This window comes from Lygodium microphyllum, chromosome 15 (assembly GCF_053477565.2).
Source record: "Lygodium microphyllum isolate KBCC chromosome 15, Lygodium_microphyllum_v1.1.10, whole genome shotgun sequence".
NCBI classification, from domain to species: domain Eukaryota; kingdom Viridiplantae; phylum Streptophyta; class Polypodiopsida; order Schizaeales; family Lygodiaceae; genus Lygodium; species Lygodium microphyllum.
Window position 1 is genome coordinate 4,103,700 of NC_141149.1, and position 144,179 is coordinate 4,247,878.

The following is a 144,179-nucleotide window of genomic DNA, read 5'->3' on the forward strand; positions in this document are numbered from 1 at the left end:
GATAGGGAATATCCGCGGTGGGAGAGGTGACTCAATGCCAAGCACGAAGGGTAGATCTACAAAACATAGAGATGATGGGTATGGTTTATTGCAATAAATGTAGTAAACAAACTAAAAAACCTATCTCCTAGCTAAGAAAAGGGACTACCGAATGAAAAGTGTGCCCATCCTAGGGAACACAACATAAAAGGGAATTTTTTTAACTAAAAATAGGTTGTCCAACCTATAAGACAGGTAGCTAGTCCAAATAAAGACCGCCTTGGTCCAAATAATGGATGCACAGATCAAAAGAAGGGCTACCTTGTTTGGAAGATGGCCACCCAAATTTGTGGCACAACACGAAATGTTAACGGTAGTTGATGATCGTTTCTCTTGGACAAAACACAGTAGGAGAAGGACGGATGATAATCTATATGAAAATACAGGCAACGAAAGGGTATATTTCTACAAAAATTGTGTTGCTCATGGTAGATGATGTTGAGAAACAACAAATGATGTATGCTCCAAGAAGAGATGTCTTGAATCCCATATGCAGAGTGGAGAAAAAGGGAACCATCGTAAGCCTATAAAGTGATGTACCTTCATATCATTCTATAATGGAATATAACTATACTTTGTCCTTTCAGTCATAGTTAGTGTCATACTCAAGATTGTGCTTATGAGTCCAAGCTAATCTATCTTGGAACCTAATTCACTTGAGTAATAGTTGGTCTATCTAATCTATGTCATCATAAACATTATCTTTGTGTTCCATTTGCCATAGCCATGCTCTAGGTCCATGCATTTCAACATGGTATCAAAGCCATGGTGAGCATGGCTCAGCTCTACTCAACTCCCTTCTCTGCTTTGCCACCTCCGCTTCATCATTGCTCAACTCAAGTTTGGCTGAAGGTCTCATCTTTTACCTCTATCTTCACTTAATCTTTCATGGCAGCCATAGCCAACAACACCTTGCCTGCTTGGAGGCCCTGGATCTAGCCAAAGAAGAAGAGATAGCTTATGCCTTGAACTAGGAAAATATTCTACTGCTCAGAGCACCTCAGGCCACCACATCAAATCATGACATTGGCCTCTTCCCTGCTCAGCATTACGAATTTTCCAACTCGTTGTCCAGAGTGTGCCATTTGCTAGTCATACAGCTCCCGCCATCTACACGTGTCGCATTTGATGCTATGACCTTAGGGATTTTGAAGCCTACCCTCTAAGCTTCTTCCTCACCAAATCTTTCATCAAATTATCATCTCCATGAGTTGCAGGGAAGAAAAAACCAATCGATCTGTTGAAACCCTAAAGGAAGCCATAGCTCATTTTCACTAGAGCTCATAAAACTCCTCATTTTCTCACTTTTCTCAGTTCACTCAAGTGTCTGCCACTTTGATCTAAGTCTGAACTCAGTTCCCAACAAAGACATTAGCAAGGGAAGCAAGAAATCAAACTCAAGAATCACCATCAAGCAAGAAGAAGATTCAAGCTGAAGATTAGACATAGTATCTCTTGATACTACAAAGTGTGTCTTCACACTACCTAGCACTTATGTCTCTTGACACATTGAAATACAAATCTTTTGTTGGTTAATCAATATGGTAGAGCTTGAGAAAATAGCAAAGTTTAATGGAGAAGGTTTCCGTGCCTGTAAGGAAAAGACTATGTACCACCTCATGAGGAAAGACCTCTGGGATCTCTTTGAAGATTATGAAGGTGATGTAGATGATGAGAAAGAAGATTCAAAAAGCAGAATCCTTGCAATAGCTCCAGCAAAAACAAAGAATGGAAGAAGATGAATAACAAGGCACTAGGCATCATTGCCTAGGGACTAAGTGATGATGTGCTACATCGTATCTCTAGCATTAGAGATGCTAGAACTGCTTGGGAAGAACTTGACAGGATGTTTGGTGCCCAAGCAAAGAATTCAAAGGTAAAATTACTCATGCAATTTTATAAACTGGATATAAAAGATAGCGCTTCCATGACCATACACATTATCAAGTTCAAGAGCCTAAAAACCCAGCTTACAACTCTTTACAAGAATATTGATGAAGATGAAGTAATAGCTGTATTGCTTGCAAGTGTAAATAAGAATCCATATGAGAATCTTGTGTTCACCCTAAGTAATGTTCCAAGTCTCTCACTTAAAGATATTGAGCACTCTCTTCTTGATGAAGAGAACAAACAGAAGAATGAGAATGCAAAAGATGGTATCCTATAAAGGAGCTGTTGGACCCAAAGGAAGAGGTTGAGGATTCAACATCGATAACAAAAATCGGATGACATGTCATTATTGTGGTAAGACTGGTCATATAGCCAATGAATGTTTCCACAAGAAAAGAGCACAGCAGATGCAGAATGATCACCACCAGAACCAATCCATGAATGAAGAAGAAGAAGATGCTTCTGCTACCATCAATAACTCTGACAGACTATTCTAAAAGACTTTTCATTGTATCTTTCATATGTTTTTCCCTTAGTGGATTTGCTTTGTAAAAACCCTTGCCAAAGATGTAAAGTTTCAAGCTTTAACTTGACTAGGCTGCCTATGAGCTAGTCTCCCGAGCCATGTCATCATGAAAGGGGGGCAAAAGCTAGCAAGTGTAGGAACTCATCATTTGAGGGGGGTGTTGAGAAATGATAAATGATGTATGCTCCAAGAAGAGATGTCATGAATCCCATATGCACAATGGAGAAAAAGGGAACCATCATGAGCCTATAAAGTGATGTACCTTCTTATCATTCTATGATGGAATATAATTGTACTTTGTCCTTTCAGTCATAGTTAGTGTCATACTCAAGATTGTGTTTATGAGTCCAAGCTAATCTATCTTGGAACCTAATTCACTTGAGTAACAATTGGTCTATCTAATCTATGTTATCATGAACATTGTCTTTGTGTTCCATCTACCATAGTCGTGCTCTAGATCCATGCATTTCAACAGATGAACATAGGTAGACCTGAAACGTAGTAAGCAGATTATAGGACTGCACAAAGTGCATCTTGACAAGCAGCTACCCTTACAGAATATTATGGGCTAAAAATAGACCACCCTACACTATTTGGTGCTAAATGCAAGGTCTTTCACATACATGGGTGGCGCCTAGCTAGATTTGTCATGGACATCACGCTCCTCTTTGAGAACTCTGGTTCCCACGTGTGGCTCTAATACCATGTGAGAGTGCACAACGGAAAGAGGAAAGTGAACATAGAGAGGAGACAAAGAGAGAATGTATGAGAGAGAAGGACACAGGATATGAGAATACAAGACACAGATGACTGCTAACAGAACTACCCTCTATGGTCATGCCAAATGAAGTGACTCCTTGACACCTATGTCCTTTGTGATTTTAATATTGTCCTTATACCACAACCTATCATGGATCCCTGGCCTAATGATTCGGAGGGAAAATAAGTTTTATTCTTTTATTTTTCTTTTTATTTTACAAAAGGCTTTGCTAAGCTCTTAAGGCCTAACAAATTGACCATAATGACCATCGGCCTACGAATCGGCCTGTTGGGGTAAAAGGCCTCTAGGCCTACCCGTGTATACTGTGACCACCCATTCTTTATTCATATATAATATGATAGTGCAATAAGGCTATCAGTTCAGTTGGACAGCACCTACATTGTGTGTACTCTCTTCTCTCCCGCATCTTCCTCTTCTCCTTCTCCACTGCCATTGCATCCCCTTCAACTGGTATCAGAGAGGGTCTTCAAGAGCTCATCCCGGCCTTCCACATGAGGTATGAGATCTTCATTCTCACTCAGTTTTCAGCTCAACATGGTTTTCACAGGTTGTGGGCAGACATAGCTCACACCTCTTGGAGCTTCCTTCACCTAGATCTTGCTTCCAGCCTATCAAGGCTTGTTGAGGCTTGGTGTAGGCCTTCTTTGGCCCCCATTTGTGCCCCCTTTGGGCCCCATTGTTGACACGTGGGACAGCAGACCCCCCCAGTCAGCTCATGTTTTTTTGTGCCTGTTTCAAAATCTGGCCCAAAAATCACTATTTTTGTCATATTTCGGGCATTTGGAACCCGATTCAAGCAAGATAAGAGTCTAAGTTGGGGCTTTGGCACGCTCTGGACGCGATGGTGATGTCAGATTTGCCAAATTCTAATGACAGAATATTTTGCAACAGATTTCAGGTTTGAGACAACATGTATTTCTATGCCTATGGCTTATGTGATGCTTCTACTGATGTCTATTGATACCGGATCGCTTGTGGATGTTATACCTCTTATGTGAGATGCATTTGGAGCTGATTTAGCTCAGCCATTGACTGTTTTGAACAATTCCAGATCTGTCCAAAACAGGGCAGCCACCTGTTACTTCAATTTTATGCTTATAGGTCTTGGCATTTGATGCCCGATTATGCTCGGTTGGTGCCTATACATACGGGAATGTATGCCTATGGTTTGCCTATGGATTTGAGCTTGGATTGAGCATTGATTTGCTCAGTTTACAGAGGTTATATGCTGCTGGAAACTTCAGGGCTGAAGCTATTTATGCTACAGTTGGGTTATGCCTATTGGTTACGGGGTGCTCCCGACTACTCGATATGATGTCATGATGTATTTGGACTATGCCACATGCCTTGTTTATGCTCCGGAATGCTTTTGAGATGAGATTAGAGCTCAATTTGGGTTTGACAGTCACTTCTTTGCAGCTGGCATTTCATCTATGACATGGTTTATGCCTAGGCTACCCAGTACGGGTTATAATGTGTTGGTGAATGCTTTATGCTTTGGCTGTGGATGGCAGTTGTTTGCGCTCGTCTCGACATTCATTTGAGTATTCCCTTGAGCAGTTAGACATTGACTTGGATTTTTCCATTACGACTTGGCTTTTTCCATTACAACTTGGCTTTTTCCATTACGACCTTGGATGCTATATGGGATTTGATACTCCGATTATGGATCTTGGCTATTACTTGGATGCACTTACACGTATTGAGCAGTGAAGTGCTCCCTTGTTTTGGCAGTTGCCTATTGAGCTGTGATTACTCGTTTGTATTTGATATGCGGGATACTTACAGATCAGTGGACTTAGATAGTGCTTGGGATTTACAATTATGGCATTCTTGCTCCTCTATTGTCTAGCTTCTATGCTAGTTGGGCTCCTGTTGCCCGTCCATGTTAGAGAGCAGATGCTATGTATGCTTACCCGTCTATGCACGTGGTCTACTGTTGTATACCTTACAGAACCACTTATTTGAATGTTGTTGTATAGATGTTTGGGCTTCACCTGGAGCTTGACTCTTGCAGGATGCTTTGCCACTTGTCGGTCTTTACTTGACTTGGATGTTCCTTGGTGGCATGATGTACTGTAGAGCTATACGTATGCATGTGGTTATGGGCTGATTTCATGGCTGAATATCATATGCTCTTATGACAGACGTCTTATGCTTTACTATACTGTGGTTGGTTATGTCATGCAGTTGGCTACGACTTTTCTTCATGTGGGAGCTTTTGCATCCTTGATTGATGCCTTTATGTCCTCCCATCCATTGAGGTTTCATGAGCATTTGCAGCATGCTTCTACCACTGATGTACTAGTAGATGATTGTCTTTATGAGCAGGTTCCCTATGTTGGGACAACCCTCAACTGCTTGAGCTATGTGGATGCTATGGATAGCCCTATTCATGATGGCTTGGATTCCTTGTCATCTTCTACAGGTTCTTCTACTTCAAATGTTGTTTGCTTCCATTGTAGGAAGCTTGGGCATGTTCAAAGAAAATGCTTTAGACGAATTAGAGAGCAGCAGAGACAGAGACGAACTCGACATAAGCAGAGAGTCAGCGATGTAGTAGGTATTACCACTCTTTCTAGTGGTGAGCTACATGCAGTTACCCATGATGATGCAGTTGAGCATGTCCTCCTGTCATCTAGTTTCCCTACAGCTCAGTTGCTCAATGATCAGGCCCATGCCTTTGATTGGTTTTTCGACTCTATGACATCTTGTCATGTTACCTCTCATAGAGCATGGTCCTCTTCTTGTAGGGAGGTTGATGGATGTATTGATCTGGGCCTTGAGTAGACTTATGCTATTGTCGGTACAGGGAACATACACCTTGCTTTGCCTAATGGGACTTCTCTTATGCTCAGGGATGTTCTACATGTTCCCATGCTCAGTAAGAGCCTGATTTCTATCAGTCAGTTGCATGATGTAGGTTACTCTGTTTCTCTTCAGGATAGGTCATAGAAGATCTGTCATGGTTGCTTGGTTTTGGCCAAAGGTTCTTGAGTTGGTTCTCATTACCCAGTGCATGTCTCTCATGTGGGAGATTCTATGGTTGCAGTTATCTGGATACCACATGCATTGTTATGGCATTATTGCCTAGGCCATATGCACCACAGAGAGATGGAGATCTTATCTCATTCAGACTCATTGTTGCCTCCTATGTCACTTACAGATCTTGATACTTGCCCTGATGTACTCTTGGTCCTTGGAGAGCCCCCTTGGCTTATGCTGATTGTATCTTGTCAATTGTGCAATATATGGACCTATGCCTTCCCAGTCACTTGGTGGAGCATCATACTTTGTGACCTTTGTTGATCATGCTACCCATCGTGTTTGGGCTTTTCCCTTGGTGCAAATTGAGGATGTTGCAGCTATGCTTGACAGGTTTATGGATTCTACTGGTAGCAGGCCTAGGTGCTTGCAGATGGATTATGAGAGTCATGCTCTCTCTTCCAGCTTTCGGACCTCTTGTCAATAGTATGGCATTGATTTCTTGTGCCCACGGTATTATGGGATTGCTCATGGCATGTGTCTGACCTTACAAGCAAAGGTTGCTTCTATGCTTACCATAGTTGGGTTACCTTATGGCTTTTGAGCTGAGGCCCTTATGACAGTAGTCTATTTGGTTAACAGGACGCCGTGCTTGACCTTGGATGGTATTACACCCCATGAGGCATGGAGTGGCATGCAGCCCTCCTATGATTACTTGAGGATGTTTGGCTGCCAAGCATCTATACGTATGCCACATGAGCCTATGTCACGTAGATGTATCCTCCTTGATTATGGAGATGGTGACTTTAAGGCCTATAGATTATGGGATTTGGATGCCCAGCAGGTCATACGCAGCTGTCATGCTGTCTCCTATGAGACGCATACACCTCTTAGCCCTCGTGATGAGCGTTCAGTACGCTTTATGGCTGATTTTACAGCAGCTATAGTGCCATTACAACAACCTGTTTATGCTGAAAATGAGGCACTTATTGACCCAGATGACATAGCTACGCATAGCAGTCAGGGTCAGGATGTTGGTGGTCAGTTGCTAGACCCCTTGCAGGCTCATGAGAGCCATTTTCTTGTAGTTTTGCAGGCTAGACAGCCAGCCATATGCCAGTCTTCCGCTTCGCTGAGGCCACATGTAGTCTTGAGACCCCGTTGGATGAGTGTCTGGGATGTTGGCCCTCTTTCAGTGATTGACTCTGGAGAGTTTGACTGCTCTCTGCTGTCTTATATGCGCCACGTTGATGCTATGCGCAACTCTGATGCTTTACAGCCATGCACTGATGAGTTGTGCTTGCTTCATGAGAAGCATTATTGGATTGCTCCATTGTATGGAGCTGCGGGATCGCTTATCTCGTGGATGTCATGGACTTGGGGATGCTTGACTCTTCTTCTGTAGAGGTTCTCGACACTTCTTGCATAGTTTGCTTTTCGATTAGGCGTTGGGTGAGATATTATGATTCCTCACCTTGTCTTTTTCTTTTCTTTTTTTTGTTTTCACTTCCTAGCCACATTGGCCTTTTAGTGGGAGGTTGTTGGGGTAAAAGGCCTCTGGGCCTACCCGTGTATACTGTGACCGCCCATTCTTTATTCATATATAATATGATAGTGCAATAAGGCTGTCAGTTTAGTTGGACAGCACCTACATTGTGTGTGCTCTTCTCTCCCACATCTTCCTCTTCTCCTTCTCCACTGCCATTGCATCCCCTTCACGGCCACCATAATTTTGTTTTAAAAAAAGACTTGTTAAGGCTCTTCAACCTAACAATTCGTCCACAATCAAATCCTTATTTTGCCTCTTCAACTTCAATCGAATCTTTCTCATGCCTTGAGGCTTATTCAACTATAGGTGAATGGCGGCAAGCAATATAAGATTATTTTCCCTAAGCCTTAAAGCACATCTATACTACTTTATTATTTGAGCTACAAGTTCGGGAGGCGTCGAAGCACCAAAGAGCTCTTGAATCTAGAGCTCCCAAACTGAACCAAATTTGCATTGGTTTAGTGATGGGAAAGGTGTAAAGGTGAAAGTGATGGGTGGTGGAAAGGTGGCTCCTAATTGCTCTCTCTCTCTCTCTCTCTCTCTCTCTCTCTCTCTCTCTCTCTCTCTCTCTCTCTCTCTACAACAAAGCAGCAAAGGGAATACGGGAGCACGAATAGTAGCAGGGGAGTAGCGGCACACGTGACTCTCTCTCTCTCTCTCTCTCTCTCTCTCTCTCTCTCTCTCTCTCTCTCTCTTTGCAGCACCTGTGGCCACCCAAGATCTGTGGGCCCCACATGTGAGTGCCACTTGTGGGCCGCTCAAGTGACTTATGGACCACCATGCCACCTCAATTGGGACCATCGGGCCTCGCACTCGCCGTCTTCGTCTTGAGCCACGGGCAGGGAGAAAGTAGGGCAGGGTGCAGGGCCAGGACCTTCTTCGAGTAGGGTCACGGTGGAGCCGCAAGGCTGCTGTCAGGCTACCAAAGTCACTGCCACAAAGTCGTAGGGCCATTGCAGTCACCACCACTAGAGTCGCCCCAGTCACCATAGTTGCCACCCCAGTCAACATCGTCATCGTGGGCCGCCATGGGATTACCGTCACACCACCACAGAGAGAGAGAGAGAGAGAGAGAGAGAGAGAGAGAGAGAGAGAGAGAGAGAGAGAGAGAGAGAGAGAGAGAGAGTGTGTGTGTGTGTGTGTGTGTGTGTGTATGCATAAGCAAAAAGAGTGTGTATGTGTATGTGTGTGAGCAAGTGGGAGAGAGTGTGTGTGTGAGAGAGAGGGGATGGTGAGAGGTTAGAGAGAGAGGGAGATGGGTTAGTGAGAGGAGTGTGTGTGTGTGTATGAAGTGGAGAGAGAGGGAGAGGTTAGAGAGAGAGAGAGAGATGGTGAGAGGGAGAGGGGGTGGTGAGAGGTTAGAGAGGGGGAGGAACAGAGGTTGGTTAGAGAGAGAGAGAGAGAGATAGGGTAGGTTAGTTGGGAAGAGAGAGAGAGAGAGAGAGAAGGTTAGTGATGGGGAGTGCATGTGTGTGTGTGAGATAGAGAAGAAAAAAGGGGAGAGTGAGTGTATGTGTGAGAGAGGTGGTGAGAGGTTATAGGGAGATGGAGAGAGGTTAGTTATAAAGAGAGAGAGAGAGGGTAGGTTAGCTGGAGAGAGTCTGGTTTATTAGAGAGAGAGGGAGAGGGGTTAGTTAGGGAGGGAAAGAGAGTGCGGGTGAGATTTATTATTTATTTATATTAGTTTATTTATTAATTTTTTATTTATTACTTTATTTAATATTTAGCTTATTGATGGGTACAATTTAATTTATTGGTGTTCTGATTGTGTGTTTGTAAGCAAACGGGTTTTGCTTGTGAGGATTGGTCTTTTGGGTAATTTTTGATAGTTATTATCCAAGTTGGTGATTCCTCTCTCTCTTTCAAGTTGTAATTTTATTTTATTCTATTTGTTGGTCTATTTGTTGTTGGTTGTGTGTGTGTGTGTGTGTGTGTGTGTGTGTGTGTGTCTGTGTGTGATTTGTTTATGTAAGTGTTAATTTTGTTAATAGGTTAGTTGGTTTTTTTGGCATGTTAGCTATTAGTTTCTTCTTCTTCTTCTTCTTCTCTATCTCTCTCTCTTCTCACACCTCTCTTTTTTTCTTCTCTCTCCTTCTCTCACCTCTCTCTTTCTCTCTCCTTGCCTCTCTCTCTTTTCTTTTTCTTCTCTCTCTATCTCTTCTTCTTCTTCTTCTTCTTCTTCTCTCTCTCTCTCTCTCTCTCTCTCTCTCTCTCTCATTATCTATTACAAATTTTGTGGGTTAGTTATCTTATGTTGGTTATGTTAGTTGGTTGATTAGGTAGAGCGAGAGAGAGAGAGAGAGAGAGAGAGAGAGAGAGACAGAGACAGAGAGAGAGAGAGAGAGAGAGAGAGAGAGAGAGAGAGTGTGTGTGTGTAGATTAGTCATGTTAGTTAGCTAGCCAGTTAGTTAATTAAGTAGGGAGAGAGAGAGATAGAAAGAGATAAAGTAGGTTGATTATGTTGGTTACGTTAGTTAGTTAGTTAGGTAGCGAAAGAGAGAGAACGGTTTATTTGTCGCTCAAGGTTAACACGTACGTCTTCTTCTTCTTCTCTTCTCTCTCTCTCTCTCCTCACCTCTCTCTTTTCCTCTTCTTCTCCTTTTCCTCTTTCTTCTTTTTCTTCTTCACCTCAGGCATTAGATGTGTCGCTAACATATATAAGATTTGCACAAACTCCACTCTTTCATAATTTAGCGTTCCAGGAGATTCCTCTTCTCTCACCTCTCTCTCTCATTCTTCTTCTTTGATCTCTCTCTCCCTTTTCTTCCTCTCACCTCTCTCTCTTCTTTTTCTTCTCTGATCTCTCTCTCCTCATCTCTCTCTCTTCTTCTCCACCCCCTCTCTCTCTTCTTCTTCTTCTTCTCTCTCTCACTCACTCACTCTCTTATTTTATGGGTTAATTATCTTATGTTGGTTTACATTAGTTGATTAGTTAGGTAGAGAGAGAGAGAGACAAAGAGAGGTGAGAGAGAGAGAGAGGAGGTTAGTTATGTCAGTTATGTTAGTTAATTAAGTGGAGAGAGAGAGAGAGAGAGAGAGAGAGTTTTGTTTATGTAAGTGTTGGTTTTGTTAACATGTTAGTTAGTTTTGTTGGTAGGCTAGTTATTAGTTTCTTCTTCTTCTTCTTCTTCTCTCTCTCTCTCTCCTTCTTCTTCTCTTACCTCTCTTTCTCTCTCTCCTTGCCTCTCTCTCCTCTTTTTTTCTTCTTTTTCTCTCACCTCTCTCTTTCTCAGTCTCTCCCTCTTCACCTCTCTCTTCTTCTTTTTATTCTCTCTCTCTCTACTTCTTCTTCTTCTTTCTCTCTCTCCTCACCTCTCTCTTCTTCCTTTTCTTCTTCTTCTTCTCTCTCTCTCTTCTCTCTTCTTCTTCTTCTCTCTTTCTTTCTCTCTCTCATTTCTCTTCTCTCACCACTCTTTCTCTTTCTCCTCATCTCTCTCTCTTCTTCTTCTTCTTCACTCTCTATCTCTTCTTCTCTCACCTCTCTCTCTCTTTCTCTCTCTCTCTCTCTCTTCTTCTTCCTCTTCTCTCACCTCTCTTTCTCTCTCTCCTTACCTCTCTCTCTTCTACTTCTTCTTCTCCTTCTCCTTCTTCTTCTTCTTCTTCTCTCTCTCTTTCTCTCTCTCTCTCTCTCTCTCTCTCATACAAGTTTTATGGTTAGTTATATAATATTGGTTACATTAATTGGTTAGTTAGGTAGAGAGAGAGAGAGAGGTAGGAGAGAGAGTAGGTTAGTTAGTTAGTTAGTTAGGTAGGGAGGGAGGGAGGGAGAGAGAGTTTTGGTTATGTAAATGTCAATTTTGTTAAAATGTTAGTTGGTTTTGTTGGTAGGTTAGTATTAGTTTCTTCTTCTTCTTCTTCTTCTCACCTCTAGCTCTCTCTTCTCACCTCTCTTCTTTTTCCTCTTATTCTTCTCTCTCTCTCTCTCTCTCTCTCTCTCTTCTTACCTCTCTTTTTCTGCTTCTTCTCTCTCTTTATCTCTTCTTCTTCTCTCACCTCTCTCTTTCTCTCGCTATCTCTCCCTCTTCACCTCTCTCTTCTTCTTCTTCTTCTCTCTCTCTCTATCTCTCTCTCTCTCTCTCTCTCTCTATTACAAATTTTATGGATTAATTATCTTATGTTGGTTAGGTAGAGAGAGAGAGTAGGTTAGCTATGTTAGTTACGTTAATTAGCTAGTTAAGTAGGGAGAGAGAGAGAGAGAGAGAGAGAGAAAGAGAGAGATGGAGTAGGTTGATTATACTAGTTACATTAGTTACTTAATGAGTTAGTTAGTAATTTAGTTTATTAGTTAGGCGGAGAGAAAGAGAGAATGGTTTATATATCTCTCAAGGTTAACACATGCTTTTTGTCTAGTATGGAGACTTCTGCCAACAAACAAGAATGTGTCCCTAGAAAATGTTGTGCGGTCTCAGGGAGTTCACTATATGTATATCCTCTACATCATGTGCATTCAAGGCCTATTTATAAATATCCTTATCTGTAAAAAATTTTTGAATAAAATATAATCCTTTTCTATTCAATATGTAAACAACCCCTTTATACTACATCATTTTGTATGTAAAAAATATTTAAAAATATTATTTTAAAATTACCTTATTTTGAACCCACGTGATGCGCACATATATTCATGAGTGACCTCCTTGAGTATGCGATGCACTCCTAATGTGCAAATGAATGTATGCAAAAATAAAAGAGGTCACAAGGAAGAAGGCAATTGATCATACACTCAAGCATATTAGAGGGCACGATAGTATGGTGGTTTCTTGAGGATCATTTGTCACTTGGATGGGATTGAAAAGCAAGCGAAGACATTGTTTTAGCATCAAAAAGCTTCAATTTCTCTTGATGAGAACATTGGTGACCGTGACAGAGGATTGAGAGAATATTAGCAGAGAAATATGAGGGAAACCTTGTTGATGAAAATCTCCATTTTGAAGCACATTGTTTGACTCTTGCAGATTATAAAACTATTTTAAAACCATTTTAATAGTCCATTCTTCCCTCTGCCTCTCTCTCAATTGTTGATGTTATGACTTGGCCTCAAAGTTCTATTGTGTACTGATGCTCCGTTTTTCCTTTTAAAGCTTACGTGGCAATAAATAGTTTCATTAAATCAAACATGGTGGATACAATTTGACAAAAGTGCTCCCATTACTTGGTTTAGATACATAAACTATTTGAAGCTTAAAAGTGTTGGGACATAAAAATGACTTCCTAGCATGTTTTTAAGTGGAAAGTGATGTCACACTTGAAAAGTGGGGTCAAGATTTGCAATTGAATTTGTTGTTGAGAAGTTGTATGTTTAAGCTCTACCACCACTGCATTCTTCAATAATGTATTATTGTGTGCTCATGCTTGTTTTTTCTGAAATGATATGGCAATGGGTTTGGGACATTCCTGCTTTGAAGTCAATCATGAGTGAGTGCCTTTATTGGCTATTGTGCTTTCTATTTGTTTTGTTTTGTTAATTGGCTAGGGCTTTTTTGGTGTTTATTCTTGCTCCTCAAAATATAGTCCTATGGGATGTTCTTATTACAGATGTACTCATCAATGATAGGTCATGAACTATTGAATTGTTTATCAAGTACTAAATAACCTTTATCTTGTTCCAACTTTGGAGTAAGGTTCTCCCTATCCCAACATGAGGGGATACCACCAATCCTTATTTCTCTCATTACTTTCAATCCTCTTGTTCTCCTTAACTACTATCACAACCTCTATATAGAAGCATGTTGAATTAGAGGAGCTCACTTTTTGTATTTGGTCGGCAAATTTTGCATGCAACAACTCAGTTATGTGATCCTTCTTTGCTTTCTATTGTTCCTTCTTCATACCTTGTAACCATTCCTACAATTCTTTAATGTATTCTTTCTTCTTGATCATTTTTTACTTCATTGTCACCAACTCTCCTTGAGCTTTTTTCAATTCTTGCCGTAGGTAGAGTCCCATGACAAAGGCATTGCTTTGTTGGTAGGGGGACTAAAGGTGTTTGGAGGCTAATTGTTGTAATAAAGGTCTTCTTTTTCTCCATTTGGATTGTTGAGACCAAGCGGGGAAGTTGTTTGAATAGTCCCCAAGGGATTCCCCTTTCCCCCTTGGGTTTGTCTTATAGTGACCCTACATGAGACGGAGTAGTTGCAAGGCAAAGCAAATGAAGTGAGGGCGAAGGTGGGGCAATTAGGGCGAGGCAGGATAGTTAAGGTGAGAGGGGGTAGGTGTAGGTGTAGTGAGGGCACGGTGGGTCTAGGCAAGGGTGGGGCTAGGTCAGGGTAGGGGCAAAGCATAGAGGGTGAGATGGGAGTGTGGGGGCTGAGGGCATGATAGTTAAGTTGAGGGAGTGTAGGTATAAGTGCAGTGAGGGCATGGTGAGTTTGGGGGGCAGGAGAGCAGGAGTAAGGGTGGGGTGGACAATTAGGCTAGGGTAGGGGCAGGAGCGTGGACAATTAGTAGGCCAGAGTAAGGGTAAAGGGTAGAGGGTGGGACGAGAGTGTGGGGGTCGAGGGTGGGGTGTTGAGAGAGAGAGAGAGAGAGAGAGAGAGAGAGAGAGAGAGAGAGAGAGAGAGAGAGAGAGAGAGAGAGAGAGAGAGAGAGAGAGAGAGAGAGAGAGAGAGAGAGAGAGAGAGAGAGAGAGAGAGAGAGAGAGAGAGAGAGACTTCTCAATTTAAGGTTGAGATTGTTTACCTAGGGGAGAGGTCGAAAGATTATGCTTGTGGCTTTAGGTTACTTGAAGTCCTTTGAAACTTAGAGAATAATTCTGAGAGAAGAGAGACATACTTTTTAGAAATCTACCACTGAGAGAAGGGCTAGAGGCAAAGAGGAAATTGACTAGAACCCTAGAGTCCCATGTGTCCCCTCTATCTGTGAGGTGAAGACATAGTTCGAAAGAATCTAGACAAGCACTATGTCACTTAACCCTACCAATACTCCTTAGTATCTCAACTATGTGTGCTTGTGAGGGTTTTCTCTATCAACCAAGCACGTGTCAATGTGCCAATCAGATATGCATTCCCATGGCCAAATCAATTTTCTTGCTGACCTTTCCACTACTAGACTTACAAAAAATGACCCCAATTGTGGTTAATCATGTGCACTATGTGGGGGTTTTGTGAAATTGAGGTTCTAAGAAAGTGGGACTGATTGATCCAAGTAAGATTAGTCATGTGTATGAGGTATCGCACAATATGAGGGAAAGAAGGTAGCACAAATTATCATGTCAACAAGAACTATGATAGCATGATGACTTTTGTTTTACAAACATGAGACATGCATCTTTCGCTGAACTTGGAGAAAGTATAGTCAACTCATAAAAGAAAACTTCAAAGTTCTTCTAACTAGTTGGAGAAAGAATAGTCAACTCGAAAAACAAAACCTTGAACTTCTTCAAGCCTGTGCTTGAGAAAACCTAGGGTGAGTGCAATCCCACCTTTAAATCAAGGAATTTACCCTTAAAACTAAAATTAAGAGGTGAAGAAACCTTTGAAATTGGAAAGACTTTAGTATAAAAACTTTTATAGATATCTCTCTTAAGTTTTTCATTGGTAGAAAAAGTTTTATTTTTGTAAGCGAAAAAAGGGTAGATAGAAAAAGTTTTATTTTTGAGCACTGCCAACTTCCAAGTAATAATAACTGGGTGTATGCTGTATTGTTGCACGTGCAAAGACATTTAAAAAAAAATTCAAGCGATCATGTTTTATGTCATAGTGCCAACCCTCTCATATACCGGAGCTCGAGGGCGTCTGGTCTCTCTCGTTTGCTGGACCTGACATTGTACCTCCGATGGACGTCCTAAGGGTTTCACAGAGTGTAGGGTTTGTTGGACAAGCTGTTGACGTATTGGGATCATCCTCCCGGAGTATCAGTATGGCTGTTGCATCACCATCGTCTCCTGCTGCGACCACTCACCCTGTCGCAGGCGACTCCTTCATCCGGCCTCACCTCAGACGGCTTGCTCCCTATACCCCCATCCTCCCCTTCGAGGTCAGTGTCTTCATTGCTCCCTGTACTTCCTCCGAATCGTTATTTGAGCGTAAATTTTCCACCCTGGATTGTGATGGAAGCTCAAAAATTTCGCCTCTGGCCTTGCCTCTTGCTTTTTGGGTGAAGTTGGGGAATTGTAACACACACATTTACTTGCGTGCATGCATACACATTTCCATGTGCATTTGCACGAGCATGGAGAGCAAGAGATGAAATGAAATGATTTATTGACGTCTCCAAGAGGCCAAAATGTCCTATGAGACCATAAGCTACAATTGTCTGTAGAATCATACAAGTGTCCGTAGATAAACAATACTACCAAAGAAAAAAAAACTAAATCTAATTGGTGATAACGAAAGTAACTAGCTGGTAGCATGAGGATACACATCATCTTGCAAATTCTCTCATTGGTCGTTAGAGCAGAGTCTCAATCTCCTCCCATGATGGTTTGAGCGATGATCTGCTGTATCCTCTTGTGCATATGTTATCAAAATATGTGTCTGGCTCTAGGATGCCTGGATTGGCCAAGCTGAACTGCTCGATCAATCAGTGTCCCTTGGATAGATGTAAGCTGAGGTTGTGTAGGGGGCTCTCTAATCCTCTCCGGTGTAGACTTAGTCTGGTCTGAGGCCATCTTGATGCTCCCCACGAAGAAATTGGTGAGCTATCTCTAGGTAGGCCCTCCACTAATTGGTGCTTTGCCTCTTAGGATTCTCTCTCTTAGTGCTTGTATCTCTAGGAGATAAAGATGAGGGCACCTCTAGTCAATGTAGCCCATGACTCTTGACAATAGCCTAAATCCATCCCTGAACAGATGATGAAAGCAGCCTGGAATCTCATAGTATGTTGGGCATTGACAAATGTGGTGCTCCCTTGTCTCTGGCTCTTGTTGACAAATCTGACATGTGCGCTCCTCTAGGGGTATAGATGTATATCTACTAGTCTCAATCTCTAGTTGGTGTGAGGAAGTGCCTATTTGACCAATAACACATTGGTGAGTATCCATGTACTTTGAGTGTATAATAAAGCCGTCTTCAATGGTTGGAGAAAATGGTCTTGGTAGAAAGCCATCTCCGTCTTCATCTCTTGTACTAGTGTCAACCATGTTCTCCTAGTCTCTAGCTGAATTAGATCTTGTCAGATGATCCTTCTAATCTCAGAGTGGCTTAAAGTGAGATATGGTGCATCAAGGGATTACTGAAAGGGAGATAGTCTATCCATGCTAGGATTGTGTAACTCAAACCATGATATCAACTAGGCATACTGACATGATGTATCATCCTCTATAACAAGCTATTGTAAGGGCTTAAGGGCTAATCGTATATATCTCTGTCCACGGAGCTCCCATAAGCAATGTATGAAAGAAATTGACTTGGCAAGAGCTTCTATAACAATCATAGGAGCCCCTAGTTCAGCTCTTAACAATCTCATGTGGGATCAATGCCTTACATCTAATCATCCTTGGAAATCATGGATATGGTGAAGAAATGCTCTAAATTCACAAAAGCACAAAATCAATCGTATGATGAAGCACTGAGTGATAAACCCAGAACGCAGTTAGGGTTAGGGTTAGGGTTAGGGTAACTTAGAGATAGTGAACACAACGAATAAGAAAGTGAATGAATAATAAATATACAGTGCTCATGTAGCAAACACACTATGCCGAACCTCAAAACTCTTGTGTCTCTGGGATCAAGGTGGAGGTTATGAGCTATAGAGTGTGTCGTATTGCAAACGAATCCGGAATCGCAGCAAAGATAGCCTCTAAGTGTCGAACACCAGTCAATGCAACCAAGGAAGAATAGATCTGATGCAGATGGTAGAGTAGGAGAGAGAGAGACTAAAAATGCAAGTACTTGAGGAGAGAGAAAATTTGCACAACAATTGTTAGCTACAAACTCAGCAGACAATGATGAGAGAATGTTAGGGCGGCAGCGAGAAAACCAAAATGCAGCATTCATAGGAGATAGAAGATGATGGCAACAACTGTCAGTTGATGGCAACAGCAACCAGCTGATGGTGATAGCAATTAATTGTAGGAAACATCACCCAACTGATGGTGACAGATCTTGGAACGTGGCGATAGTTGTAATCACGTGAGAAAGGTTGGAATCAGACGTTAGATGGTAGTAGGGGACTAGTGGAAGCTCTGATTGCAATGTCCTCTGCGAACGGGATGTGGGCAGTAGAGTTATGACTCTTGAAACTCGCAAAAACGAGATTAAGGGAGAGTGGTGGGCTGCATGTCTATTTATAGAAAGTTTGGGGCACCCAAATTAGGGTTTTGTAAGTGGGATACAGTAACTCTCTAGGATCGCGTTTCTTAAAAAAAAAAATCTTTATTAATTAAGCATGTTTTGGGGTTGTTTAAGTTAAGCTAATGATTTTTAGCTCAACATCCCCTCTTAGGCCCAAAACTAAGCCATGAGAAATAAACCCTTGATATATATATTTTTCCTTTTACCCTAAGGCATCCCACCTCAAAGCAACTAAGGCATTGGGCAAAGGGTACACACCGACTGCCCAATGACCTATCAAGACTACAGAGGTGATGGTTATCTTATCAAGGGAGTCCAAGTAATCACTCTAGAGAGGCCAGGGCATTAGACTAAGGGTGCTCATTGGTTGTCGAGGGGACTACCAAGTCCTACAAAGGTGGATGGAATCAACAATGGACTTTTTGAATTTTTTTTTTTGAGAGATGTTGGTGTTTTTTTAAAATGTAAAAATGTAGCATTAAAATGAATGTTGTTGAGGTGAGTGTGCAATGGAATGTGAGACAAAAATGGAGCAAGAACAGTATCGAAGTGAGAGTGAGAGAATCCCAAGATGAGTGTACCAGAAAAGTCACCATACACAAAACATAAATGTATTTATATGTTAGGGTACAAATAAGGGTGTGTTAACACTTGTATAAGTCTATACACATAGTTTAAGGGACTTTACACCCTACAGTCTCCCACTTAAAGGCTTGAAGTGATACCTTTAAGCTAGCCAACTCCCACTAATTGGATTCAATGCTCATGTTGAGCCTTTGCAAGACTCTTAGTGAGAACCATTGTAGGGTTATCTTGGGTTTTGACCTTAGTTAATGTGACAAGACCATCATCCAAGACCTATCGAATGAAGTGGTACTGAATATCTATGTGTTTGGTACGTGTATGAAACATGGCATTCTTAGCCAAACGTATGGCACTCTGGCTATCACAACTGAGCGCTAGAGTACGTGAAGAGAGACCAAAATCTTTGACCAAACGGCCAAGCCAAATAGCTTCCTTAGAAGCTTCTATGGCTGAAATATATTTAGCCTCTGTAGTAGTACTCAATGTCACAATTTTTCTACAACCTTGAACACCAAGAAATAGCCCCACCAGCCAAAGTAAAGACATAGCCACTGGTAGATTTTCTAATGTCAAGATCTCTTGCCATATTCAAATCACAGAATCATTGCAACTCTAGTGTACCCTTTCCATAACATATACACTTTTCCTGTGTACCTTTTAAGTATCTAAAGATACATGTCGCTACTTCTCAATGTGGCTTACCAAGGTTAGACATGAATCTACTAACAACTCCCACTGCATGAGCAATGTCAAGGCGAGTCACAACCATGGCATACATTAAAGAACCACAAGCTGATGCATAAGGTATGCCCTTCATAGCACTAGCCGCTGCATCATCCTTTGGGCTATCGGCTTTGCTAAGCTTTGTATGTGGTGGCAAAGGCATGCCCAGAGGCTTAGCATTAACCATATTAAATCTGTCAAGTACTTTGCTGATGTACTTGTCTTGTGAGTGTCCTGTGAGAGAAATAACAAGTGCTGCTCTCTCTCTCTCTCTTTCAATTCGCATGCCCAAAATGTGTTCGGCTGTCCCTAAATCTTTCATTGAGAAGGTTAAACTCAGCTGCCTTTTGAGAGCATTCAAAGTACTGCTATGCTGTCTGGCAATCAGCATGTCTTCCACATATAAGACCAACACAATAAGGCTGCCATCATCAGCCGTTTTAGTGTATAAGCAGTGATCTGTATCCATGGCTGAGCATGAAGGTATCAAACTTTTTATACCACTACCTAGGGGCTTGTTTCAGCTTACAACCAAATGCTCTTTAGCTGGAATAGCAAAACCTTTGGGCTATGTCATGTACAGCTTTTCATCCAAGTCACTGCGAAGAAAAGCAATGTTCACATCCATTTGATCCAACTCTAAATCCAAGGATGTAGTGAGAGCAAACAAAACACGGAGCGTAGTCATCTTCACCACTGGTGAAAAAACCTCTTGGAAGTCTATGCCTTCCTTTTGTATATAGCTCTTAGCAACCAAATGTGCCTTGCAGTTGGGCTTTCCATTAATACATTTCACCTTGTAAACCCATTTGTTAGGGATAACTTGTCAGAGTGCAGCGATGCGGAAGCGTGGGACCAAGATTGAGAGAGAGAGAGAACGCAGAGAGAAGAGAGAGAAAGAGACAGTGGAAGATGAAGATCTGCTGTATAAAGTGTGCTGTATACAAAGATATGCAGATATGTACACGGGCGCAGTGTGCGGGATTGCGTGTCTCCACCTCGACGATGCAACCTGCTGTTCACCTCGAAGTCCGCTGCAGTCTGCACGATCTCCTGTCTGAAATCTGTGAACAGAGACGGAATCTGCGCGAGCCTCTAGCTTGTAATTTGCGAGCAGAAGAGTGTACGAGACTGCTGGAAATCACGGCTATAAATAGCCAGAATCAGGGCGCAAAATAACTGCAGGTCGACTGCATTAAATGCAGCCGACTGTACTATACCAGGTCGGGCTGCCACGTGGCAGTCCGACTGGACTGCCTGGCTCTGATCGCTAACACCCCCTCTCAGAGCCTGGGCGGAGTAGAAGCCTGAGGGATCTGGCATGTCTCCGAAGTAGAGCCTAGGGTAGCGCCTTCGTAAACAAATCTGCAAGATTGTCCTCCGTCTTGCAGTACTCCATAGTGATGGTCTCATCCAGAAGCTTCTCTCTGATAAAGTGGTACTGGATCTCTATGTGCTTTGTGTGGGCATGAAAAACAGGATTCCGTGCCAAGGCAATGCAACTCTCATTGTCGCATTGCAGCAAAGTAGGACGAGTCTGGGGGCAGCCAAGCTCCTTCAACAATCTCCGAAGCCACACAGCCTCACATGTGGTGGAAGACGTGGCCCGATACTCCGCCTCAGTAGACGGAAGGGCTACCATGGGCTGCTTCTTGCTACTCCATGAGATAACACCTGCACCCAAGGTAAAACAGTAACCTGTTGTAGACCGCCTGTGATCCACATCACCAGCCCAATCCGAGTCGCTCCAACCTGCAAGTACAAGATCCGAACCACCTGTACCTGTTGGATAATGAATCCCTAAATCAGATGTCCCCCTCAAATACCGAAGTATCCTCTGGGCAGTCTGCCAATGCACCGTCTGAGGGTCACTCATGAACCCCGCCAAGAGCCCAACAGCAAAACAAAGATCAACACGAGTGTTGAGGAGCCAAATCAATGATCCAATCAACTGACGATAGCGGGAAGCATCTGCCATGGGAGAAGCTAAATGGGAAGTGGCCTTACAAGTCGAATCCATAGGAGTAGAAAGGGTTCGACAATCCTCCATCGCAAAAGAAACCAAGAGCTCCTGTATATATCTCTATTGAGAGATGAAGATCCCCCTTTGAGACTGATAAATCTCATGGCCCAAGAAGAAATGGAGTACACCCAAGTGAGGCACGAGATACCAAGTGCCATTCCTCTCAAGAGCCTCCAACTCGGCTTCCATAGCTTTCTTCCATGGTGCAGACTGTAAAGCCTCCTTCACGGAGGTGGGCTCTTGATCCTGCATAACACGGGTCATCAAACAATAGTTAGAGCAAACAAGCTCCGTAGAATGTGCCTGGTGCCTTCGTGACCGCCGCGGACCATCCTGCGGTTCCCACTCCTCAAGGACCCCCTCGATCCCTGAATCACGGAGTGTGTCACGGGCCCAACGAGGAGGAGGCCGGACCTCTCCTCATCTCTCTCCATCAGCTGAAGACTCTGGGATATCCACCGGTGGTAACTCCTTGGGGGCTCCAAAGGAACTGTCGCGGGAGCCCAACTCTCCCTTGGATCTCCAAGAACGGGATGCTCCTCACCCGCTGCTATGGCCGGAATCTCCATGAACCGCACATCTCGACTGGTGTACACATCCCGCTTGACGGGATCATACAAACGATAGCCTTGGGACTGAGAGCTATAGCCAACAAACACTTGTTTTCGGGAAGCTGCTTCAAATTTATCATGATGAGTCTTGGGAATGTGAACATAGGTATCACACCCAAAGACCTTAAAATAAGAAACATCAGGCTTAGTCGCAAAGTAAGCCTCAAAAGGTGTCATCCCATCAACGGCCGAAGTGGGGGATCGGTTAAGGATGTGGACTGCAGTAGCCACAGCCTCGGCCCACAGAAACTGAGGTGTCTGTTGTTGGTGCTCCATCATGGTGCGCGCCATCTCGATCACACTTCGGTTCTTCCGTTCATCCGTTCAAGAATGCCATTTTCTTGAGGAGTGTTGGTATTAGCAAACTCCTGGTGAATTCCTTTATCTGCACAAAAACGAGCAAACTTATTAGAAACAAATTCACCACCCTTGTCGGATCGCAAGGTCTTCAATCTCCGGCCTGATCGGTTCTCCTCAAAGAGAAGCCAATCCTTGAAGTGGGAGAAAGCTTCTGACTTCAATGCCAAGAAATAGGCCCATGTCATCCTGCTGTAGTCATCTACGATCAACATGAAGGACGAGCTCCCTCTCAAGGACTCGTTCCTCATAGGGCCACAAAGATCCGTAGATACAAGCTCCATCGGTGAAGTAGACTGCCGCGAAGCTTTGTTGGGAATCGCATCCCTATGCTGTTTCCCACGAATGCAGGAGACGCATGGCTGCTGGCTCACCACTATGTTCGGCAACCCTCGAACAAGCTGTCCACGTGACGTTCTCCGAAGATAATCATAGTTGAGGTGACCAAACCGAGCATGCCAGAGCTCTGACTGTGTCTGAGAGGTAAGAAGAAGAGTAGAGAGGGCGGTAGAAGACTTCAATTTGTAGATGCCGTTCTCCTCATATCCTGATGAGAGAACCTTCCTTGACCCACGATCAAGGACTTGCACCGAATCACTGTCAAACTCCACCAAAAGTCCAAGGGAACAAATCTTATGAACTGATAGTAGATAATATCCTAAACCTGGTACATGCAAGACCTCTGAGGCATGGGTACCACCACGTCCATCTGGAATAAGCTGCATCTCGCTCTGTCCTGCAATAGACACCGAAGAGCTATCTCCAATGAGAATCTGCCCACGCGAAGGTCGCAATTGGGCAATACCATCTGATGAAGGAGTCATGTGCTGGGAGGCACCACTGTCTACGATCCACTCTCGAGCCTGGGGAGCTGTCATCGCAGCATTAGAAGCATTCGGTGTAGAGTCCTTGATGATAGCTAGATGAAGAAACACAGCTGATGAGGGTGCAGCTACCGCTCCAGAATCCTTCGTGTCCTTCTTGTTGGTGTCCTTCTTGTCTTTGATAGGGCAATCCTTCTTCCAATGGCCGGTCTTTCCACAAATATGGCATGTGGATTCTTTGTCCTTGTCCTTGTCCTTCTTTGACTTGTTATCCCCCTTCTTCTTCTTTTGGTCCTTCCCCTTCTTCTGAGAGGCTTGACCTGTCAGTGCCTCCGACTTGGAAGCATTCTGTCCCTTCAGTTGTTTCTCTTGGTCCAAGACCATAGGAACCAACTCTTCCCATCGAAGAGTGGACTCTCGCCCCGAAGCAATAAGAGCAGAGTAGAAAGCACCGAATCATGGCGGCAACTGGGACAAGAGTGTGATCGCCATGTCTTCGGAGGAAATCGGCTTCCCCGCATTCTGAACCTGCATTTGAAGCTGTCTAAGCTTGTTGATGTGCTTCCGCAACGAAGAAGACTTGTTCACGGACAAGGTCCGCATCTGTACCTCCAAAGAAACCCGCTTCATAAGAGTCATCCGGTTATACATCTGATCAAGCTCCAGCCATATCTCCCGAGCCACCGTCAAGTGCTCGATGTGGGCTATCACGGTTGTAGTACAAGACAGAAAAAGAAAGGAACGAATCCTGGCATTCAGTTTGTTCCAGTGAGACTGTGCCTTGGCCAACTTCGCACGAGCATCGGAAGAGAGTTTGGACTCATCTCTCACCGAGGGCCGGTCGATCTCCTCCTGTACAAGCTCCGCCAAATCGTAGGACTCAAGGATGGCCAACATCATCACACGCCAAATGCGGTAATTGTCGCCATCGAGCTTCTGATCTGCGGGAAGAGCCGGTAAGACAGGCACCTTCCGGTCCATGATCGTCTGGAACTCCAAGTCAATCTCTGTAGACATCTTCACTTGTAATGCCTTTACAAACGCAAAAGTAGCCCCCTCTGACTGTGAAAACGCAGCCTGCTAGGGCTCTTCCGGGTCCCGAAACTTCTTCACCCACCGGAGGCGATGAAAAAGCAAAACCTGCACTTGAAAGCTGAAAACTCAAACTTCCTCCTCGTCAAACAGCAGTAAACAGCAGCAAATCCACCACCTGGACTCCTTTCCCGCATGCCCACGCTCGCTTCAGCCTTGTTCCGAGGCGCAGCCCTCCTGCTTGCCCTCAAACGCTGAAAACGCAGCCTTGTGTTGCGATGGAAACTCCTCTTCAGGTTGGTTCTTCACTCAGTCAGCCCTTCTACACTGCTCTAATACCATGTTAGAGTGCAGCGATGCGGAAGCGTGGGACCAAGACTGAGAGAGAGAGAGAACGCAGAGAGAAGAGAGAGAGAGAGATAGTGGAAGATGAAGATCTGCTGTATAAAGTGTGTTGTATACAAAGATATGCAGATATGTACACGGGCACAGTGCGCGGGACGGCGTGTCTCCACCTCGACGATGCAACCTGCTGTTCACCTCGAAGTCCGCTGCAGTCTGCACGATCTCCTGTCTGAAATCTGCGAACAGAGACGGAATCTGCGCGAGCCTCCAGCCTGTAATCTGCGAGCAGAAGAGTGTACGAGACTGCTGGAAATCATGGCTATAAATAGCCAGAATCAGGGCGCAAAATAACTGCAGGTCGGGTCGGCTGCATTAAATGCAGCTGACTATACTGTACCAGGTCGGACTGCCACGTGGCAGTCCGACTGGACTGCCTGGCTCTGATCGCTAACATAACTGTCCTATCCTTGGGCAAAGGTACAAGGTCCCATGTGTTATTCACATATAGAGATTTCATCTCTTCTTTCATAGTAAGCTCCCACTTTCTTTTGTTTTCACATGATTGTGCCTCTCTAAATGTCAGAGGCTCACCTTCATCAGTCAATAAAATGCAATCCAAAGATGGTTGAAACCTCTATGGCTGCCTTTTGACACATGTAGAGTTTCTTACCCAATGATCTGTATTGTTGGGCAATGGGCCTACATCCTCAGGTATGTGCACACCATCACCTGGTGGTTGATTTTCAGCATTTTCTTGCTGCTATAACCCGTTTTCAGCATGTTCTTCTTGCTGTTCTATTCCATCCTGTGCATCTATTTGCTGTCCATTATCTTCTAGCTGTAGCACAATAGGTTGTTGCTCATTTTGTTCAGCAAAGTGCCAAGTACCAATGCTGTATTTTATGACAGTAAATATTAGGCTAAATATTCAGCTAATTTCAGTCCAAAATTTCAGGAGATAAGAGCAAGATTTGATCCAAATACATGTACAGCAGTAGAAAAGATGACTTTCATTAGTATAACTGAGATTTCAGCATACAATCCATGCATACACCACTACAAGGTGACTTCCACTTCAGCAATATCACCAAAAATACATTTGCAACAATCCCAGATCTGTAAATGATCACTAAGACTGCTGCACCATGAATATTCAGCAATACATCAACTCAATGGGAGCTGCCAAACATGTGTACTGCATACATATGTGCCCAAAAGCACCTCTGATACACAAAAACACCAAAATTCTCTGCAATTTCTTCAAAATCTCACAAGTGGGAGATAATAAACTCGAATTTCACAGCTTATAGCACCAAGATTGCTTCAGCAATGTCCCCAATGTGCATCTCACACATAAATTTTGCCAAAATTCACAAATTTCAGCAAAAGTCCCAAAATTTCACTAACCAATCTGCCTCAATTACATTAATATATGTTTCCGAGAGCATAAAACATGCAAAATTTGCAAAATTTTGCAAAAGCCCCAACTTTCTCGAGTCCAAATGTGCACCAAAGTCAATAAATTTGGCTCAGTTGAGCAAAATTTCATTGATACATGAAAAGCCCCAAAATTTTCAAGGCCAATGTGTACAACTTTTGTAAATTCTGGGTCCAATGTCATTGTTATGCATGAACAACATCAAATTTGGGAAAATCCCTAAATTTTCGGACATAAATATGCACAAATCTGAGGGTTGTGCTTACGCGTGCAAACTCTCATCAGTGAGAAGGGGAACAAATTGCAGATATTAATTTAAAAAAATTTGACAAAAAAGAAATGTTGAAACTTGACACCGTTGACTTGTCTCTTATTGCATGATCTACAATTAACTGTTGCTGCTTGCCTGCTGTTCCGTGGTCTTTGCCAGGCCATCGCTTGCTCATACCTGACTTGTCAGTGTCATCTGCTCATGCCTGACGCTTGACCTGTTGGTGCTGGCTGTTCATGCCTGCTTGATTTGTTGCAACTCATGCCTAATCTGCCTAGTCAGAAAATGACCTATCAACTACCTTGACTAGTTAACCTAGTCCAAAAGGACCCATCGTCTACCTCGCTTGGTCACAACTGACCTATTGCTTACCTTGGGAAGTTTGCACTCCTTTGCTACAACTCTGATACTAGTTTGTTGAGGTGAGTATGCAACTCAATGCGAGTCAAATAGAGTAGGAGCACTGTTGAGAGCAAGAGTGAGAGAATCCTAAGGTGAGTGTATTGGAAAAGTCACGATACACAAAATAAAATGTATTTATTTGTTAGGATACAAGTTTATACACATAGAGATTAAGGGACTTTACACCCAACAAATGTTTCAAATCAGTTTTCCTCCCATTGAGTCAATGTGTCTCGAAGTACGGGAATATAAGGATGGATTGCCCCATTGTTTTCATACAACAAGCAAAACAATCCCATACACTACTAGGATAAGTACCTGAGTATATGTATCCTAAGTGTGTGTGTGTGTGTGTGCGCTAATCATATGGAGCATATGTGGAGAGAGGCAAAATAGGGAAGCAAGCAAGACAAGTAAAGCCAACATGCAAGCAGAGGGAAAGAGTAGTGTCTTCGAAGATTGCCATGTGCAATGCCATGATAATGGTGGATTCAAAGTCAACCACTCCCTGGGTGACCGAAAAGGGATAAATGTGCACAGATACATGTTTACATGAACAGTATGCTACACTTTGCCCAAGCATCCTTTTACAATCATGTCGTTTTGACAGTGCGGATGAAGTTACAAATGTCCATAATACATAATGCATAATACATAATAAAGAAATGTCTGAAAGTAAAAAGGTGTAAACATCATCACTGTCACTATCAAGAGAAGGAAACCACCTCCTCTTAAAACTGGAAGGAGAAGTAAGAGGGTCAGAATTAGTATACCCCTGCAAACATAAACCATGACCATAAGTTAGTTCAAAATGATAGGTACACCTTAAATATCTTAACACACGAAGACGAGCGGTCTAAAGAGAAATTCTAGGTGCATTAAAATATTGACTAAGCAAACCAATTGAGAATGCAAGACCTGGCCTAGTATGAATCAACCAAAGTAATTTGCCTACAGTAGAACGATAGGTATGAGTATCAAAAGGTGGACTCAAGGTATCCTTATGCAGATAAATAGTGGGATCTAGAGAATAGCTCACAAAAATCAAGAGATATGCTCAAGCGGTGAGCTTTCCTATCTTGTTATCAGGAGTGTGTACATAAGCAAGACTACCAAAAACTCTGAAGTGAGAAATAACAAGTCAAGAGCCAAAGGGTGCCTGGTATGGAGTATTTTTAGGGACCGTTGCAGTTGGGTATCGGTTGAGGATGTATAGCGAAGTGTTAATAGCCTTGACCCAAAGGCGCTCAGGAAGCTTTGCTGCAAACAACATAGAGCATGCCATATTTAGGATAGTCCGGTTCCTACGCTCTACGACTCCATTTTGTGCAAGGAAGTTGGTAGAGTTGAGCTGGTGGGCAAAGGACAGCCTTGTTCCTACACTCTACGACTCCATTTTGTGCAGGGGAGTTGGTAGAGGTGAGCTAGTGGGCAATGCCTTGCTCCTTTAGAAACTCAGAAAAATCGTGGGAGGTAAACTCGCCACCATAACCACTCCTCATAGTATCCACAAGCTGACTAGTTTGGTTATGGACCAGCAGCACCCAAGCATTGAAATAAGTAAAGGTATCACACTTGTGCTTGAGGAAGTACACCCACATGTATCTAGAGAAATCATCCACTTTCAAAAAGTACAGTGCGCCATTTAGAGCGGCAGTGGATGTAGGACCACAAAGATTAACATGAATGAGCCTAAGAGGTTCTGTAGCTCGAGTGAGTGACTGTTGAGGAAAGGGTGTACAATGTTGCTTATCTAGCTGACATACTTTATAAACCTCTCGAGATAGTTTTAGGCATAGAAGGCCCTCAACCATCCCTTGATGCGACAACTCATAAAGAGAGTTGTAGCCAAGATGTCCTTAGTGAAAAGGCCAAAGATGCTTAGAGTCCATAGGCTCTCGTGTGGTGGCCAAAGCTTGGAAGCAATGGAACTCCGAATCAATGGTGGTTGGCTCGGTAAGAAAGTGGGTCATGTGATGCCTTGTTGCGAGCAATTACTAAACCAGTTTGAGAGGCGAGGACATCGACTGTGGTCACTGTGAAAAAAACTACTTGCCCCAATTGACAAAGCTGTTGATTAGACAACAAGTTCACCCCAAGTTGGGGGACATGATAGATATCATCTAGCAAAGCAAGATTTGGATCTAGGTCAATGGAAAAACTGATGCGACCTTGGGCCTAAATCATGACCGAGTTATTTCCTATATAGTTACTCTCGGCTATAGGGGCTCAGGAAATCAAAATGTCCACTCTAGAGAGTGGAGTTATGTGATGGGTAGCTCCACTGTCCACAAGCCAAACAGGTATTGATGTACTCGGCTGTAATAAGTGGGCCTCTACAGGCACCTCATCAGGAGGCAACTCGCAGATGTAAACGAGACTCGCATCCGATGTCTCTAAGGAGACGATATGGGACTCTACAGACTAGTTAGACAAACCCTCTGGAGTTGAGTAGTTCGTCGACTATCCCTACTGAGGGTTGCCACCATTGTGTTTTCCTTGTTGGGGGTTACTGGACTGGGATGTAGGGGTTTGATTCTTGGATTTGGGCTGTGTGTCTCTTGCCTTAGATCAACAGTTCTCTTCATAATGGCCAGCCTTTTGACAATATTGACTATACCTATTCTTTTTAGGTACATTCTGCCATCCCGGTTTAAGTGTTGATTAATTGTTTCCTTAGGATTCACTAGCCTTATATTAATTTTGATGTTGATTTGAGTTTTGTGTGCCCTTGCCCTGTTGCCTTCTTTGAGAAGATGCAACAAGAGCCCCCTCTATTGAGGACATGTTATGAAATCGATCGAACATCCATGTGTAACGCAACAGCTGACACTCAAACTCATAAAATGTGGGCATCTGAGACTGTGAAATCACTTGCTGCACAAAATGGAAATATTTTATTGGTAGCTTATTAAGGAACAAGGTAACCTGATTGTCAAAGGACTTAGGAGCCCTAGTGGTTGAGAACTCGACAAGGAGACGCCGATACTTAGCCAACTTGACTTTCAAGTCATTCTTGTCTATGATTTTGAAATTCTAGAGCTCATGATCCAAATGGATGCGAGGAGTTCTATCTCGAGCTGCATAGCGGTCAGTCAAGTGTACCCAACACTTCAATGCTAAGTCGAAATGCTGAAGTTGAGAGTGAAACTCAGGTAACAAGTCCTGCATAAGCTCAAGAATAGCAAAGGCATTACGAGAATTTGGACAAAGTTGTATGAAACAAAGGTGGGATCAGGTTGGGGTTCCAACCCCTGCACTAAGTCCCATAGGTTTTGAGAGTCTAAGACATGCCTCATCAAATTTGACCAAGTGGTGTAGTTTGACCTATTGAAACAAGTCTTGTCATTGAATGCACGTTTGGTGGATGAGGAACTAGAATCATGAGGTGTTTGGGAAGATGGATAGCTGGGATAAGATGGTGGTGGATAAGGAGGGGGTAAAGATGGATAGACAGAAATAGGCTGTTGATGTCCAATGAGTGCCGATTGTTACGGAGGTATCGAAAGGGACATAGGTCCATATGATACCATAGGTGTATGTGGAGGCATTGGGATATGATAACCATGTCCAAATGTTGGTTGGGGCACTACAGAATGATGGGATGGTCCACTAGGTAATGCTATAGAGGTAAACTACGATACCAAACGATCCACACTCAAAGAATGCCTTGGAGGGGGAAAACTCGAAAGTGTGTGTATGGGAGGATGAGCCTCCGGCATAGGTACACCACCTAGAAATGGGTACGTAGAGGTTCTAAAGGGTGTGCCTAAATGTGCAAAACTCCCCGGTGTGGTGGATAATGTGGTGCACTTAATGGAGGCTGAAAGGAATGTGCAGCGAAAGATGAGGGAGGGATGGGTAGATGGGAGCCCAAATATGATAGATGTTGTGGGAAACATCATAGGTTCCTTTTGTCCACTAAATGCACCAGATGAAGATGCAGCTGCTCTAGAATGACCATGAGAAATAAAATCATTTGAAGGAAAAGGAATCGTAGGAATACTTACAAGTTCTTGTTTTAGCTTCTTGCCTAGTTTTGAGTTTACGAAGAAATACATGTCTTTCTCATTACTTAGAAACCAAAGCTTGATTTGAAGAGTTCCTTGTTGATAAGCATCTCCCGATCCAATAGAAAATACAGAATTAGTTAGCATAGAATCTAAAATAATAGGGTTTGTATGTGTAATTGGGGAAAAGAAGTACTATGGAAGTGATGTGTAATCCAAGCCAGATTTCACTTATGGATGGCCGGTCCATAGTGGAGATTGCAAAGGTGCTACAAGATCATTAGTTTTGTGCACCTAATCTAAAGGAGAAAACTCGTGCTTACCTTCAACCTCCTACCGAGCTATAATGTGTATGACGAGTAGTAGCTAAACTCCTGACGACCGTCAAGTATGAAGTATGGCGTGTATGAAATGGCACAAGTGATTTTTTCTTTCACCTCCCAACCTCGCCTAGATGAGTGCTGGCTCCTCTCTTCCCGTTTCCTCTGCCAGCTGTCTGCTTCAGGCGAGTCCTACTATTCTTAGACTCTCTTACCCTCTAGGCTCCCCTTGACCCCGTTCGGGTGCCCAAGGCCCCCAGACGGTCAGTCCTCACGCCAGTCTCCCATAAATTTGTGAAATGCTGAATACACTGGAATGGACAGAACAGTCCCTGCACGCAGCCCGGAGTGTCAGTGAGGGAACCAGGACAGACTGGAAGCAGTGGCAGCACCAATGCCGGAGACGGAGACGGAGGGAGCAGTGCTGTACCTGCAGAGCACAATGCTGGACTGACTGGGGGGGCTGATATAAATAGCCCCCAGGCCAGCAAACTGGCCGACCAGCCAAACTGGCCGACCTGGCCAGATTTGGCCGACCAGCCAGATCTGGCCGACTATGGCCAGATCTGGCCGACTGCCCAGAAAAATGGGCAGTCAGGACAAAAACAGCCCAGTTTGGGCTGGAACAAACCCAGGGCTGCATGCTGACTAGAGCAGCCACAAAAATGCACTGACAGAGCTCCTCTGTCTCCTGTCAGACTCTGACAGGAGCTCACAACCAGGAGATGACAGACTGAGACTGAAGAAGAGCAGGCTAACACCCCCTCTCAACTCCTGGGAGAGTCTGAAGACCCAAGAACCGCATGTGATGAAGCAAAGAAGCCTGAGGCAACGGCTTCGTAAAGAGATCAGCTGCATTGGCCGCCGTAGGACAATAGACCACCACCAGCTCCGAATCCACGATCCGCTCTCGAACATAGTGATACTGAACCTCAATGTGCTTCGTACGAGCATGAAACACCGGGTTCTTGGCCAGAGCAAGAGCACTTTGGTTATCCACGCGCAGCTCCGTAGGTCCGGTCTGGGAAAAGCCAATCTCCGCGAGTAAGCGACGGAGCTAAACTGCCTCCATAGCGGTCGAACATAGGGCCCGATACTCAGCCTCTGTAGAAGAAAGTGCCACAGTGGGCTGCTTCTTGCTGCTCCAAGAGACAGCACCAGATCCAAGGGTGAAAGCATAACTTGTAGTGGATCGTCTCGAATCCACATCACCTGCCCAATCAGAATCACTCCATCCAGAAAGGGTAATCCCATCTCCATACATGATCCCAAAGGATCGAATCCCCTGTAAATAGCGAAGAACCCGCAAGGCCGCCTCCCAGTGATCCTGGGTAGGAGTCTGCATAAAAGAAGACAATAAAGCCACCACAAAAGAGATATCCGGCCGAGTGTGAAGCAGCCAGATAAGAGAGCCGACAAGGCACCTGTAACGGGTGGGATCTGTAAGAGGAACTCCATCTGTCAGAAGCTTGGACTCAGGGTCCATGGGGCATGAGATAGGCCGACAATCAGCCATATCAAACTCCGAAAGAAGCTCGGAGATGTACCTATGCTGCGAGATAAAAATGCCCTGTGCCATCTGATAGATCTCCAGTCCTAGAAAGAAGTGAAGGATCCCTAGATCCGTCATGTCAAACTCCTGCCGTAGAATGGACCGTGTATGCTCCACCTGCTGAGTGTCGCTCCCTGTAATGATAAGATTATCCACATACAAGATGAGGAACACCGAAAGAGAATCCACAACCCGTAAGTAGAGGTTGGGATCATAAGCGGAGCGCGCAAAGCCACTCTGTAGAAAGAAGCGGTCAATCCGCTGGTACCAAGCACGAGGAGCTTGCTTTAGGCCATAAAGAGCCTTCCGCAGCCGGTAGACATGATCCTCCTTCCCCTGCACAAGAAAACCAGGAGGCTGTGAAACATAGATCTCCTCCTCAAGAACGCCATTCAGAAAAGCAGACTTGACGTCCATCTGATAGACAGGCCAACGGTGGTGAGCAGCAAGAGCCAAAAGAACTCGGATGGTGGACATCCTAGCTGTAGGAGCAGAAGTCTCAAAGTAGTCCAACCCTGCACGCTGTGCAAAACCCTTGGCAACAAGCCTAGCTTTATGCTTGTCCAACGAGCCATCTGCAAGATATTTGGTCTTAAAGACCCATTTCACACCAATCACCTTCCGTTTCGCGGGACGCGGAACAAGCTTCCACGTATGGTTTTGCTCGATGGAATCGAGCTCGGCCTGCATAGCCTGTCTCCAAATATCCTGTGCAAGAGCCTTCTCCACAGTGGAAGGCTCGGAATCCTGAAGAATCTGTGACATAAGAGCATAGTTCACACATAGTGAACTGTCCCGCTGGACCTGTAGACGTGCTGAGCGACGGGGACCTGTAGAAGAAGCAGGAAAGTGAGTAACACCTGAATCCTGCATGAGCCGGCGATACCATAAAGGAATCCTGAGAGACTCCTGCGGCTGTGAGGGAGACCGGGGGGCCTCCGGAACCTGTAAAGCACCCAAATCGGAGAGGGACTCCCCCTCACCGAGTGAAGGTAGATCCTCCGCATTTGAAGAAGGCTGTATATCCCGTGAAGATCCCGAAGTGGCGGTAGAAGAGCTCGTAGTAGACGAAGGCACATCCACCAAAGGGGAAAGGGAAGCCGAAGGAGGAGAAATAGGGAGGGTGCTAAGGGGCATCCTGGAAGGAAGTGAAGGGAGAGAAGGTGGGGGTGGATCTGTCGATGATGAAGAAACATCTGTAAGAGAATCATCAATCGGATCCTCAGAGGCCGAAGCCTCATCAAAGATCACATCCCTGCTCACCTCAACCGTCCGCGTCGTCGGGTCATAGAGCCGATATCCCTTCGTGGTCGTACTATAACCAACGAAGATAAGCTTTCTCGACTTAGAGTCGAACTTCGTCTTCCTCTTCTTCTTGTCCACATGGACAAAAGCATCGCACCCAAAGATGCGAAAATGGGACACGGAAGGCTTCTTCCCAAAGAAAGCCTCATACGGAGTCATGTCCTGTAGTGCCGAAGTCGGAGAGCGGTTGCGAATATGCACCGCTGTAGCCACCGCCTCACCCCAAAGGAAATGAGGAAGACTCCTATGCTCCAGCATAGATCGGGCCATCTCAAGCATGGTCCGATTCGCACGCTCCACCACACCTGCCACTCACAGAAACGGGAGTACGCCTCGCTCTTGAACTCCAAGAAATAAGGCCATACATAATGACTAAAATCGTCCACAATCAGCATCAAATACTTGGCCTTCCCAAGGGAGGCCGTGCCCATAGGTCCGCAAAGGTCGGTATGGACCAACTCAAGCGGAGAAGTAGCCCACCTAGAAGCAACTTGCGGGTGAGGCTGCCGGTGCTGCTTGCCCCTCAAGCAGCTAGGGCACAAAGTGTGAAGAGGAGGGAAATCAGGAAGTCCCTCCACCATCTTCCTCCTAGAAGCCCGGCGAAGAGAATCGAGGTTCAAATGACCATACCGAGCATGCCAAAGCAGCCCAAGCTCATGGGAAGTCCGCGCAGCCAAGGCTGTGAGCGTATAAAGCCCACCCTCCTGTGTACCTGTCCAAAGAGCATTACCTGTAGAAGCATCCTCCACTGTGACTGCATCCTGTGTAAAAATGACTCGGGTACCTAACTGAGTAAGGCCATGCACAGATAATAGGTTAAAACCCAAATCAGGGACATAGAGAACTTTGGCGGAGGAAGACCGCCTGTCAGAAAACATAGGTAAAGTCCCCACGCCTCGAACATGAACTGTAGAATTGTCACCAATGGTGACTGTACCCCCTCTGGAACGAAGATCCTAAAGCCAATCCTGTCGGAAGGTCATATGTGAAGATGCTCCACTGTCGACGAGCCAAGGCTTCTCCTGTGTGGTAGAAGCTAAGGCAGTGTCTTCCTCAACAAAGACATGCACAAATGCAGATTCTGTTGTGGCTGGGGCCGCCTTCGAGTCCTTCTCCTTAGGCTTCAAATGGGGATACTTCTGCCAACACTTCTCCTCGGGATGAGTGCCCTTCCCACAATGGGGACACTTGGGCTTCTTCTCCTTCGCATCCTCCTTGTCCTCCTCCTTGTCCTTTGCCTTCTCCTTCTTTTGTTTCTTCTTCTTGCCGCCACCTGTGCCGGCCGTAAATGCCTTGTTGGAGCCACTGGCTCCCACCTCTTTGAGCCGCTCGTCATGCTCCAAGACAAGCGGGGAAAGCTCCTCCCATAGGAGTGTCTCACAGGTCCTCGTAGTGATGAGGCTGGTGTAGAAGACATCATAACGGGGTGATGGCAGCTGAGTCAACAGAATCATCGCCATATCCTCAGACGATATCAGACGACCAAGAGAGGCTAGCTCGCCTCGCATATCCTCCATCTTCGTGATGTGCTCCTTCATAGAAGAAGAACCATCAAGACTGAGCATCCGCAACTTCTTCTCCAGGGAAATCTTGTGGGCAAATGTCTTGTGCTGATACAAAGACGCAAGCTTTATCCATACTTCCGCCGCGGTCTTTAACCTGTGAACATGTACAAGAACAGAATCATGTAGACTCATAAAAAGAAAGGAACGGGCTCGAGAGTTGAGCCTATCCCATAAGGCTGCACGGTCCATAGAGGTGCCATCGGACGAATCCACGGGGGGTCGGTCGATGGGCGAAGAAACAAGCTCCCAAAGGTCAAAGGTATCAAGGATGCAAGCCACCTTGCATGACCATAGGGAGTAGTTGGAACCATCCAACTTATCTTCCTTCGGAAAGGAAGGGAGAATCGGCACCTGTATAGAGGGAATCAAGGAAGGCATCCGCACATCTGAAGCAGTCTTCACTGAAGAAACCTTCGCAGTAGTTGGAACCCTCTGAGATGCATGGACTGAAGAAGGACGAGTGCGAGGAGGGTCTTCCCGATGTCGAACTTCACGATAATCCCGCCTCCGCTCAGAGGAATGATGAGAGATAAGCTCATCCTCTGAGTCTCTTCAAAGCCTGAAAACTGGTAAGACATCTTCCAATCTGCAAAATACCAAAGAAAGTTGTGCCGCTGTCGAAATAGGACCAGCAATGTGGTCACCAACCACCAAGACGCAGGCAGGGAGTGCCTACAAACACCTGGATCTGCAAAACGCAAAGAATACTGATGTCGAACACCAGAGAAGAGACCACCAGCACCAGGAAAACAGCCCGGACAGAGGTCGCCAGCAGGAAAAGAGCCGCCTGGGGTGGAAGCGACCTGCAGAGCAGCAAAACGCAGCCTGTAGGGAGGTCGCCCAGCAGCAGGAGAGGCCGCCTGGTGGCAAACGCAGGGTTGCTGCGTCTCTGGATGACGTGGCAGCCTCTGCAGTCAGCGTGGACAGCAAACGCAGGCTGAACAGCCTCCTGTAGCAGTCGCCTGGCTGTGGTTGATCTGTTGGCAGCAGCAGCAAGGTATATCTCCCCTGAAGGTATGTCCTCCGTGCTCTCAATCAGGCGATGATACCATGTGAGAGTGCGCAACGGAAGAAGAACACGAATACAGAGGAGAGGAGAGAGAAAGCAGAGAATGAAGGAAGAAAGTCTGCACTGACTGAGATGAATGCTGAATACACTGGAATGGACAGAACAGTCCCTGCACGCAGCCCGGAGCGTCAGTGAGGGAACCAGGACAGACTGGAAGCAGTGGCAGCACCAATGCCGGAGACGGAAACGGAGGGAGCAGTGCTGTACCTGCAGAGCACAATGCTGGACTGACTGGGGGGGCTGATATAAATAGCCCCCAGGCCAGCAAACTGGCCGACCAGCCAAACTGGCCGACCTGGCCAGATTTGGCCGACCAGCCAGATCTGGCCGACTATGGCCAGATCTGGCCGACTGCCCAGAAAAATGGGCAGTCAGGACAAAAACAGCCCAGTTTGGGCTGGAACAAACCCAGGGCTGCATGTTGACTAGAGCAGCCACAAAAATGCACTGATAGAGCTCCTCTGTCTCCTGTCAGACTCTGACAGGAGCTCACAACCAGGAGATGACAGACTGAGACTGAAGAAGAGCAGGCTAACAAAATTACCTTATTAATGTTACATTTCCTTCCCCTTAAGAATCGGTTTCGTCCTCGAAAACGATACTTGGAAGGTCCAACTGTAAATTGGGAAACCTTTTCCTTAGGGTACTTACTCGCTCCCATGTTGAGCTTTCTTTTGAACAATCTTTCCATTTGACCAAATATTCTTGATAAATAATATTTCTTGTTCGTCTGTTACGAACATTTAATATTCTTTCTGGTTCATGTGGATTAGATTGGTCATCTAATAGCTCCTCAATGTTATCATTTAAGATTAGATTATCCAAATCACCTAGCTTCTTCCTTAGCTTACTTACATGGAAAACCGGATGTGTTTTACTACTAGCAGGTAGTTGGAGCTTGTAAGCTTGTTCTCCCACCTTTTTAAGTATTGTGAAAGGACCACAATACCTGGGTGAAAGCTTTGGACATCGTCCCGTTTTCATGGTTTTAGTTTGTTCAGGCATCTTAAGATAGACCAATTCTCCTTCTTCAAAGGAGATGTCTCTTCGGTGAGGATCTGCTTAAGCTCTAGCTCGATTTTGAGCTTTCTTAATATTTTCTTGAGCAAATTTTAACATACTATTCATATCCTCTAAAAAGTCATTGGCTGCTTGAACCTTTTCCTTATGCAGTCCTATTGCATGAGGAGCTCTGGGCTGAAACCCATACATTAACATAAATGGACTATATCCAGTGGAAGATTGCTTGGCACTATTATATGCAAACTCTGCTATTGGTAGATACACTTCCCAATTAGTTTGCCTTTTACTTACATATGCCCTGAGCATATCTTCAAGGATTTGGTTAACCCTTTCAGTTTGACCATCAGTTTGCGGATGATCCGCCGTACTCATGCTAAGTTTAGTATCCAACTTCCTAAATACAGCACGCCAAAATTGACTATCAAATTTTCTATCTCGATCAGAAACTATATTTGCCGGAAGGCCATACAATCGGTATATGTTCTCTACGAAAAATCTAGCCAATTTTGGTGTTTTAACATCAGTTGAAGTTGGAATAAACCTAGCCATTTTGGTTAATCTATCCACAATCACCCACACAGAGTTGTGCCCCCTTTGTGTTATGGGTAACGCAACAATAAAGTCCATGGAGATACTCTCCCATTTTCCCGAAGGAATCTCTAATGGGTGGAGAAGTCCTCCCATTTTCAATCTTTCAGCTTTATTAACCTGGCATTTATTACATTTGACCACATAGTCAAGGATGTCCTTATTCATTCTAGGCCAATAGAACTGCCTTTTAATAAAGACTATAAGTCTTATTAACTCCTGGATGTCCCGCGCTAGGGGTATCATGACACTCAAAAAGTATCTGGTGTTAAGCAAATCGGAAGTGAATTGAGTAAAACTCAATTCATTTATGATGGGCATTCTGCTGAGTGCATCAGCCAGTATATTATACTTTCCCTTTTCTATACCTTATCTCATAATTGAACTCTTGGAGGAGTTCAGCCCATCTGGCTTTACGCCCCTGTAGATCCGGTTGGTCATTAAGCCACTTAATGCTTTCATGATCCGACAAGATCAAAAGTTTGGCACCGTACAAATAGTGCTTCCATTTCTTCATTGCATGTACTATTGCATACAGCTCCCTCTCATAAACAGAATTATTCCGTTTTGCACGGTCTAATTTATTGCTTTCAAAAGCAATTGGTCGACCTTCTTGTAATAAGACCGCGCCTATCGCCTTATCACTGGCATCGGCTTCAACCACAAATGGTTTATTAGGATCCACAATTAATAGTACTGGAGTTGTAGCAATAGCTACCTTAAGTTTTTGAAAACTTTCATTTTGGTCTGTTCCCCAATTAAAGCTCTTCCCTTTCCCTTTAAGTTGCTCTGTCATTGGAACAGCTATTTTGCCATAATCTTGAATGAATCTACGATAAAATCCGGATAATCCTAGGAAGATCTGTAGCTCTTCCAGGTTCCTTGGAGATGGCCATTCAATAATTACCCTTACTTTTTCTGGATCCATCTTGATTCCCTCTTTCGAGATAATATGCCCCAAATATTTGACCTCTTGTGCGAAGAATTCACATTTAGTTTTCTTCGCATAAAGGGAATGTGTTCTTAACAATTGGAATACTAATTGTAAGTGTTCGAAATGTTCTTCTTTTGATCTACTGAAGATCAAGATATCATCCAAGAAGACTACTACAAAGTGTCCTAGATAGAGCCGTAACACACTATTCATCAGCTTTATAAAGGTAGCTGGTGCATTAGTGAGGCCAAAAGGCATCACCAAAAAATCTTAATGCCCATATCTAGTACGAAATGCTGTCTTAGGAACATCCTGTGCCTTAATTCTTACTTGGTGATAGCCTGATCTTAAGTCTATCTTTGTGAAGAATTTTGCCCCTTGTAATTGATAAAAAAGATCTTCCATTCTGGGCATAGAAAATTTATTCTTCACTGTTATCTTATTAAGTGCTCTATAATCAACACAAAGTCGCATAGAACCATTTTTTTTCTTTACCAATAAAATTGGCGAAGCCCAAGGTGAATTGCTAGGTTGTATAAACCCTTTATCAAGGTAATCCTTAATTTGTCTTTTAACTTGGTGCTGTGTTTCACTTAACTTATAAGGTGGTTTAGAAATAGGGTGTGTATCCCTATCTGTGTCAATTGGGCGATTTATATCACCCCTATGTGGTGTAAGGCCACTTGGTAAATAAGAAGGAAACACATCTTTAAATTCATTCAACAAACCACTTAATTCATTACTTACATTCAACTCACAAACATAAGAAAATTGTTGCTTAATATTACAGAAAGTAAAAGTGTTTTGTACAGGAAGAGACCATAACATATATACCTCACAAGCTTCCTTCTTTATCAGCTTCTGAACTTCAGTGGAACACAACAAAGGGTTATCAGATACTTCATGTTCACCTTGAATCACAAAAGTCTTACCATCCCTTTCAAATTCCAGTGTATTATGATGATAACTACGTTTTAAGGATGGTTCCAATTCCCATAGCCACTCCCTCCCTAAAGCAATATCGGCTCTTTCCATATTTATAATTTGGAAATCAAGTTTATCTTTATATCCTTGGATCTCAATTTCCAAATTGGATACCATTGTATCCCATATTTTATTATCCTGACCTTGCATCATACGAAGAACATGTTGATGCCCACTCTTTTGTTGGGGGAGTTTCAATTTTTTAACAAGTGCATAATTTATGAAATTGTGGGTAGCAGAGTCATCAATCATGACTCTAACCCTCTTTCCAGCTATCAATCCATTCACTCTAACTAAATCATGTGGCTCAAAAGTAGGCTGCCACATAGAAGTTGACATACAACACTTGTGTTGTACATCCTTGTGCAAGACCTCTAAAGATTTATACCTTTTATGCCCCTTTAATTCCAGGGTCTGCACTACATGGATTTGTTTTTCTTTTCCCTTGCCCTGGTCCTTATCTTTTCCTTTATCTTTCCCCTTTTTCCTTTGAGGGCAATTCCAGGTAGCATGGTTAGGGGATAGGCAATTGAAACACAGCCTTTCTTTTTTGGCCTTATCAAAGTCATCTTGACTTAACTTTGACCTTACATATTGTTTCTTTTCAAAGGGTTGTTTCTTGCTCTTAAAAAATTGCATTTTCCTTTTAAATTTGCCTACAAATTTTGAGGTTTCCAATTCCTTAGTCTTGGGCTTTGTATCAGTGAGACTAGTGAGTGTACTAGGACGCGTACTATCTTCATTGATTAATGCAAATTTAATTGCCTCTTCAAGCGTCTTAGGTGAACTCCTTTTCATCTATTCCTTCCAATTTGAGAATTACCTTACGATATTCCTCCAAATATGTCAGTAGGGGTCTTCCCTTTTGTCTGACATAATCCCAATCTTCCCAATTTCTTTCCATTTCATTTTCAAGAAGGAATTCTAAAAAAAAAACGATTCAAATTGAGCCCAAATTTTAGGTATTTTATTTGCCTCCTTTAAAGTTCGCCACCATTTATATGCCTTTGGTCCCAAAGTTAAACCGGCCTCTAGTGCTTGGAGATGTGGTGGAGTATTTTTAAGTTTGTGCAAATCCTCCCATTTTTGGAGAAAATTAAAGATAGTGTCTTTATTTCTGTCTTTTTCCTCCCCGTAAAACTGAGGGGGTTTCATATCTTTTAACACTAGGTTATCCCTCAGCTTTTGGTGGGGTTCCCTAGGATCTCGTATAGTCACATGTAAATCTTTCGATGAAGATGGAATATCCGAGGTTTCTAGCTTATTTTTATCTCTTTCTAGTAATAAGGTTAATTGAGATTTTATTTCGGTGAGTGTTTGAGTTAGAAATTCCATTTGAACCCCTTGTGCTTGCACACGAGCAGTTAGATCATCAAATTGTTCTCGTGTGGCAAAAAATTCTTCCCATTGTTCTTCTTGTATCTCCGTTTCATGGGGATCTACCATAGGGTGGTCCCAGAACTAGAGCCCTCGATTACCCCCTCTCTCCCTTTTCCCTCCATTAATACACTGGAATTGGAAAGCAAATATAAGAAATTTGCGTACAAAGTTGGGGTACTTCCCTGATTACAATAAAACAAAAGTCAATGATCTTTGTAAAGTAGAGATGGCGGGAAGAATGAGGCAGCTGGGAACACGACCCGTCGGTAGGAGCGCTGGGTATGGGTGGAATTAATCACCCCCTGTCAGGTCACGTGGGAACACAGGCTATGAACCAAAAAGATTAAAGATTAAAACGGGACCTAGTCCCATCGTAATCGCCTGCAGGAATGTTGACGATAAATGTAATCCGTTTTGCCCTCGTCCGTCGTGGTCGCCTTTGTTAACACAAAAAAAAATGACGACTGACGTGTCCCGACGGCTCTTCATGAGGACCCGGCGGCTCTTCGTGAGGATCCGGCGGCTCTTTGTGAGGACCCGGCGGCTCTGATACTAGTATAACGTGTATGACGAGTAGTAGCTAAACTGCTGACGACCGTCAAGTATGAAGTATGGCGTGTATGAAATGGCACGAGTGATTTTTTTTTTCACCTCCCAACCTCGCCTAGATGAGTGTTGGCTCCTCTCTTCCCGTTTTCTCTGCCAGCCGTCCACTTCAGGTGAGTCCTACTATTCTTAGACTCTCTTACCCTCTAGGCTTCCCTTGACCCCATTCGGATGCCCAAGGCCCCCGGACGGTCATCCCTCGCGCCAGTCTCCCATAAATTACCTTATTAATGTTACACGAGCCCTACGCATAAGGATGAGATCATACTCAGTGGCAAAAATTTGATATGGTTTGTGGACTCCTTGGTAGTCCGATGGTTCTCCACCCGTGTTGGATCGGGTAGTAGCAAGGTGGGAGGTCCACTCTTGATCATTTTTGTGCATGTTTGGTTGTGGAGATTGGAGCGGTGTTGTTAATGCGTTTGAAGTCATCTGACCCTTTTGTTGTTCCTGCTTTTGATCGTGAATGAGCTTTCCGATCAAAGGCCAAGGATCTTAGAGAGTACCTAGCTCTGATACCATGTGAAGAAATGCTCTAAACGCAAAAAAGCATGAAACCAAATTGTACGACAAAGCACTGATTGATAAACGCAGAACACAATTAGGGTTAGGGTTAGGGTAACTCAGAGATAGTTAACACAATGAATAATAAAGTGAATGAATAATGAATATACAGTGCTCATGCAGCAAACACATTAGGCAGTGAATATTGAACCTCAAACTCTCATATCTTTGGGATCAAGGTAGATGCTATGAGTTGTAGAGTGTCGTACTCCGAACGGATCCCGAGTTGCAGCAAAGGCAGCCTCCGAGTGTATTGAACACCAGCAAACGAAGCTAAGCAAGGTTGGATCTAATGTGGCAGTTGTAGGACAGAGAAATACTAAAAACGCAAGTACTTGAGGAGAGAGAAATTTTGCACAACAATTGTTAGATGCAATGTAGCAAATAGTGGTGAGAGAATGTCAAGGCAGTAGCTAGAAAACCACAACGTAGCATTCAGAGGAGAGAGAAGATGATGGTGACAACTGCGAGCTGATGGCAATAGCAACCAGCTGATGGTGATAGCTGCTAACTATAGGCGACAGCACCCAAGTGCTGGCGAGAGCTCCTGGAACCTGGCAACAGCTGCTGTAGACATGTGAGGAAGGATGGAATTAGGTGCCAGATGGTAGTAGGTGGTTGGTGGAAGCTCTAACCGCAATGCCCTTTGCAAATGGGGTGTGGGCAGCAAAGTTATGGCTCTTGAAACTTGCAAAAATGAGATTAAGGGAGAGTGGTGGGCTGTATGCTTATTTATAGAAAGTTTGGGTCACCCAAATTAGGGTTTTGCATATGGGACGCAGTAACTCTAGGATCGTGTTTAAAAAAAAAATAAAAGATTTACTTCATTAATTAAGTATGTTTTGGGGTTGTTTGAGTCAAGCTAATGCATTTTTACCTCAAGAGATATGAGTGGCCTCTCCTTCGATCTCCATCCATTATATGTACAGCTTGATCTACTGTGGTAGTCAAGGTTGGGTCCCCCAAACCTATACTGCATAAAACATTGTGGACATAACTAGAGTATCAAATAGCCATAACTTAGTGCAGGGCTCTTGGAATTGTATGTGTGAGCACATCCTCTGTAGCCCTTTCAAAGCTCTATAGCCTTGTGTAAGTCATAGTCTTTGTTGCCTCTCTCATAGAGGAAGTGGGCCTTGTAAATAAGACCTTCACTATGTATAAAATCGATAGACTCCACCAACTGCTATCCAAAGGCATGGTAACCATGAACTGTGTTTCGTTAGCGTTGAAACCCGAAATGCCTAAAATAGCTGAAATGTTTTAGTGAGACGCAAGGTCCCTTGAATGAAATGACTGATTGAAACATGATTTTTTAAATGGAAAAAAAAGGTTTTTTCTTGCTTTTTTGAGGGCTTTTGCACACTTTATTTATAGGATACCATTCTTATTGATCATATGTACCCAAAAAAAGACATCATTTGTTGCCATAAGAGGATTGCATGGTATAAATGCATAAGCTGGAACTTACCATTTATAAAGAAACCTATCTCACATGTACTATTCAATTGTTTTGCTTGGAACTTCCCCAAAGGTGAAATGTTTCAGGGTGAAATGCAACATTTTAGTGGTGAAACTTTTGGGGTTGAAATGTTATGCAGTTACCTTGTCCACAGGTAAAGCTTGGTGCTAATCTCCTAACCCACTATGATGTAGTATTAAACACCATAACCTTGGCCTTGCCAAAGTTAACTAAGAGTCCACCATCCTATGTGCAGGGGTATAGCGTATCAAGATGTCTATGTAGCACTCGTGGAGAGTCAATTATGAGTGCAATGCAATCCGTGTATAGTAAGGGGCATCCAAGTGCCGGCTACTGGGGCTCCTCTATCTCCTTTGAAGATGCAGTCAAAAATCTCATCTATGTATAGTACATAAATTGTTGGTGAGAGAGGGCATCCTTGCTTCACCCCAATGGTGGAGTGAAGAGGAGCTGAGTGACACTATGCCAACCACCTGCTCGTATAATGCTAGGATACCCCAAGTGAGCTCTTTAGGTACTCCCATGTTGTATAACCTGTGCATTAGTTTGGCCTTGGGCATTGTGTCAAAAGCTTTGTGAAAACCCACAAAGAAACATTAGATCCATCTCCCATGAACTCTCCTCAATAATGGCTCTAAGTATGAGGATATGATGTAACATTTAAAAGCCCCTCCCGAATCTTGCTCACCCCTGTCCCGTGAAGTCCCTTCTCTTTGCCCACTTACTCAATTCTTGCTCAAGGATGGAGGCATATAATTTGGCCGATGTGTGGCCAAGTGTAATGGTGCAATAGTTACTGGGTTAGGTAGGATCTCGATTCAAGAATGGATACAATGGTATTAGTGCTCTAGCTCTTGGGAAAGCCTTCACACATGGCTCTATTAAACATGTATGCCAAGAATTTTGCCACCACATCTCTAGCATATATCAGGTGCTCAGCTACCAGTCCATTATGATCCTATGCCTTATTTGTGTGCAGCCTGTCAATGGCGTCTGGTACCATGCCCTCTGTGAAGAAAGCAGCTGACTGTGGCAGGATGGTGGTGGATCTGGGAGAGGGGGCTGGTCTGATGCTATGTATAGGCTGGCTGGATACTGTTTCCATGTGTTAGGGGATGTGGTAGGCGTGGCTGGACAACCCTCTCTGAAACAGGGAGGGAGGGAGGGATTATATTAATGTGCACAAGAGGCCAAGTTTGCCCCTGGAACAAACAGATACATTTGAAACTCAAGGGAAGGGTGTACTAACACCCTGAAAAGACTGAAGTGACTTACGAGGCCCAAAAAATTACACCATTTCCATGATAGAAATCCTAGTATTTCTCTCTCCCTTCAGTTGAGTGTTTGCAAACAATGTGTTCAGGCTTATAGTTAACATGTTCTTCCTCACTTTATCCTGAAGATAGGCAGCCTTTATCATGTGGGCAGTAGGTCATGGACTAGAACATGTTTATTATGGTCATCATCAATTTGTTCTGTCAAAATTTTTACAAAGCAATATAGTTTTCTTATGTTAGCAGTATCTAGTAACAGCATTCATGACTAGATTTGTTGATTGATAGTTCTAAAACAATCTTCTCCTTTCCTGACCAGTAACAAACTTTGAAATAAGACTTGCAGAAGTGGTACACCAAGCCCACCTTTTGTTTCTCCGTTCTCTTTCCCCACAGTGGAGCTGGGGGAGTGGTTTTAAACAGAGTGCTAAATTCAATTTGTGCAGCCTTATTATAATATGAAATTTTCAATGTGCTTAGTTCTCTTTTCATGGTTTTTTCCCTTGAATCTTCTACATTACGTTATTATATATCATTATTGACAGACAGCACTATTACTCAACAGATTCTTTCTGAGAAACTTGGTAGAGCACCCAAAGATATAGTAAAGCTTGATGCGAATGAAAATCCTTATGGGCCACCTCCAGAGGTATGTGATTTATTTCCAAGCACTTCCTATGGGTTTTTCCTTGGACCTCAGTATTCCATATGGCAAGATGCTTATTCTCAAATATTTAATAGGTTCAAGATTGTGGTTAATATCTTGTGTGTGTTTTCCCCGGATGCGTAAGTTTAGAGCCCTTGTAAATGCTGTATCGTGCCAGCAGGTTTTGGAGGCTCTAGGAAACATGCAGTTTCCTTACATATATCCTGATCCAGAGTCAAGGCGTCTACGTGCTGCACTGGCTGAAGATTCAGGGTTAGATCAAGAATACCTTCTGGTTGGATGTGGAGCAGATGAACTTATTGATCTCACCATGCGGTATTTTAGATTGCTTCATATCTAAAGTTTGGTTCCTTTTTATTTTCTTTGACCATCCTCAATTGTTCCCTTCTGACAACTTGTATGACAGAGGTACTCTTGAGCCTGGCGATAAAATTTTGTTAATTCTTGTGACAGATGTACTCTCGAGACTGGTGATAAAATCTTGATAACTCTTGTGACAGATGTACTCTTGAGCCTGGTGATAAAATCATAGACTGTCCTCCTACTTTCACGATGTATGTCTTTGATGCTGATGTCAATGGAGCTACCACTATAACAGGTGATGCTGATTGCTCAAGCAATCTTCTCTGTTGACTCCATTTGTATGTTCTGCTTCAGGTGATTGCTAGTGTTTTGATACACTTTCTTCTTTGCCTTCAATGGCTGCAGTACCTCGTCGACCAGATTTTTCTTTGGATGTTGATGAAATCGTTAAAGCGGTTCAAGAGCTTGGTCCTAAGATAGTATTCCTAACGTCACCCAATAATCCAGATGGCAGGTGAGATTTGGTTGGAATTTATTATAAGCATCATGCATCATCCTTTCTACTGCTTCCAAGCATTACAATAGGCTTGTTTACTCATCACAGTTTATTCTTTTTAACCTCCCAGTTTGATAAATGAAGCAGACCTTTTGACAATCTTGAAACTACCTATACTGGTTGTGTTGGACGAAGCATACATTGAGTTTTCTGGAGAGCCTTCACGAATTACCTGGGTAAAGGAGCATGAAAATCTTATTGTGCTTCGCACTTTCAGCAAACGTGCAGGTTTGCTTCAAATAGGCTGTAACTTGAGGCATCATGTGTTTTGTTTTAACAAGTATGATTTTGTTTACAATAACTTTCTGCGAGGAAGCCACACAAGTTCGTTGCTCTAGATCCATGCTTGTTTTCTAGATGTAAACATCTACTGTTCCTGCGTTTGTATGTCATTGTGAATGTTCCCTCACTGCAACATTAGTTACTTGTTTCTCCCTCACAAGTTCCATTCATCTGCCTTGCCATGACTGTATGGCTTCTGCTGTCTACTACTAAGTTCGTTGCATGAAAGGATACTTGCGCCTTGGCAAGGTTGGGTAAGGGCATGATTGTTAGGCACCAAAAGTATGATACGGTACAATACAATAAAATATGGCACTCATGCATTGGCCAAGTAAAGCCTCTTATCAGGAATTTCATTTGGTTCAAAGGAGATGGAAGCACAACCAAAGTGAAGGTTACTTGGGATGTCATCATATAGCATGGATCCAAAGGAGGGCTAGGGATCATAGAACCAGACAACTAGAGCAAAGCCTTTGATGGTTAAGCTTATTGTTAGGAGTTTGCTTCTAGGCGAGGAGCTTTGGAAGAAACTTTTGATAGGGAGGCTATAGGCTATGACACCTGCACATAGAGGACCATGGCAGCCTAGCATCTATTGGATTTTTTAGGAGATCAAGACCAAGGACTTAGGAAGGAGCTTTGAGGTCAGATTTGCGGCTGCCACTATCTGAGCATGGAGATCAGTATTACTCAGGCTTCACTAGCTACCCCCCACTACAGCTAAAGAGAAGAGAAGGCAGCCTCTTCTCTTTAATCACTATTTGAGATTAGACTCTGGCCACATTCTTGGGCAGAGGACATATTTATCATGGGGGAAGGTTCTCTTTATAGGTTGTTGTATCAATAGGAGATTGGCTTGCATTCCAAGAGTTCGTAAGAGGCTCAGAGACAGAGATTTCAGGGCCTCATGAGAGCTAGAGTTATGATTGAGGCCGTGACAGAGGAAGTTCCACCAAATTTGCAGATAGATAGAGACACCTCTAAGACTTGGATCGGTCTATTCTTTGGAGGGGACATTCTCCTAGCAATCTTGGCTTCTAGTAGAGAGAGAATATTTACTCTTATGGTTGAGGAGGATGGTTGCCTATAGTGAGAACCTTGACCAAATAGCTTTTATTGGATGCTACTAACAAAGCATTAGAATATTGGCTCTCTTCGAGAGGAAGTGGCACATCGACCCAAACCCAGCCACTTGTCTTGTGGATGGATGGAGATATTGGGCTTACCAAAGGAGATCTCTACAGAGACTCCAATGGGATCCAAGAGAGTGGGTGTGGAGGGATCCGAGATCCTATGATGTGGCCTTCTTTGGCTACACTATTGGGTTGGGGAGGAGAATATAGATGAGCAAGATCAGAGCATAGCTAGCAGCCCACCCCCCGTTGGAACAAAGAGATGAGTTCCTATACGACTTTTGGAAGTGGCTACGTGACAACTTCAGACCTAGGAAGATATATCTCTTCCTTTGGCTTGTAGCTCACAAGAGCCTAGCAGTAGGCACATGGCTTGGATAGGGTAGGGACCTAGTAGCATGTGCGAGATGTGGTGAGCTAGTGGAGATATAGAGACATTGCCTATGGGACTATCCTAGAGCCCATGAGGTTTGGAGGAGAGCCCTCAATATGATATTTCACGGCACAAAAGAGACCATGGTGGCAACCTGTGGGGCTATAGCATGGGTCATAGATAGAGATCCAGCATGTGGCTATGAGGATGTTTAAGGGAGCTATTTTTTTCTCATCATTGGATAGCATTTGGGCAGGGCCCCCACTCCAAATTATTCACAGGTGCAGTGGACCTAGGGACATTGCCATAGACACACTTCATACATTGTTTATGCCTCTAGCACCATACAATCTTAACATTCCCCTTTGGTGCTAGCTTACCCTCTGGATAGCCAACAATCTTTCTCAATGTGTTTGAATTTGTTGCAATTCTTGCACTTGGGTTTCCCTTGTTAGTAGTCTAGACAAATTATGTGTGAGTTTGAGCTATGCTAGGAACGACTAGGCATATTAGGCATTTTATTATAGCATGTATGATGTTTATTTGGGCATTTAATGCTGGCCGGCCATTTATGGCCAACCTACTGCTAATTATTGCATATTTTTGTCCTATTTATACCAGGCTCCCTCCTCAATCAGTCACATCATCACCTACAGGTTTTGTGGACAAAGGGAGCCAATGCTAGTGCCTACGAGCGAGTGACTCACTGTTGTACGCATCATTCTTGTGTTTGGTATATGGATTCCATTTCTTGAGCATTTTTTTGAGTTCTCTTCTTTGCAATGTTCTTTTGTGTTTTTCTCTTCTACCCTTGGGTTCAGCAGTTTATTACAGCATCTGTTTATACTTCCATTGTTGCATCCACTTTTGACATGGTATGAGATTTCAGGATCTCCACTCCTGCTGCTGTTTTCTGCTGATTGTAGGTCTGGCCCTGCTGATTGTTGACTTTTCCTAACTGCTCCACAGTGTCTACAGCCTGGCGACTACTGTTTGCTGCCCATCGCTCTGTTTCCAACCTTCTGTAGGCTGCATTTGGGTCCAGCAGGCTGCGTTTTGATTTTCACATTATTTTATTCTTGATTAACCTGTGTTTATTTGATCAACTGCTGCGTTTCCTGCATTTACTGGCTTTGCAGGCTGGGGACAGCATTCTCTGGCTTCTGACCGTGTCTATTGGCTGTAATCTATCTCCTTTCTCTGTTTTTGCAGTTGGTTTTGTGCTCAGCTGGTGTACACTGTGTCTTGAACTTTGTTTTGTGCAGTCTGTGCAGTGTTTTGGTTGTACTCTCTCTTTCTCTCTCTCCTCTTCTTTCCTTGAAGGAAACCATGATAGCATGAAAATTTGGATTGTGTTGATACTTGAGCGAAGTACATTCTTTTATAGCTTTTCAGATAGATCGTAGGACACACCTCCTCTCCTTGATTATGGGATACAACTCTTTGTCACACATTGTTTGTGCCTCTAGCACCATACAATCTTAACACCACCATGTACTACTGGTCACTTGGTTTGGGGTCTTTATTCATGTATTTATTCACGTATTTGTTTTTTTTGTTTTTTGGTCCCACGCAGGGTGGTGGTGGTTATGTGCACATATAAACACTTTGGCTCATTGTTAAATTCACTTAGTAATAAATATTGTGCTCAATGTTTCTGTATTTGTATGGATCAGTAAAATCAAGATATGCTGGCATAGGCCTTCAAATTTATGTGATTGACTGTCACTTGAACCTCTTAAATTTTGACAAGGTTTAATGCACCCATGTGTCTACATGCTTCAATTCTTCGTTAAATTCATCTCACATACATTTCTCATTGAGCTTCATTTTTGCTTTGTATTTGTGCTTGTATGGGTGTTACTAATAATTCAAATGCTCTTTCACTACCAACTTGACAGAGCCGTTTCAATGCATGTTGCGAACCTGTCAGTTCTACCATATCTTGAAGTTCTGACATTTTTTGGTTATTACTTGGTTAACCTGGATTGTAGTTCATGCTTTGTCCTGTAAAATTATTTCCTATAGTAACCACCTCAAAAGACTAATGATTCTATGGATGAATTCGGTCAGGCTTGGCAGGCCTGCGTGTTGGTTATGGTGGGTTCCCGTTGAGCATTATCAATTACTTGTGGAGAGCCAAGCAGCCATATAATGTCTCTGTAGCTGCTGAGTTGGCTGCATGCGCTGCTTTAAGCAATCCAGGCTACCTCAAGGTGGGTACTATCCTGGTTGTTGCAATAATTAAATGGTGTTTGCAGATTTTTGTGACTTTTACTCCCCTCTCAACAGAATGTGAAAGAGGCTCTAGTTGCTGAGAGAGAGCGGTTATTTAAGCTGCTTCAGACTTTTCCTGTTTTCACACCTTATCCAAGTCATGCAAACTTCATCCTCTGTGGAGTTAAAGGTGGTCGCAGTGCAGGACAGTTGAAGGTATTCATTCAATCTCGTCCTATCTGCACTTTTTAGTATAGTAGTGGTCTCTACTCGCAAATAAAGCTGTTGGGATTCATGCTTGCTTTGATGTATTTTTGCCATTCCAGGCGGATCTTGCTAAGGAGGGTGTAATGGTACGCCACTATGATAAAAAAGAGCTTAAGGGGTTTATTCGTATATCAGTGGGAAAGCCAGAACATACAGACGGATTAATGAGAGCTCTTAGAAAGGTACTGCAATGAATGTGCCTCCAGACTGCTTTCAAGGTTTACTGGAACTACAACTGTGAAGTTTGTAATACAGCAAGTCCTCAAGGTTGTGCTAATGAATCAAAATCAGAGTCATGATCAGCTGAAGGATAACTGTTGATATTCCTGGCAATTGCTGGGAAACTAAAGTTTGATAGCTGTTCTAGCAAACTAGGATGGAAACATTTGTACTCTGATGCATTTTACTCATGTTAAAACATTTTATCAACAGATGAATCTTATATCAGCAATCTTTTAAAAGCTTGTTGACAAATCATATCACCTGAGAATGTGTGATTTTCACTTGTACTAAGGACTTTCAGGTTAGACATTTTGGTCTGCCTTTCTGCTTGGCCATAACAATTGTGAGGCCATTAATTCTTGGTCAAAAAGCAATCAAGGAGCAAATTATTCCTTCACAATGAATAGATGAATATCATATATGAGTATGCTTGTGCTGCATTGAATGTTACTGGCAGTGAAATAGTGTTTTATAGTCCATCAAATGTTACTGGCATTGAATGTTTGATCTCTAAGTATATATGTGGAGATAGGAGAAACATGAATGGTTCTGTGAATTAGTAGTGAGTCCTGTCTAGAGAGCAATCGAGGCCCTTTATCCTAATGATGAGGAGCTTGGGGGGTAGACTAGGTCTTTGATAGCACAAGATCGTTTACATTGTGTGTTAGTATGATTTGCAGAGGTCTGTATACCAATTAATGGAGATGATACGAGGTGACTATGTATGGGTGTGTATACATTTCGATAATGTATGTTGTACATGTTTAGGGGGATGTCCATAATATCATTTTACGAGGACGATCCATGCAACTATAGATATGTGTGCCTGTGATTTTACGTCTTATCTTTACATGTAGTCGTGAGTATTTATATTTTTTGGGCATGCCATACTCCACAGTATTCAGTTTGGCTGACATTTTTCATTAGCACATAAAATACAAAAATGATATTTTAAAAGTAGATTGTTTTGAACGAATGCTTGTCGTCTTCCATAATATGAAATTTCCCCTAAATCTTAATCAATATCCATATGTAGTTCCCCTCCTATTAATGAAATAAAAGGTGTCATTCCAAACAATCACTAGCTAGGATTGGGGTGTCAACTAATCGTGGCACCCCTGAGTATCCTCGCTTTGAGAGAGAGAGAGAGAGTTGTTGTCATACTCCTGATAGGGATCTCTTATGAGAGGACCAACATAATCTGGTGGTTGGAGTCAGGGAGGGCAATGCGTCCGATGACAAATCTGCCTTGACTGTAAAACACTGCAGGGATGGGCTCCTCCTGAGGTGAACAAGTCATTGGGTCACAAGTTAGACCATAATTGTTATCCCTTACTCTGTTCTCAGGGAAGAACAAGTCACGGTGACCCTTGCAAAGCCTGCAGATCATAGTACCGCTGCTATTGCATATTTTGTGATTGCCATGTAACCTGCAAGATGCCACAGCACAGAAGAAATATTCTAATTAAAACTGGGTGATCATAACTTTCATAGCCAGTGGCATCAACTGTATATTTGCAATTACCACACAAACAAATTTGGGTGAAAGTTATTAAGCATTTGTCACTGAATAAGACATGGCTATTGGCAGTTTCTTGGACTGAACTTACAGAAGCTGTAGTCCCAAAAGAGTTGTGAACCGATTTGGTATGTTCCCATTCAGCAGATTGTAGGATAGATCACTACACGTACAAGTCAGAACATGTAACCATTAGAGCTTTAACACTCTAAAAAAGCACTGTGCCACAAGAATCAGGAAGCTTAGATAGAATGGTATGTTGATATGGTTTCTCGGAGACGGGCTCAAAATGAAGCAATACAAATGGGTTGCAAAGAAATCCATTCATCATGGAAAGGCTGCGTTGGGTGGAGGAGGAAGGAAAGATATCAATACTTAATCGATTGAGGACATCGGAAGGCGCAAGTGCCAATTCTAGTTACAGGCTGTGCATGTGGACTTGATATCAATGCAAAGTGTGATGTTTGCATAGCAGATGTTTTATTAGCGATTCGTTGGGCATTTTGTAGTGTTCCATAAGAGAAATCCATTTTGATTAAGTGATCGATAAAGCAACCCGTTTCGCGGAAAATCTCGATGACTTCGACAACCACCCAAGACGGTGGAACAGACGTTGTACAAGGCAAAGGTAAGGAAAGGCTCAAACACTTTATCCATGGCATAAGTAGCAAATTGGATCATTCTTAAATCATCTTTATCTAAAGCATCAAAAGCAAGCCTTAAAAACTAAAGCATGCATAGAGATGATATCTAAAGCATCAAAAGCAAGCCTTAAAAACTAAAGCATGCATAGAGATGATATCTTTGCATGATGTTTTTGTTTCTTGTTCTCTTTGCATGATGCATAGGTATCTTGGAATTATGTTTACAAAGCCTTGTTTGAAAGAAATAAACGATTAGCTTAATCTTGTACAATGTAATGGTGAGCCTAATGCTCTTCAATGCACCTTCTTTTAATCAAATATCATTATGCTTTCATTTGCCCAATGAATGGTTTGGTTTTTTGGTCTCATATGAAAAATTGTGCACTTTACTCTATAACCTCTTATGATATATTTGATGCAATAGCACCAAGTTATGCTTTGTGCTTTGTAGGTCTACATCTATGTTAAAGTTATGTGTGTTATGCTTTGGAGGTGCACCTAGGTTTAAAGGGTGTAATTGCTTTAGATCCACTATTTGATCATGAGGAAAAGGCATTGAAAGCAATGGTGCTAGAATTGAAGGATCAACGGCAGATCTAGGGCCACAAAGATATTGAAGGGCCTCAAACTCACACAATAGCTAAATGTTTTACTCCTCGGTTTCGTCAGGTGCAAAATATTGACACTTTATGACACTACTAGACTTGTTCCATGTAATGCAAAATTTAATTGCGATCTACATGCACAAGTTTTGTGTTATTTATCAACATGCTTGTTCACATTGCTTGTATTCTAATTCTTGCTATAGTTTGAGTCCATCCAAGAGAAATATTTTGAAGACAATCTAATACCCACAAGCAAGAGATTTCATTGACAATATTGGTGTAGGTAAAGATGATTGGAATGTGTTTGGTCTCTCGTTTATTTGAAGGCTGCTATCTTAATTGATGGCTCTTAGATTTTAAAACTAGAAGTTTTAGATTCTATATAATATACTGTTAAACCTTGTAAGTTCACATCGTCTCTTCATTAAGGTGTGAACAATGCCTAAAGGTTAAGGATGGTGTTACAATAGTAATTTAATGTAAAAGCATGTGCTTAAGGTTATACAATTGACCTATGATTGTACTTTTGGGTAGTATCAAGTTGTGGGTATAAACAAGGGAAAAGTCTCCTTCAATTAAAGAGAATTTTGGGTACCACCTTTGTTGGAAGCGTATTTGTAGGCTTGATATCTCTTAATCCAATTATTAACATTGTAGGAAAAGTCTCCTTCAATCACGGAGAAAATTTTGGGTACCACCTTTGTAGGAAGCATAATTGTAGACTTGATTTCTCTTAATCCAATTATTTTAATGTTTTGGAGGTAGAAAAAGATAGTATAAAATAGTGTGTGAAATATGAGAGAAGGCTAATCTAAGCTAATGCAATGGGAGGGTGCCCTAGTAAACTGAGGCCATGTATAAACAATTAAAAGAGAATGGATAAGCTCATTCTTGTGGTGTGCAACTTATATGCTTTTTTGCGAGAGAGAGAGAGAGAGAGAGAGAGAGAGAGAGAGAGAGAGAGAGAGAGAGAGAGAGAGAGTGTGTGTGTGTGTGTGTGTGTTTCTACAAAGCAAGTAGTTGCTATATCAAAAGCAAGTTGTAGTAAATTAACCAATCAAGTCAAATGTAATGATAAGAAGAATGTTGAATTATAAGAAGCCAGTAGGCAAAATGGTCTAACATAAGTGAGTAGTATAAGACATAGACCAAGATAATAAGTTGATAAGAACAAGGCACTGATTATTACTTGCAAAACCAAACAAGGAGAACATTAGCAAGGATTAAGAGTTCTATCCAATGCTACAATTGTCATTGATAGTGCCTAGTTGCCATTCGGGTCACCCAAATTGAACAAGATTACTTCACTCATGTCCATGAAGCTACATGAGGTGTAGTCCCCCAAATTTGCAAGATAGTAGTACGTCCTTTGTGGACTCAAGGTGAAGAACTTGGGGAAGTATATATAGGCCCCAATGCAACAAGGCAACTAGAGATTGAGACCCCCTTTTTTGTATTTTTGATCACATTAACCAAGGGGGAAAACCAATCCGTTGGTTGTGGTTACCTTAGGTTATGGTAAAAACCAACCAACTTGAAGCATGTTGGGTTAATAAGACGAGTAAATATATAAGTAGAGTACCTTTGAGTACAAAGGTCATATGATATTATTACGGAACTAGGCTTAGGTATTTATAGTTGAGTTAGACCTTCATTGCTTGGGGGTAAGTCATAAAGGTACAAAAGCAAATTTTAGAATAGAAATTTGACCAAGAAGTTTTAGGAGGACCAAATACAAAACATTGTGATTGCGAACAAGAAGGTTCATCCATATTTCAGCATGAGTAAAAAGTAAGTAGTTAAAGTACCAAGAGCATAGAAATGAACTAGATGAATAGACAAATTTGATTTTAAACAATATGAAAGAGTACTCCATGGGTTATCACTAATGCAAGATAAAACATTACATTTCAATGAAAGAATTTTCGCTGCAAGAAGATTAAACCATTGAGAAGAACAAATTCATGATCGTCACTTGGCTCAAGATGCAAGAAATGGCAAAGAGGATTGCCAAGTGTGTCCCCACATGCATTTTACCAGGGCCTAGTTAAGGAGAGGTACATACAAGATGTATTCTAGTTGGTGGGCCAACAAGATGATGAAAACAATGGTTAGAGGGTTAAAAGTCCCAATAGTTAATGGCCATAGGCCCTAAAAAGTAAATAGTACTAACTACCACGACCATTAAACTGAAATTAAGCACCATATATCAGAAAAACATTACATGAAAGATATGAATATCTGCAATCTTAATAAAATCTGGTGTATCTAGACGAGGGCTTAAAGCCGTGCAGGATAGGCCGGAGTCGACAGTAATGACGTGGTTACAGTCACTCTCGTCAAGGAGGTAGCAACTACGAAGAGATTGATCGGGAGTAGGCAACGACCGAGGGCCGTCGAAAACCGGGAGAGAGAGAGAGAGAGAGAGGTAGCAAGCCATAGTGACGGGACCAGGGGGAGAAGGCGCACATGACTCGTGGAGTTCTAGCCCAAGAAGCTCTAGTAGGATTGGCTTTACACTAGCACATCCATATTAGCTCGCCTTGGAGAAAGGTTCAAAGCATTAGAGAGAATTCCACAATTTATTAACATTTATGGAGTCTCAAAGAGGGGTGAAACAATTGTTAAAGTTATCTCAACGAAGCAAGTAAGCAAAACATGAATTACCATGTAAATGTGGCAGTTAGGGGTATTAGAATTACATTCAAATTATACAAGATTCATGGAGCATACTGGTTCATAAAATAGGAATAATGCAATAATTAGGAAGAATCTAGGGTAAGTAAATCTACTTCATTTATATAGAGAAGACAATTATAAGGTAATTGAGACATATGGGGAGATGGCCATGCACTGTGTGTAGAAATGAGAGGAGCATCGATGCATGATGGCATCGTATGTCATCAACCAATGCCCATGAACCTTAGAGTAGTAATTAGGACAATGTAAAAATCTCGCCAATCCCCCAATATCCAATCGACAATGATAAGGTGATGGTGCACCAAGGAACGAGCACTCACCATTGAGTTGATCCCTAGGTATCCACCATATGCTAGTTTAGGAGTAGATTCCTTAAGAGTGTGAGATCAAATTTAAAGAGAGGTATTTCAGAATTGAGTTAGGTAGAGATGAGTCACCAGAGTTGAGCTTTTTTGAAGCCATTATTGGTAAATCTTTTTACCAAGATCTTGAGTTGAAGTAATGCTTTGTGTGATGAATTGTTTGAGTAGAGTATTGGGCCTCCTTGTGAGAGGATAACCTTGTGTCACTAGCTTGAAGGCCTATTACTACTTCGATGTATATATTTGATACACTTGAAGGGTAAGGCCTCTTTTTTGTCATAGGTATTGATTATATACACATTCTTCATGCAATCTGTGTGTGTGTGTGTGTGTGGGGTAAAGTGAGGGACCGGTGTGGAGAAGCTCTTGCTTTCTCTTCTTCTTTTTCTTCTTCTTCATAGAGCTTGCACGGTGATTAAGGCAAAGGAGGTGGAGCTCGCTTGAGGTGCATTGAAAGGATCTTGGAGCCATCACTCAACGGCCCTTTTGCATATAGGCTACAAGGAGAAGGTAAATTGGTGAGTTCATTACATTCACTTGGAGAGTTTGCAATGGTTATGTGAGAGGTATTGCTTGAATTGCTTGAAAGAATAGGTGTTCCCTTAAGTCTACATGCATGGCTTGTGAAAGTGACAACATTTTGGTTCCGTATTGGAACACATGGAATAGAGCAACAAGATGTGTACTCTCTATGCCAAGTAATGGAATAGTAGCTTCTACTCTTGAAACATTGTATGGAGTAGCCTAGGATGAGTGGGTTGAGGGGCGATCAACTCCTACTTGTGTGTGTGATAGTTATGGAAATCATAGGTAGATTCAAATCTCCTAGGAAGGTAGAATAATGATGATTGAGGTCCAAAATCTTTAGAAAATCTAAAGAAATTTAAAACTCTTAAGTCTTTGCTTGTCGACAGAAAACCAAAAGTGGAAGGCTTGAGAAAAAATCAATGGGACACTTTGTGTAATTCTTTTTCTTTTCTTGACTTTTGTTTTTGAGTTCTTGCTTTGTGCATTTGCACTTTTTGCGTTTTGCTTCTTGTAAAAGCTTGGAAAATAGGAGAGCTATAGAAACAAGGTGAGATAAGAGAAGGGAGATCAAAGTTGGAATCTTGGAGTGCAAGGGAATGCAGAGGAGACAAAGGGACAAGAATCAACCCTACTTCAACTTTGATAGACACCTAGGTATGACTCAAAACCATGAATAATCGATTCTTGCTTCTTATCTCAGTGCTTGTTTTCAAGTTTTCTAGAGAAGTTTATGAGTCATGTTCTAATTTTCTCTCCCTTGATGAATCAATTTTCCTTGGGTCTTGTAGGCCAATAGGCCTCTCTCACAAAGAATTAGATGCCAAGACCACCCTTGTACTCAGCTACTTAGGGTTGTTGAGTAATTGGCCAATAAGTCCCTTGACAAAGGCGATCCCATAGCCAATTCAGTTGAGCATTAGAATTAGAAGGCCAATAATGCTTATGAAAAATTGGTCATTTGGGCAATAACAAGATACTTTGTCAAGCCTTTGAAGCCTTGTGATATTTGGCCAATAGGCTACTTGATAAGCAACCATGGGCTTTGGAAATTAGACGGGTATGTTCTTTAAAAAATTATGCATTTAATCTTACTTCACAACTAATTGATGAGCAAGTTGGCCAAATAGCCATGAGAAAGGCATAGTGTTGGTCAAATAGCAAGGGCTAGGCATAGTGGCAGCCAATTAGAGATGATTAGGCTACTTAATTGAGGCCTAGTAAGCCCATTGAGAGGACGTGTGATGGCCAAACATCATTGGTCAAAAGAGGATGACCAATGCCACGAAGCCCACCTTGTGCAACTCACCAATTATGACCACCTTGCAAAATTTGGCCATAGTGAAGGCCACATGGGCTAGTAGGATTTCATTGGGAAAAAAAGGAATTAAAAACAATGAAACTAGAGAAAATTATTCAAAGCCTTTCGATATTTTATCTCTAGGGCATTGAAATTCGACCGTTAAGCCTCTTGATATTTGGTCAAAGACCTACAAAATTTTGGACTTGTAGGATTGGCTTGCTAATCTTTCCAAAATTAAAGCATGGGCCATTTCTTGACACTTTGACCACAACCACATAGAGTCTTGAGGATCCCTGTGACCACCCATGACATATATCATCTAGATGCATGCAAAAAAGAGCAAGCAAATAAAGACAAGGCTGATTTGAGATGTTTGAAATGTGGGGTCGCACATATGTATATTGATTTCCCTGGGCAAAAACCCTCTAGTAGCTCGACTATGGTACCATTAGTGCCACTTGGACTCTTTAGCATCAAAACAACCAATGAGGATGCCACATTGATTCCTTTAAATGTCATGACTAGGGCCCAAGCGAAACATGCTAGTATCTCAGTACCTAGACATGGTAACTTGGATGCCTCATCCATAGGCAAAAGTAGCCAAAAGAAAATCAAGAAGAGAGCCAAAGAAAAACTAATTCTTAAGACAAAAAATGCTACAATGTTAACAAAAGAAAAGCAAATTCTTAACATAGAAGTAGAAATATTTACTTCAAACACGAACGAGAAGAGGAGTGCTAAGTTTGGAGAGTACCCTAATCCCAAGCAACAATTGGGCAAAATTGATAAGGTGAGAAGTTGGGTGAAGGAGGCTCATGCGCATCTCGAGGATGCTGAATCCATTATGGAAGAGGAGTTGCACAACTTATTGATAGTGAGTGCTCCCACTTTTCTTACCTACATGGGGCTAGAAGAAAACCATATGTGTGACTCATCTCCTCTAAAGGCAAGTGGAGCTACAGTTGAACATCAACCATAACATGATCATCGAAAACAAAACATCAATGGATACAAGTAGGAAAAGCCAAATGCTAGCTTGCTAGCTACTTTCACCTCAACATTTGTTTCTCTACCGTTTTTATGAGAATTATTGAAATAGAGCCCTTCACTTTAGAACACATTGAAAAGGTGGATCAAAGGATCAATGTAGCCAAATATACCAACGTTCAAAGATAAGAGAGACTAAGTGGAGCCAAAGAGTGAGCAGTCAGCTCATCTCATTTATCTTCATTATTCAAAATCTCTACTAACACGAAAGAGATAGTACAACTAGGTTACCACTAACCATGACTAACTATGGTTAGGTCAACACCGGCTTATTTTAATGTCCCACACATGAGTACAACTGGACATAGCTGTAGGTAATGTCGGTCACACACAAATACATATGAGCAGTTGAGCTTGAAGTCTCAACACTCCCCCTCAAGCTCAAACTAAATGTTGAACTCCAAGTAGCTATTTAAAGTAGATTAACTTCTCTTTACCAGGTGATTTAGTAAAGGTATCTGCTATTTGGTCTTCGATCTTCACATGCAACAAGTCAATCCACCCTAGAAGTATCATTTCTCTGATGAAATGGTAATGAATCTTGATATGTTTGGATCTAGCATGATAGACAGGATTGCTAAAAGGTGAGAAGGATCGAAGCTTGCTTGGAAGTGAGCTATGGCAGAGAGCAAGAGCAAGAAGAGAGAGAGAGACACAAATGGGAACTCCAACAGTCACAATGTGTGACCGGGCCTTCCTTTATTCAAACTGCCACTAAAAGAATAAAGAATAAAGTGATGGTGACGGGCGCTCGCCACTTGCAGTGTGCAGTGGCGGGTATTGTCAGTGTAGTAATACACTGGTGGCTAGGCAGAGGCGCCTTTACCCCCAACAACCTCCTACTTAAAGGTGAATCTACCCGAGTGAGGAGTGAAAAGAAAAAGAAAAGACGATACAATGTACACATGCACAATAGGATGAGGAAAAACGTCATGTCATCCAATGCCCATCAATCTCCCGAGAAAGGCAAAGCACTCAGTAGTGAGGCGTTTCGTGAGCAGATCTGCAGGATTTTCATCAGTGGAGATCTTGACAAGGTCAACAGACTTGTCCTCCATGACCCTACGTATTAAGCGATACCTCACCTCAATGTGTTTCGTCTTCGCATGGAAGACCGGATTCTTGGCTAGCTGAATATCACTCATAGAATCCGAATGCAGTGTAGGTATAGTATTAATCCCAAGGTCATGAACCAAACGACCCAACCATATGGCCTCCTTGCAAGCCTCAGTGGGCCGCAACATACTCAGCCTCAATGGTAGAGAGAGCCGTACACTTCTGAACCCTGGACATCCAAGAAACAGCACCTCCAGCATATGTAAAGACGTAGCCGGAAGTGGACTTCCTACTATCTGCATGTCCTGCATGATTGGAGTCTGTGTAGCCCACAACTCATGTATCCTAGCTGCCATAGCAAATACATATATTTGCTGTGCCCTTCAGGTATCTCATGATACCCTTTACGGCATCCCAATGCTTTTTGCCAAGTGTAGCCATATAGCGTTGTCAGAGAGTTTATTGTTCATAATATAAATCATGGAATTCTTATGAACACAGAAGAACTTTACTAGGATTTATATGAGGATTTTTCATACATAACTCAGTCATTGTTACCCAACAACCAACTTAGATATCACTTAGTTACATAAGTTCTTTTGTATTTGTCATACAATTTTCAGTTGTACCATGTATATTGATAAAAAATTAAGTCTTTGGAAAACCACAACTTGATCAGCTGGAAGTAATTGACAGTTTGTAGGCTAAGCCACATTGGTTCAAGTGGAAAATTTGGTTAGAAATCAAGAAAAGTGCCAAAAGTCCACTAGGTTTATGGGGGACCTGAAATAATGGACTAAAATGACCTGTAAGTGACCTAAGTGGTCAAAGTGATAAGTGGGAGCTGAGCAGGATGTAGCCCGCATTTTTCGGCGCAAAAAGCGAGCCTGCATACCTGTGGCAGATGGAGAAGAGCTGTGGGCTATGGTGCATGCTCCAAAGCATGCAAACTGAAGGCAAACTGGAGCTGAAGAAGGAGATACAAACAAGGAAGGTGAGAGCTCCTCTTACCCGTCCATTTTGTACGACGAAAATGAATGGAATGACAGTCTATAAAAGGGGGAAACCTGAGAGAAAAGTATTCAGCTTGCTCTTATGTACGTCTTCTCTCATTCTTTTACCTTATTCATGGTCAAATGAAGCCCGTTTTGTACCCAAGTACTTGAGTGACTTTGGGGCAAGCAAAGGGGGAGGATTTTGAAGGTGTATGGGTTGTTATGGGCTGAAAAAACCAATCATAAACAGGGCAGCCCACTGTTCTTGTCCATTTTCATGAGTAAACAAGTGATCTATGTGGTTGTAATAGAGGAAATTGACCTCTTAACATCAGGGCTTTACTTGCGAATGATTAGAGGAGCTTGTACTTGAGATTATGTACACTTTTGGAGCTTGAATATGGGCTGGAAATTACTGTTTTAAAATAGGGCTGAAGTTAAATTTATGCTTTATCAATGCATTTCATGAGCTTTTGATCTATGTCTTGAATGTACTTGAGTCTACCATCAAAATACTTGTTTCTTGGAGTTGTAATCCATCCATGTACATGAAATAAAAACCATTTGAGCTTGCATTTGGAATATGCATTTGGTTTAAATCTGAGATTATCCCTTATGTAATGACTTATTATTCCCAAATGCATTTGATGTGATCAAGACAAAGTCATTCATTCCATTCATGTATGCTAAATAAACAGAAAAAGCTTGATATCTTCTTCTTCAACTAAGTCATTTCTAAAACCCAAATCTTGTCAAACCCCAATCTTTCCCCCTTCTTCAAACCTTGAATCCCACACTCTTCTTCTGCTCTAAGCCCCGGTGGTAGACCTTCAACGCCCAACATGACGATAGTGGTGAACTTGACGTGAAGGTCCGCTGAGGAATAAGAAGTACAATGGGAGAATCGTCAAGTTCGGGAGGAGATATCTTGCAATAGTTGGTTCGTTTGATGCAAGAAAGCCAACAACAACACTTGCAATTTCAGCAGCAGTTGCAATTGCAACAACAACAGAGACAAGAAGAAGAGCAAAATGATGCCGCTGCCATTAAAGCTTTGGAAGCAGTTGGGTACGAGCTCAAGCAATTTAATGGGCAAAATGTGTCCTCTTTTATCTGTCTCTATATTGAAAAGATGGTCTTCTTTGGAGTTCCTCATCATGCTTGGAGCCGATATTTTGCCCGTTTGGCCATGCATGGCCTCCAGGACCGAATTCATGGTCTTTTCCAAAAAGACGCGGGATGGTCCGCATTCAAGAAGGCTCTTTGAGAAGAATTTTTTCTTGAAGATTCTGGCCTCATGACGAAGAAAGTTTTCACTGAATGGGTCGAAAGGCCCAATAAGGGTCTAACCACCATTGCTCTTCACCGTGAATTTGAAAGCAAATTTTCTCAACTAGATCCTGACGATCAGCAGGGTATGGAAAGCCAGAAGATTGAATTATTTCTAAAGGTTGCAGATCCTTTTCTTCAAGAGAAGCTAACTGATCTGCTTGAAGATCCTGACTCTGAGATGGGATTGAAGACTGCTTGGAGTGATGTCACTGAAGCAGTTAATATGATTGCTCGAAGAGAGCGGTTGCGCCTAAGATGGGGATCTACCTCTACACCAACTGAATCCATGAAGGAGTCTGTTCCTGTTTCTTGACCTCCTGTCTCTATGACCGAGCAACCAAGAAATCCTGTTGTTCCATCTCCAAAGAAGGATGTCATGGACGAGCTAATTAAGAGCATGTGGGATCTCCATCTTAATCTAATAGAGATTAATTCCAAGGTGGAAAGACTTGATGTGAAAGTGGAAGAAAGGGGACGGTCAATTGCCCAAAGACCCATACGTTCAAAAGACGCTGTATCTGGTGTGATAGCCTACAATATGATAAGAGGGAGTGCAGTGCATTCCGTGAAGTTGAAGCAATAAAATTAGTCTTTTGGAAGGATTGTAAAATTCATGCAATCGAAATCGGGCTTCCTCTTGAGCCAAATTTTGGTAATGGTGGCATGAAGAAAAGACTGGAGGATTTGGCAATAAGAACGGCCTATACAGCTGTTGATGCAGCAACCTATGGGCTGCAAATTGAGCCAACTAATGAAATTGTTAAAGCATGTAAAACTGATGCAAAATCTAAAGTGTGGATGCAGGCCTTAGATCGCATGGAGCAAGGCAAGGCAACCAAAGATGATTTAACTACTGCCAGTCAATGCATTCGAGGAAGAACCGGATGGACCGAGCCAGTTGATTCATTTTCAGCTTTTGCTCGATTAGCTGAAATTAATAATCATGAAGCTATGGTAGAAGAAAAGAGAAGAAGAGATGAAGATGTTGCTAGTCCCTCCTCTTTGGGGCCAACTAAACGTGTGATAAGAAGTAAACCAGATCAGTAGAAGGCTGCCGAAAATCCACCACCGCCAGAGCTTGATATGGGAAATGCCCCTCAAGCAAAGAAGACGGAAGGAAAAAGAAAAGGCAAACATCCCAGCTACAAGTTGCAGTCTGACATAGAGACCGCAACGGATCTTAAGCGGATCCTAGAAGAAAGGATTCTTGGAAGTAGAATTGAATTTACATTAGGTGAAATTCTCGGAATTACAAAACAAGGATTTCATGATGTAATAATTGATGTAACTAAACAAAAAAGACAATATGTTGGTGAGGAAACTGAAGAATTCGTGCATGCTTTTTTGCAAGCACTTCATGTATATTTGCAGGATGAAGAGAAGCTGAAAACTCAAGGGATTCGATTGGAGGCAATCAAAGAATTGATTGCAGCCATAGAAGCCAAAGATGAAGACATCTATGAAGCAGAAATTGAAGAAGCTATTGCAGAAAATGTTATGGTGGGGTCTTCTCAATCCAAAGTGCAGCCCATGCATAAGAAAGAAGCTCATCTTCACAACATGCAAGAAGAAAGTGATGCTCACTTTATTCCTAGTAGTCACTACTCCCGTACCCATTGGGCAAGGGCGACCACCGAAACCGTTGTTAAGATTGGAGAAAAAGAGACTCCATGCATTGCCCTTATAGACCATGGCTCGAAAATTAATGCCATGTCAAGAAGTCTCTACGAGAATGGCGGATGGCCCATTGATGTGGACCCAGGATGGCGCATGAAAGCAGCCAATAACTCCTCTGGCGATCTTTATGCAGCATGCCCTTATGTACAAGTTACTATTGGTAATGTAAAAGATGAATTTCATTTCTTTGTTCAAGATTCCTGCAGCTATCCTATCATTCTTGGACAACCTTTTATTTTTGAGTCTCGTTTGGAGACAAAGGCCCTGGATGATGGTTCATCATATGCTCGGATAAGAAGTAAGGATAATGACAAAGCTGTCCAATTTTTGACTGTATGTGTAAATCATCACCGGAATAGAGATCGATTGAGAGATCATCCTGTACCTCCTAATGCCCGAGAATTTAAGGGTTTTCGGGTAGCACTGCTATAAGTGGAGGCTATGACGGTGCTTCATGTCATAAAAATTTGCCTCCACATGTAAAGGGGGCAATGCCAAAAGCTGACTTGCAGGTTTTTACGGCCAACAGTGTGGGCTATTATAAACAGTTTTCAGCCATGAATAGGGCTGAAAGAAAGCATTTATGTCATGTGGAATGAGAGCTGAAGCAAATTAATGTTTTGCCTAAAGATGAAGAAATTTCAGGGTTATTTCATGGGCTGATTTATAATGATACATTGGTTGAAATATATGCAGCTGTTCATGCAGAAAATCAAGCTGGAAATCAATCCATACAGGTATGCACATTGGATATGTATGACATAATTCAAGAATTTGTAGATCAAGAAGCTTTTGGACAGCCAAACAAGGATGAGGTAAGAGTAGAAACAAAGTATAAGATTGTTGACAAAAAGGTCAAGCCAGTAGCTACTCCTCTACCACCCAAAAGTGAAGGACTAGTACAAAGGGCATCCAAATAGCTAAGCCTTCGTGATCCCAAAGATATTGGTCACCAATTTACAGCTAAAAGTCTACAAGAGCTGAAAATTAGTGAAGACTCTTTTCTCTTGCCAAGCTGAAAAGAAAATCTTCATGCAGATGTTAAAGAAACATGTAAAATCTTTTTCATTTTAGCCACATGAGATTGGCTGTGTGGATCCAAGTGTTGTGGCACCAATGGTGATTTTCACGGTCCCACACGTTCCTTGGAATCTTAAACCAATTCCGGTACCAAGGGCTCATTTGCCTAAGTTACTGGAGCTTTTAAATGAAAAGATAAAAATGCGAATATTGGAGCCATCTTCAACTCCATATTCCAACCGATGGTTTACTGTGCCTAAGTAGTCCGCATGTATCCTCTACCTCAAGGAGCTACAAATTCAGTAGCTCACATGATGAATGCCATGCATAAAGTATTGAGAGATTATATTCCCCAACAAACTCTTCCTTTTCTTAATGATGTACCAATCAAAGGATGTGAAGTTCATGAGAAGAATGAAGAACTGAATGAACTTGGATGTCACAAGTTTGTTTCCGATCAGATTAATGATTGTGTTCAAATCTTGCCTAAATTAGAAGAATTCCATCTTACTCTTTCCAGTGCTAAATCTGTTTTTGGAGTCGAAGAAGTTCTTGTGGTAGGGCATATGTGTGGTCCATATGGCCGAAAGCCTTCTCCAACCAAGATTGATGCTATCAACAAAATGCAAGAAATATGCACAAATGTTTCATAGGTGAGAAGATTTCTTGGAGCATGTGTCTTCTACCTTATTTGGATCCCACATTTTGCTCATGTTGCTGAAAATCTTTATCAACTGCTAAGAAAAGGCCAAAGGTTTATATGGGAAAAAGAACATACTCAAGCTATTCGGAAATTGAAGAAATTGCTGATTTTAGCCCCCACCTTAAAGAGGGCTAATTACTCTAATGGACAGCGTATCATACTCACAGTAGACAACTCCTATTGGAATAGGATGGGTAGTCGGTCAAGACGACCTTGAAGGCAACAGATATGCAAGCCGCTTTGGAGCAAAGGTTCATAATGAACGACAAAGAAGGTATGCTCAAATTAAAAGAGAACTTTGGGGAGTAGTAACTGTATTGAAATGTGACCGGAAGTACTTCATGGGCGCACATATAATAGTTGAAACAGATTGTCTTCCACTCTTAGGCATGATTGCCAACTGTTCCACTCCCGACATAGCTATGCTAAGATGGATAACCTATATTAAATCCTTAAATCCTGATTTAAAACATATTGCAGGAAGAGATAATCCAGTTGTTGACATGCTTTCGCGTGCTAGATATAAGGATGAAAAAGAGATGATGGATGATGAAGAATTAGAGTCTATATTTGCTAAAAATGATGCTGTAATTGCAGGTTTAGATCTGAAAACAGCAAGTACAACTGTACCTAATGATGGCTCAGCTGTCAAAAATGTAGGTACAACATTAATTATAGCAAGTACAACAAGTTTAGCTGCTAAAACAAATTTTACATCAGCAAAGAAGGAAGAAACAACCATAGAAGGACAGTGGGCAACCGATAGACAGCATGCTCAATGTTTTGTTATGGTTTGTTCACACTTTAAAGAAGAATATTATGCAGGTGATTGGCTTAAAATTGGCCAATTTCTGAGCACTATGACAAAGAAGGAAGATTTGACTAATGAAGAGTTCAAGAGAAAAGCTTATGGCTTTTTTCTTAAAGATGGCTACCTTTGGAGGCATGCGAAAAAGAAAGGAAGGGCGCCTATTCGTGTCTTAGGAGACAAGAAGATTCAAAGACATATCATACAAGAATTTCATGAAAGACTATTGGCGAATCATAGAGGAATATGGGGCACTTTTGCCAAAATAAAAGAGAAATTTTGGTGGCAAAACATGTATAAAGACATTGAACATTTTGTTGAGTCTTGTCATGTTTCTCAAATGTACTCTATGGTTAAGCATAGAGATGGGATTCAGCCTACCTTTCCTTTATACATTCACTATAGATGGGTTATTGATTTAGTAACCATGCCTACAGGAATTTGGAACATGAGATATCTAGTACTTGCTTCAAACCGTTTGTAGATTTTTACTTGAAGAAGTATTTTGCAGGTATGGTTGTGTTGCCAAAGTAACTACTGATAGAGGAGAATTGGATGTTGATGAGGCTCACCATTTCTTTGCTCAATTGGGAATCAAGCTATCTCTTACATTAGCCTACAACCCTGAAGGTAGTGGTAAGAGCGAAAGAGGTCATCAACCAATTCTTAAAGCATTGGCGAAATCTTGCAAAGAAAAGATGAGGAAATGGCCTAGAATGCTACCATTCGCATTATGGGCTGATAGAACTACCCATAGTGCAGTAACAGGTTATATGCCAGCTGAACTAATATATGGGCAGCCACCCATTATGCCTATTGAGGAGTCTATTGTCACATGGAGTATCTTGCCTTGGGATGAAGGCATAAATAGAGAAGAGTTGCTGACTTTGCACATAAGGCAGCTTGAAAGAAGGCCAGAAGAAATCAAGATAGCCATTGAAAGGCTGAAGGCAGCAAGATTGAAGAATAAGAAAAGGTTTGACAAGCATCATCAACTCCGTCCAAGAGCTATTCAAGAGAATGATTGGGTACTTGTCTATGATAGCAGCCTGGACAATCAATATAGTGCTCATAGGAAGCTAGCCAAACGATGGTTTGGTCCATATGTGGTGAAAGTAGTACATGATAATGCTACTTATACTTTGGCTGAAATGGATGGGACCATGGTCAAGGTACCAATAGCCAGTAAACGTATCAAGCTCTTTAAACGAAGAGAGTCTTCTACTTATGAGCTTGATGACTTGGATTAGAGCCATCTACTTAAGGACAAGCAAGATGAAGAAGACTTAGAGGATGAAGATGAAGATATGTTAGAAGAAGACCCTCCTTAAACCTGTAATCTTGTGAAATGGCACATGCCGGAGGATGTGCAAGATAGGAGGGGGTGAATGTCAGAGAGTTTATTGTTCATAATATAAATCATGGAATTCTTATGAACACAGAAGAACTTTACTAGGATTTATATGAGGAATTTTCATACATAACTCATTGTTACCCAATAACCAACTTAGATATCACTTAGTTACATAAGTTCTTTTGTATTTGTCATACAATTTTCAGTTGTATTATGTATATTGATAAAAAATTAAGTCTCTGGGAACCCACAACTTGATCAGCTGGAAGTAATTGACAGTTTGCAGGCTAAGCCACATTGGTTCAAGTGGAAAATTTGGTTAGAAATCAAGAAAAGTGCCAAAAGTCCACTACGTTCATGGGGGACCTGAAATAATGGACTAAAATGACCTGTAAGTGACCTAAGTGGTCAAAGTGATAAGTGGGAGCTGAGCAGGATGCAGCCCGCATTTTTCGACGCAAAAAGCGGGCGTGCATACCTGTGGCAGATGGAGAAGACCTGTTGGCTATGGTGCATGCTCCAAAGCATGCAAACTGAAGGCAAACTGGAGCTGAAGAAGGAGATACAAACAAGGAAGGTGAGAGCTCCTCTTACCCGTCCATTTGGTATGACGAAAATGAATGTAATGACAGTCTATAAAAGGGGGAAACCTGAGAGAAAAGTATTCAGCTTGCTCTTATGTACGTCTTCTCTCATTCTTTTACCTTATTCATGGTCCAATGAAGCCCGTTTTGTACCCAAGTACTTGAGTGACTTTGGGGCGAGCAAAGGGGGAGGATTTTGAAGGTGTATGGGCTGTTATGGACTGAAAAAACCCACTGTTCTTGTCCATTTTTATGAGTAAACAAGTGATCTATGTGGTTGTAATAGAGGAAATTGACCTCTTAACATCAGGGCTTTACTTGCGAATGATTAGAGGAGCTTGTACTTGAGATTATGTACACTTTTGGAGCTTGAATATGGGCTGGAAATTACTGTTTTTAAACAGGGCTGAAGTTAAATTTATGCTTTATCAATGCATTTCATGAGCTTTTGATCTATGTCTTGAATATACTTGAGTCTACCATCAAAATACTTGTTTCTTAGAGTTGTAATCCATCCATGTATATGAAATAAAAACATAGGGGTTTAAATGCCATGGGTGCTGCTTATAGCTGGGTGGGTCCTAAGTATGGACTGACAGCATGGCAAGTTGCATGAGTTCACATTCTTGATATTTAGCAACCTCTGGAGTTTCTCTTGGGCCTTGCTTTTGCCTTTCTGGCCAACCATCTGGATGTAGTCCACAGGACCTACTGTTAGTAAAAGGGGCGTAACTTCTTATAGGGAACTCTGATTGATGAGATTTTTGGCTCAGGTTGTAGGGGAAAAAGTCCTCTTTGAGATGAGCTATTACCCTTTGTGACAGAAAATGATCAGAATTTTTTGCAATGGAATTATTGTGCCTGTCCTCCAGAGTGACCCTAGTGCACAAAAATGGGCATAACTTTCAAATCCTAGCTCTGATTGGGGAGATTTTAAATTCAAATCGGAGGGGACAAAGCCCTCTTCAAGGTGAGCTATAGGGTTTACTCCCATATTCAAAACAGAAATTTCTGCAATAGGATCTTCTTGATTGTCTTGGAGGACTGTGACCAAAAACACTGCCTGGCTCTTATTGCAAAAGCCTTACATGGATGGAGCATAGTTAGAGAGGCCTGATCAACAACATAAATAGCATTTTGAGCATACTGAGCTCCAGAGGTTGTGGGCTAGATCAAGGGCTTGGACTGAGTAGTAATGGCTATCCACAAACAGTGTTCAATAAGAGATTCAATCAGTGTTTCAATGTTGGAGGGGAAGGGGTCAAATCTTGTTGAAGAGGGTTCAGCCCTTGACCTGGGAGGCCAAGAGTGTTAGGGGGAAGGCCAGGAGCAGGAGGCAGGAAGAAGCCAGGGGCAACAGTGCAATTTGCACTGCAAATTGCAGGCTGCTGCCTATTGCCTTTGGCAGGGATTCCATGGCCACCCAGGTGTCCAAACTATAGCTGGAGATGGTGGGGATCAGCTTTTGAGGTTGGCTGATGGTTGGAGCAAGCTTGGAGGGTTTGTGTTGGTTGGTAGCCATGGCAGCTTGCAAGAAGGAGAGAGGAGGGCTGAGGCAAAAAGTAATTGGGATTTTTGCCCTCTTCCAACTCCTGGAGCTCCAATGGGACCTCTAAATTTTGCATGAAAAGAAGTGACGACTTGCTATTTTAACCATTTTACCTCCAAATATGTTTGAGTCTCTAGCCATAGATCCTGCTTGCTCTAAAAAGCTGAGGTTAACTACAATACTTCTTATTGTACCTTTACCTGTAAGTTGAGTAACTAGGGTTTTTGGGATTTGAAAAGGAAGAAAGGGGAAATAAGAAAATGACCAAAGCCTGAAGCTCTGATACTACTTGTAATGAATGAAACTGAGAGGAGAGAGAAGAAGAGCTGAAGAGAGAGAAAGAGAGCAAGAAGAAGGGAAAAGAAGACTAGAAGAGGAGAGAGAAAGTCAAAAAAGAGGAGAGAAGGAAGGAGGAAGCCATGGAAGCTAGAGATGAAGGTGAAGAGTATGTTCTTGATAATAACTTATTGCCCTAATCTGGGACTCTTACACCTTCTATACCCCGGTCAGTGTGTGACTGGGTGTCTAATCCCTAGTCTGGTGTATCCCACTTGTTACATAGGAAAAAAAGGCTATATAAATAAATATTATCTATTTAGGAAAATTTTCTTGACATAGAAAAAAGCCTATATAGTGAAAGTTTTTAACATAATCTATTAGATGTGTATTATGTCTTATTTGAAATTAACTAAACAATATCTATATAATTTTCTATTTGAAAATTTGCTAGATAATTTTCCACTTAGAAATTCACATAAGTAGGAATATGTAAACTAAGAAAAATGCAATATGTAAAGTACAAAAAATGCAAAATCTAAAGTGTGGATGCAGGCCTTAGATCGCATGGAGCAAGGCAAGGCAACCAAAGATGATTTAACTACTGCCAGTCAATGCATTCGAGGAAGAACCGGATGGACCGAGCCAGTTGATTCATTTTCAGGTTTTGCTCGATTAGCTGAAATTAATAATCATGAAGCTATGGTAGAAGAAAAGAGAAGAAGAGATGAAGATGTTGCTAGTCCCTCCTCTTTGGGGCCAACTAAACGTGTGACAAGAAGTAAACCAGATCAGTAGAAGGCTGCCGAAAATCCACCACTGCCAGAACTTGATATGGGAGATGCCCCTCAAGCAAAGAAGACAGAAGGAAAAAGAAAAGGCAAACATCCCAGCTACAAGTTGCAGTCTGACATAGAGACCGCAATGGATCTTAAGCGAATCCTAGAAGAAAGGATTCTTGGAAGTAGAATTGAATTTACATTAGGTGAAATTCTCGAAATTGCAAAACAAGGATTTCATGATGTAATAATTGATGTAATTAAACGAAAAAGACAATATGTTGGTGAGGAAACTGAAGAATCCGTGCATGCTTTTTTGAAGCACTTCATGTGTATTTGCAGGATAAAGAGAAGTTGAAAACTCAAAGGATTCGATTGGAGGCAATCAAAGAATTGATTGCAGCCATAGAAGCCAAAGATGAAGACATCTATGAAGCAGAAATTGAAGAAGCTATTGCAGAAAATGTTATGGTGGGGTCTTCTCAATCCAAAGTGTAGCCCATGCATAAGAAAGAAGCTCATCTACACAACAAGCAAGAAGAAAGTGATGCTCACTTTATTCCTAGTAGTCACTACTCCCATACCCATTGGGCAAGGGCGACCACCGAAACCGTTGTTAAGATTGGAGAAAAAGAGACTCCATGCATTGCCCTTATAGACCATGGCTCGGAAATTATGCCATGTCAAGAAGTCTCTACGAGAATGGCGGATGGCCCATTGATGTGGGCCCAGGATGGCGCATGAAAGCAGCCAATAACTCCTCTGGCGATCTTTATGCAGCATGCCCTTATGTACAAGTTACTATTGGTAATGTAAAAGATGAATTTTATTTCTTTGTTCAAGATTCCTGCAGCTATCCTATCATTCTTGGACAACCTTTTATTTTTGAGTCTCGTTTGGAGACAAAGGCCCTGGATGATGGTTCATCATATGCTCAGATAAGAAGTAAGGATAATGACAAAGCTGTCCAATTTTTGACTGTATGTGTAAATCATCACCGGAATAGAGATCGATTGAGAGATCATCCTATACCTCCTAATGCCCGAGAATTTAAGGGTTTTCGGGTAGCACTGCTATAAGTGGAGGCTATGACGGTGCTTTATGTCATAAAAATTTGCCTCCACATGTAAAGGGGGCAATGCCAAAAGCTGACTTGCAGGTTTTTACGGCCAACAGTGTGGGCTATTATAAACAGTTTTCAGCCATGAATAGGGCTGAAAGAAAGCATTTATGTCATGTGGAATGAGAGCTGAAGCAAATTAATGTTTTGCCTAAAGATGAAGAAATTTCAGGGTTATTTCATGGGCTGATTTATAATGATACATTGGTTGAAATATATGCAGCTGTTCATGCAGAAAATCAAGCTGGAAATCAATCCATACAGGTATGCACATTGGATATGTATGACATAATTCAAGAATTTGTAGATCAAGAAGCTTTTGGATAGCCAAACAAGGATGAGGTAAGAGTAGAAACAAAGTATAAGATTGTTGACAAAAAGGTCAAGCCAGTAGCTACTCCTCTACCACCCAAAAGTGAAGGACTAGTACAAAGGGCATCCAAACAGCCAAGCCTTCGTGATCCCAAAGATATTGGTCACCAATTTACAGCTAAAAGTCTACAAGAGCTGAAAATTGGTGAAGACTCTTTTCTCTTGCCAACTGAAAAGCAAATCTTCATGCAGATGTTAAAGAAACATGGAAAAGCTTTTTCATTTCAGCCACATGAGATTGGTTGTGTGGATCCAAGTGTTGTGGCACCAATGGTGATTTTCACGGTCCCACACGTTCCTTGGAATCTTAAATCAATTCCGGTACCAAGGGCTCATTTGCCTAAGTTACTGGAGCTTTTAAATGAAAAGATAAAAATGCGAATATTGGAGCCATCTTCAACTCCATATTCCAACCGATGGTTTACCGTGTCTAAGAAGAATGGATCTTTGTGATTCATTCAAGATTTATAGCCTGTCAATAAAGTCACTATTAGAAATGTTGGATCGGGGCCAATTGTTGATGAATTTGCTGAGGCTTTTGCAGGTAGAGCAATTTATTCCATGGGAGATTTATATTCGGGCTATGACCAATTTCAGCTTGCTTTGGAGAGCCGAGACATTACCACAATGAAGACGCCTCTTGGTTTAGTCCGCATGTGTCCTCTACCTCAAGGAGCTACAAATTCAGTAGCTCACATGATGAATGCCATGCATAAAGTATTGAGAGATTATATTCCCCAACAAACTCTTCCTTTTCTTAATGATGTACCAATCAAAGGATGTGAAGTTCATGAGAAGAATGAAGAACTCAATGAACTTGGATGTCGCAAGTTTGTTTCCGATAATATTAATGATTGTGTTCAAATCTTGCCTAAATTAGAAGAATTCCATCTTACTCTTTCCGGTGCTAAATCTGTTTTTGGAGTCGAAGAAGTTTTTGTGGTAGGGCATATGTGTGGTCCATATGGCCGAAAGCCTTCTCCAACCAAGATTGATGCTATCAACAAAATGCAAGAAATATGCACAAATGTTTCAGAGGTGAGAAGATTTCTTGGAGCATGTGTCTTCTACCTTATTTGGATCCCACATTTTGCTCATGTTGCTGAAAATCTTTATCAACTGCTAAGAAAAGGCCAAAGGTTTATATGGGAAAAAGAACATACTCAAGCTATTCAGAAATTGAAGAAATTGCTGATTTCAGCCCCCACCTTAAAGAGGGCTAATTACTCTAATGGACAGCCTATCATACTCACAGTAGACACAACTCCTATTGGAATAGGATGGGTAGTCGGTCAAGACGACCTTGGAGGCAACAGATATGCAATTCGCTTTGGAGCAAAGGTTCTTAATGAACGACAAAGAAGGTATGCTCAAATTAAAAGAGAACTTTGGGGAGTAGTAACTGCATTGAAATGTGACCGGGAGTACTTCATGGGCGCACATGTAATAGTTGAAACAGATTGTCTTCCACTCTTGGGCATGATTGCCAACTGTTCCACTCCCGACATAGCTATGCTAAGATGGATAGCCTATATTAAATCCTTAAATCCTGATTTAAAACATATTGCAGGAAGAGATAATCCAGTTGTTGACATGCTTTCGCGTGCCAGATATAAGGATGAAGAAGAGATGATGGATGAGGAAGAATTAGAGTCTATATTTGCAAAAAATGATGCTGTAATTGCAGGTTTAGATCTGAAAACAGCAAGTACAGCTGTACCTAATGATGGCTCAGCTGTCAAAAATGTAGGTACAACATTAATTACAGCAAGTACAACAAGTTCAGCTGCTAAAACAAATTTTACATCAGCAAAGAAGGAAGAAACAACCATAGAAGGATAGTGGGCAATTGATAGACAGCATGCTCAATGTTTTGTTATGGTTTGTTCACACTTTAAAGAAGAATATTATGCAGGTGATTGGCTTAAAATTGGCCAATTTCTGAGCACTATGACAAAGAAGGAAGATTGGACTAATGAAGAGTTCAAGAGAAAAGCTTATGGCTTTTTTCTTAAAGATGGCTACCTTTGGAGGCATGCGAAAAAGAAAGGAAGGGTGCCTATTCGTGTCTTAGGAGACAAGAAGATTCAAAGACAGGTCATACAAGAATTTCATGAAAGACTATTGGCTAATCATAGAGGCATATGGGGCACTTTTGCCAAAATAAAAGAGAAATTTTGGTGGCAAAACATGTATAAAGACATTGAACATTTTGTTGAGTCTTGTCATGTTTCTCAAATGTACTCTATGGTTAAGCATAGAGATGGGATTCAGCCTACCTTTCCTTTATCCATTCACTATAGATGGGTTATTGATTTAGCAACCATGCCTACAGGAATTTGGAACATGAGATATCTAGTACTTGCTAGAGAAGATCTCACAAATCAAGTGGAAGGAAAAGCCTTGACAACAAAGTCTACTCAAACCGTTTGTAGATTTTTAGTTGAAGAAGTATTTTGCAGGTATGGTTGTGTTGCCAAAGTAACTACTGATAGAGGAGAATTGGATGTCGATGAGGCTCACCATTTCTTTGCTCAATTGGGAATCAAGCTCTCTTACATTAGCCTACAACCCTGAAGGCAGGTAAGAGCGAAAGAGGTCATCAACCAATTCTTAAAGCATTGGCGAAATCTTGCAAAGGAAAGATGAGGAAATGGCCTAGAATGCTACCATTCGCATTATGGGCTGATAGAACTACCCATAGTGCAGTAACAGGTTATATGCCGGCTGAACTAATATATGGGCAGCCACCCATTATGCCTATTGAGGAGTCTATTGTCACATGGAGTATCTTGCCTTGGGATGAAGGCATAAATAGAGAAGAGTTGCTGACTTTGCACATAAGGCAGCTTGAAAGAAGGCCAGAAGAAATCAAGATAGCCATTGAAAGGCTGAAGGCAGCAAGATTGAAGAATAAGAAAAGGTTTGACAAGCATCATCAACTCCGTCCAAGAGCTATTCAAGAGAATGATTGGGTACTTGTCTATGATAACATCCTGGACAATCAATATAGTGCTCATAGGAAGCTAGCCAAACGATGGTTTAGTCCATATGTGGTGAAAGTAGTACATGATAATGCTACTTATACTTTGGCTGAAATGGATGGGACCATGGTTAAGGTACCAATAGCCGGTAAACGTATCAAGCTCTTTAAACGAAGAGAGTCTTCTACTTATGAGCTTGATGACTTGGATTAGAGCCATCTACTTAAGGACAAGCAAGATGAAGAAGACTTAGAGGATGAAGATGAAGATATGTTAGAAGAAGACCCTCCTTAAACCTGTAATCTTGTGAAATGACACATGCCGGAGGATGTGCAGGTTAGGAGGGGGTGAATGTCAGAGAGTTTATTGTTCATAATATAAATCATGGAATTCTTATGAACACAGAAGAACTTTACTAGGATTTATATGAGGAATTTTCATACATAACTCATTGTTACCCAACAACCAACTTAGATATCACTTAGTTACATAAGTTCTTTTGTATTTGCCATACAATTTTCAGTTGTACCATGTATATTGATAAAAAATTAAGTCTCTGGGAACCCACAACTTGATCAGCTGGAAGTAATTGACAGTTTGCAGGCTAAGCCACATTGGTTCAAGTGGAAAATTTGGTTAGAAATCAAGAAAAGTGCCAAAAGTCCACTAGGTTCATGGGGGACCTGAAATAATGGACTAAAATGACCTGTAAGTGACCTAAGTGGTCAAAGTGATAAGTGGGAGCTGAGCAAGATGCAGCCCGCATTTTTCGACGCAAAAAGCGGGCGTGCATACCTGTGGCAGATGGAGAAGACCTGTGGGCTATGATGCATGCTCCAAAGCATGCAAACTGAAGGCAAACTGGAGCTGAAGAAGGAGATACAAACAAGGAAGGTGAGAGCTCCTCTTACCCGTCCATTTGGTATGACGAAAATGAATGTAATGACAGTCTATAAAAGGGGGAAACCTGAGAGAAAAGTATTCAGCTTGCTCTTATGTACGTCTTCTCTCATTCTTTTACCTTATTCATGGTCCAATGAAGCCCGTTTTGTACCCAAGTACTTGAGTGACTTTGGGGCGAGCAAAGGGGGAGGGTTTTGAAGGTGTATGGGCTGTTATGGATTGAAAAAACCCACTATTCTTGTCCATTTTTATGAGTAAACAAGTGATCTATGTGGTTGTAATAGAGGAAATTGACCTCTTAACATCAGGGCTTTACTTGCGAATGATTAGAGGAGCTTGTACTTGAGATTATGTACACTTTTGGAGCTTGAATATGGGCTGGAAATTACTATTTTAAAACAGGGCTGAAGTTAAATTTATGCTTTATCAATGCATTTCATGAGCTTTTGATCTATGTCTTGAATATACTTGAGTCTACCATCAAAATACTTGTTTCTTAGAGTTGTAATCCATCCATGTATATGAAATAAAAACATAGGGGTTTAAATGCCATGGGTGCTGCTCCATAGCTGGGTGGGTCCTAAGTATGGACTGACAGCATGTCAAGTTGCATGAGTTCACATTCTTGATATTTAGCAAGCTTTTGTCCAATTATGCTAATTAAGGGGTTGAGATTTCCCTGACTCTAGCTCTTGTTTGAGTCCAATAAAAGTTGTACAGATTAATGTTGCTTGTAGCTTACCCAAGTTTCTATTTGATGTTGACACTTGCAGAACAACTTGTGGACTCAATATGTCCATGGCAGGGCCAGATGGTCATGTAATAGGAGCAGCAATTGTGGGTCCATTAAGAGTACCAAGTCCAACTCAAGTTGTGAGCTACTACAGAACATGGCCATTATGTTTGTCATGGTTCCTTCAATTTTGTACTATTGTTATTGAGTTTCAATGTTTTAAGGGATTGCCTTGAACATTAGGCACTTGCAGCTACTAAAGATGTAGCAAAAGGAGTAGCTAAATTACAGCAGAGCATGACAGAATGACTCAAACTTGATGTAGAAGATAGCATCATAAAAGACAAGGCTGTTGATGAATATGTAGAAATCACGGGATCAGAATCTCCCATGTAGAAATCACTAGATTAGAGCCGTTTGGATCGAATCAGTAGCCCATAAGCATTGCATGACACCAGAGCGACCTCAAGAACTAGAAAATGCAGCACCCACGAGGCGCCAGGAGTTCGGGAGTCTCGAATATCCCTCTGGAGTTCCTCTTGGGCCTTGCTTTTGCCTTTCTGGCCAACCATCTGGATGTAGTCCACAGGACCTACTGTTAGTAAAAGGGGCGTAACTTCTTATAGGGAACTCCGATTGATGAGATTTTTGGCTCAGGTCGGAGGGGAAAACGTCCTCTTTGATATAAGTTATTACCCTTTGTGACAGAAAGTGATCAGAATTTTTTGCAATGGAATTATTGCGCCTGTCCTCCAGAGTGACCCTAGTGCACAAAAATGGGCATAACTTTCAAATCCTAGCTCTGATTGGGGAGGTTTTAAATTCAAATCGGAGGGGACAAAGCCCTCTTCAAGGTGAGCTATAGGGTTTACTCCCATATTCAAAACAGAAATTTCTGCAATAGGATCTTCTTGATTGTCCTGGAGGACTGTGACCAAAAACACTGCCTGGCTCTTATTGCAAAAGCCTTACATGGATGAAGCATAGTTAGAGAGGCCTGATCAGCAACATAAATAGCATTTTTAGCATACTGAGCTCCAGAGGTTGTGGGCTAGATCAAGGGCTTGGACTGAGTAGTAATGGCTGCCCACAAACAGTGTTCAACAAGAGATTCAATCAGTGTTTCAATGTTGGAGGGGAAGGGGTCAAATCTTGTTGAAGAGGGTTCAGCCCTTGACCTGGGAGGCCAAGAGTGTTAGAGGGAAGGCCAGGAGCAAGAGGCAGGAAGAAGCCAGGGGCAGCAATGCAATTTGCACTGCAAATTGCGGGCTGCTGCCTATTGCCTTTGGCAGGGATTCTTTGGCCACCCAGGTGTCCAAACTGTAGCTGGAGATGGTGGGGATCAGCTTTTGAGGTTGGCTGATGGTTGGAGCAAGCTTGGAGGGTTTGTGTTGGTTGGCAGCCATGGCAGCTTGCAAGAAGGAGAGAGGAGGGCTGAGGCAAAAAGTAATTGGGATTTTTGCCCTCTTCCAACTCTTGGAACTCCAATGGGACCTCTAAATTTTGCATGAAAAGAAGTGACGACTTGCTATTTTAACCGTTTTACCTCCAAATATGTTTGAGTCTCTAGCCATAGATTCTGCTTGCTCTAAAAAGCTGAGGTTAACTGGAGTACTTCTTGTTGTACTTATACCTGTAAGTTGAGTAACTAGGGTTTTTGGGATTTGAAAAGGAAGAAAGGGGAAATAAGAAAATGACCAAAGCCTGAAGCTCTGATACTACTTGTAATGAATGAAACTGAGAGGAGAGAGAAGAAGAGCTAAAGAGAGAGAAAGAGAGCAAGAAGAAGGGGAAAGAAGACTAGAAGAGGAGAGAGAAAGACAAAAAAGAGGAGAGAAGGAAGGAGGAAGCCATGGAAGCTAGAGATGAAGGTGAAGAGTATGTTCTTGATAATAACTTATTGCCCTAATCTGGGACTCTTACACCTTCTATACCCCGATCAGTGTGTGACTGGGTGTCTAATCCCTAGTCTCTGTGTATCCCACTTGTTACATAGGAAAAAAAGGCTATATAAAAAAATATTATCTATTTAGGGAATTTTTCTTGACATAGGAAAAAAAGCCTATATAGTGAAATTTTTTAACATAATCTATTAGATGTGTATTATGTCTTATTTGAAATTAACTAAACAATATCTATATAATTTTCTATTTGAAAATTTGCTAGATAATTTTCCACTTAGAAATTCACATAAGTAGGAATATGTAAACTAAAAAAAATGCAATATTTTCAAGTTATAGAAAAATTAGAATCACATAAGAAATTTTCTATATAGGGAAATTACCATATGTATGGAAATATAGTGGAAACATTTTCCTACTTATGAAAGAAAAAAAAAGGAAATTCCCTAGTTAAAATTACACACAAGTAGGGAAAGTAAATAACAAGGAAAGTGGAACATTTCCTAGTTAGAGAAACTAGGGAATCGCATAGGAAATTCCCTACATAGGAATGGCATAGGAAATTCCCTACTCGAAAATATAGGGAATTTCCTATGCGATTCCCTAGTTTTTGTAACTAGGAAATGTTCCACTTTCCTTGTTATTTACTTTCCTTACTTGCATGTAATTTTAACTAGGGAATTGATAGGGAATTTCCTTTTTTTTCCTATGTAGGAAATTATTAAAAGTCCCTTGTGATAGAGATGAGCTTCATCCTACTCACCCTATGTATTTAATACAAGTGGGTTCTTGATTTGATTACTATGTCTGTTGGATTATGGTAGATGCATTACTCATCTGGCTTATTATGGACACCATCTTTACCTATGGTTTGTTCATAGCCATGGCATTGAGCTCTTGATATAGAAAGTCGCTCTCGACCATCAATTGAGTGGCTTGCCAATCTTCTTCAACCTATAGTAATAGCAACCACACCTTCAACAGTAGCATATGATGGCTAACCATGTAGGGGGTGGCTTTTGATGAAGAGAAGATGCAGGACTTCATTGTAGCAAGGCAACACTAAAGGTGGTGGAATTGTTATGTGGAGGGGTTGGTTCACCCAATGACTTGTGAACCATTTTGATACAACGGCTTCTTACAATAGCGAGGATTTCCTTAGAGAAACCCAGGCGGATGCCATGGTGATCTCTTCATCACCTAAAAGCTTCAATCCATCAACAACTTTGTACTCAGGTATGGTATTTGCAAGTAGTAATATATGATACTTCAGTAACCTGAAAAAAAATCATAAAACACCTTGAAAAAAAACAAATATTTTTAATGATAGTTTCAAAAATAAATCCATGAAGCGTACTTACAAGGTACCTGATCAACTTGGTCACACTTGCATCGCTCCACCCGTATTTTTCTTGCACACTTAGGAATACAAGCAGTGTCTTCAGGCGAGATACTCGGCACCCATCATATAATGGTATGGATGCTTCCTCTCTAAGCGGATCAGAAGTCTCGACATCCATGGGCATCAATGCATCGATCATTGCCTCCATCTCAGGCTCCAAGATTGTAGGTAAGTCTCGAAGACTACCTGTCTCCTTTGGTATTGACAGTATAGATTGGGTAGTACCTTCCATGTGGTGGATTGGCTCAGGCACTCCATCCATCGCACACCCACAAACTCTTCTAACTGGCCACAAGGGGTGCACTCCTCCTTGGGACGAGACATCACATCCCTAGATAGAAAATTTTCCAGCCACACCCAATCTTTTTGTATATGGTATTGAATTAGCTTGCGAATACAATGCATGATTGATATAAACTTTTCTTACCGTTTGTTCAAAATCTAAGATCTCCTGATCAATGATCTCAAATTGAAACTCGCCGAAGTGTGGTATGCGTTCTATAGAAACTCAAAGTTTTCGTCTAATTGCCAGTTTACATTGAGAGCAAGGACATGGGTACGCTGATTAAGATAAGCCTCGCGATCTTGAACATCACGACCTTCATCATTTTCCATTTTGTCTACGTTACGAAAAACAATTTGTTTTTGTTATTATTCTTTTTTTCTTTCTTAAATTGTTTGAGAAGGGATTTCTTCTCTTGTAACTCAGCAAAAATTAACGTATGTAAAGTCTCCATCCACCCACAAATTAATGTATGTCGGAGTGTTTCCCGTCTCGTGGTATTGCACCGGACCTCATCAGACCTCGCCACCACTCTCTCTTTGTTTTTTGTCCATTCATTCTCTCCTCTCCTTCCATCTCTCTCTCTTTTTCTCTTTTTTTATGATGTTGTATGTTTATTCCCTCTCTCTCATTCCTTCTTTCTTTTTTTCTTTCTCCCCCTCTCTCATTTTCTTTAACAAAACATATATCTCTCTCTACCACTACCACTACCACTACAATAAACAAGGAAAGAAGAAAAAACAAGAACAAAAACAACAAAAACTACTACAAACAAGAAAAGAAGAAAAAACTACTACTACTATCACTACTACAATAACAACAAACAAGAAAACTAAACAACAATAAACAATAAAACGAAAAAAACTATTACTACAACAATAACAACAGCAACAACAACAACAAACAAGAAAACCACTACTACTACTACAACCAGGACTACAACGACTACGACTACGTCTACGACCACAACTACAACTACGACAACGATAAACCACTATCACTACCATAATAATAAACAAGAAAAGAAGAAAAAACAACAACAACAACAACTATCACTACTACTATAATGACAACAAACAAGAAAAAAAGAAAAAACTACTACTACTACTACAAAAAATAAGAAAACTAAGCAACAATAAACAAGAAAAGAAAAAGAACTACTACTATACAACAACAACAAACAAGAAAACTACTATTACGACTACTAGTAATACTACTACAATCACGACTACGACCATGATTACGACTACCACAATAACTCTCTCTCTCTACCACTATCACTACCACTACCACCACTACTACAAGAATAGAAGAAAAATCAACAATAACTACTGCAACAACAACAACAACAAACAAGAAAAGAAGAAAAAACTACTACTACTACCACTACTACAACAACAATAAACAAGAAAAGAAAAAAAACTACTACTACAACAACAACAATAAAAAATAAGAAAACCACCAGTACTACTACTACTACTACTACTACTACTACTACTACTACTACTACTACTACTACTACTACTACTACTACTACTACTACTACTACTACTACTACTACTACTACTACTACTACTACTACTACTACTACTACTACTACTACTACTACTACTACTACTACTACTACTACTACTACTACTACTACTACTACTACTACTACTACTACTACTACTACTACTACTACTACTACTACTACTACTACTACTACTACTACCATGACTCGGACGACTACGACTACGACAACCACAAAAACAACAAACAAGAAAATAAGAAATTAAACAACAACTATTGCTACCACTACCACTACTACGACAATCACAAAAACAACACATAAGAAAATAAGAAACTAAACTACTGCTACCGCTACCGCTACCACCACGACTACCACAACAACAAACAATAGAAAAAGAAAAGAAGAAATAAAACAACAACAATAATAACAACAACCTCTCCCTCCTTCTCTCTCTCCCTCCCTCTCCCTCTCCCTCTCCCTCTCTTTCTCTCTTTCCCTATTATGTTTAATGTTTTCTTTCTCTCTCTCTCTCTCTCTCTCTCTCTCTCTCTCTCTTTCCTTCTTTCCTTTTCTCTCTTCCTCTCCCTCTCTCATTTCCTCTCCCTCTCTCAATACACATGACTTTTAACAAAAACAAGTAAAAGAAAAAGAGAAAAAAAAAACAAAGCAGGAAGGAATAATGCACTCATCGTAAAGACCCGAGAATGGATTCGGCGGCTCCTCTTCGTAACGATGGCTCCTTTTCGCCCTCCGTACACTTCCTCCTCTTCTTCGCGAACGGCGGTGGAGGCGGTGAGAAGCTTTTCTTCTCTCTCTTTTTGTCTTTCTCTCCCTCTCGCTCTCAAATGCAAGATGGATTTTGCTCTCCCTTTCACTCTCTCTTTCGTTTGTTCGCTCAAAATAATGCACTCAGGTTTCGGCCTGCGTTTTTTCATCTGAGAACCGCCGCTATTCGCGTCACTTTTTGCGTCGCATTTGCGACGCTAATAGTGATGCAAATAGCGACGCCGCTATTTTGCTCGGAAAGCGCCATCACTATGCCTCTGTATCCTTGTAGTGATGTCTCCAATGCAATCAATTTTACCACTATAATGTGAACATAATACAGTAAATAGTTATGCAAACTAAATAGGTCATGTCTTCAAACAACACGAAAATAATTTCAGTAACCGTGAGACAATAATTGGTTCTAGTATTTTATAGTATGATCATAGTCCTTTTACCAAGTGGTTTAAAATTAAACTAATTCACGAAAATTGATGCTATGGATTTGGCTTCGAAATTAGTAGTTTTTCCTTTTTTTGCACTGTGAAAAGGGGTTAACTAGAACCAATTTTGAGGGAGGGGGTTTGCAATTAGCCACAAATTGTGGGGGCTCTTGATCAATAAGACAAGAGTTAAGCAACAACGATAATAGACAGCAAAGATTTTTGTATTTCTAATATTATAGAAAATTGATACAATGAGATGAAACCCTCTAAATCTCCATCGTTACAAGCTAAAATCACTTCTTTTGAGTAGCCTTCTAGGCTAAGGCACTCGATTATGTTTCCTTGATGCCAAAGACAAAAGTTACTTCAACTCAAAATTTTCCCAGACTATTCACAACCAAGTTTGGGCTTATTTATACGCTATTGTCATGTAACAAGTCTACCTCTTGCTTTCCAATCAGTAAATCACAAGCTTTTCTTTCTTTCAATTCTCTTTTTCCTCAAGAGTTTGAGTTCTCTGATGAGTTGTGATGATTATAGAGTACTTTCTGTCAAAGGCATTCAACCATTATTTTAATGGGTTTTTCTTCAGCTTTTGGCTAGTTCGTAACTCTAAGTAAGAGATTTTTTTCTTAGTTAAAATTATTTAATTCTAATATAAGTGTGATAAAACACAGTGTAGTTGCTGCATTGCTTCTATTCATTCTAAAAAAGTGCAATGAATAAATTGACACCTTTAAAAACATACTTAGAGGTATCACAAAAATTATAAGTTGGAGATACTTTCACGTTGTTGTTTCTCTTTTGAATAAAAGGCTTCTACTTAAAGAAGATTTAGAGAAGCTTCCCCTTACCCAAATCACTACCAATGATGAGTTAATCACTTAGTAGTTTCAAATTCGAACTAGTTCAAGTTTGAACTAGCTCATATGTAAAAGGTTTCACACTCATATCAGGTGATTTGGTTTGGATTAGAGGTGTTTCACATTTTGAACTTAGTCTCGGTTTTTAAGCCTCTTTTTGCATAGGACTTCTCAAATTTGATCATTGGACATTTTCACTGGTATCTTGAGGGTCCAAAGCATTGGCAGTACAACTAGTAGTTCTTTGGCATCATTTTTGTATTTTTCTTACACACATATATATGACTATTCACACACATCAATGCACACACTCTTGGAATGATCTATGCAAGGGGAAAGAAATAACAATTCTCACATAGGCCTTGGTGGGGAATAAGATAAGGATGGAAAAAAATTCAACCACACTACGGGAGAATGAAAATCACAAACTATAGGTTCATGTGTAAAAACACACGAGATACTAAAGAGCATACATATAAGTCACACTAACTTATGTTCCTCTAGGATTCTTCATAGTATGTGGATGCACAATACCATGATATCCACCCCCTCTGAACATGCACATCTTCCGGATGGGCCACAATTTACCCATCCTCATCTTCCTCGAGATCTTCAAATGCTCAAATTCCACCTCTTCTGTATCGAGTCATTCCACAGCATCTTCATTGCTCTCTTCATAGTATGTGGATGCACAATACCATGATATCCACCCCCTCTGAACATGCACATCTTCCGGATGGGCCACAATTTACCCATCCTCATCTTCCTCGAGATCTTCAAATGCTCAAATTCCACGTCTTCTGTATCAAGTCCTTCCACTGCATCTTCATTGCTCTCTCTTTCTTCTACTACATCATTATCCTCCTATTGCTCATCTTCTAGAAATTCTTCAACTACATAGGCTTCTTTATCTCTTCTCTTGAAAATATTTATTCTCTTATCTACAATAGGCATCTGCAAGACTGTCCCATCAACCTCTACTAAGACATATGTGGTATTATTAGTCATGTAGTTTACCATATAAGGTCCAAACCATCTCTTCACCACCTTGAAGATGGTACTATATTGAATTTCCAAGTTGCTATCGTACACCAACACCTAGTCTCCTTCTTGCATAACTCTAGGCTGTAGTCTATGTCTACTATTAAGCATATCTTTATTTCTAAATCTAGTTGCCTTTAATCCATCAACTATCTTTTTTACATCCGCAAGTCTCCTCTCTAATTGGCAGATATGAAGAATTAAGAGCTTCTCTCTTGATAAATCCTCTTGTTAAGACAAAACACTCTAAGCCAATATATAGGTATCTATAGGCATGATTGATTTCTTGCCATATCAGCAAGCATGTATTTTATAGTGACACTATGAGTCGCATGATCAATCCACAATACAAACGCTAACATCCTAGGCCATTCTGTGATCTTTCTACCAGAAGCTTTTGTTAATGCCTCTACTATGGGTATATATCCTCCCTTTTGATCGTTATGGGAATTCCAATGCATATATGCTAGATACCAAGCAAAATGAGCTGTCAATCTCACTGAAGGATCTAGAGATTGTGAATATTGGTGAGAAAAATGGAGGTAATTCTAGTATGCTTGACTAGCAGTTATCCAGTCCCTTGGAATTAATGGCCAGTTAATCTATGGTCCTGTGAGAGAATTAGTTGAGCTCCATCCTCTTCTTCTCAGAATCTGCTGATCAAATCCTTCGTACCCACTAACCAACTGAGGGGGTTGAGAAATAGAAGTGGCATGAGATGGAAGTGGAATAAGTAAAAGAGGGTGAAGAGATGGGTATGCAAAATCATAAAAGGTGACTTTGTCAGATGCACAACACAACTTGAAAAATTTAAATATTCGACAATGCACCACAAGCCACACACGAAAACAATACAATACACAATAAACAATGCCTCTTGTAGCTCAAGACAATTAAAAGCCAAATTCGGGTAGAGCATCACACAACCACAACACAACAAAAATACCAACAAAGAAAAAACAAACCAAGTGAAATATATTCTCGTACCTTAACAACCTTAAGTCGACACTCGGCGCTCCTGTATCCAAAAGCTCCGACTTTCAAATTGGCATGACAAGATCCCCTAATTCTTCAATCTTCTCTCCTTATATAGTTTTCTCATTCTCTCTCACATTGGTTATGATTTTGCTTTCCCAAAAAGCATTAGGCTTTTTATGCTCTCCAAACTTAAGGCAGTGTTGAAAACCTTAAAGCCACGAATCTTAAACATTTAGAAGATCTAAAGGTTAAAAAGCTTTATAGCCTTTAAGGCTCTTTATTGCTTGCGTTATGTGAATGCCACCCCTTGCATCAACAAATTGCTTTGTCATCCCTTTGCGTCATCAAGTCATCAAGCCACCATATTGGTCAACAAGCTGCTACCATTACTATGATAAAACACCGTTTTGCTGAATATGCCATTTGCCATCATTTTTGTCATATCGAGTAGGTCGCCATTATCCTTGTTGTGATAATGTTGTCCCATGTGTCTACAGAATGCAATTTGTCCAATCAACAATAGCCAAAAAATAACAAACTACACTCCAAATTCGTCGCTGGCTAGCTCACATAGGTCCTCAGGAGTACACAAGCAGATCGATCGTTTACTCTAGTTGTAGCCCAAACTCTCCCCATCGACATCACATTGAAATAACACATCAATGCAAAACTCAGACATCAATGCAAAACCCATTCATGCGTCGTCTTCATCAGCACTGTCTTTCCAAAAATGCCATCAAGCTTTCTTAATTGCAAATTGTTACGACCGTCTCCTGTGAATCATGTCACCATATTGTCTGTGTTCATCAATGTATTATCGATGCCATGAGTTCCAGCACTACAAAATTGAGCTGTAATTCGTGGGCCTGGTGGAACGATAGAACCCGATTCCTCTATTGTATGCATTTCCACGAGTGAACCTTCCATCAGCACACAACTTTGTCAAATAAGCATCTAGTCCTCCACACACCATCTCCTTTGCTAGCCATTTGATACATAAGTAGTTTTTTTAATATTATTGTTTTTTTCTATAAACATGCAGATACATTTGGAAGCTCTCTTGTGATCATAAAAACCATCTTAAACTCTTTTAGGAACCCCAAAATTCTAAATTGGTTGTCGAACAACCCTTGCAATGTTGATCCTTTTCAGTAAGTTAGAAGTATCTCGAGTGTAGGCCTGCTCTCTATAGTCACCGTCTTCTTCGAAACCTCCAAGAAATGCCTTTAATCTTCTTTTGATGGAATGCATTTTAGCTTCAATCTATTTTTACTATTCTATTTGCTTCAACACCCTTTTCTTCATATGAAACTGCTTTTTATGCAATGTGCCCTAGCAATAAAATATACTTTGAAATAAAACTTTGTGCCCATTCATACATGATATGAAAATATATGCAATGTAGGGTCCATGATATGCAACCAACCAAGCAATGCTTCACACAATAATAATGAATGCACTTGAAAAATCTGTGCCTAACATAATGCAAACATAGTTCCTTTATTATTTAAACCATTATCCTCACCGCTTAACGCTCTTCAAAAAGATATAACATACTCCGCTCCTTCCACCCATAATCTCACCAACACTCTAGAAAATATGGCTCTCAAGATATTGTCCAAATATGAACAACCTGTCTCACAATTGGTGGCGTCCTTCACGACCCTCAAACTCATCCCAAATATCATGCATGCAAGTAATGTGTGTGCTCAATGATAGTTTCTCTCTCATGTACAGGTGCAGCTAATATTTACTACATATAGCTAGAGCGGACCTCATGTCGTGCTAGTGCTCAACGATGGTGCAAAGCAACCCATGGCATGGAAGTATTTGAATAATTCAGGAGACAACCCTCGAGTTCAGTGCATCAACAAGTGCAACGTGAAGTGCTCGTGAACCCATAATCCCCTTGATGTGCAAGAGTCTCAGCAGAAAAAGATACCATGTTCCACAATGTTCAGCAGTTAATAGCAAACTCCGCCATCAACCTGTCCAAAAAAATACCAATCTGAACCAAGTCTATCAAGTTTCACACTCAACAAATCAAAGAAAATGATAGAAACAAATCCTAATCTAGACAAACACAAGAAATCCAACTATGAAATAACAAAACAAACTATCACGCAAACAACTACAAACAACTACAAACAACTAAGCCAGTAGAAATCAAACCTAACTATAGTTAGACTAGGGGCTTTCAGTTTTCACAAAAACGCTTGACATATTTAGCCCTTCCCCTAGTTTGCAAACATTCGTGTGTAGCTATTGCTTTCATAAAACGATGCAATATTTATGAGCCAATCAAAAATCGAATCCAACGATCTATCTTTGAGTTCTTCAAATTCATAAATCAAAAAAATCCATGATACACGATTCTCAAATCACTTCTGAATGGGCACACAAAAATCATCAACAAATTTCTCTTTGAAATCCTCAAAATTTTCACATCCAATTTTCTCAAAACAACTCACATTGTCAAACCAAAACATCTCATTATCCACAATGACAATCCACATATCCATCCCATCCTCCCATAGGGAAAACATGACAAAGCTAGGGTTCTAAAACAAGATTTGAACCCGTTTTCTATATTGCCAATATCAAACTCATCCACAAACATTGCAAAAATCTCAAAAAAAACTATAAAAACATCTCTCAAATCCACAAAATATACAAAGGCACCATTATCCACAACAAACTGAAAATCATCAAAACAAGAAATCTCTTTAAAACATCCATCCAAACAACGAGACTTCATCTCTTCAAAAAAATAAACACAACAAACAAACTTTCCCACATCATTCTCACAAACAATGTGGTAAGACTTTCCACAAAAATCACATACATACACCTTAGACAACACATTAAAATCATTATCCTCATTCAAACACCCAATTGTCTAATTTTCTTCAACCTCACAACTTTCTTCACACTTTTTACCCTTAGTGTTAGATCTCTCTTCCCTCAATTTTTCAATCCTTTCCAAAGCCGTATTTAAATTTTCTCTTACATCCTCTTTAATGTCACTCTCAGGGTCATCAAATCCCCAATCAAAATCTTCACAAACTTTAGGAGAACTCAAAGAAACTAAAAGACTATCAAATGAAGTTTTCTATTCGACATTGTTGCCTAAACCAACCAAACAATTATCTACATAACTATCAAGGAGTAAGAGATTAGGTCTACTCAAAATAACATCATCAACACCACAAATAAATGCCTCTCCAGGACTTCTCAAACCATCACCAAAAAACTCACAAGACTCAATAGAGTCACCAACACCAACACTAAAATCACCACAAGAGTCATAACCTAAATCCTCAATACTCTCTTGATTAACAAACTCATAAACAAACTCACAACAAATCTCAACAGACTCATTAGGCAACAAATTCGAACCCTCAACTTCATCTTGAAATCTAGCAGTTTCTAAGCACTTCCCCTCATAGTCTTCCAAAAGACTCAAAATTTCATCCTCAATTCTTTCTTCCTCTCTCTCAAAACTCACAAACTCAACTGCAACAAATGACATTTCCCTATCAGAATCACTCTCTAAACTCTCATTCTCACTGTCATCCCTGAGAAGAGCTAGCACTCTCTTCCTCATTTTCTTCTTCAGAATCTTCTTCATTCACAAGTTGCTTTCTCAAAGACATGTCAAACTTCTTTGGTACTCCATTGTTATTATCCCTTTTTCCCAATCTTGAATTGCTATTGCTTTCCTAAGCCAAGGTCTACCCAATATGAGCTGAAAAGCTCCCAACCCTGCTGGCATAACATGACAATCAATTTTCATAGAGACTCCATAAACCTTCACATCTAAATTCTGAATCATACCTAAGCACCTCAGTTTAGCATGATTAGCAAGTCTGATTCGAAATATAGACCCTTCAATGATTCGAAGTCCAAACTACTCAACACAAGCCTGAGTAATCACACTAATTTGCGCTCCTCCATCAATATAAGCTTCTCCTATGTTCTGATTCTTATACCAAGCATCAATAATAGGACAAATATCAGGCAATTATTCAATACTCAAAACTCTCACTGTTCCTTTCTTTTTTTCCTTGTACTTCGGATTCACTAATTTCTTCCACTGTCCTCTCATCTTAGGGCACAACTCCATTAACTGGGAAAAAGATATATCACCTTTCTTACCCATCATATCCTTTTTTAGGTCATAGTCACTCTCTCCTTCCCCCAAAGAAATGCTCACTGTATGAAGATTTCTTACAAGTTGGAAGTTCTTGGGAGTTACAGTGATATGCTTCGCATGTATCGCACAACGTTGAGCATTAGTCATCAAGTCAACTAAAAAGGCCTCTGCAGCACACTGTAGAGCATGAAAACATTCTTTTGTGAAGCAATCAGGTCTATCTTGACCTTATGCCAAAAACCACCTCCTGCTTTCTGTGCCGTAGAGGTCTTGCACAATCTCATGAACAAGTCTGGAGAAGCTCGCCTTCGGAATGATGAGATCAAAAGAGCATTGATACCTCCTAATTTCTCTCAAGGCCACTATACCTAGCTTCCACTTGCGTTTCTTGTGGGGATGCTAAGGAGAACCCTTGTCGAGGCGGCTTGAGGAAGTTGGATTAGGTTGAGAAGGGGGTGCATCGGAGCTAGTAGATGCTCTAAGGGGCTGAACACGATATGGGGCTCTGAGTGAAAGCTTATTTGCAACTGCCTTAGACCTAGCCATCTTTCCTGCACAAGAGATGTGAGAACTCAATGAATAAGATAGAAAGTGAAACCCTCTTTTATATAACCCTAAACTGTGAGTCTCATCCACATAGATGTACACTCTCTCTTTCTCTCTTAAACTATGAATTGCATTCACATTGACTCACATTGTTCATCTTACTATCTTAGCTCTCTTCGAACCCATTTGCTGTCTTGTCGAAGCCTTGTTTATAGCCACTTAGCATGGTTTTCTTTGGCACTTGAGGCTTCATAATGCACTCTTTTAGTGACACGACATGATTCCATCATGTCTGCAGCAGCCGATTCATCAGCACTTTCATTTGCTCTATTTTGTGAGAGTTTATCTTCATCCGTTACTATATTCCTATACCACCAAGATAGCAATTGGATCATTGGATTGCTGCCATTCACCCCTCCACCATGATCAATTTTTCTTTGGTATGAACCACGCGCTATCCAATGTGAATTTTCCATCCCTTGTGTGGATCAAATTCAAATGCTTCCATTTTCTGCAAAGTATGGCCCATGTGCCTCAAGGATATGCTACAAAGACACACATCACACATGAGTAAAACTATGCTCAATAGTTTATATAATTCATACAATTTTAAAATATTAACTTAGTACGCACCATGTAATGTGTGATAGAGCTTTTACCCCATGCTTCCACCATGTTTTCGTAGAAGCTATGCACAGCATTGATAAATTCTTGCTTATCTTCATTGTTAAACACCATCTTGCGAAGTAAGGGAGCCAATTTGTTAAGACTTATCCAAACCTTAGCTTTGGCCAATCTTGTTTTTCCTCCATTACATCGATCAGGAACTGCAAAATGTAACTTTTTCCACCCATCATAGTCCTGCAGCCTACGAACCATGACATTCCCTTCCTCATTGATGGGTGTTGAGAGAAACTTCCTAGCCTTTGCTCCTCCAAAGAAAGGCTTTTCTAGCAAGTTACCAAATTTTCCTAATCTCTTCTCATCTTTTTCAATTGTCACTTGATGCTTGTGTAGCCTAATTTCTGATAGCACTCACTCCACATTCCTATACGTTGCAATGGCTTCTTTTTCTGGTTGCATCCTATAAGCAAAGCAAATGTATTCATATACAAGTTTCTCCATTATTTTGAAAAAAGCATGCAATGAACAAATGTGAATACAATCCAAGGAAATGTTGAAGATGGGCTTCCAAGTGGGATCTTCTCTATTGCGTGGCGGTGCAGCACTTGTCACCCTTCGCCAGTTCTTCTTTCTGTCCTCTCCTTCTACCCTCTCTGTCAGGCAATATAGGCATAGATTCTTTGTATTTGCACCATTGGAGATTCCACACATGCATTTTAAAGTTTTCAAGTCTCCTGCATGATACCATTCAACCAAGTATTGACCATACCCTTCAATTGAGAGCACCTCACCATGTTCCTCACAATCGATGATGATTGGAATGCTTGTGTGCATAAAGAACAGCTGTATCACCTCAAATGTTTCCTTAGGAACTTCAAATGCAGCAAGCCACCACACATGGCGCTCAGATTGAATACTAAAGTTTCTTGGGTTGTTCTTGTCGAATAGTAAAGCTCTATCCATCAGAGTTACACTAACTCTTTCAAGCTTTACTCCTTTGACGACCTCACTTTCATCTAATTTTATAACAAACAACAATTTACATTACATTCCTCAACAGATATATTGTAGTACATTACCATTGCCTACTACACCTTGTTCAAATCTAAATAGTAATTTTTGAGTTCGGTGAACTTCACCTCATATGCATTTTTGGTCCCAACCTTTAGTGTTTCCACACATTGAACATGCATGGGATCTCCTATCAGCTCCAAAACCTTTATATTAAATTGTCGTCGGGCCTCTATTAACTTTGAAGGTTGAGGAAGAGGCACGATTCTATTTCTCTTCAGCACACGACCGAACCCAGCCTTCACACCCTTGAATATCTTTGAGTAAGTCGTGCTAATACCGGCCCTATCACAAATAGAGTGTGCATCACAGCTGAGAACTCATTTGATATATCTTTTAATGTGCACTCAATCACCTTTTCCTTCACAGCCTTAAACTTAGGATTACTCAAAGTGTTTTCTTATGTACTTACCTTCAACAATCTACTAATATACAATCCAACCTCACCCTCACCTAGGTTCTCTTTCTGAGATACCTTACATGCTTTGATACGTCGCTTCCACTGGCCGCTATTCACAATTAACTCGTTGATTGGCTTCTTCTTTTGTTTGCCCTCCTGTATCAGCTTGCTGTTGATCTTTCTCAAGTCGTCCAATTGTGCCTTTGCTTCCTCATATGAGAGACCAATGTCATGGATAGTGACTTGCATTGAATTAATTTGATTGTTTTGTTGAATTATAGTGTCATTCAGCTGTATCACTTGTCCTATGAGCTGTTGTATATGAAGTTGATGTGCATCGATCACATCATGGCAATTTTTTATGGTTGCTTAGCAAGTTGTAAATACTTTGAATGCTTGATCATTGATCAACCGCTTAACAAAATTGAGTAACCCATTTTCACCCTCATACACATACTTCAGCAAATTTGTGATTCCTGAGAAAGTTGGACGTCTATTATTTAAGGGGTCAATTGGGTAGATTCTCCCATCAACCCACAAATCCACATGTTTCATATTCATTTGCCTGTAACTCTGCAAAACTTGAGGGTTGACACTGGTACACTGGGTTCTTTTAAATAATGGGGCATATTCAATCTCTACCTCAATATGCAGCTCCTTCTTTCCTGTATTCATTTTACTATTAATAGAAACGAGGAGCCTACTTGGTTGTCACAAGAGGCAGAGTGGAGATGCACAAAGAGGCACACAAAGGTGCCAAGGGAAAGGAAGGTGTAAGTAATTCACTCTATTAATGAAGATTGCATAAACATAGAGAAGAGGTCACAATAGATCCATGAGAGAGTATAGATATGGAGGAAAATAGCTCAAAGGGTAGGGATATCCAAGAATTTTTGTATTTTAGATATTTCTATTTTTGCCTCCAAAAAATCTCCAAAAAACACAAAATTTGACCAGTTGGTTTGTTTTTTGACCAAAAGCTAGGATACAAAAAATCCCCAAAATATCTTAAAAGGAACTTTCAAAATTTCATTTTCCTTATTCTCGATTAAAAAATCAATTAACTCGTATCTACTAATCATTTTGCATTGAAAACGAGCACCACACTTCCATAACTAACTTCTTTTTTAATATAAAATTTGGTTGATACGACTTCTTGAATGAGGAGAGAGAAGAAATCTAAGTACATGTTTGTAGATAATATAAAAAATCCAAAATGAGATTGCAAAAGTGGAGAGAGAGGAGGATTATTTTACTATTATTCTCTCCTCTTTTCCTTGTTTTAAGGAGGAGAGAGAGAGGGCGAAAAGACCCATTTGTGAGTTCATTGTTTTCCTAATGCCTCTTCTAGCGAACACATGTGTGTGACTCGTCCACTAGCCCTCCCCTTATGCCATGGGAAAATCAACACGATCTTTTCACCTTGTCAGACATTGTTTACTCAACTTGAGTATGGGAAACCTTACCCACTATGTGGCACGTCTCGTGCCCATCAACGCCATGTTCATTCCCTATTGCTATCTAGTGGCACGCAGTAACCCATCCACTTCGGTCTCATTTCAAGATGTGTCTGGTGCTCCTTTCACTGACTCATTAGAAGATTTTGAAGCCCCAATCTTCTTAGTAAGCTCATAAATATTTTTGTAAGCTATTAATAAGGTTTCTTTCATATGATGCTTTTTGGTTTCATGTATATAAATCAATTTGTTTCCATCCTTCTTCTCTTGACATGTTGGCCTCATCCTTGTCTAGCAATGCTCAATCTTGCAAGCTTTGCCAACATGAATGTGACTTATCTATCTAAATATTAAGCTTATATTTGTGTGCCCTATGTGTTCTAAAGAGGCATTTGCTGACATTAGAGCTACTACGTAAGAATGAACAAACAAAAGATAAGTGAAGAGAATGATGTTTCAAATGATCGTAGAGAAAGAAATAGATGTGATTTTGATGGAAAAATTTACAAGAGTATGATTTATTTGTTAGAAATTAAAAACCAAAGAGAAGAGAGAATGATGTTTTCAAATAATTGTAAGGAAAAAATTGCATGATTTTGGTGGTAATTTACAATAATAGGACATTAACCTTTCAAAAAGAAAGAATAAAGACCAAAAAGTGACCCATAACATTAGTTATAAAACTTAGGCACTTAATGGTCAACCTCTAAAATGAACCATAATTTTCTCATAACTTAGTGCTCAAATTTGGAAGGTCCATTCTACCAGACCTTCAAATAATTAGCAACTTAATCATGTTTCTATGTAGCTCTTTTTTTGACATTTTTGGCTCATGCCTTGTAGGGCCCATTTTCCCATGTGCATTTATTTTCCCATGTGCATTTAACACTTATACATCAAAATTAGTCAACACATAGTCCAAACCATATGAAATAGACAGAGTAGTCATGTTTCACACCCATATTGCTCTCAAAAGGTATGTTGCTTCAAATGAGTGGTTCATATGGAGTATAAGTGGGACTTTTGAGCACTTAGTACACATGGATGTACGTGTTGTATTCATTACCACAAATTAGCCTAAGGAATTGTGCCATGCACTTTCTTAAAAGGTATAAACAATAAAAAATAGTCTCCTTGTAGCATTTTTTCATCCATTCCTACACTCAATGTGACAAGGTGATATATAGAGATATATCTATCCACCCAATGGTTCTCTTTCATACATCTCCAATCCATGTTGTCGGTATCATTTCCAATACAATTATGAAAACCTTTTTAATTGTTGATGCTATCATACTTGGTAAGGAGATTACGATCTCCCCCTTTGCATAGTAGATGCATCCAATTCTTTTATCATTCTATTGAATAACCATATGAACAATGTGATTGAGACCCCTTATATAAGAGGAGGGTTTTTTTTTTAAGGCTTGGCATGCAAGAGTCCATTTTACAATGTAGAACACATATGAGAGGCTATCCACTAATTGATAATATATATATATACCCTACATGGTATAGGCTATTTTACCACACAAAATGCATAGGAGAGGCTATCCACTAATTGATATCATCAACCACATGTTAAGCATTATGTATAATATATTTTGTCTAACATGGTTTTGACATGTTTATCTGTACACTTAACAAAGGAATTCATTGTATTATGATATGCATATTTTTTTGTTTAAGTTTTGATAATTTCTATATTCATGTGAATTTTGGTTCGAGTTAACATTTTTGTTCTAAAACATTAGCATTTAATCTTAATTTCCTAGACACTTTCAATCAACCACGAAACATTTTGACAAGCTTTGACTTATTGAAATTGAGTTGGGAAGTTTCATCATGCAAACTAGCGTTTGGTTAGAGTTACATTTTCATTAATAGATTTTCAAAAATTTTAAGGCACCAAATGTTTATTCTTTCCTATTTTTACTCCCCCCCAACCCAAACTAACATATACGTTGTGAACATTCTCTATGATGTTTGATGATGGAGAATTTGAAGATATTAATATTAATGAGATTTTCTACTAGGTGCTGTAATTTCAAGGGTTCTTCAAGTAAACTAGAGCTCTCAAAACTTACAACCATTGGTGTAAAATCTTATGCATTTTAGTGTTAATAAGGTATATATTAACTATGGACACAAAATCAGAATATTTAAAAGCATGTGCATTGTACAATTAGTTTTATTGAGATACTTTAATTGATTTCAGTAGTTGGGGTAAATACACAATTAAGAGTTGTATCACTAGTATCATTCAATCTCCCACACTATATAGATAGATGTACAAGGCATTCCAATCTATGCTGCGAATTCAGGAAGGTGTTACCTATCTTCAATGTGGTCTTAATTTGTATGCTTCATATAGCATACATATTCCGTACATCACCATTTGCAACAAGTTGCATTTCAGTAGTGACATTTCATTTGCATTATATCTAGCTATGTACATCTGATGTTTTGAAATTTGGATGCATAAGTGGAGACATTGAAGAGTATCTGTATTAAGCTAGATAGGTAAAATAGCAATGTACTTCTATCAGGAAACATGTTGGATTGCCATACTCATGTAGATGAAACGGTTGGATAGTAATTATGTTAAAGAACAAATTGGACTCTTCTAATGACAAGGCATATTTGGCTCCATTTAATCTAGCGAGGCACCTCTCTTTACACATGGACTAGATTCTCAGGTTCATATCTAATGCACTTTCCTTATTTTATGAGCAAAGGGAGGTAGCTTCTCTTCCTTTTACTTGCAAATAAAGTAAAGAAAGTGAGATACTCCGATACCATGAAAAACTTACACGACATAGAGGATAAAACCTAAGCAAAAACTAGAGAATACATAGCAAATATGTGAAGAATATAAACTTCTTTAATGCCAAACAAACTGATACAAAGATGGCACTATTGATTTGTGCACTTCCCATGTGAAGCTTAGATAATGATCTAGATAGATGATAGACAAACAGATTAAGGCTAGTTCGAAAATCTTTCATAGACCTTGTAAATAAGAAACCAAAAATAAACCTCATAAATATGCCATTTAAACATGTTGGAAAATGAGTAAGTAAACCCTTGGAAATTACATAGATCCATAACATAAATATTGTACCCTTCACAACAATCCATTATGTGCACTTTGGGAAACTCTTGTTATTTATGTCTTTTAGCATATAAACAATCGTTTCTTAAACTATGTATCAATTGTGCAACAAGAATATATTTATCGAGTCCTATTATTTAACTGATTACTAATTCTTTATGTTAATGGTGCAATGCAAGGCCCCTTACATACTCCATGTATATATAGAAGGAGGGGAGGTTCATTGGTACAAGATCAAAGATCGAGTACGAAAAACATTGCCCACATAAAAACAATTTATGAGCTCAACTAGAACTTAAAGGCTTGAACTTCCAATACTTATAGACGCACTTGAACTTCCAATACTAAAATAACTTGTAATGAGTGCGCATCTACAATGATGTCTATAGGAGCATCATTGTAGATGCTCCTATAGACGCACTTATAGATGCACATATACACGCGCATATACATGCGCACATACACGCGCATATACATGCATACATACATACGCATATACATGCACATATACATGTGCACATAGATGCGATTTCACCTGCAAATTAGATGCAAATATAGACGCGAAAAATAGTGTATGAAAAAAAAACCTCAAAGGAGATGTGGTTGTTTAATGCAAGCGTGTGTACTCTGTGGATCAGACGCGCTCTTACAAGCGCCAGGTCCACAAAAATAAAAAAAACCTAGGAGGTTTTATGGATCTTCAACACTTGCATGTCTACGAGAGCGTCTACTCTGTATATCAGACGCGCTTGTAGACGCGAATTAGTAGTGAAGCACAAAATAAAACTAGGAAAAGCAAGCAACAACTAACATACCCAAAGCTAAGAAGGAACCAAAATACAAAGTAAACAAAGAGAGAGAGAGAGAGAGAGAGAGAGAGAGAGAGAGAGAGAGAGAGAGAGAGAGAGAGAGAGAGAGAGAGAGAGAGAGAGAGAGAGAGAGAGAGAGAGAGAGAGAGAGAGAGAAGAGAAGAAGGACTCACCTTGAATATTTGTTGTGATGGGCAGCAGCACAACTACAAACTCCTTCTTCTCCTCCATCTCCTTGCTCTTTGGCTATTCTCCTCGTCGCAACAAACATACCAAAAGCTAAGAAGGTAGAAAAATACAACTCAAAGCAAAGATAGATAGAGAGAGAGAGAGAGAGAGAGAGAGAGAGAGAGAGAGAGAGAGAGAGAGAGAGAGAGAGAGAGAGAGAGAGAGAGAGAGAGAGAGAGAGAGAGAGAGAGAGAGAGAGAGTGAGTGAGTGAGTGAGTGAGAGAGACAAGAAGAAGGACTCACCTTGAATCGGTGTTGTGTTGGGCGGCGACAGGGCTACAAACTCCTTCTCCTCCCTCTCCTTTCTCTTTGCCTCTTGCTTTCTCCTCTCTTTACCCTTTCTTCTTTGCCTCTTGCTTTCTCCTCTCTTTGTGTCGTGCGCCTGTCAAAAAAACCCAAAAGAAACGCAAGAGGGGACTACTTTGAAAAGAATGACACACCAGCAATATTTTTCAATTTTTTTTAAAATTTTAGTGCGCGTTTGTGCGCGCGTCTATAAGCGCGTGTATATAGAGCACAAATTGCTTATAGATGCGCTTATATACGCACAGCTAAACACACTTATAGATGCGCATATAGATGCGCATATACACGCGCTTATAGATGCGCATATACATGCACACATAGATGCGATTTCACCTGCAAATTAGACGCAAATATAGACGCGCAATTGCGTCTATATTTTTCAAAAAAAAAATAAAATTTTAGTGCGCGTCTATAACTGCTGCTTGTTGTAGTGACGCGTCTGAAAACGTGTCTTGGAGCCCCAAGAGAAACACCAAGGAAAAATGAATTCTCTTGCAAGAAAATCTATCTTGTAACATCAACAAGCTTTTTTTATTAGGTTTTTATATGATCACAATGAAGAAAAGAACACCATGCACAACAAATCTTCATGCAGCATCATGTAGATCTCCCACGGATTTGATAGAATCAACCATATTCTTCAATATCTTCACAAAATCCATAAATAGAAAAAAGAAAGCAAAGGAATACACCATCTTTGAATGGAAATACATCACATAGTATTCATCTTTAATATCTTCATAGTCTTCTCTCTCAATCTCTCATATATAATTGCACTGTTTTGATAGAATTGACTATCTCTGACTCTCTCTCTCTCTCTCTCTCTCTCCATCAATAGTATATCATATCCTCACTACAATCACTCAATAATAACCCTCAATAATCCTTCTTAGGTCATGGATGCACCTCCAAAGAGGTATGTCTGATATGAAGAGGCACCAGAGCCACTACAGTGTCTTTTCATAGCTCACCACTATCACTTCACTCCAGTCTTTACTTGAGTCTTCAGCAGCTACTTCTTTGACTTCTTTTAGCTCTTTTGCACTTGTATTCACCTCTTTCCAAGGCTAGAAAACTTTCCCAAGCTACACTCTCATCCAACAGAACACATACAGAAGCATACAGAAGGTCTACAGAGGCTCATCAGAGAGTTACAGAAGGTCAACAGAAAGCGTCAGAACCACATAACTCATACCAAAACCATTCCAAACCATAAAAAATCACTCAATAATCTTTCAAACAATCTCAAACCCTATCAATCAATACTCCATCCTTCCATACAGAGGGAAAACATAACAAAATAGAAGCTTAACAGAAGCTATCAGGACCAAATAGAACATATCAGAACATCATCAGAACTTCACATCTCTACTAATAAACATCATGATCTTAATAAAACCATTCCAACCTATCCAAAACACTCTTAAACCACTTCCAAACCAATCAATCATCTCATAAAATCAACCATTCAGCTCTCAAAAACAACAAAAATCAGCCAAAAAATAGGTCATTTCAACACTCAACATATCTCCACACTTAATAAGGAAGCGTCCTCGCGACCCAGGAAAAAGGGAATACAAGTTCATTCAAGAGCTCATATTTGATCTTCAATAAATATTCAAAAACAGTCCATCCAACCACCACCCCAACTTATAACCTGTATCTGATATAAGAATACAACGAAAGGAAAACCCTTTATACATTAACACTTCTTATCAAGCTGGAAATCACAACAAACTTGTAAAGGATATAAGAGGTTTCTTCTTCTGCATCAGCATCTTCAACTATCCAACCAGCAACACCATCACCACAATTCTCCAAAAATGTGGCTCACACGAAAGTAAACCGAATAGGCAACCACCACGATCTTATCACATAAATTAACCCACAACACAAACACTACACACAACACAACCATCTGAATGACTCCTCCAAAAAGAGAGATTTATCATTAAAAATCATCCACAATACATGGAAAAGGTATCAATGAAGATGATCCCTTTTGAAGGATTGGTGATTTCAAAAATGATCCATGGATAAGGATTCATCTACAAATGTCTTGGGAGGATTCTGAAAAAATTGAAGGCAGCACATCTTTTCCAACAAGACAAGGTATCTGCTAGGCAAACAAAGGGCATGAAAGTACAATACATCCAGTTGCTGGGAATCAATGCTCACATTGACATTCATGCACAATTTTGGAATAGGTTTTGAATCATTATGAGAATGCCTATGCATATATGCCAGGCACCAAGTAAAATGAGCAGTTAAGCGCACAGAAGGATCTGCAGACTGAGAATATTGCTGAGCAAAATGCAGATAATTCTGATAAGACTAACTAGCACTTATCCATTCTCCTGGGATCAATGGGCAATTGATTTGAGGTCCAGTAAGGGAATTATTTGAACTCCAGCCTCTTCTTCGAAGAATCTTCTAATCAAAACCTTGAAACCCACTAACCAACTGAGGAGGATTAGGAATAGAAGTGTTAGGAGATGGAAGAGGGACTAATGAAAGAGGATGAAGCAATGGATAGGCAAAATCATAAAATGAAGAATGGATTAAAGATGGATTTGCTAAAAATTGAGGGGATTCGGTTAAGAAAGGCGTTAAAAGATAAGCAGGAAAAGTTGATAGAATGTCAGGGGATGGGGAAGGACAAGGATTAGGAGGTAGAAAAACTCGATCTTCAATAAAAGAACAATGGGTAAAGATAGGAATTTGAGGAGATCCTTGAGGTTGGAGAAGAAGGGGTAAAATGACCTTTGGGTTAGATTGAAAAAGGGAAATATAAGCATCATACCTATGAGCCATTTGTTGATAATGAGTTAGACATGGTAAGGACGGACCTAAAGCTGATCTACGATGATAGGCTTCAAAGAAAGAAGTATCAAATGGAGGTTGGTTCGAGAGATAGGCTAAAAGATCCACCCTTAGTTGGTTAGTGTTCTGGGCATGAGCTGAAGCTTTGACCTGTCGGTGATTCAAAATGACAGCATCAACCATCGTGTGCCGTGAAAACTCAGGACACTCAGCCACCTTTGAAGAATATCCCTGGAATATCTCATCAATCCTCAACTCCAAATGTCGGACATACAAAGAAGCTTGCAATACCACATCTCCGACATACCAAGCCAGATCTTCATCATCTGGAATTAGTAAATCACCCCTCAAATACATATAGGACAGAAGCATCGTATCTGGAGTGACAGAGTCTTCAAAAACCATCCTCACTACTTCTATTAGCAAATCTGATGACCAGGCCCCACTCCATCCATTCTCTGGAATAGGTAAATCCATCGTGGAAAGTTTTATATAGAAGGCCAACTTCTGTTATTGATAATGGACAAAAAATGAATGATCTGGTGGAACATATTCTTGATATTGCTCAAAAGAAGACCATAAAAAATCCATGCGAGATTGCAATCTTTCCACCTTGGCCTGAAATAAGGGACATAATGTAGCCTGTCTCTGAAGAGTTGCCAAGTCTGCAGGGGATAAAAGAGAAACTGGTTGCACAGGACTCTGTGTATTAGACCGAGACTGAGCCAACTGATCTTTGAGTTGCTCGATTTGAGCATTGCTCTGGTCTAAAATAGCTGTGGTGGATTTATCTCTGCTTGGGTAGCTATCACCTCCTTCATCTCTTGACTCTCCTTCTGTAACTTATCCCTCTCCTCTGTTATACAGCAACCACTTGCGACCTAGCTTCTGCCAACTCAGCTTTCAACTTAGAGATTTCAGCTTTCTGAGTATCCATGAGCTTAGTCTGCTGCTCCATTTGCGTACAAAGGTCAGAGAATTTCTCCTGAGCAGAGGCTAACTCAGTATTGGTCTTATTCAGTTCCTCCTTAGACTGCTGAACTTCATCATAAAATGAAGAATATAATTGCTGGATACAAGCAGTCATCGAAAGTTCAATAGAACTCTGGATATCCTTGCACAGGAACAGAATAGCATCTCCTGTTACCAGGCGGTGAACGGAAGGAATAGTAAGTTCTAGCATCCCGTCTCTATGGGTTTTGAAAAGATTTGGCGTCTGAAGGAATGCAGGCAAGCTGCTGACTGGGCAGGAATTGTCACTGGAACTGGAGGAGGAATAGGCACTGACTCAGCCACCCTCTTGAGGCGTTTTCTCTGAATGACAAGGGGAGGAGGAGAACCATCATCCTCAAATATCACATCATCATCTTCATTATGAGGCGGAGGAGGAACTTCTGGAGGATCAACTAGAGGTAAAGGAACTTCCTTTGTAGGGGCAGCATGTAGCAAGAAGACATAGAGGAAGGACCCAAATGTAACATTAGTCATATTTCCTCGAGTAGCTCGGATAAAGTGGTGATTCATCTTGGAGAGAAGGTAGGTACTCCAATCAATAGTTATGCCTTTCAAAATCATTCGTGAAGCTGTAAACAACTCCTTGGAAAGATAATGAGATGGGAATTTTGCAGGCATGAACCTGTCCTAAAGGAATTGGCATAGCTGTTTCCATAAGCGATTGGAAATCATGGAGACACCCACTCCTGACGTGGTAATGACCTTCTTCGGATCAAGAATATCTTGAGTCTACTTCTGCAACAGCTTCAAAATATCGTCATTGGCAAACAACTGTCTGGCAGCAGGGACAGACTCCCCACGATATGGCATACCAAGAGCCTTGCCTAGACTCTTCGGTGTCAGAAGAACAGTAGTGCCACGGACTGGACCAGACCTCTTACTGTAAGAGGTTAAAAACTCGTCACAAATGGTAGGATCATCTAGAACCAGTGGGAAAGACAGGCTCACGAACTTGGACGGCTTAAGCCCGTTTTAGCAACAACGTCCGAATCCAGTAACAAAGAATAATCATGTACAGCCAAAGGAATATACTGGATCGGGGGAGGAGTACGAGAGGGTGCCATTTAGATGGTTACACACACACACACACCACAAACACAGATAAACAAAGAGACTACCTGCAAAGCAACATACAAAAAACCAAGGATAAGATATCAACCAAGGTGATAAAACGTGACTCGACCAACTATCCCCAAGCAAACCACAGCCTAGAAAAAATTCGACATGACCTCTATACATATGCGACTGAAAGCTTCATGCTATGCAACATGCAAACACCCAAATCCCCGTATCAGGCAATAAAGAGAAAAAAAACTACACACCGTTCCCTTAACCGTAACACAGAAACTGAACCAAAACATAACAACAACCCACACATATCATGACCACAACTTTGCTAATCAAGTTTGACCATGGAGACAACTCCGAAGACTTCACGTACCCATCCCACGAAACGAGTTTATTAAAAAGGGGAAATAAGTGCAGTGAGGGGGAATTAATTTAATGAAAGGTTCATTTTATGAATTATTAAGAAATGGGTGAATTTTTAACTAAGTGATAAATCTTAACAAGAAAACGATGGTTCCTTCTTAAAAATTAAATTACAAATTATTATGTTGGAGCGGTGCATTAACGCGAATCCCGGACTTCGATATCCAGACTGGGTCTTTAAATGCAAATTCATTTATTAAAAATTAAGGTGATGTGCAGTACTTTTTTGCCAGCGCGTGCTTTTGTGACGGCTGGTTTATTGTTATTAAAAATATTAAGGTGTCTCTTAAGCGCATTGAGCGCGTGCTAAGTGAACGACGGGTTGATTTTAATTAGAAAAAGGTGTGTTTGGCGTGAGCGCGCGTGCCATGGTGGTGTTTAGGATTCATGTTAAAAATTAAGCGTGAATTTTGGGGTAGCGAAAAAAATAAAAAATATAAAAGGAAAAATACCTGGAAGTGGGTGTATGTGTATGCAATGAATGCGCACTTCTCAATCCCCAAAATGTAGGTCAGCAATCCAAAAAGAACCAAGGTATCTGGATTTTTTTCAGATTTTTCAGCTTGTGTTTGGAATTAAAGAGGATTTTTCATGACTTTAGTATTGAATGAAGTATTTTTACCATAAAATAATAATGGAATAAAATGACACATCATTTTTATCTTAGGAAATATTTCAAAAATAAGCAAAAAAGTTGAGGAAAGTTTCAGGAATTTTTCTGCAATTAAATTGGTATTTTTAACAATTTTAATGAAATTTTTTCATTTTGTGTGTATTTTTAAAAGAATTTTTAATATTAAAATGTTTTTGAAATTTTTCCAAAAATTTGCAGTTTAGAAAAATATTACAATTTACTGCAAAAATATTGGAAATTTTTAAAGATTTTTCTGTATTTTTTTAATTTTAATTGATTTTTAATGAAATTTTTAATTTTTCAATGTATTTTTAGGGTTTTCGGGTTTTGGAAATTAAAAATCCGAGAATATACCTAGGAATGGACTACGTGTCAGCTGCGTGTGAACAGCCAGCTGGTGCACTTTACCGCATGGACCAGCGAACGCACGTCTCCGCGCGTGAACAGCCGCTAACAGACTCCTGCCCACGTATACGAACAACCGCGAACAGCCACACGCGCACGCACACCCGTTCGTGTGTCAGGGGGCTGAGAAGAGGTGCGGTAGGGTTCTACGTGTTTCTGCGTTGTGTTTGGTTTGGAGGTCTCGACGAGGGGATACGGGGCGTAAGAGGGTGAGAAGGGGGGAACGGGGGCCTGTGGGAGTGGAGGGTGGGTGGGTGGTCCTGTGGGGGGAACAAGGGCTTATGGGGGGGTAAGGTGGGTTGGGGGGTGGGATTGGTGGGAAACAGGGTGAGACTGGGGGCCTGGGTGGGTAAGGGAGGTGGAAGTGTGTGTTTGGGGGGGGGAGGGGGGGTGGTGGGAGGGAGGTATGGGGGCTTGGAGGGGGGTGGTGGGGTGGGTCTGTGGGGGGAACAAGCAGGAAGGAGGCCCACAGGGCGTCAAAGGGCGGGACGAGGCCTAGCGGGCGGTGTCTGCAACTAGGGCCGGGAGACAAGGGAGGCCAGGCGGGGCACAGGGATCCAGGCAGAAGGTGGCGGGGGCAGAAGCCACAGGCACAGCGGCGTGGCAACGTCTCGAGGGCGGCGGGCGGCGTCTGCAACGCGGGCGGGGGCAACAAGGGAGGCCAGGCGGGGCACGGGCGGTAGGAGAGGAGGGAGGGAGGAGAAGAGGAGAAGGAGGGAGAGGGAGGTGGAGATGGAGAAGAGGAGGGGGAACGCAGGGGGGAGAGGGAGATGGAGGTAGTTGGGGGGGAAGGGGTCGGGGAGAGAGAAAGGTGGGGGTGGGGGGGATAGGGGAGGGTGCCAATGGATGTGGGGGGGAAGGGGTGCCCAGGGGGGTGGGGGCCCATGGGGGGTGGGGGGGGGGATGGGTGCCCATGGGGGGTGGGGATAATAAATGGGGTTGGGTTTTGTTTTTTTTAAAAAATAAATTAAATAAAGAAAGGAAAGAAAAGAAAGGCGTGCCCCCGTCCCGCGCGCGTGCGAGGGGCAGGGTAAAAAAATTTGCCGTGACGGGATCAGAATGGCGCCGGAATGTTAGTACGGGGCATGTGGACGCCATCGGGGCGTGTGGAGACGCGTGAAATCAGAAACGGGCGCGTTCACGTGCGGGACGAGTCGCACGAAACACATATAAACAAGAAAAAATTAATATCTCACAATCTGGGTATCGAAATGAAATGCCGTAAAAACAAAAATTGTGCAAGACGGCAGGGGAAAAACAGGGAAAAAGCGCAACGGGGGTTCCGGGGGGAAGACATGGTGTTCACATGCTAAAAATGCAAAAAACAGGTTCAAAAACGTAAACAAAAATTAATATCGAAAGATCCGTGCATCGGAACGAGGTGCAGGAAGAAGAAAAAATGGGCAAAAGACGTGCCCAACAATCCTATCACATCAAAACATGGTTCCGGCTGAGATAAGATGTGTTCACATGGGAAAAACCCAAAAAAAGACCCGAAAATAGAATCGAAAATTAATATTGGAAGAACTGCTGGCCGAAATGACATGCACTAAGAAGGAAAAATGTCCCAGGAAGGGGTGGCACATGGTGGTCATGTTAGAACACAGTTCCGGCGGAAGTAGGAGGGGGTCACATGCGAAAAACACCAAAAAGACACCCGAAAACACATTTAAAAATTAATAATTAAAAATTCGACGGTCAGAATAGGGTGAAAAAAGAAGGAAAAAGGTAGGGGAAGGCGCGATGGACACAGCTGTCAAATCAAATTGAAATTCCGATGCAAACAGGGCAGGTTCACATGGAAAAATGTCAAAAAGGCGCACCAAAAAGTCTCGAGAAACCGCAAAAATTAATATTGGACAAACCGTGCATCCGAATGACACAGAGTAAAAAGGAAAAATGTCTGGAGAAAGTGGTTGTCAGGGCTATGACGTCAGATCACGGTTCCGAAGCAAGCAAAGCATGTTCACATGGAAAACCGGCTAATGTGCGCAAAATCCGTCAAAAATTAATAACTCAAAAACCGTGCACCGGAACAAGGGTTGGTAAAAAGGACAAAGGGTTAGTTAAAAGGGATGAATAGGGCTATAAGTTGGATGTGGATTTTGGTGAACGTAGGGTGCGTGCACATGGCAGGACAGCAAAATCAGGGAATGAAGGAAAACTGCAAGGGAACAGCCCCGAGGGTGGGTGAAAAATGAACGGGTGGGTTGGGAAGGGACCTCAGCAAGGTAAAAGCAAGGCATGGCATAGAGGCATTAGCATCTTGAGGCATATGTAGAGGGGTATGCAATGTAGACGCGCAGGGACGCGTCCCCACACTTAAAACCTTAACGGACAGGGTTAACCGAGCAACATCGACCTAATACCACTCAACAAACCAACCGCTAACGTCCCCACACTTAAAACATGACCGTCACTGACAAACAGAAGTTGTATAGTTAGAAAAAATTGGCCCATATTGTCGAGGATCAAGGTGGACTGTCGATGGCACGTCCTTTGTCATTGTCGGCTACTGCAGGAGGTACCAAGGTTCTCTCCAGCACACGTCCGTCATGGCAAGGACCACGCAGCAGCACCCAAGAAGGTAGCTGGTTGAAGAAATCACATGAAATTTGTTGATGATGAAGAATGTTACACTCAACGCACAATCACTCATATGGAATGAAAGAGCAATCACTCACCCCATGACTAATATCACTCGAGGAAAGCAAGATGAAAACCCATGTCTCACACCCCGTTTAGAAATCAACAAGGGGGATGGTGCAGAGGGAGTATGCCAGGGTGCACAGTTGATGGTGCATTAGTGCGTCAAACCCGTCTGGCATAGGTGCAAGGAGGAAGGCAAGGGAGCCTTACAGTGCAATGTACAAAACAGGGTGGTGTGCCCTGTGATGATGGTAGAGACCCACCCCGTGGGTGCATAGGGAAACGAAAACGTACCTGACTCCAAGTGTTATAACGGCCCTCAATCTCACCTCTCGGTAATTGATTGAAGAAACTCCAGTCCCACTCAACCCACCCTCTGTCTCACACTCTGCTGAAAGATACAGAGGGCAACCATGTCCTGAAACCCATTGATGTAATCCTCACTGTCACTTGTGCAAAGGTTGTATGCCTTGTGCGCATTTGATGGTGCAACTGTGCATCCCGCCCGGTGCTGACATACGGTGCAAGAAGGAAGGCCAGGGACCCTTATGGTGCAGTGCACAGAAACAAATTGTGCTTTGTGCATTGAGAGACCCATCCCGTGCGAACACTACATTCACACTTCTCACCTCTCATTTGATTTAAAGGAAAAAGACTGGTCTCTCGTCCCACCCTCTGACTCACTCTCTGATAGATACAGAGGGCAACCATACTCACTTCCCCATCCGGTTAGGATGAAAGCTCACATCACTCAAGGGGTTGTCGATGAAGATCACATCGTCAGTTGTTGAGGAGGCGTACCCAGGGAGGTAGCCATCAAATCGAACGTTGTGTTACATAGGACATGTCGTCTACTAGAGGACAGTTAGACGCTCTGCAGAAAGACCCAGGACACAGCGTACCAAGGGAGGTAGCTTTGGAACTGGATCTTGAGGATGTCAACTGATGAATCCACTTTCTGGACTGCTAGGTGTTGCCACCTTTTCCACAGTTAGCTTCCCACCCAAGGGTGTTTGCCACCTTTTCTTGAAACGAGGCCTGCTATGACAGGGAATTTATTCCTTTTCTCCCATAACAGATTTTTTTTTTCTCTTTGTTTTTTTTGTCTTCTTCTTTTTTCTTGTTTTCCCCTATTCTCGAGGGTGTCTCCACCTTTTCTTGAAGAATAGGTCGGCATGACAGGGACCGAAGTCCTTTTCTCCCATGACCGATATGTATATTTTTTTCGAATTAAGCAAGGGAATGGTAGAAATACCATTTGTCAGAACCAACCTCGCCACTGCCACTGGTGGAAAATAGAGGATAAGAGATCAGGGCTCGAAGGTGGGGCTGAGGGGACAGAGGGTTGCGTCCACCTCATCAGGAGTGGCTGAAGAATGGCTATCAGAAGTAGCATCATAAGAGTTACAGTGCCACGCCAACGGGAGAAATGATCAGGTGACCGTGATTGTCAAGATCCCCAAGGAGGGAAGTACTTCTTTAGGCGATATCCATTGATCAGGAAGGGATCATCAAAGGCATCAACGGTCTACACTTGGACAGAGCCATTAGGGTTGACAGCAAGTACCTTATATGGGCCCATCCACCGCTGTTGAAGCTTGCCAGGAAACTTGCCAAATCATGAATCATAGGCTAGGACCAAATCACCTTCTTTGAACTCCTTGTGCTTAATGAAGCTGTCATGGTAAGCCTTACGTCGAACTTGGGTGGCTTCCATGCACTGTAGAGCCATCCTGCGAGTTTCGTCCAAACATTCCAGGTGTAGAAGACGGCGTTGCAGTGAATCATCGTCCCCCAAATGCTCTTTGATAGCCACTCACAAAGAGGGCAATTCCAGTTCAACAGGGAAAACAGCTTCTGTATCATACACCAGCTGGAAGGGTGTCTGTCCTGTTGCTGCTTTATGGGAGGCTCTGTACGCCCAGAGGGCCTCTGTAAGTCGATCATCCCAATCACAACGATGTGCGACAATTGTTCTTGTCAGAATCGAGCAGAGGATGCGATTCGTGACTTCGACTTGGCCGTTGGCTCTAGGGTAATAAGGAGTGGACTTGCGATGGCGAATCTTATACAGCTCTGTCAACTCTTCCATGACTTTATTAATGAAATGAGTGCCTCTGTCACTTACCAGCTCTAAGGGACTGCCAAAACGGGTGATGATATTCTTGTACATGAACAGGGCCACGCTGTTACCATCATCCCGCTTTAGGGCTTTAGCTTCACACCACTTTGTGACATAATCCGTACATACCAAGATGTATATGTTATGTTTCCTTCTAGTGGGTGGATCGATTGGGTTGACGAAGTCGATGCCCCACTTCTCGAACGGCTTCAAAGGAAGAATAGGTTGCAATGGCATGGCACTTGTTTTGGTGGGTTTCCCCATTCTTTGACAAGCATCACATCGCTTGCAGTAATCATAAGCATCCTTGTGGATGGTCGGCCACTAGTATCCTGCTAGCACAGCCTTCCTGGCTGTGGCTTCTCCTGCAAAGTGGCCTCCACATGGCTCGTCATGGCAAGCCTTCAAAACAATCCCAATCTCATCTCTTGCAACACATCTTCTGAGCACTTCATCTTTGCCTTTCTTGTACAGTGCACCGCCTAACAGGGTGTAGGGGGCTGATTCTAACAGAAGCTTCTTCCTTTCCCGACTAGAAATACCAGAAGGGTACTGTTGGGTTGCCAGCAGATTGGCAATGTCTGCATATCAGGGGGTTACAGTTTCTACTAGGAATAGGGAAGCATCAGGGAGGTCTGGATCATCCTGATCCTCGTCTGCAGTTTGTGGGATACGCGATAGATGATCAGCCAAAACATGGGAACGACCAAGCTTAGTAATCACCTCAAAGTCAAACTCCTGGAATAGAATCATCATTCATCCTTTCACGTCTGCTTTGTTCATCAGGAAGGATAGGGCCTCGTGATCCACATAAAATTTAAAGTGGGTAGATACGAGGTAGTGGCGAAACTTCTCTAGGGCAAACACCATTGCCAAACACTCTAGCTCTGTCACTGTATAGTTCCACTCCCTATCAGTGACTTTTTGGCTTGTGTAGTAGATTGGTTGATCTAATTTCGAGGGGCCCTTTTGACATAGAACTGCACCTAACCCTTCAACTGATGCATCAGTGTGTACATGAAACTCCTTCGTCCAATCAGGAGGCTGCAGAATGGGTGCCTCAGCCAGACACTGCTTCAGAATGTTGAAGGCTTTGTCACATTCTTCCGTCCAAATAAACTCTGCATCTTTCCTCAAAAGCTTGTGCAAGGAGGTTGCCTTTGTTGCAAAATGGGCTAAGAACCTTCTGTAGTAACCCACGTGGCCTAGGAATCCCCTCAACTATTTGAGGTTGGTGGGTGCTGTCAGAGCTGCAATATTTTCGATCTTTGCAGGGTTTGTTGATATCCCTTGTGCAGAGATAATGTGGCCCAACAGGACTCCAGAAGAGACCCCAAAGATGCATTTGTCGGGGTTGAGGGAAATCCCATACTCTCGGCATTGGTCAAAACATTGTTCCAGGTGTCCCCAGTGTTCACGGATCAAACTATAGACACAGAAGTCATGCAAATATACCTGAATAAAGTTGTGCAAATGATTTTGGAATGCGGCCATCATGACTCGCTGGAAGGTAGTAGGGGCATTGCAGAGCCCAAACGGCATCACGTGGTAAGCGTAGGTCCCCCATTCTATGGTGAAGGTTGTTTTGAATTGGTCTTCTTCTCCTATCTACACTTGGTTATATCCGCTGAATCCATCCAGAAGGGAATAAAGCTCATGTCCTGCCACTGTGTCCAACAGTTGGTCTGTGAAAGGGATAGAAAAGTGATCCTTCTTCGTCTTGGAATTCAACTTGTGGAAATCCACACATATACGAAGCTTGCTATTCTTCTTGGGTACAACCACGATGGGTGAAACCCATTTACTATTTACCACTGGATAGATAAACTCGGCTTCCAGAAGCTTCAGCAGCTCTGCTTTCACCAAGGTCGAATAATTTGGATTCATTCGCCTCTGTCGTTGCCGTACTGGCTTGGTGTCAGGCTCCAAGTCAATATGATGCTAACATATTGTGGGATCAATCCCCTTTAGGTCTTTGTAGGACCACGCAAACACGTCCAAATTCTCTTTCAACAAGTTGTACAAAGTTGACAGCTCCTCTTCTGGTAGGCTGCTACCCACCTTCAAATGGCATTTAGTGCCATCTGAATCCACAAAAGTTAACTGCCTTTCACCTTCTACTTCACGGATGAAGGTCCCATGGACTGCTTTTGGATACAGATCCGACTCCTTCAAGGGAGTGGTGTCCTCATCTGATGTTCCACTAGAACCAACTTTTTCTTTTGGTGGAGACTTAGGTTGCTCCTTGAGATGTTGAAATGGGATTAGAGCCGTTTCGTGTTTGGTTTCGAGATTACTTACCTCTTGGCTTGAAGACTCATCTTCTGATGACGAATCCAGGAACATCACATAACAGGGACCCTCTGATGCCTGTTGGAATCATGAGACTGGTGCTTGTTGGCACGGTGCATTATCATCATCTTTTCATGGCAAAGGTGGTTGAGGACGGCATGAGCCACTGCTGAAAGACGGCTTGGTCTTCTTTAACCATTTCTTATAAAGATTTTGCATATGAGAAAATCCATTTACCAGACCAAATGGTACCATCGCCATTCTGTCCCACAGCATGAGCTCGTCTGCTTCTGATGCTTCTGGAACTTCTTCTTCATATGTATCCTCTTCAGGTGGGATAGACTCTTCCGTCTTGCTTTCATAACCTTCTTCTTCCATATCCTCTCCATCCTCTTCGGTCTCAGTCTCAGTCTCAGTCTCAGTCTCAGTCTCAGTCTCAGTAGGAGCTCTGTAAGAGAAGAACAGGTTCTCTGTTTCATCTTTTGCCTCTATCTCTGGCTCTGCTATGGCCATGTAACAGGGAGAGCAGTACATCCATGCTTCTATCTCACTGTCAGAAGTGATTTTGGAAATTGTTCCTGGTTCAGGCAGGAAGTATTCACCCATTGACAGGGACTTTACATCTTTTGGGAGTTGGCTTACCGTATCCACTGTTAAGGAACGTGCCACTGTTTTCTTGGGAAGGATTTGTTTGACAGCATCTTCGTCTGTTGATGTTCCATCTATAGCCTCGTTAGAGGAGTTAGAAGATAATTCCAAGGAGGTGGATCCATGTCCTTTTTGAGCACCATATAACTTCAGCACCACTTTGTTGGGTCCTCTACCCAAGGTCAAGGTTCCTTTAAACCAATCCGTCCTTGCTCTGGCTTCAAAAAGCCATGGTCTGCCCAGTAACGGGGGGTAGGATGTACCATAAGAGTTTGGCTTCACCACCAAATAGATTAGCCAATAATCTTTTCCGATTATTGTTATCTTGACATACGGGAGAATACCCAAAGGCTTGATTCTGCTCTGATCTGCCAGTCTGATGAGCCATTAGGTTGGTTGCACACCTTGTAGGCCTAGATTCTTCATTGTCACATCCGTCATAACGAAGCAACCTTCAATCCACACGCCAGTCTCTGGGGTACCCGGATCTAGGAAGGCGTTAGCCACATCCACTTCTTTTACAGGCTCTGAAGCTTTGTTGGACTTTGTTGCTATTGAGGGAGCAATCCTTAAGCCATGTCTTCTTGTCAATATATCTTTGAACCTTTTTCGGCAAATGGGAGACAACATCAATAATTGTCGGAATGTGAGGTTTGGTTTAAAGGTATTTAGATCTCTGACCAGATTGTATTCCTTAATAGGATCCACTGGCTTCTCTAACCGGTTAGGGAATGGGGCAACACCCATTTTCATTTTCCTTTTTTCTTCCAACAGGGGAATCATGGGAACTTCTTCTACCACTTGTGGCACCGCCTCCTCTTCTATCTCTTGGACCTCTAGTCCTGTCTCTGGAATTATCTCTGTGACTCTCTGTGGCACTGTAGTGCTCTGTACGGCACTGTCAGGCTCTGTTCTCTCCTGTTCTCTGGTGGAAGATTGAACTTCACTGTTCTGGCAGGAGGATTATTTTCTTTCTGGATAGGTGGTTCCTTCTTCTTTGCATGCGTGATGGCAGCAACTTCCAATTCCACTAAATTGGAGGTAGGCTCTTGGGCCTTGGCCGGACTATCAGTAGCACTGTTTTTCACTGGGGCTGGGCTTGGACAGTCTTTTGCAGTGTGGCCTTCTCCTTTGCATCGACTGCATAAGGGCTTGTAATCCACTGACCTTCTGGGATTTGGACAATTTGGTGAAATGTGTCCTTTTTCTCCGCACTTGTAACACTCCACTTCTGATCTCTGACCACCGCTAGACTGTCTTCCTTTGTAACTTTGGGATGGAAATCTTCTGGGTCCAAAATTAGGACCAAACTCTCTAGGCTTTGGTCCAATATCCTGTGTTGTCATTTTGGATTCCAGCAAGTTGAATCTTGCATGTTCTTCCTTTCTTCTCCTATCATGCATCTCCTTCAGAGAGCAAATATCCTATGTATGGTTCTTCCGCAAATAGTAGGAACAGAAAGCTCCAGGAATGGTTGGTTTTCGTGTACATTCAGTGGCTAAATAGCCTGCTTGATGACACTTACCACACCAAGTATTTGACCGCATCACATCTCTTCCTGCTCCTGCCACATTGGATATGCTAGTGGTATTCACTTTCAACGTCTGTAGCTGCTCTGTAATCACATCCATCAACTCCTTTTTTATATTTGCAACTGAGTTGGATAAATAATCCTTCAAGCTTTCTCCTCCTGAGGTACTGGCAGTAGGGTTTTGAGGAGTCTCTGTAATCACTGCATAAACAGGTTGGACTGGTGCAGAGGGGTCTCTGTTCTAATTCTGATTCAGAGCTCCTATTTGAACTGTTGGCTGTTGGCTCCAGTTGGTAGGGTTCCATTGTTGCTGCTGATTTGGCATTGGGAAAATTGTTTGGGACCATTGTTGTTGTGGTTGAACCATCATTTGAGGTATTGATTGTGGCCACTGTGGATTTGGTGCACTGTACTGTGATATTGGGGGCCTCTGTTGGTAGGGGTAGGGGACTATCCTTGGGACTGCATTTGGTGGGTACATCATTCTTGGCATTAGAGGAGGTAGGACTCCTCTTCCTGGATTCATTGCCAATCTAGCTTCCACTTCATCGTACAGTCTTGCACCTTCTGTTGCAGCTTGCAGTGTGGCTGGTCTTTGCAGCTCCACAAACTTACGGACTTCTGGTTGTAATCCTCTGAGAAACACCTCCTTTTGAATGCCATCATCTAGATTATGGTTAGTCCATCTCTTCATGATGGATTCCATTCGTAAGACACAAGCTTCTACTCTTTCTCCAGAGGATTGACTTAAATTCATAAATTCCTCTCGCATCCGCTCTTCAAAACCTTCACACCTGAATTTAGTGAGGAATGCCAACTTCAGGTCGTCCCATGTGCCAAAAGTTCATGTTGCTTGTCTCTCATACCACTGAAACGCTACGCCCTTGAAAGTGGCAGGGAATATTGCTAGCCAATGCTCAGGGGTTCTGGCATTGCTAGCCACACATGCTACCATAAACTCTGCTACATGAAGATTGGGGTCTTCATTGTACTCTCCCTTAAAAACTGGCAATGGGACTACATTTGCTGGCCTGTCATCAATATTTCCAGGACGGATCTGGCTTGGAAGTGGACCTCCAGCAGGAGGAGGAAGGGCTTGATGTGCCATTGGGACTTCTGTAAAGAGTTCCGTAAGGGCGTCAAAGGCGGCTTCTCCTGCGAGCTCGTTCTCAGCTTTGATTCTTGCCTTCTCTCTTCTCATGTACCTCTGGACTCGTTCTAACAATTGCCTCTTTATTGCGTCATTCATCAGGGGGTTGGCTCCACTATGTTGTTAGTGCTCCACAGAGGGATAACAGGAGGCTTCAGTCTCTGGAGGACTCTCTTGCCAACATCTCCTCTACTTCTTCCTTTTCAACGTCTCTGAATTCTGCTTTCATGCCACTGCACAGAGGAAGGTATTCGGTTCTGAAGGTGTCAAAATGCATACATCTAAGCATTGTGGTGGTGCCATCATCATAGTAATGCCATCTTCTGATGGTTTCAACAGTGTATGTTGTAAAGAACACTCTGTCTACCAACTTCTAGTGGGTTTCCAATTGAACAAACAGAAGATTATCAGTGCACCAAGCATCCCACGTATCTTGCTGTTGAGCATCCACGAACAAATTCTAACTCTTTTCCTTCTTGTCTTCATGAACCTCTACAGACCAAGACTCCTGAAGCTTCTTGACTATTTCCCACTTGATGATGTCTGGAAACTTCTCAATGAATGACAAATCTTTCATAGATGGTTATTCTCTCTGTCTCTGCTCTTCAGTTTGTTCCCAAACAGTTTGCCACCAAGATGCAAGTTTCTGCTGCTTCAACAGGAAGAGGAAACTGTCCACCACATAGAGCATGCATCATGATGGTAATGTGTTTCCGCCATTGTGGAATGAACTTCTTGTGGAAAGTGGCTTTGATTATGAGTAATTCCAACTCTTCAGTGGAAGAAGGAACTTTACAAACATCCATTGAATTCTTCTCTTCTTGGCAATGCCATTTTCTTCATTTTCAACCTCTTCTGGTGCTTGTTGATGGCAAGTTTCCCCGGCTGCGCACCAAAAACATGGATCCCCAAGAGGAACACCAAGGAAAAAGGAATTCTCTTGCAAGAAAATCTATCTTGTAACATCAACAAGCTTTTTTATTAGGTTTTTATATGATCACAATGAAGAAAAGAACACCAGGCACAACAAATCTTCATGCAGCATCATGTAGATCTCCCACGGATTTGATAGAATCAACCACATTCTTCAATATTTTCACAAAATCCATCAATAGAACAAAGAAAGCAAAGGAATATACCATCGAATGGAAATAAATCACATAGTATTCATCTTCAATATCTTCATAGTCTTCTCTCTCAATCTCTCATATACAATTGCACTGTTTTGATAGAATTGACTATCTCTGACTCTCTCTCTCTCTCTCCATCAATAGTATATCATATCCTCACTACAATCACTCAATAATAACCCTTAATAATCCTTCTTAGGTCGTGGATGCACCTCCTAAGAGGTATGTCTGATATGAAGAGGCACCAGAGCCACTAGAGTGTCTTTTCATAGCTCACCACTGTTACTTCACTCCAATCTTTACTTGAGTCTTCAGCAGCTACTTCTTTGACTTCTTTTAGCTCTTTTGCACTTGTATTCACCTCTTTCCAAGGCTAGAAAACTTTCCCAAGCTATACTCTCATCGAACAGAACACATACAGAAGCATACAGAAGGTCTACAGAGGCTCACAGAAGCTCATCAGAGAGTTACAGAAGGTCAACAGAAAGCATCAGAACCACATAACTCATACCAAAACCATTCCAAACCATCAAAAATCACTCAATAATATTTCAAACAATCTCAAACCCTATCAATCAATACTCCATCCTTCCATACAGAGAGAAAACAGAACAAAACAGAAGCTCAACAGAAGCTATCAGGACCAAACAGAACATATCAGAACATCATCAAAACTTCACATCTCTACTAATAAACATCATGAGCTTAATAAAACCATTCCAACCTATCCAAAACACTCTTAAACCACTTCCAAACCAATCAATCATCTCATAAAATCAACCATTCAGCTCTCAAAAATAACAAAAATCAGCCAAAAAATAGGTGATTTCAACACTCAACACGTCTATATTCGCGTCTATTTGTGCGGATATATAGACGTGAAATTCGCGTCTATTTACACGCTCATATTGATGCACATACAGACACGATGATAGACGCGCCTGGCTTTGCGCGTCTAACATACGCATCTATGCCTCATTTCTGTTGTAGTGTGATTTGTGCACTTCCCATGTGAAGCTTAGATAATGATCTAGATAGATGATAGACAAACAGATTAAGGCTAGTTCAAAAATCTTTCATAGACCTTGTAAATAAGAAACCAAAAATAAACCTCATAAATATACCATTTAAACATGTTGGAAAATGAGTAAGTAAACCTTTGGAAATTACATAGATCCATAACATAAATATTGTACCCTTCACAACAATCCATTATGTGCACTTTGGGAAACTCTTGTTATTTATGTCTTTTAGCATATAAACAATCGTTTCTTAAACTATATATCAATTGTGCAACAAGAATATATTTATCGAGTCCTATTCTTTAACTTATTACTAATTCTTTATGTTAATGGTGCAATGCAAGGCCCCTTACATACTCCATGTATATATAGAAGGAGGGGAGGTTCATTGGTACAAGATCAAAGATTGAGTACGAAAAACATTGCCCACATAAAAACAATTTATGAGCTCAACTAGAACTTAGAGGCTTGAACTTCCAATACTTATAGTAAGACTTCACCTAGCCTAAGCGTGATTGCATGTCAGTTTATTTAAGGAAAATGTTGTTATAGGACATATAGTTTTTATTATGTCAGTAGATCAATGTGTCGTAATTCGAAAAGGGACCAAATAAGTCTAAAAAATATTTTTTCTTTTGTAATGACTCTACACTCGAGGGGACACTTCAAGGTCTAGCTAGATCCATTGAGTTGAAAATTTGATGAGATTCTTACTACTTTTCTTTTAATATTTAATAAAATATCCACCTTATCAAGAAAACGATATCATATAGCAATTAATCATTGACCTATACATGTGCTCCTCTTATTACTTTCATGTGTATGGAAAGAAAATGTATTCGAAATGTGTATGAACTATGCATTAGAGTACATGCACATGTCTATCACATGGCTATCTAGCTGATGCTTAAGCCTATTTGTTGTGATGTGTGTTACCAATAGACTGAATGATATAAGCATGACAAATTAGATGGTATGTATGAACTCCATTTGATTTACTATATATAGTTATTTTACTAGTTGCAACTAGATTTTTGTATAAGAAAACATGGCTATGTGAGATGTTACATAGAAATTCACCTTGCTTTGCTATGGAGATACTTAACTTGTTATAGCTTTGCTCACTACAAGGAAATGAAGACATAATGATGATCACTTCTCATGGGAATTGGCACATAGCAACACACCTTTAGAGAGGTGTATACTGACTGTTTTAACGATGAGAGGATAATTTTTTAGATGAATAATTTTGTCACTTCAAGCGTTAATATATAACCCATATCTTGTAGTAGCTTTTACCTAGTGAAATTTCAATTTAAAAATCCCTAATTGCTAAGTAGAAGCATTTACTAGGTATGGGTCTTAGATTCTAGCCTGTTGTCTAAAGTCCTTATCTAAAGTCTCCTCCGGAAGTGTTTAATTGGTAGCGATTAGTAACTCAAAGCAAATTCGACATAAGCAGCCAAATATGGCTAGAGGTTTTAATTTTGAGCGGGCTCATTAAATCAACGCAGTAGTCGGTACGTGATTATCGTAGCACGTATAAGGGGAGGTGCCCCACTTCATCATTGTCATCAGCTATTCAATAGTATGTCCCTCTAATTACTCCCAACACTCATTCCCAGTACTCTTAAAACCCTGCGTTTGTCCGGCAGCATGCAGAAGAAGTCCTAGGCTGATCTTGCCGAGGAAGAGGATCTGGAGAATGAGATCTTCACCACGTAGAAGAAGTCCTGGGCTGACCTTGCTGAGGAGGAGGATATGCAGGACGAGGCCTCGACGACGCCTATTTTACCGCGACTGCCGCCAATATATATGTGAGGTTGATGTTATCGATCATGCGTCGTCGCAACTGTAGGAGTCCGCAGTTGATACTAAGGAAGATCGCCATGGTACGATTCTGCATGCCCTGCATGCCGAGATGGCCTCGGAACAGCTCGGAGTCATCGATCTGGTCGCGGCAGATACTGGCGTCCATAAGGTACTGGAAGACCTTGAATTGAAAAGCACCGGGCTGCAGCTCGACGTCGACGATAAGGCCAACATCCAGTGCAAGAAGCAGTTCCTCCCCTCTCTAGATCATGATCAGGAGCTGCAGGCCCGCCAGGGCACTGCCAATAACAGTGATGTAATCATCATCGGCGAGGTCCTGGTCAAGCTTGGTGTCACGTGTGATACCGGTATTGCCTTCTTGGGTGACGTTTTAAAGCAGGTTCTGGAGAAGCAGACATCAAACGTCGAACTTTCCGCTAGGTGCCTACAACTGGGTAGCTCTTGCCAGTTCTCGCCAGTAGATTACGATGAGGAGGCTGGCGGGCGCGGCACCGAGAATTGCAACATGATGACAATCGGCAACTTTCCGGTCCAGCTGATCAACTACATGGGTGATACCGTTGAACAAGAGATTAATGAAGACGTTAAGAAGCTGGCCAAAGAACAAGCTGCAGAACGCGAGGACGAGGTTGGATCAAAATTATCATGCACGAACTTTCCAACCTTAGGAGAGGCATACGGTGGTCAAGGATGTAGCACTAGCATCAAATCCTCACCAGTTGCCGTCGAGTCCGAGTACGGGAGGGGCACTACCGCTATAAATGATGACGTGAAAACGGATGCAGCACTCTCTTTGTCAAATATTGCAGCGGCTAATACAACTGCTGCCGCGCTCGACACGAAGGAGGACATGAAGTACAGCACCAAGCTGAAGCAAGGGGCCGCAGCTGTGCCTACGTTGCCACGTCCTCGCTCACGTCACGATCAGCAATTACGACAATTGCCAGCTAGAGTTCTTTCAGAAGGCGTTCGTGGCCGCCCGTGTAGGCTTGCTCCTGAAACTCAAAGGCAATATAGATGCTGCTCCGCAGCCGCAGTTCCACAATCTAGTCCTGACAGGAAGGGAAATCATGGAGATCCGATTCTACCTGCCCCTGCCGTAAAGCCGGATGTGGATGATGATGAAAACGGCTATACGAAATATTACCGCGGCCGAAAGCGCAACAAGTATGTCAGTGTTGGTAGAGCTCCTGCACCAAGTGCGAATGACGAGGAACATGCCGATGATCAGAACGCCGGCAATTTCTCCACCAATACCAAGGAAATTGAGGGTGAGGATCCACATCGGCCTGCTGGGTCTAGTACCTCTACAAGTGAGCCTGGATCCGTCCAACATGACGGGCAACTTGTCAGTGATCAGAATGTCACTGCGCCGACCAATACAATGGAGGAGGAGGAGGGAGGATCAACATGCTCTACATGATGACCAGGATTCAATTACCGTAACGACCTCTCCGTCGCGGTCTAGGAACCATCGCCGTAAGCAACTAAAAGCAAATTAAAGAGGAGGAAGATCAAAAAGCAGCACTGCATGGATGTGGAACCTGTCGAAGCCTTCGATGTTGCAAACCTATCCATGCTCTGTCGACGTGTTTTCATACTCTTTTGGACGATTCTTGCATGGCCCGCTAAGATTGTGTCTGGACTGTGGTTTAGGAGGCTTTAACTATGACTAGAAATTCAAGTTTATAAGCTCGTATCTATTGGCTGCGATTCAAGGCCTCGATACAGATTTTCTATTATCAGTTGTGAGATTTGTAAAGCTTATTAAACTTTAAGAGTTCACATGTTTCCGTTCATGATGTGTTTTGTTCACTTGTATCAAACATCTACGTGTCTTCATCATCGTCTTCTTCTTCTACTACCACCTCTCTTTCTCTTTCTCTCTCTCTCTCTCTCTCTAAGCATTGAGCATTGATTTGGTTGCACAAGACAATAACAAAATTTCACCGGCCTACTCTATGATTCAAACAAATACTAGGGACTACTAGAACATTCTCAATTATCCAAATATCATGCACTTAAGCCTTAAGCTTACATGTCTTATAACGCTGTCATGCCGTTACGCGCACACCGTGTAAAAAAAATCTAGAATGTGTCTTTTTAGATTTAGAGAGCCAATGTCACTTTAGGCATTAGTATTAGTGTCCATGGTTCAAAATATTAGATTTTTTTGGACAAGTTTTTAGTCAAATTTTGATATTCTAGATCTCTTGTAAAAAAAACCATAAAACTATAGATAACTTCTAGATTAGGAGGACATGTAAAAGAAAGTATGTAGCTTTCAATCAATTTGAGAGGATTTTATGTAGAAAAAAGAGATAAGCGAAATTGTGCGACTTGCGATCGCTGTTTTCAGGAAGTGAACAGCACTCCGAAAGTGGGAGATGAAGAACGAGTGATCTGGCAGAATTCTGGCCAGGTATCCTAGTATTTAACCCCCCTTTCGGAGCCATTGGAAGCATCAGATTGGCGATCTGAGCAACATAGAGGAAGGTATTATTTTGTATACGTTTTTATCTATTAGAGTTATATTTTCTCATAATGCTGAAAAAAAACTGACATGCTTCATCTCTATTAGTACTCTTCTATATTTTCTAATTCTTTTTGGGAGTATTCTTCTACATCTTCAATCTCTTCGAACCCGTTCTCTTCCGTCTACTCCTCTCCTTCAATCTACCTACACCCTGCTATCTCTTATCTTCACGAATTTGGCTTGAGACCTTCAACCCTTCTCTTATCTCTACATCTTTGAAGTCAAAGCTCTTGAATCCCCATACATTCTTCTCTTGCCAAACCCCTGTGGTGACCTTCAACCCTACGCGCTGTGACATTGGTAAATCCGACGTGAAGATCGGTGTAAGAGAACTCCAAGATGGGGGATTCTTCAGGAGATACTCTACAACAATTGGTGCGCATACTGCAGCAAACTCGACAACAACAAATCCAAATGTTACAACAACAACAACAAAGGCAAGACAAAGAGAAGATTGATTCCATAGCTATCAAGGCCCTAGAGGAAGTTGGGCGTGAATTAAAACAATTTAATGGTCAAAATGTCTCTGTTTTTATTCGCTTATATGTTGAAAAAATGCTTTTCTTTGGTATACCACAATATGCATGGAGTCGTTATTTTGCTAGACTAGCCAAGCATGGTCTTCAAGAAAGAATCCATGGTCTTTTTCAACAAGATGCGGATTGGGCTGCATTTAAAAAAGCCCTACGCGAAGAATTCTTCTTAGAAGACTCTGGCCTAATGAAGAAGAAAAATTTCACTTAATGGGTTGAAAAACCCAACAAAGGTTTATCTGCAAGAGCTCTATACCATGAGTTTGAAAGTAAATTTGGACAACTTGATGCTGAAGACCAACAAAGTATAGAAGGTCAGAAGATTGAATTATTCCTTAAGACTGCAGATCCCATTCTGCAAGAGAAGCTTGCTGATTGCCTAGAAGATGCTACCTCCAAATCAAGAGTCAAGACTGCATGGACAGATATCACTGATGCAATTAACATGATTGCTCAAAGAGAGTGGATGCGACTAAGATTGGGCTCTACTTCAACTTCAATAACTCCATTGACGGAGCTTGTTCCACCTTCAAAATCCTCTATTCCTTTGACTAATCAACCAACTCTTTCTTCTTCTGCTCCTTCTAAAAATGATGTAATGAATGAACTCATTAAAAGCATGAGTGACCTTCATCTGAATCTTACAGAAATTAGTTCCAAAGTAGAGAAGCTGGATGTCAAAGTTGAAGAGCGAGGACGAGCATCAACTCAAAGACCCATGAGAGAAGGCTTTAAGAGGTGTTGTATTTGGTGTAACAGCCAACAACATGATAAGAGGGAGTGTTCTGCCTTCCGTGAGGTTGAAGCACATAAGCTCGTCTTTTGGAAAGATTAGAAGATTTAGCTGTAAAGAATGCCTAAGCAGCAATCGATGCAGCTACTTATGGGCTACAAATTGAGCCAATTAAATCAAGTTTGAAAGCATGTAAAGCTAATGTGCAATCTAAAGTATGGATGTAGGCACTAGATCAAATGGAACGTGGTAAAGCAGCCAAAGAAGATTTGGCTAACGCCAGTCAATATATTCGAGGAATAACTAGTTGGAAAGAATCGGTAGATTCTTTTTCTGCCTTTGCACATTTGGCTGGCATCAATCATAAAGAAGTCTTCATTGAAGAAAAGAGAAGAAGCGAAGATGAACTAGGGCTTTCCTCTTCTGGCCTTCCAAAATGGGTAACTAGAAGAACACCTAAACAACCAAAGCTTATTGAAAATATAACCCCACATCAAGAGATGGAAGATATGCCACAAACAAAGAAGACCGAAGGAAAGAAGAAAGGCAAGCAGCCAGGCTACAAATTGTAGTCTGACATAGAATCTGTAACCAATCTCAAACGATTCCTAGAAGAACGAATTATAGGAAGCCAAATTGAATTCACCTTAGGAAAAATTCTTGGAATTGCCAAAAACACCATATTGAAAAATATGGAAATTTTCCATAAGTTTGGGACACATAGTCAAATCTTTGGATTTGTCATAACTTGAACACTATAACTCCAAATTGAGCGCTCTATAGCTCAATAGATTTCATTTTTCAAGCACTTTCCAATGATAGGTCACATCATATGGTTTTGAGAAACTTATGGGTATGTTATCCGGGTGCAACCTTTTTAGTATTCAAAACATGGGAATCGGGAGATTCCCAAACTCACTAATATTGTGTTCAAATGTGAATTCCATGATGTAATTATTAATGTAATCAAAAGGAAAAGACAATATGTTGGCGATGAAGCTGAAGAAATAGTGCATGCTTTTTTGTAAGTTTTTCGAGTTTTTGTGCAGGATGAAGAGAAGCTGAATTCAGAAAGAATTCAACTTGAAGCAGTTAAAGATTTAATTGTAGCAATTGAAGCTGAAGATAAAGAAAACATGAATGCAAAAATGAAAGAAGTGAAAGCTGAAAATTTAATGGTCGGCTAGTCCAAACCAGTTGAGTAGTCCACCTCTCAAAAAGAAGGCCATCTACATCACATGCATGAGGAAGAAGAGGCTTGGTTCATTCCAAGCAGTCACTACTCCCATACGCATTGGGCACGAGCAACAATGGAGACAGTCATCAAAATTGGAGAAAAATAAATACCATGTATTGCACTCTTAGACCATGGCTCAAAGTGTTGGAAACTGCGAGGAAGACGAGAGACGAAAGGAAGAGAGGAGAGAAGAGAGATATGAGACACCGGAAGTGGAACCCCAGAAGTGTGTCAACTGAGCACACATGATAGGAATATATAGAGGGGACATGGGGCGCTATATATAGATAGACTATATATAGCTATGGGCGCTATATATAAACAGACTATATATAGCTAACACTATATATAGCTAACATCCCTGCTCAAATAAAGGTCCCTTACTATGGATGAAAAAACCCTTGGGAGCTCAAGGGAAAAACCCATAGCTCTATATAAGCCTACCGTTATATTAATATTCAAAATATAAAATTACAAAGTTGAACTTACAAGAGCCTATTCATAGGCATCAAAGGAGCTACATCACTCCTGAATTACAATAGCCTATTCAGAGGCATCAAAAGAGCTTTATCACTCCTAAATATACAACATGTAAAATAAGGATAAGCGACATCATTGCAAAATATAAAATCTCCAAGAAATTCCTTCAACTCAACTTGGGATGTAAGCAATATATTTGTCACATCAAAACTTAAAGAAAAAAAAACGTTACAGTGACATTAGAACAACATAAGGTCTATAGAGACGGTTCGTGACGCCGCTCTATAGACAACATAACACATGTGGGGCCCCATGAACAGAATATAAATAAAACAATTTGTCATCAGCTGGAATATAGACGTTCATCAGTTGGAAAGAATATAAACGAAATAATGTATCATCAGTTGTAATATAACACATGTGGGGCCCCATGAACAGAATATAAATAAAACAATTTGTCATCAGCTGGAATATAGACGCTTATCAGTTGGAAAGAATATAAACAAAATAATGTGTCATCAGCTGGAATATAGACCCTCATCAGCTGGAATAATGAATGAGGACGATCATCATGAATCTTAAACTATTCCTTCCTAGCGTTTAATGGTAAGTAACTATTAGCGTTTTAGAACGAGACAAATCGTCCAGACAAACGGACCACTGCTTCTTCCATAGACATAGATGTCAACAACCGAAAGGTGCTTCACTTGCCTTTTCTTGGCATATTTCATCCACTGAAAAGCCTTGCGGTGCAGATTTGCAGTAGCCTGCATTTACTCTCATGAACAACTATTTGAACAGTAGATTGCTGTATGGTGCACATGGTGTAGTGAGGTGCAACCTTTTGGAGTAGTGCATTCCTACTAGAGATAAACGATAAAACATGGAGTGGCTAGCCCAAATTCTTCATATAAGGAAGGTGTGACCATAGATGTGGGTGTACTGAGACTCAAATTTAAGCTTGAATGGATTGAGCATCTAGAAGTATTAGAGTACAAGTAAATTGAATCTCAACACAATAAATTGATTTTCACTTCTGAAATACTCTTGACTGATAAAGAAAATGACTCATCCTTTGATGGTCTACCAACTCAGAAATGGATAGGAGCAATGATTCAAACCATGAAATACCACCACCATCCAAGTCCTACAAGGTGAACACCCAATTCTTGATTGATCTAAGCCTACAAGATGAGTCTAAAATTAAGAGCCAAAAGAAGCCATTGGATCTCCCAAAGCAATTTTTTGAGAAAAGAGGAGATTGAGTCATTATGTTGCTTGGTGCAAAAAGGGAATGACAAGCGAGCAAGCCCATTGAAAACCTAGTGAAGGTCAAAGATCTCAACCTTGCCAAACCAAGGAAATCCCTATACTAGTTTAAATAGCTAATGAACTTATTGTAGAAGATGCAGAACATGACTAGTTGATCTACTCAAGGACCATCACAATGTAGTTGCATGTAATCACTCTACTCTCAAGGGTATACCACCTTAGGTGTTGATGTATGATATTCCTTTGAAACTAGAAGCCAAGCCCACTAAAAAATGATATGGCCCATGAATCCACATTGTACACACCACATATGAGAGGACCCCAAGGAATTACAAAAAGCCAAATCTCATTTAGAGATTGAGCATATAATCTTGGTATCATCAATCATTATGATACTTATTAAGAAGAATGAAAAAATTCGTGTAATTCATGAGCTACAAGAAACTAAATGCAACAACCAAAAGAGACCATCATTTGTCATACATAGACCACATGATCAAATGTGTGGAGAAAAGAAATCTTAGAGCTTCTTGGATGGCCTTTTAGGCTAAATCAGGTATAACTGCACCCAAATGATCGATCGAAAACCGCATTTTTCCACCAAATGGGAAGTGTTCCCCTACATTGTCATGCCTTTTGGTTTGATGAATGCATTAGCCACATTCCAAACATTATGTATTCTATTTTTAAAGACATGTTGAAATGGCTACTCAAAGTATTCATGGACGACTTGTCTCCTTGTCAATAACATAGTGCCAAAACTTCTCATCAACTAGTATGGGACAACATTCCAATTTTACTTGGAATTTGACCCAAATCCCAATTGTGATACAATGGAGATCCTCAAGACATGGATGGCCCACACCCATCATGATCCTGTTATCATTGGCTAACCATTGCCCCTTCCCTTTTCAAGATAATCTACTTAGTATCAATTTCTTCAACGTCACCATTAAAAGCTTATCTCTCAATTTCTCTATTTCAACACACCATCTCATCCTACAATGGTCGTTTATTAGTCATCAAAATACCTCTCGTTGATAACAACATTATACCTTTGGTGTAAGTCCCATGGGACTGACGCTCATCTAGGAGGGGGGATAATGTTAATTGCAAAGAGAAAAGGAACCTACAATTTTTAGAAAAAAAAAAGTTTCATAAAGATTTATCAACAATAGTCATCACATAAGATGCTCTTCCTAAAGAAATTGTAGATTTAGGTCCTCATACATCACTATGTATCATTTTTAATTTTTTGGATTTTTTAGCACCAATATACTCTTTAAATAAGATTATAGTCTATTTTCCATACATACAATCCTCACACATTTTAAGATCTGAAAGTTGAAAGATAAAAAATAATGTAAATGTAAAAGAACTTACATTCCAATCATAAGATATATGGCCCAAATGGTGATATTAAAGTGATATACATGGTTATTTTGTTATAGTTATGCTGGTCTTTTGTAGTACATGCAAAGAGTATAAGTTTCCAGTTTTTATTTCTGTAGAACAACCACAAGGGACCCTTTACATGTCTTCCAAACACGATTATCAAATATTACAAATAACCACCACTTATCTAGTACTTATCTAATTTCTTTTTCTAGCTATGGTACATGACATACATTGCTAAGTATAAAGGAGGAACTGTTAGCTAATGACAAGAACACATCTTCCACTCCAACAATGCTACAAGAAAAGATATGTTACAACCACATGTATCCCTTGCATCTAGCATCATATATGGGAAACCCTTCCCTATGAGTAACATGAAATAATAATGCTCTAGAGTTCAGAATCCAATCTTGGTAATACCATCATCAATTGCAATCAATAATGCATTCCCAAGTGTAGACAAACAACGCACATTACCATCATCATTTCTTATGGTGTTGAATGCTTCAATCTTTTCCTTTTGTTTCTTCTCTTCCACTCAAATCACTCCCTATTGATAAGAGCCTTTTTGTTATAGTAGTAGAGTCTACATCTTCTCTAGTGCAAGACTTGTAACTCCTTGAGTTCTCCCTATTATAAAACTTCCCCCTTGCATTGGACCTCCCTCTAACAATAAGTGCACTAAAGTTTCTTGAACTTGTGTTATCTTTTCTATTCAAGTCTTCTATAAGCAAGCTTATTTCCACATTAGCACTAGCCAAACCCCTAATAGGTGTTGAGTTACTAATTGTGGTTCTAAAAGTATCATGACTTTTAGCTATGATGATAACCAAATAACATAACGTTCATGGGTTTGCAAAATATGCATCTTCTATATTGTTAGCTAATTAAAGGTTGTATTAAACTCATTGAGACAACTAGAAATTGAGTTTCCCTCCTCCATGCAAAGGTTATTGAGCTTCTTCTTCCACAATACACCTATGAAGGAGCACCGTCCTTCTCATACGACTCACATAACTTCTTCCAAACCACACTTTCATCATCTTTCATATTCTTTATATGGAAATACACTAACTTAGAGAGTGCATGATGGTAGAGTATGAAAGCTCATCCATTTTATCCCATATATTCTTGTGCATGTCCTCAAACTTTTCCCCAACCAATTTCATGGGCTTTATCAATCTCTTATTTACCAATATATTGTAAATTTTCTCTTTTATCTACCGATAAATTGTAAATTTTCTCTTTCCATTATAAGAAAAGTTTCCACTCCCATTTCTCAAGGTTGAACAATCCATTTTCACAAGCAAAAGAAGAAGCCATAGTCACTACAATATGAGTGTCAAGCACTGAGTAGCAAAGATATTGTAAACTATAAGTCCAAAGAGAGAAATATGACTATAACTCAAGTTTCACCACAATGGCAAAAATATACCTAATGTAATATCAAAATATGCCAATACTAATGCCAAAATTATGTCCATGCTATCCCCAATGCATATTAATTTTTAATAAATTTTCTAGAAAGTTTTATTTATTTTTCATGCATAGAGCAACACATGAAATGATTGCATATGAATAACCCTTTATGCGCTACAAGATGTATGCCTTATACAGACGTTAAAAGCAACAAAAATGTTCATAAAGAAATTTTTCCTCGTCGTCACAAAAAGCATTGTTATTGGCGATGCCATAGAATAGTGGATATCAGCATCATGTGGCCACCACTCCCAAGATGATGGACCACTTCAACCTCTAGTCATGCCCTCATCGCCTTGCGTTGCTGTCTCCAACGTCCTAGAGAATCTATAGTCTCCTCCCTGAGTCGGCGCCAGTCGTCCGCATCTAGCCACTCGGGCTTTGAAGCCCCACTCTTGAGTGCCTTGCGTGCGCCCGATCATCTCTGTGACATATATGCATGCATGCACTCCATCATCCAGCCAGTAGAAAACCTATCTGTTGTGGCTGGTACCGAAAACTTGTCATGCAAGGATGCTACTATGTAGTCCTTGCTCCCCTCCGATATATTTTTCCAATGATCCAACATGTTGTGCCGAAAAACTTGTTGGCACAACTCTCTCATGTGAGTCATCACCCTCCTTCCCTCATCATTCATGATGATGGCTCCTGACCTATCATCTACAAGGTAGGCATACCCCTATGGGGGGGTATACCTAAGATGGGTCCTCTCCCAACTACGACCACACTCTTGAGCATATCCAGGAGACCCTTGTACATCTGGTGTACCTACCGGGGTAGTATCTATCGAAGTAGCACCCACATGGGTGCCACCTGCGGACGACTGAGCAAAAGCCGGAGTGAGTGGAGTAGACGTCCCCACAAGTGTGACAAATCTCGGAGGTGAACCAACTCCTACAAAATGACAAGACGGTGTCGAAGGGATCTCGAAAGCTAAGTCACGTCTATAGAAGACCTTGACAAATTTCAAGATAGAAGATCAATCTAGCGAGATCAAATTCAATTTGAAAGCTCAATTTCAGATAATATGAGACATACAATCAACTACAACTGATTGGGAGCATCTCCAGTAAACGTCTTGACAAAAACTCATGTCAACAATTTTTCATGTAGTCTAAATCCCTATGAAGCTTCTCTTGGAACTTTTTTAATCCTCTGATTCAACATATCCATTGGAACAATAAGCAGTCTGTCTCTCCCAAAGAAACAAAGTAATCTGAAGTAAGATCTAAGAGGTTGGAATAGGATCGAGAAGAAATCTTTGTACTCAGGTACAAAAGAGTGATTTAATGGCAAATCAGACCAAATCCATCAATGGTTTCTCAAGGGTTTTGGAAGTAATGAGTGGTAAACATGCAGATAATTGTCAATTTCGCACAATTACAAAGGTTTGACCCAATTGTTTAAGCCTTGGGGAAGCAGAACTTGGTTGCAAGCAGTGGAGAAATACTGTGGAAAGAGTGTTTAATCAATACCAGAAGTAATGCGCCAATCAGCATCAATGTATCAATCATTGGCAAGATAACTGCTGCATAGATTGTTTGCTTTCTTGTAGATTATGTGGTACTTCCTCGAAGAATTTTTGGCCTTTCAACTCTTCATCAAGGTTTTAATGAAGTCCTCTGGCATCAGCAACTTGAGCCTTTGGCAACTAATCATCTGATTGTTTGAGGGTTGGAGAAAGGGGCACCATCTCTCCATTAGGGCTTACCAACATGCTCCATCAATCTGGAAATAGAATCCATTATGGCTGTTCAGTAATCCCCACATCATAATCTGTCCTTGCTTTTTTTTCCCCTTCGAATTGCTCCCTTCATCCATGTGCAGCACCGGGGCATTGCCATGCTGTGGATAATTTGGCTTAACTCCTGATGAAGGGCCGTATAGAAATTGGCTTAAGATGAACTGCCATAATAAGTCCAGCAATCACCTCGCTATGTAGAACTTGGCTCACGGTCATACAGGTATTTCAGAATCCAAACGTTCAGCATTCCTCGTGTTGATACAGGAACTTTGCAGACAAATGTACATAGATCGGTAAAATATGAGTAGTCAGATGCCGTCACAAGGACGAGCTTGGCTCAAATGAAGAAATTCGACTGATAAGCATTCTTCTGCTTCATTAGAGAGCTTCTGAAGTGCGGATAAAAATGAGTCCTCTTTGCTTCACCATAATCCCCCCAAAAAGCTTCTACCACAGTAATTCATAAAGCTCCTCCCCCCACCGTAATTCAAAAAGCTTCTTCCCCTTAATATAGCTCCCCCTCATACCAGGTCGAGCTCCCTGTTTTTTCTTCCACTCCCGATACACTGCACTCCCTTTTTGCAGAAAAGTGGCCCCTTAATGTCTGGTATTTGCCATTGGATTTGCATGGATCTCTTTTTCTGTCTGTCTCTCAATTTTCCTTCTACTATTTCCACTTTAATCTTTGTTTGTTTGGCATGCCACTGATTAGAGTTAACACGCTCCTCTATTTATTCCACATGCAAAGCTTTAGCAAGTTCTAGAGTAAAAAAACAGTTTGAAGGTTGCCATAGTCTCACTGGAACAAATGCAAGAGCTGTAAACTAGCTGTACATTTGACATGCTATACCAACTGTAGAATTGTAGAAAAAGCCTGCTTGAAATCCACTGCCACACATTTAAAAGAGCCTTGGACCATAGCTGTTGTTGTTGCAAACAATTCCTGCTAATCAGCTTCACAGACAATTGATAGTTACACCATTGTCTAGGTGCTCTCAATGTTAATGCTGCCCTCCTCATTATACAAAGGTTATTCCTCTTGAATGCTTTGATATTGATATCGGTGCTGTTGGGCATGTCCATCATTGTCTGAGTGTGTGTCAGCAATTCTAGTAGATCAGTATCAATGCTTCATGTGCCAGTTCACAAACTGTCTTGTGGCTTTATCTGTTCTTGCTTCTCCATTCTTATAGCTTCAATCTTATCTGCATCATCTTGCCTGCCGCAACTGCATAAATATTGCTCATACAGATATATTTTGTAGCATCCATTTCATCCAACTGTACTAGTTCAAATTCCAATCTTCCAAGCTTCAAATTTCCCCATTTTTGACAGGCACCCAAAATTGTAAGCCACACTGTCAGATCAGCAGAAAATGGCATCTTCTCAATGACTGTTAGTGCTTTGTCGAAGTGCCCTGCTCGGGCAAACAGATTAATCATGCAAGTATAATGTTCTAAATCTGGGATAAGACCATAGTCTTTTCTCATGATCTCGAAATACAACTGGGCCTTATCAAGTAGGCCTGTGTGACTACAAGCATTAAGTACAGTAGTGAAGGTTACAAGGTCCGGCTTAATACCTTCTCCTGTCATTTTTTCAAACAAGTTGAGAACATATTTATTCAGCCTTCCCAAGTAAAGCATATTCTTCCATAAGTGTGCTCCATGACACCACATTCCGAACTAGAAGTTTGTCAAAGACTTCTTGTGCTTTTTCAAGTAGGCCACATTTAGCATACATGTCAACCAGAGCATTACAGATAAGTTCCTCTTGCACCAAACCCCTCTCCACTATACTACCCACGTAGAACAAAAATGCAAACACAACGACTAAGTATGTACAAAGTAACAAATGTCACACACACAACTTTTTGATGGATTCCACACCTCAGATGCGCAGCAGTACGACATCCACCCCCTCTGATCCTGCGCTTCCTCCGGATGGGCCAAATATCCATGATCATTGTCGTCAAGATCCACGAACAGATCAATCTCTTCATTGACTATTTCTGGTATATCAGCAAGATTATGTATCATAACATCTGTCTCTTCTATTGGTGTTTCTTATTGTTGCTCTTCTCTTGCAAATTCTTCCAATGCATAATCCTCATCATCTCTCTTCTTGAAAATCTTGATTCTTTTTCCTGCAATGGGCACTCTAAGCACTGTGCCATCCAATTCTGTCAGCTCATATGTTGCATTATCAAAGACATGTCGGTCCAAACCATCTTTTCACCATCTTCCGAAGTGCAGTATGCTGATTTTCAAGGTTGCTGTCAAAGACTAATACCCAATATCCCTCTTCTATTGCTCTAGGCCACAAGCGATGCTTGCTGTCAAACTTGTCCTTATTTCTAAGTCTAGCAACCTTCAACCTGTCAATAGCTAGCAGAATATCCTCTGGTCTTCTCTCCAACTGCCGAATCTGAAGAGCTAAGAGCTCCTCTCTCATCAAATCCTCCTACCAAGGTAAAACTGACCAAGTCAAAGCACAAGTCTCAGTCGGCATAACCGGTTTCTGACCATACATCAACTTTGCGGGCATATATCCTATGGTAAAACTGTGAGTCGTACGGTCAGCCCACCGCAAAACCTCGTCCCACCGCAAAGGAGCATCGAACGGACTCTACAAAAAAAGAAACAACTACACACCAGTCCACCATACAATAATGCATTCTAATTAAATATTGTAACTACAGACAAGAAAGATGAGTAACTTACAGGGGCGTCGTGTCCATACAATCGGTCGATCAATGCAGTGAGATCGTTCCTCTCTGCATATCGAGTCTCAAGGCCAGTGGGATCGCGATTTTGTAATGGATTGCTACAAAGAAAACAAAATACAACTCTTCGCAATACGATTATCAATACAAAGGATATTGCAAAAAAATAAGCAAGCAAAACAAAATAAAAACTTATAAAGTTCTCCAGATATGTCATGTGGCCACCACTCCCAAGATGATGGACCACTTCAACCTCTAGTCATGCCCTCATCGCCTTGCGTTGCTGTCTCCAACGTCCTAGAGACTCTGCAGCCTCCTCCCTGAGTCGGCGCCAGTCGTCCGCATCTAGCCACTCGGGCTTTGAAGCCCCACTCTTGAGTGCCTTGCGTGCGTCCGATCATCTCTGTGACATATATGCATGCATGAACTCCATCATCCAGCCCGTAGAAAACCCATCTGCTATAGCTGGTACTGAAAACTTCTCATGCAAGGATGCTACTATGTAGTCCTTGCTCCCCTCCGGTATGTTCTTCCAATGATCCAAGACATTGTGCCAATAAACTTGTTGGCACAACTCTCTCATGCGAGCCATCACCCTCCTCCCCTCATCATTCATGATGATGGCTCCTGACCTACTACCGACTAGATATCCATAACCCTCTGGATTTTGCCTAAGATGGATCCTCTCCCATCTGCGTCTACGCTCCTGGCATATCTAGGAGACCTCTGTGCATCCGGTGTACCGACGGGGGTAATATCTCTTAGAGTGGCACCCACAGGGGTACCACCTGCTGCTGACGGCTGCGCAAAAGCCGGAGTAACTGGAGTAGACGTCCCCACAGGTGTGACAAATCCTGGAGGTGACGCAGCTCCAGCTGAAGGATGAGATGGAGACACCGCGTTCGTGTCTCCACAGCATCCACGAGAGCGAGAAGTCACACCTGTATCCCATGTCGACCGCGGGCTCACTGCCTCTGTATCTCTGCAATATCCCCCTGATCCCAATGCACTCCCTCCCTCTGGCCCATGTCGTGAGCGTCGAGCTCGTCTCCTCGAAGTCGAAGCATCCGATCGCACTGAAGCAGATCTAGCAAAGCACCCTGACCGCCGACCATCGCGCTTGCTCATATCTTGCAAGGTGACCCCCTACTCCCATAAAATCTTAAGCTCATCGACTAATGGACGAAGATACACGTCCATATTTTTTACTTTGTAGCGGCCTGGGATGAGCAAGCTAAGGATGAGATGTCCTTTCTTCGTAGAAAGTCATGGAGGGATATTGTAGTTGACAAGGACTATAGACCACACATTTTAAGAAGTTGAGCGCAGACCGAATGGGTTCACGCCATCCATTGCAAGACCGAGCCGAAGATTCCTTGGCTCTCGGGCAAAGCCTGGGAAGGTTGAGTCAATGTGGCTCCATGCGCGTGAATCCACTGATATTCGTTGAACTCCATCCGTGGACCTATTCTGTGCATGCCACGTTGTTAAGCTCGCCATGCCAGACGTACGAAACATGTGGTTTATGCGGGGGATGAGCAAAAAGTATCTGAGAACTTTTTGAGGGATGGTTTGCCCTTGCAAGTCCTGTCGATACCTATGAGCACCACACTTTGGACATGTCTTCATAGTCTCGTATTCTCCTCAAAACAGACAACAATCATTGATATATGCATGGATGTTATTGTAGTCCATGCCAAGCTTCTGTAAAACATGTCGTGCATAATCACGAGACTCAAGCATGGTATTTGCAGGTGATAATATATGATATTTCAATAACTTGAAAAAAAATCATAAAACACCTTGAAAAAGCACAAATGTTTGTGATAATAATGCCGAAAAAAAAATCAATGAAGCGTATGTACAAGGTACCTGAACAACTCAGTCACACTCGTATCGCTCCACCCGTATTAGTGTCTTCAGCCGAGATACTCGGCACCCATCATATAATGGTATGGATGCTTCCTCTCTAAGTGGATCAGAAGTCTCGACATCCATGGGAATCAATGCATTGATCATTGCCTCCATCTCAAGCTCCAAGATTGTAGGTATGTCTGGAAGGTTGCCTGTCTCCTCTGGCATTGATGGTATAGATTGGCCTTGCTAGTGGTGGATTGGCTCCTGCACTCCATCCATCGTACGCCCACATACTCTTCTAATTGGCCGCAAAGGGTACACTTCCCCTTAGGATGAGACATCACCTCCCTGGATAGAAAATTTGCCAGCAAGACCCAATCTTATTATATATGGTATTCAATTAGCTTGCGAGTACAATGCATGATTGATATTAACTTCAAATTACCGTTTGCTGAAAATCTGCAATCGCCCGATCAATGATCTCAGATTGAAACTCGCCAAATCGTCGTACGTTTTCTATGGACAATCGACGTTTTCGTCTAATTGCCAACTTGCATTGAAAGCAAGGACATGGGACACGCTGATTAAGATACGCCTCGAGATCTTGAACAACAGGACCTTCTTCGTTTTCCATCTTGTCTACGTTACAACAAACAATTTGTTTTTGTTATCATTTGTTTCTTTTCTTAGATTGTTATCCTCTCCTTCCATCTCTCTCTTTTTCTATGACCTAGCATATAGTATCATAGACCTAGCACATAATATTCCTTTTTCTCTCTCCTCTCCCTCTCATTCCTTTTTCTCTCTCCTGTCTCTCTCATTCCTTTTTCTCTCTCCTCTCCCTCTCTCATTTTCTTTTCTCTCTCCTCTCCCTCTCTCATTTTCTTTTCTCTCTCCTCTCCCTCTCATTCCTCTCCTTCCCTCTCTCTTTTTTCTCTCTTCTCTCTCTCTCATTCCTCTCTCTCCCTTGCCCTCTCTCATTCCTTTTTCTCTCTCCTCTCCCTCTCTCATTGGCATGGGAGGTTGGAATTCACAAGAAGGGAGGTTGGAATACACAAGGCTTACAATGCAAAGTCAGAACACTACAGGGTAGAGGAGTCTGTAAAAAGATAGCTATCAATCAAGTGACACTTTTTGGGTACTTGCATGGGCTAACAATATAAGCAACTTAGATCAAGACCATTTCACAAGTGAGCTATTGCCTTATTAATGTTAAGTATCACTTTACTGGCTCCTTTACCCTAAACATACTAAAGAAATCTGGACAACCGGACTGGCATTAGGTCCAATGATAATTATTGAAATGCAGATCATTCACTAGTTTTGAAGCCACAATAAGGTCGCATCTAACGCTACAGTATCAACCTCGGATTTTTGCAAATCCTCACCTACCAGCAAAGCACCATACAAACTGTCAAGTTGCAGCCGCTGTGTTAGTTCCTCAACCAATTGGTTATCTTACTTTCACACTTATTGTCAGAGAGCTAAAACCTACATGAAGAATTCGATTACTCCAACTCAAACCTCATCTCTCTTTAATTTCAATCCCTTTCTCCCTCTCTTTAATTTCCTCCCTCTCCCTCTCTTTAATTTCACTCTCTTTCTCTCTCTCCCTCTCCCTCATTTCTTCTCCCTCTCACATTATATACAAATTATACAAAAATTAAATAAATAAGAGAGCGAATACACTCTCCCTCTCTCTCATTCTCTCATTTCATCCCCCTCCCTCTTCCATTTCCTCCCTCTCAATCTCCCTTCCTCCCCCTCTCCCTCCCTCCCCCATTTCCTCCCTCTCTTTCTCTCCCATTTCCTCTCCCTCTCTCAATATATATACACAAATTATAAAAGAAAAAGGGAGAGGCCTCTCCCTCTCTCATTTCCTCCCCATCCCTCTCCCTCTCCCTCTCCCTCTCTTTCTCTTTCTCTCCCTCTCTCATTTCCTCCCCCCTCCCCTCCCTCTCCCTCTCTTTCTCTTTCTCTTTCTCTTTCTCTCCCTCTCTCTTGTTCTCTCATTTCATCCCCCTCCCTCTTCCATTTCCTCCCTCTCCCTCCCTCTCCATCTCCCTCCCTCCCCCTCCCTCTCCCTCTCCCTCTCTTTCTCTCTCATTTCCTCTCCCTCTCTCAATATATATACACAAATTATAAAAGCAAAAGGGAGAGGGAGAGGGAGAGAGAGAATGCACTCTCCCTCCCTCTCCCTCTCCCTCTCCCTCTCCCTCTCCCTCTCTTTCTCTTTCTCTTTCTCTTCCTCTCTCAATTCCTCCCCCTCCCTCTCCCTCTCTTTCTCTTTCTCTTTCTCTTTCTCTTTCTCTCCCTCTCTCTTTCTCTTTCTCTCTCTCTCCCTCTGCCTCTCCCTTTCTTTCTCTCTCATTTCCTCTCCTAAAAAAGAAAAAGAGAAAGAGAATTAAACCCTAAACAAGCAAAAGAAGGAGAGAATGGACTCACTGATGAGATATGGCGAGGGTTTGGCGGCTCCTCTTCGCGATGAAGGTTCCTCCTCTCCTTCGCGAACGATGGCGGCGGTGGCGGCAGTGGCAAGCCTTCTTCCTCTCCCTCTCTCACGACGGTCACTCTCTCTCTCGCTCTCCCTCTCAAAACGATAGATGAAAATGCGCAAAATGAATCCGCGCTCAGTTTCGGCCTGTTTTTTTTCCCTGTGGGGCGTCGCTATTTGCAAATAGTGACGCCGCTATGTGCGTCGCTACCCGCAGTCACTATAGGTTTAAATCCTTGTAGTGAAAGCCTTTCAGGGTTTTCATGAAGTGCTCCAAGAAGAATATCCATCACATATGGACAGGTCCAGCAATCTCCACTTCATCTACAAGATGCACAAGAAGGTGGATTTGTATCGTGAGCATGCTGGTAGGAAGGTATTTCTCAAAGAGATAGACCGACTCTACTGCTCCCCGCCTCGCGGATTCAATAGAGGATGTCTTAATCTCCTTCTGTGAGATCCATTGCACTAAAGTCGACAACCTGTAAATGGCCCTGTGTATTTTTGGAGTAAGGCATCCTGCAATCGCAATCGGTAGTACAAACTGCCACAAATGACAAAGCATTATGAACAACGACTACATTCCAAATAGCAAAATACACATGCCACTTACAATCCATTCATAGTACAAACCTGACATATCTTATACCAATCATGAGATTTTTGCCTTAATATTTGGTCATCTTTAGAAAATGTAGACCTGAGAGAACGCATCATACTCGTCGGAGTGTGGATAGACTTGACTATTTGCTTCACAATGCACTCTTCTTTAGTGGAGAAAACACAAGGATCGCGAGGTAGCTGCAAGCGACCATCAACACTTGACTGCGATGAAAGGACCTCCATCTTGTCTACCTCCTTCAAATCCATTCGTGCCCCTATAGTGTCTCTCTTTTCTATGATGTGGTCCCATAGCAAGCTACCCACGTTCTTGAAAATATGCATGGGATCCAACAAGTGAATGATCTCTAAGTGGTTCCAATAGGGCAACTCGTAGAAAACTAAGAACCGTCGCATTCCATTTGGATGTGACTCCATGTGGACCATTTTCAGCTCATACCAGCTTTGCAAATTCATAGTGTTGGAGGTCGTCCAAGAAAATCTTCCTTGAGTTCATGACCCTCTGGAAAAAAAGTGGTGTGTCCTTGATATACCATCTTCTTCATGGTTCATGACCTTTGAGAGTCTAATTGTGGCCCACACAATGGACATGCATAATAACCTGAGGTAACCAGACCTGTCCCAACACCTCTATCCCGAGAATACAAACTTGAACGAGCTATGATAGATATTACCAACAAGAATAGAAGCCTACTTACCTGAGCACTCTCCGAATCCTGGAAAGTCATGCATCTTCCACATGAGAATGGCTCGAATATTGGCGGACTGTTGACCATCGCACTTGCTCATATCTTGCACGGTGACCCCCTCCTCCCACAGAATCTTAAGCTCATCAACTAATGGACAAAGATGCACGTCCATATTTTTGACTTTGTAGCGGCCGAGAATGAGTGAGATAAGGATGAGATGTTCCTTCTTCGTAGAAAGCCATGGAGGGATATTGTACTTGACAAGGACTATAGGCCACACACTGTAAGAAGTTGAGTGCAAACCGAATGGGTTCACCCCATCCATTGCAAGACCAAGCCGAAGATTCCTTGGCTCTCAAGCAAAGCCTGGGAAGGTAGAGTCAATGTGACTCCATGTGCCACATTGTCAAGCTCGCCATGCCGGATGTACAAAACATGTGGTTTATGCGGGAAATAAGTGAGAAGTATCTAAGAACTTTTTGAGGGATGGTTTTTCCTTGTAAGTCCTATCAATACCTGTGAGCACCACACTTTGGACATGTCTCCATAGTCTCGTATTCTCCTTGAACAGTATGCAATCATTGATACATGCATGGGTGCTGTTGTAGTTCATGCCAAGCTTTCGTAAAACATGTCGTACTCAGGTATGGTATTTGCAAGTAGTAATATATGATACTTCAGTAACCTGAAAAAAATCATAAAACACCTTGAAAAAGCACAAATATTTTTAATGATAGTTTCAAAAATAAATCCATGAAGTGTACTTACAAATCAACTTGGTCACACTCGCATCGCTCCACCCGTATTTTGCTTGCACACTTAGGAGTATAAGCAGTGTCTCCAGGTGAGATACTCGGCACCCATCATATAATGGTATGGATGCTTCCTCTCTAAGCGGATCAGAAGTCTCGACATCCATGGACATCAATGCATCGATCATTGCCCCCATCTCAGGATCCAAGATTGTAGGTAAGTCTCGAAGACTGCCTGTCTCCTCTGGTATTGACAATATAGATTGGGTAGTACCTTCCATGTGGTGGATTGGCTCAGGCACTCCATCCATCACACACCCACAAACTCTTCTAACTGGCCACAAAGGGTGCACTCCTCCTTGGGACAAGACGTCACATCCCTAGATAGAAAATTTTCCAGCCACACCCAATCTTTTTGTATATGGTATTGAATTAGCTTGCGAATACAATGCATGATTGATATAAACTTTTCTTACCGTTTGCTCAAAATCTAAGATCTCCTGATCAATGATCTCAGATTGAAACTCGCCGAAGCGTGGTATGTGTTCTATAGACACTCAAAGTTTTTGTCTAATTGCCAGCTTACATTGAGAGCAAGGACATGGGATACGCTGATTAAGATACGCCTCGCGATCTTGAATATCACGACCTTCATCATTTTCCATTTTGTCTATGTTACGAAAAACAATTTGTTTTTGTTATTATTCTTTTTTTCTTTCTTAAATTGTTTGAGAAGGGATTTCTTCTCTTGTAACTCAGCAAAAATTAACGTATGTAAAGGCCTCGCGATCTTGAACATCACGACCTTCATAATTTTCCATTTTGTCTATGTTACGAAAAACAATTTGTTTTTGTTATTATTCTTTTTTTCTTTCTTAAATTGTTTGAGAAGGGATTTCTTCTCTTGTAACTCAGCAAAAATTAACGTATGTAAAGGCCTCGCGATCTTGAACATCACGACCTTCATCATTTTCCATTTTGTCTATGTTACGAAAAACAATTTGTTTTTGTTATTATTCTTTTTTTCTTTCTTAAATTGTTTGATAAGGGATTTCTACTCTTGTAACTCAGCAAAAATTAACGTATGTAAAGTCTCCATCCACCCACAAATTAATGTATGTCGGAGTGTTTCCCGTCTCGTGGTATGGCACCGGACCTCATCAGACCTCGCCACCACTCTCTCTTTGTTTTTTGTCCATTCATTCTCTCCTCTCCTTCCATCTCTCTCTCTTTTTCTCTTTCATTATTATGTTGTATGTTTATTCCCTCTCTCTCATTCCTTCTTTCTTTCTTTTTTTCTCCCCCTCTCTCATTTTCTTTAACAAAATATATATCTCTCTCTACTACTACCACTACCACTACAATAAACAAGGAAAGAAGAAAAAACAAGAACAAAAACAACAAAAACTACTACTACTACAACATCAACAAACAAGAAAAGAAGAAATAACTACTACTACTATCACTACTACAATAACAACAAACAAGAAAACTAAACAATAATATACAATAAAACAAAAAAAACTATTACTACAACAATAACAACAACAACAACAACAAACAAGAAAACCACTACTACTACTACAACCACGACTACGACTACGTCTATGACCACAACTACAACTATGACAACGACAAACCACTATCACTACCACTATAATAAACAAGAAAAGAAGAAAAAACAACAATAACAACTACCACTACTACTACAATGACAACAAACAAGAAAAGAAGAAAAAACTACTACTACTACTATAAAAAAAAAACTAAGCAACAATAAACAAGAAAAGATAAAGAACTACTACTATACAACAACAACAAACAAGAAAACTACTATTACGACTACTAGTAATACTACTATAATCACGACTACGACCATGATTACGACTACCACAATAACTCTCTCGCTACCACTACCACTACCACTACCACTACCACTACCACTACCACTACCACTACCACTACCACTACCACTACAAGAATAGAAGAAAAATCAACAACAACTACTGCAACAACAACAACAAACAAGAAAAGAAGAAAAAACTACTACTAGTACCACTACTACAACAACAACAAACAAGAAAAGAAGAAAAAACTACTACTAGTACCACTACTACAACAACAACAAACAAGAAAACTAAACAACAATAAACAAGAAAAGAAAAAAAACTACTACTACAATAACAACAACAAAAAACAAGAAAACCACTACTACTACTACTACTACTACTACTACTACAACCACGACTCGGACAACTACGACTATGAGAACCACAAAAACAACAAACAAGAAAATAAGAAATTAAACAACAACTATCGCTACCACTACCACTACTACGATAACCACAAAAACAACAAACAAGAAAATAAGAAACTAAACTACTGCTACCGCTACCGCTACCATCACGACTACCACAATAACAAACAATAGAAAAAGAAAAGAAGAAATAAAACAACAACAACAATAACAACAACCTCTCCCTCCTTCTCTCTCTCCCTCCCTCTCCCTCTCCCTCTCTTTCTCTCTTTCCCTATTATGTTTAATGTTTTCTTTCTCTGTCTCTCTCTCTCTCTCGTTCCTTCTTTCCTTTTCTCTCTTCCTCTCCCTCTCTCATTTCCTCTCCCTCTCTCAATACACATGACTTTTAACAAAAACAAGTAAAAGAAAAAGAGAAAAAAAAAACAAAGCAGGAAGGAATAATGCACTCATCATAAAGACTCGAGAATGGATTCGGTGGCTC

General features: G+C 41.4%; 1 protein-coding gene across 1 annotated transcript; it reads left to right on the forward strand.

Moving 5' to 3' along the window:
* Nucleotides 1–15,449: 15,449 nt before the first annotated feature.
* On the forward strand, nucleotides 15,450–51,690 carry LOC148024213 (histidinol-phosphate aminotransferase, chloroplastic-like). The gene is made up of 9 exons (XM_087693835.1): nucleotides 15,450–15,744; nucleotides 45,836–45,919; nucleotides 46,098–46,252; nucleotides 46,438–46,535; nucleotides 46,646–46,754; nucleotides 46,867–47,024; nucleotides 50,658–50,800; nucleotides 50,877–51,017; nucleotides 51,128–51,690. Exons 1-9 carry the CDS (start codon nucleotides 15,544–15,546, stop codon nucleotides 51,260–51,262), a joined length of 1,224 nt encoding a protein of 407 aa, XP_087549961.1. The 5' UTR covers nucleotides 15,450–15,543; the 3' UTR covers nucleotides 51,263–51,690.
* The last annotated feature ends 92,489 nt before the right edge of the window (nucleotides 51,691–144,179 follow it).

Bases quoted from the DNA above. Each gene is read 5' to 3' on its own strand.
- LOC148024213 (XM_087693835.1), top strand. From the start codon at position 15,544: ATGGACGTCCTAAGGGTTTCACAGAGTGTAGGGTTTGTTGGACAAGCT. The intron at 46,253-46,437 runs GTATTTTAGATT...CTCTTGTGACAG, and splicing joins CTTATTGATCTCACCATGCG to ATGTACTCTTGAGCCTGGTG. The intron at 46,536-46,645 runs GTGATGCTGATT...CAATGGCTGCAG, and splicing joins TGGAGCTACCACTATAACAG to TACCTCGTCGACCAGATTTT.